Source organism: Pistacia vera, unplaced genomic scaffold (assembly GCF_008641045.1).
Source record: "Pistacia vera cultivar Batoury unplaced genomic scaffold, PisVer_v2 Contig192, whole genome shotgun sequence".
Lineage (NCBI taxonomy): Eukaryota > Viridiplantae > Streptophyta > Magnoliopsida > Sapindales > Anacardiaceae > Pistacia > Pistacia vera.
Genome location: NW_022195993.1, coordinates 247,035 through 389,440, shown reverse-complemented (window position 1 = coordinate 389,440; position 142,406 = coordinate 247,035). Strand labels below are relative to the sequence as shown.

The 142,406-nt window shown below is 36.3% G+C and overlaps 12 protein-coding genes, 1 non-coding gene and 2 pseudogenes across 16 annotated transcripts; 14 read left to right on the top strand and 1 right to left on the bottom strand.

Annotated features, from left to right (window-relative positions):
* The first annotated feature begins 249 nt into the window (after positions 1–249).
* LOC116127470 (activating signal cointegrator 1) lies at positions 250–2,893 on the top strand. Its single transcript, XM_031413125.1, has 4 exons — positions 250–487; positions 946–1,665; positions 1,761–1,859; positions 2,342–2,893. The coding sequence occupies exons 1-4, from the start codon at positions 338–340 to the stop codon at positions 2,609–2,611; spliced, it is 1,239 nt and encodes a 412-aa protein (XP_031268985.1). The 5' UTR covers positions 250–337; the 3' UTR covers positions 2,612–2,893.
* A 20,236-nt stretch (positions 2,894–23,129) lies between these two features.
* On the top strand, positions 23,130–23,210 carry TRNAL-AAG. The gene has a single exon. It is a non-coding gene; the product is annotated as a tRNA-Leu (tRNA).
* Positions 23,211–23,439: 229 nt separating this feature from the next.
* LOC116127609 (probable methyltransferase PMT2) lies at positions 23,440–28,807 on the top strand. Its single transcript, XM_031413249.1, has 7 exons — positions 23,440–23,652; positions 24,351–25,002; positions 25,325–25,535; positions 25,712–26,000; positions 26,627–27,016; positions 27,915–27,992; positions 28,371–28,807. The coding sequence occupies exons 2-7, from the start codon at positions 24,358–24,360 to the stop codon at positions 28,603–28,605; spliced, it is 1,848 nt and encodes a 615-aa protein (XP_031269109.1). The 5' UTR covers positions 23,440–23,652; positions 24,351–24,357; the 3' UTR covers positions 28,606–28,807.
* Positions 28,808–29,617: 810 nt separating this feature from the next.
* Positions 29,618–31,313, top strand: LOC116127626 (protein PHYTOCHROME KINASE SUBSTRATE 3-like). The gene has a single exon (XM_031413266.1). The coding sequence runs from the start codon at positions 29,788–29,790 to the stop codon at positions 31,174–31,176; it is 1,389 nt and encodes a 462-aa protein (XP_031269126.1). The 5' UTR covers positions 29,618–29,787; the 3' UTR covers positions 31,177–31,313.
* A 3,043-nt stretch (positions 31,314–34,356) lies between these two features.
* LOC116127592 (NAP1-related protein 2-like) lies at positions 34,357–38,961 on the top strand. Its single transcript, XM_031413232.1, has 10 exons — positions 34,357–34,632; positions 35,662–35,784; positions 35,887–35,937; positions 36,169–36,240; positions 36,396–36,512; positions 36,605–36,666; positions 37,365–37,425; positions 37,533–37,589; positions 37,707–37,748; positions 38,649–38,961. The coding sequence occupies exons 1-10, from the start codon at positions 34,516–34,518 to the stop codon at positions 38,730–38,732; spliced, it is 786 nt and encodes a 261-aa protein (XP_031269092.1). The 5' UTR covers positions 34,357–34,515; the 3' UTR covers positions 38,733–38,961.
* Positions 38,962–39,195: 234 nt separating this feature from the next.
* On the top strand, positions 39,196–41,111 carry LOC116127591 (flavonol synthase/flavanone 3-hydroxylase-like). Its single transcript, XM_031413230.1, has 3 exons — positions 39,196–40,055; positions 40,134–40,455; positions 40,702–41,111. Exons 1-3 carry the CDS (start codon positions 39,703–39,705, stop codon positions 40,969–40,971), a joined length of 945 nt encoding a protein of 314 aa, XP_031269090.1. The 5' UTR covers positions 39,196–39,702; the 3' UTR covers positions 40,972–41,111.
* A 12,880-nt stretch (positions 41,112–53,991) lies between these two features.
* Positions 53,992–64,500, top strand: LOC116127511 (annotated as a pseudogene).
* A 416-nt stretch (positions 64,501–64,916) lies between these two features.
* Positions 64,917–73,631, top strand: LOC116127510 (annotated as a pseudogene).
* Positions 73,632–79,592: 5,961 nt separating this feature from the next.
* Positions 79,593–83,896, top strand: LOC116127498. Its single transcript, XM_031413160.1, has 6 exons — positions 79,593–80,886; positions 80,988–81,101; positions 81,956–82,033; positions 82,744–82,809; positions 83,454–83,534; positions 83,611–83,896. The coding sequence occupies exons 1-6, from the start codon at positions 80,836–80,838 to the stop codon at positions 83,716–83,718; spliced, it is 498 nt and encodes a 165-aa protein (XP_031269020.1). The 5' UTR covers positions 79,593–80,835; the 3' UTR covers positions 83,719–83,896.
* A 595-nt stretch (positions 83,897–84,491) lies between these two features.
* LOC116127497 (transcription factor bHLH47) lies at positions 84,492–86,809 on the top strand. Its single transcript, XM_031413159.1, has 4 exons — positions 84,492–85,052; positions 85,490–85,608; positions 85,788–85,915; positions 86,164–86,809. Exons 1-4 carry the CDS (start codon positions 84,985–84,987, stop codon positions 86,557–86,559), a joined length of 711 nt encoding a protein of 236 aa, XP_031269019.1. The 5' UTR covers positions 84,492–84,984; the 3' UTR covers positions 86,560–86,809.
* A 798-nt stretch (positions 86,810–87,607) lies between these two features.
* On the top strand, positions 87,608–90,159 carry LOC116127489 (HVA22-like protein a). Its single transcript, XM_031413151.1, has 5 exons — positions 87,608–87,828; positions 88,281–88,307; positions 88,487–88,609; positions 89,443–89,686; positions 89,910–90,159. Exons 1-5 carry the CDS (start codon positions 87,767–87,769, stop codon positions 89,952–89,954), a joined length of 501 nt encoding a protein of 166 aa, XP_031269011.1. The 5' UTR covers positions 87,608–87,766; the 3' UTR covers positions 89,955–90,159.
* A 9,931-nt stretch (positions 90,160–100,090) lies between these two features.
* LOC116127587 (PH, RCC1 and FYVE domains-containing protein 1) lies at positions 100,091–108,475 on the top strand. Of its 4 annotated transcripts, none has more exons than XM_031413223.1 (8): positions 100,091–100,523; positions 100,986–101,072; positions 102,205–102,294; positions 102,640–102,720; positions 104,672–104,860; positions 104,983–107,058; positions 107,516–107,662; positions 108,346–108,475. In XM_031413223.1, exons 1-8 carry the CDS (start codon positions 100,476–100,478, stop codon positions 108,403–108,405), a joined length of 2,778 nt encoding a protein of 925 aa, XP_031269083.1. In that variant the 5' UTR covers positions 100,091–100,475; the 3' UTR covers positions 108,406–108,475. The 4 variants fall into 4 exon arrangements, with proteins under 4 accessions (XP_031269083.1, XP_031269082.1, XP_031269084.1 ...); XM_031413222.1 differs by lacking the exon at positions 108,346–108,475 and adding an exon at positions 108,166–108,335; XM_031413224.1 differs by lacking the exon at positions 108,346–108,475 and adding an exon at positions 108,016–108,157.
* A 2,207-nt stretch (positions 108,476–110,682) lies between these two features.
* LOC116127603 (microtubule-associated protein RP/EB family member 1A) lies at positions 110,683–113,994 on the bottom strand. The gene is made up of 8 exons (XM_031413243.1): positions 113,753–113,994; positions 113,208–113,276; positions 113,004–113,090; positions 112,245–112,351; positions 111,947–112,092; positions 111,770–111,846; positions 111,519–111,632; positions 110,683–111,112 (listed from the first exon to the last, which is right to left on the bottom strand). The coding sequence occupies exons 1-8, from the start codon at positions 113,858–113,860 to the stop codon at positions 110,990–110,992; spliced, it is 831 nt and encodes a 276-aa protein (XP_031269103.1). The 5' UTR covers positions 113,861–113,994; the 3' UTR covers positions 110,683–110,989.
* A 996-nt stretch (positions 113,995–114,990) lies between these two features.
* LOC116127474 (40S ribosomal protein S9-2-like) lies at positions 114,991–117,019 on the top strand. Its single transcript, XM_031413130.1, has 3 exons — positions 114,991–115,124; positions 115,677–116,058; positions 116,610–117,019. Exons 1-3 carry the CDS (start codon positions 115,097–115,099, stop codon positions 116,791–116,793), a joined length of 594 nt encoding a protein of 197 aa, XP_031268990.1. The 5' UTR covers positions 114,991–115,096; the 3' UTR covers positions 116,794–117,019.
* Positions 117,020–118,005: 986 nt separating this feature from the next.
* LOC116127595 (putative pectinesterase/pectinesterase inhibitor 26) lies at positions 118,006–119,018 on the top strand. Its single transcript, XM_031413235.1, has one exon. It carries the CDS (start codon positions 118,116–118,118, stop codon positions 118,824–118,826), a length of 711 nt encoding a protein of 236 aa, XP_031269095.1. The 5' UTR covers positions 118,006–118,115; the 3' UTR covers positions 118,827–119,018.
* The last annotated feature ends 23,388 nt before the right edge of the window (positions 119,019–142,406 follow it).

The following is a 142,406-nucleotide window of genomic DNA, read 5'->3' as shown; positions in this document are numbered from 1 at the left end:
GACAAATCGAGCCTGAGTTCATGACGAGTCGAGCCCGAGTAGCTCACGAGCTACTCGGTTCAACTGCACCCCTAAACTAATCAGTGAAAAGACTCTTAATTCTTATGGTTTGGAATATGGAATCTTAACCAAAGTGGTCAGTTTTCTTTAAATAAAATGGCCACTTTTTTAATTCATCGCTAGTGAAAAGCCCATTTTCATTAAAAGAAATTAAATCAACTCATTTAATTTTGAAATTATTTTGTCTTTTCTTTTAAACAAAATCTTGATTCTTTTCTCTGTTAAAACCCTGAGATTAATAGAACTCTTTGCATTCTCGCAAGGAGACTGAGAAAGAATGGAGACCGCGGGACAATGGCTAGAGGAAGCGCTGGTGGATCTGTGCAAGAGAGTCAAGACGGGATTGGATTTGGACCGGGAGATAATTTCGGGTTTAGTCTCCTATTGTGAATTCGCTCAACCACTCGACGCCAAAGAGTACCTCGACGTAATTATCTCTTTCTCTCTGTCTTTGATGTTCTCAATTTGTGAGTTTGCTTGGTGGGTTTGAAGTTAATGGGTTTTTCTTTCGCTTTTGGCTTAATTTTTGGGATTAAGTTTGATGGCATAGTTCTCGGGATTGGGCACTGATTGGCCATCATACGAAATAGTATCCTAATTATAAAACAATCTCAGTCTGATAGTATTTTTGGTCCTTGATTTATATCATTGTGGTGCCAAGAATTAGGTTAGGGGAAGCCACAGTGTCAGAGACCACACGAATAAATATTACAAATTAGTCTGTAGCTTGTTAATGTTTTATATAGAATCAGAAGTGAGAATACATTTGCATTTAGAAGTTTAGAAAGGCAGATATTAGCAAAACAATTAGAATTGAATTTATTCGCGAATATTTATGGTGGAGTTCATTTTTTAAAGTTTTACAAATCTAGATTTTCATTGCAGAATATTATTGGCCAAGAAGTGGGCAAAAGCGTGATTGAGGAGTATCTTCGACGCAGAGGTCACTCAGAGCTCTGTAGCAGCACTCCAGATGTTACAACTTCTAAATTACATGCCTATGTTAAACCACGCTCTGGTGATGGATCTGCTAGTGGATTCAAGAAACCATCGAAAACTCCAAAAGAGGTTACAGGCCCCAGTTATCAGGCTAAACCTAAAACGGTTATGGCCTCAAGTTATCAGGTGGAACCAAAAAAAGGTGCTAACTCCAGTTATCATGAAAACCGGGTCTCAGCTGAGAGCAGTGAGTCAAGAACTGTGAATAAAGGGAACCAAACTAGTAGCAAAAAGAAGAAAGCTGGAAAAGTTGTTTCTCTTGCTGAGGCTGCTAAAGGTTCAGTTGTATTCCAACAGGGAAAACCATGCTCTTGTCAAGCACGTCAGCACAGATTGATCAGCAATTGTTTGTCTTGTGGCAAGATAGTTTGTGAACAAGAGGGGGAGGGACCTTGCCAGTTTTGTGGTGCCCTTGTGCTGAAGGAAGGAAGCACGTATGCTGGTCTGGAAGAAAGTTTAGCTCCCCTATCAGATGCTGAAGCAACAGCTGAGGCTTATGCAAAAAGGCTTGTTGAATATGACCGAAACTCTGCAGCTCGTACAACAGTTATTGATGACCAAAGTGACTACTATGAGATTGAGGGAAATAGCTGGCTTTCTAAGGAGGTAACTAGTTGCTTGCTAATTGTTCCAAGCATACAGTTGTATTCTTTCTCTGTGCATGTGCTTAAATTAGCTTGGGATTGACTTTTTGCTCCCAGGAAAAGGAACTTTTAAGGAAGAAACAGGAGGAGATTGAGGAAGCTGAAAAGGCCAATCGAAGTAAAGTAGTTGTGACTTTTGATTTGGTTGGTCGCAAGGTATCAATTTTTGCTCATGGCCAAAATTTCTGCCTATATTTTACATTTCAATTGTGTAAACGTAATGCCCACCACACATATGCAAGGCTGGAAAACTTTTATTACCTCTGTTTAGATTTTTTATCCTTACTCTTCATAATTATTATCATAAATAATTGTACTACTTAATACGCTCTGTTCAAGACAGTTTTCCCCTCCATATTTCTGCTAGGCAAATGGAAAACACCAACACTCACATGGACAGAAATCATTAACTTGATGAATGAAAATCAGAACTGTTTGTTTTGGTTTTTATTGGTTGATAATATTACGATAGATTCTCATAAACTGCTTTTGATGTGCTCTATTACTGGCAATACCACGATATGCTTTAGTGGCTTATAGCTGCGTTTTTTGTTTTTGTTTTTCAATTTAAATTGTTTGCTGGTATTCTTGCTTATTCATAGATGTGTCTTCTCTTCTAATAGAATAAGTATTTTCAGGTCTTGTTGAACGAAGATGAAGTTTCTGAACTGGAGAGGGAGAACAGAATATTATTACAGCCACCAGATGAAAGAGAAGTGAACCGAGTTAAACCAAATCCAACTCTTACAGTAAAGCCAGTCTTTATAGATCCAGGCAGTAGTAAGAAGCCTGATAAGGGAAAACAGACGCATAGTTCCCTTGCCAACGGCTTATGCACGGAGATAACTGGAAGGGTGCAGCATGACAACAATGAGTTGAAGCATTTTATGATTGGCAACGTCTCATAAAAAGCATGAGCTTGATTTGTGCATATAGAAAGATTAAGGTGTATGTTCTTCGGACTACCATAGAAGTTCAATGTCTAGCTTACCACAAATTCTGATGCAGTTACCACGCAAGCAGCAGATTTACAGTGGTATGGAATAGGAAAGCCTTGTATTCACCTTTTTTTTTGGGAGGATATTAAATATAGTACAGGACTTCTCAGAAAGTACAACTCTAAAATTTTTATTTCTTATTTTACTAAATATGGTACCTGCAAGGTAGGGGGGCATGTTAAATTTGTGAGAGTTCTATTTGCGAAGTGAGTTTGGGACCTGTTAAATGGATTACATAGAAAGTTAGAAACATATATGTTTATGATTTGTTGAGCAACATTTTAATCACTGGTTAAAAGGTGGTTATACAACTCGAGGACTAGAAATTTAAAGTTTTCTGGGTTTAATTTCTAAAGAAATATGTGGTATTCTTTTATGAATTCTTTGTTTTCATTTTCAGTTTTTTAAGAATATTGAAAATGTTTGGAACATGTAAAAAATGAAAACATCTTCGGCATTTTTGTTTAAAAACTGTTTATATTAGTAATTTTTAATTATGTTTTGTATTAATTTTATTATTTTAATAGTTAGATAATTAAGTTTAATGGTTAAGTAATTATTAGTTATTTAATTACATTATTTTTAATAATAAATTTTGCCTTTATTATTTTTATTAACACTTAACTAATTGAATAAAAATAATAAATATTGATTATCGTTTAAATATATTGATTAAATTTTATTTTGATTTGTTATATTAATATTTAACCAAAATTATTGGAGTGATGTTTTTTTCTCTGGGTATTAATCCTAACTAACTTTTATAGAGTAAGTTTTACATGAATTAATTATTATTAATATTTAATTTCCTTCCAGGGATGAGGTCTTTTAAATTGTTGACACAAAATTATAATAAAAATAGCCACTCTTTATTGACTTTATCTAATTTCAGTGGAACAACTTCAAATGCAATTCTATGTATTTGAAATAGAAAATCGAGCAAATGCGCCGGATGATAAGATTTTAAGTTATCTAGAGGTTTTGTGTTCGAGTTCTATCAAGTAGTCACTTAATCGAGATACGTGCAAGTTGGTTTGGACATCCTAATTACAAAAAAAAAAAAAAAAAAAAAAAAAATAGAGCAAATAAAAGATTTATAAGTCGCCTTATTTCATTATCTATATATGTCTTAATCTTATATGAAATTTATCAAGCTACAACATACATGAAGAAGGACATGGTTACTTTGTGCCTTCAAGAGATTTGATGCTGCAAGGGTCGAAGCATGTTCATGCAGATACAATATGTCATGGCTTAACCATGATTTTAATCAATCATCTAATTGGTAGTTGGAATACAATTTTTACTCTTAACATTATTAGTATTTCATAGCTTATGCATGTTAAAAAAAAAACTCAAAGAGTGAAATTTGATTATAAAATATAAAATGAAAAATGAGATTATTTATTAAGCACTAACTCATTACAGTTTACTTTTTCTTTTGTATTGTTTTTAATTATTAAAACATTTAAAAATTCACAATGGTTATATATTTATCTATTTTAATGAGATATGGGAGGAAATTAAATTCGATTGCATTTGATTCAGCTTAAAAGGCTAATCTAAATTAAATGTATTACAATATGAGTTGCTTGTTTAGGAGAGGGAAGAGACTTTCCCTGCATTTTCTGAAAAGACTTGTACGTAAAAGCCATGAACTAAAACCCTACCGGAAGCCATGTTCTCTATGGAAGAAAATAATTTCTCTTTCATTTAGTAAAAGAATATTGAAAACGATTTATTAGAACAGTTTTCTCTAACTATTCATGAGAGATTCAAACGAAAAAATGAAAAAAAAAAAAAAAAAAAGTGATTTGTAGGTAATCCAAAAGTGAATAGGGATACTATTATAATAATATTTGAGATAAACATAAATTGGGATATGATTAATCGATGAAAATACAAGATATTATGTGAATAGTATGAATGTTAGAATCTTGATGCATTTGGGGCTTCAAAATGCTCAAGGAAGTGAGAAAATTGAAAGAATCTTGAACTGAATTAATTTTCACCAATTTAAGTTGTGAATGTAAAGGGAGAGAAAATGAGAAAAAAAATATTTTCCTTGAGAAGAGTTGGAGTTGGGAATTAGAAGTACATTAAACAGCAGCATCCAGAAAGCTACGAGAGCTTCTCTTATAGAGAAGCCTCTTGTTTTGGTTGGGTTAAAGGAGTACGTTGAATAGTGTGGAGGGAGGCGTTGGCTATTCTTGGGAAAATAGGAGGCATTTTCTGGGAAAGTGTTTTCTTGCAAAATTTTGGGTATGAGAACCGTTGAAGGAGATGAGAGAGTCAAAAAGGGTCTGGATTTGTTAGCGGCAAAGTTAGTTATTACTGGTACATATTTATTGTCACACACGACACCGTTTAACTGGAAATGAAAGTACATCTTTATATAAACTTTTTTTTTTTTGGTTGGTAAAAGAAAAAAAATATAGTTGAACTATTTCCAATTTATTTAGAGTATTTTTATTTATTTTAATGTTGAATGCTGTTGGATTCTGACGTGAATTTATAGTGTAGGGAAGGCAGTTAGACAATATTATTTAAATTAATTTACTATTTTATTCTATATTAAATAGCAGAAGATTAAATATTACATATGGTAGCCATAAACAGAACCTCTTAATGTCCCCGCAAAGATTGGCAAATATAGATTGATTGATCATTGACATTTTAAAGCTGCTTCTCCAGATCAAAACCAGTAAGAGCAACCAGAAATAAACAAATATTTAGAGGAGAAGATAAAGAGGGAAGCTTAATCATACGTCAAAACCAAAATTTTCCTGACCTAATGACAAGTTTGAGTCGCTTATTTGTAAATCTCCGTAACTCTTTTGAAAAGCAAAGATAGAAAAGTTTCATGAAACAAGAAAATCGACCAGAAAAGTTAAAAAGTGCGGGTGTAATTAAAATAAAATAGCAAAGGAAAGCAGGGAAAAAACATGTAAACGCAGACAGCATTACTAAAATGTTTGATCTTGCAACCACAACAATTGTGTCCAACACAAATTTTGGAGGGTACTACGATCATAATGACAACAATGTTTGAAAAATACAAAAGCCATTTCAGTCACAGATACGATGGACATTGTCACAGCAGTGAGGAAATTAAGAATGTAATAGGAAGATGGAGCCCATAAGTACATAAGCAGAAGTAAGATTAAAAATTTCAACTTGCATGGTGGTTCTGAATCAAGCAGAAAAATTAAGGACTAGCCAACAGTGAAGAACAAATCACACTCATAACCAAACTAATATACCGTTTCAAGACATAGACAGCATGGTCTAAAGTCGACTAACTCTAGTGACACCAAATAGCAATGACAAAATTAAATTTCAGTATTTCCCTGGTTTTTTATTGGAACTCGGAATCACATTACCCTTAATCAAAAGGGAATAAATCATTAACTATCAATATATAAAAGTTTAGATGTAAAGAGCAATGAGATTTCAAGGAGTCATGTTTTCAGTATACCTACATTTCAATAATGTGTCCTATCATTAAGGTCTCAGAGGGTTCAAGCCCTTCGTGCCGAAAGTTTACTGTAGCTTCATCCATATGCTTTCTAAGAACAGGAAAGCTTTGCAGTTCATTCATAAGACAGCGATGGCTAATCTGAAAGGAGAGTTAATTTTATTAGAAAATTTGCAATGGCAAACATTCGTGCTACGAGAACACAAATATAGCAAGTTAGTAATGATGTACCTTTATAAACTCATCGTATATGAACCCGACATGCTGAAGGCTTGAATCTAACAAACGGGCAATTTGCCTTCGAACAAGAACTTCAAATGGCACCTATATCAAGTCAGAACAAAATGGGAAAGAATATTCATGGACTAATCTAAAAGTAATAATTATATACGATTCTTCGGGGAGCCAAAGATAGAACAGGAAGGAACTAATTAAACTTTAGAAATTACACCAGTAAAACCTACTTCTGCCTATTTGTCAGTAATCTTTATCATCTTTAGTTTACTCCTAAGACACTGTCTGCCTTCACAAAGACTACAATCAACAAACTATTTTTCTGTAATCTTTATCATCTTTAGTTTACTCCGAAGACATTGTATGCCTTCACAAAGACTACAATCAACAAACAAATATGGTTAACATACTAGACCACAAACATACCCATGATGAAAATTTTATAAAAAAAAATACCTAGTATCCACCACAATATGAAATCACATTCAAAAGAAGCAGGCTTCGCTTGTTGAAACAATTGTTGTCTAGCTCACTGTTATTTAGATTAATTTCATCAAACTTAACAAACAAGACATCGAAAACTACTTCAGATCAATGCAAACGTTTTACTAGATATGAATAACTTCCACAGTGGATCATATCCCCCAAACATAAATCAAAAGTTCACAAAAACACTGCTAATTGTGAAAAAATATGCAAAACATTAAAAGATAGTACCCCTTGTATCCTTTTCCTAGTGACAAGACATTTAGGAGCACTCGTGTATTTACCTTAAAACCACTGATAGATGTATGGTTTAGGGCAACATTTGTATATATAAACTTTGTAGTGATTTTATCATTAATAAAATGATGATTATTTTATGCTACTTTGTGTCATCTATATTTAATTAAGTTGTATATGCCCCTAAGCTTATTTTAGAGAGAACTCTATTTTCAAAGAGTTTGAGAATATGAGTATTATGATTCTTTTGGTATGCCTCACTCTTAATTATGTTCCTGATTAGATGTGATAATAATTAAGGGCAATGTTATCACAAGATCAGCATTACTATGTGTTGCCATTGATTAGCATGAGATGCCGATGATTCAGTGATGAGACTCATACATAAAGGCACGAGTAATGAGGTGATTCATTAGAGAATGAAGCATTGAATGTGACCATCGGATGATTGATCACATGGGTACAATATCTTCGGTCAATGATCATCGTTATGTCTATTAGTGTCACTTTATCCTTAGACCAGAATGCGATCATGTCTTGTGCATGGGTGCTTGTGGTTCTTCGGTACATTATCACTAAAATGTTCATATCTAGTGTGTAGTGTTTGTTGGTCATGAGTTAATCATGTATAGAGTTAGATGTGTATTCAATAAGGAATCTGATGGCTTGGATATTATGAGCTTGAGTATTCCACGGGATCAACAAATGTGGAGGAAGTCTTTGGCTAAAGCATTTGTGTTTTATGATAGTTTCATAAAGACACAATTCCACGTTCAAGATGATTCGAATTATATGATCAAATTAGAAATTTGACTATACCATGGTCCGCACTTGATCAGAACACGACATCGGAGGCAATGAGGTGACATGATTGAAATGCTTACTTTTACAAGTTCATATGATCCCTCTTCATTTATTGATTGGAGGCCATAACATACTGCTACATGTCACTCATGGTTTGTAAGGAAGATGGATATCAAGAGTTGATATTTACCTTACAGTCAATCGATAAATGAACTTAGAAAGGTCACACACACATCAAGGATTTCTAAGCTTGATGGGATCAAGGATTCTCTCATTAAAGAGTTAATTAGAATGTTAAAATTTCTGAAGACTCCTAGTTGACTAATTAGTAGAATTGGTTAAAATGCTATTCTTGTAATTGGATAAATTAATCATTAATTAATTTAAAAAATTAAGTCCAAATAAGGAAACTTTATAAATTGGTTTAATAATTAAACTTGGACCCAAATTGGGCTAGCACTCAAATGGGCAACAAGATTAAATACTTAAACTAGAATAAGATATTCTAGGGATAGCCTAATAATCCAACATTAAATGGCTATTTAAGGGAGACTTAGGGTTCATTATAATATAATGTATGAGAAATAACAGAAGAAGAAAAATTATAAAAGAAAAAAAAAAACCTGGCCATTGAAGCACATCCAGGAAGATTAGCAACTTGTTTGTCATTCTTCTTAGTGTTTAATCTCCAAATTCTTTGTCATCCCAAATAAAAAAATGTTCTTGATTCCATTGTAGCGGGATAATTCCCATCAACATGAGATCCTATGTGTATCAATCTAGAGGTACCACACCTAGGGTACTTAGAGAGTATTTGACAAGGAAAAAAAATATAACAAGGGAGTCGGTAACATTTCACTTACTCATCTATTTTGTATTGTATGTTCTTCATATTGAAATATGATATATATTAAAACGTCACTACCACGATCATAATGACATTATGGATAGGAAGTTTTAAAATCCGACCAACCGGGCGCTTCCGCTAAACGTTCCTAACCCCAACACTTGCTACTCTGATAGACTCCAAATGTAACAAAAACAAGCAGAACAGAAAAATTCAACATGAAATATAGGTATGATAGTCCGCTTCCTTAATTATTGTGTTTTTTTCTTTCTTTATTGTTCTTATCTTCTATTTTTTTTTTTTTTAAATAGAGTTTCTTATAAATTTCAAAAATATTTATTAGAATTAGATCCAATTGAGGGATTCTTAGAAAAAATGGGACTTCTTGCTTGATATAGAAAGATGAAAGATTTTGTATATTTTTCTATATTTAAATTATATATACATATACAAGAGAGGACCATGAAATTCATTTTATTTGCCTAGTCTCCTAATTCTAAGCTAAAGAAGAATTCAGTTTTTATGTTGTTTTGTTGATAGAGGTATCTAATTTAAGATCATATAACACCATTAAATTATGTGACATATTTTGCACATTTCGTGCGCATATCGTGCTAATATTATGTTATTATAAACAGTTATATCATTTAATATATAAATAAATATTTTACAGTATAATATAATTTAATATTATAAGAGCATCTCCAATTGTACTCTTTATTTTGAAGAACATCTTTTATATAAATGAAGAGCATCTTCATTAATTTTAAAATATAAAGAACACAATTTTTATTTAAATCTAATAGACTCTTTAAATTTAATGAAGATGTTTTTTATTTTTAAGAAAAAGACTTAATAGGAGAGAGAATTAATAAATAAAATGCATAAGAACTTGTAGTTTATTAATTAAAATTAGGATAGAGAGTGAAATTTGACTCTCTAAATGTGGAGAGACAAACTCACTCTCTAATTTATATTTTAGAGATAAAGAGTCTATTGGACTCTTGTTTTTATGGGTAAACTCTTTATAATAAAGAGTTTGAGTCATATAAAAAGTCATTTGGAGATACTCTAACAAGCCCAAGAAACAACCCAACAAAGACCCAAAGGGTAGGAAAGGACAAAGAAAAAGAAAGTGAAGAAAAGAAAATCTAATTTGAGAAGCAGTGACTCCCCGCATAGAAGTTGCAAGGGAATTAAAAACAGAATTAAAAAACATTAAAAATAAAAAAAAGGTGTTATTTATACAACAGTTGTGTATCTTGAACGAAAAAGCAAATTAAACAAGGCAAGTTTTCTTTTAGTTTTACATTTTCAAGTTTAACTATGGAAAAATTGTCTCCCAAACTACCATATACTCATATTCCATGTGTGGCTATATAGTGTTCCTGGTTCACATTGTTTCGGGACATAACTAGTTACAAAATTGGAGCAAATATGAAAATGAGACATATTGATGTGAACGTCACGATAAGTTAATATTGTCTTGTCCAACCAATTAATCTTTTGGTCATAGTAAAAGAAACAAATAAGGATGGAATGAAAATAGATACAAATTTTTTTTTATAAGGTTTAATTATTTAAATTAATACAAAACATTAAGTTAAATTATATGAAATCTAGACTCCCAATGTGCTTAAATTTCCCCTAAATATTTACAAACTTCAACAATTCTCTCAAATTAAACAAACTATAGTCTTACCTCTTTGAAGCGGAAAATGTTTGGATGCCTCAAAGATTTGTGGTTGATGATCTCCCTCTAAACATTCTCATCAATCTGAAACCATAAACAAAATTCTTATTACTTGTAAAGTAACCCAATTTCAACTACTGAAAAGACAACATATCCTTCATCTAAAACAATCTAATAATCACAAAGTGTGGACCTAACTTGTGAAGTAAACTCATTAAGTGAATAAATATTCATAGACAAGATCCTCCTATTATTAATAATTTCAGAAAATAAAAATATATATTTATAATATAATTGTCCCCAGTATGCTCCTCCAAAATAGGATATTTCATCTAACCATAGAAGACACTGAAATTCATCTTTTAGTAATTGATCGATAATAATAGATATGAAGGAGAGAAAAGGAAAGACTCAAGAGAATGATTGAAGCAGAGCAAAGTATCCCATTTCTGGAAATCAGCAATACACACTACAACAAAAAGGGCTTTTAGCTGCGAATTTTTTGGTTGCTAAAAACCTAGAAATCGTTGCGGTATACGTTTAGCGATGAAAAAAAATCGTTGTCATGATTGTCGCGGTAGGCATGTCGCGCTTGATTTTAGGTGACAATTTGTTAAAATTCGTTGCTAAATCTGGCGACAAACCAAAAAATTGTCGCCTATACCATTTTCGTCACTAAAACTAGTTACCGGTGAAATATTAAATGTCATCGCCTAAAGTTAATAGCGGCGTACTCTCTATTGTGTCGCCTACTCTATACGCGACGAGATGTGTATTTTTGTCGCTTAACGTATACTGCAACGAGATGTGTGTTTGTGTCGCTTAATGTATACCGCGATGAAATGTGAATTTTGCTCGCCTACAATATACCACGATGAAATGTGCATTTTTGTTGCATAAAGTTAATAGCGACATTATAATTGTATGCGTCGCTTAAAGTATACAGTGACGAAATGTGATGTTTTGTTGCCTAACATGTAGTGCGATAAAATATAAGTTGTTGCTGCCTAAAGTTAATAGCGACGTAATCTCTATATGTGTTCTTTAAAGTATAACATAACGGTACTTTATATTTCGTCACTTGAAACTATTAGCGATGAAACGTAAAAGTCGTCAGCAAAACTTTTCAACATTGAATGTATTTCATAGCTAAAAGTCTACAACGTCGAAATATAATTGTCGTCGCCCATTTTTATTATATATATATGATTAAATAATATTTAATTTATCTAAGACATTTTAAAATTTAATTCTAAAACGTAAATATCAATTTGTAAATGTAATTAATTCAAATCAGACAAATATATCGAACCAAATATATTATAGAACTATATATGTTTGTTTTTAAATAAAAAGTTAAAAATATATAAAGTTGACTAAATTTTTAATGTTCAACAAAAAGTGATAAATAAGAACTCAAATTGTTACAGGTGGTGGAGGATCCGGTGGAAATTGGCCCGAAAATATTTGTGAGCCATTAGATCGAGAACCCATATTAATTGAAATGAACTGTTGCATCTTCTCCATCGTTTGCCTATATTTGTGAAATTATTCCCTTTTGCCTCGTAGTTCTTGCACCTCCTCGCACAAGTGTGTGAGTTCCTCTAAAACTTCTTGATCGGCTCGCCTTGTAGTCTTCAAAGATATAGGTGGTTTTGGACCATAACCTAATCCACGATAATAAACAAGTTTTTTTCCTAAAACCTGTTGAGTGATCTCTAATTGAGTAGGTGGTTGAGAACCTTCGTCAGACTCCTGATTGAGAATGTTCTCCATTTGTTCCTACAAAAATAATATATATGTACATACGCACAAATATATAAATAAAAACAATATAATTTTATAAATTAAAAATTAAAAGGTATTAGGTTATAATATAAATATAATATAAAAATATAATAAACTTTTATACAAAAAAAAAAAAAAATACACTACATAATACTTACACATCGAACCTTAGCTTCATCATTTATCCAAGTATTTCTTTTATTGCTAAAATGAGTGTCATGGAATAAATGCACCTCTTCTTGGAGCTAGCCTTCAGGAAGATCCTAATATTCAAAAAATAAACAAATAAAAGACAATTAATATTCAAAAAATAAACAAATAAATAAAAATTATAATATACATTTTAAATAAAAAATTACTCAAAAATTAATATTTCAAACCTCTAAATTTTTTGTTCGGTGAAAAACAAAGGGTTTTGACCCACCACAATGATTGTACGGTAACTTAGCACGATTGGCCTTGTTTACTTTCTAAAGTTTCTGAAAATTGAATAATGATGCATAATGAAATATATAATAATATTTTAGTTATGCCAAAATAAATATTAGATAATATTTCAATAATAAGCATTAAATAATAACTAAGCAATTGAGTATAAATCATCCACGTAACATTACTAGTAAAAATAATAAATATAAAAAAAATATTACCTGATAATCTTCACTAGCAAAATATGTGCATAACCAATCCCAATCTTCTGGTCGCACATCTTTATAAGGGTGTCGCCGCGCTTCTTTACGATCCTTAAAACTTCGAAAATACTGGGCATGATCATAACGATTATCGCGATAAGCCTTATCCATAAGACAATTAAGGTACTCAAGGACTAAAGGATCATTCAAATCAATATCAAACTTTGTCTACAAAATATATACATTCAATATATTAGTAATTAATAAAATTAAAACAAGTTTACCAATAAACGAGTCATAATCAACTTTTTATCATCAAGATCAATCTTCATCCACTTTTTACCCTGATATGGAGCCATGGTTCGTACCAAAACCCACATTCACTTGACAGTCGCTTCGAAGCTAATTCACACATGGGTCTCCCAGTTTCAGGATCCATCACAATCCTAATCTTCCTAGAGACCTTGACAATATCTTCAGTGCCTACTCCACGTATTGTCATATGTACTTTCTTCTTTGAAGAAGGAGGCTCTTGCATATTTAAAAATTTACATTCAATATTAATAATGAATAAAATAAAATAATTTCAAATATTAACATATGCAAATACTACCTGATATAGTATCATCTCCAATAGGACTGATAGGTGTAATATATATTGAAGTCGGAGGAGTCAAATAAGGACTCAATGTCGAAGGAGTCCATGCTGGAGAAGCAGATGCCATAGGAGTTGACGAAATATGAGTATTATGAGAAGTATTCATGCTGGGTGTCGATTTCTTATTAAACATAGATAAAATAATTAATATCAAAGTTTTGGCTAGCTAATCATGCATGGATAGTTTTATAAATCTAAACTAGTTAGTCTAGTACTTGAAAAATTATGTTCATGAAAACGGTGTGCACACATTTATTGAAATTGCTCGAAATCACGTTGATAGTGATGGGAACACATGTTGTCCATGTCGTAAGTGTCTTAATGTAAGACACCTTCTTTAAGTCAATCAGTGTTATTAAGAAACATCATTTTATGAATGGATTTTCGAGGACATATGAAAATTGGATTTTTCATGGAGATAGTCTATTTGAAGTTATAATAGAGTCAGCCGATCTGATGCATTCTACTGACATGGACCAACCAAGTTCTAATGGTGTAAACATTAATGATGATATGTTAAATGTGTTAAGTGATGTTTGTCGCCCTACTACCTTCATTAGTTTCAACCACGATAACATGAATGTAGAAGCAGATGCAGTTGATGAGGAAAATAGTAACAATGAGCATGAACCTTTTGATCATTTATACAGTGAGGAAGGGAAGAAGTTGTATCCGTGTTGTAAATTATATGCTTTAACTTTTGTGGTTAGGCTAATGCATTTGAAGGTTCTCAACCTTTGGAGCAACAAGTTACTTGATATGTTGCTTACACTATTGAATGAGGTACTATCAGAAGGTTCAAGTTTGCCAAAAAAACACCTATGGTGTTAAAAGAATGTTACATGACCTGGGACTTGGATGTAAAAAGATTCATACGTCCAAATATGATTATGCATTGTTTTGGAAAGAAAATGAGAAATTGGAAAATTGTCTTGTATGTGATGAATCTCGTTATAAGTTGAATAATGACACTAGGAAAAAGATACCACAGAAAGTACTTAGATACTTTCCGTACTTAGATACTTTCCGTTGAAGCCAAGATTGCAGAGATTATTTATGTCAAGGCATACATCAGTTGATATGCGGTGGCATAGTGAGAAGCAAGTTAATAATGGTGTGCTTCAACATCTAGCTGATGGGGAGGAGTGGAAAGAGTTTGGTAGGTTATATCCATCATTTTCTAGTGATGCACGAAATGTTTGATTCGAACTTGCTTCAAATGGTTTTAATCCTTTTGGTAATATGTCTAATTCGTATAGCATATGGCCAGTTATTCTTGTACCCTATAATCTACCACCGTGGAAATGTATGAAAAAGTCATACTTGATGATGTCTCTTCTTATACCAGGGCCACAATCACCTGGTAGAGAAATTGATATATTTTTACGTCCATTAATTGAAGAACCCAAAGCGTTATGGTCGGTTGGTGCGTTGACATTTGATTTTTCAACTGGCTAGAGTTTTAAAATGCATGCTACTCTCTTATGGACAATTAGTGACTTTCCAGCATACGAAAATTTATCAGGTTGGAGCACTAAAGGTTATATGGCATGTCCGGTATGTAACTAGGAGACTACATTTACGCGGTTGAGAAGTAAGATATGTTATACAGATCATCGACGCTTCTTACATTCTGGGCATGCATGGAGACGGAGTCGACTACACAATAATAAACTAGAAACTCAAGCTGCACCGAGGGAGTTATCAAGGGTCGATATTCTGAATCAATTAAGAAGTGTTAAATGGTGAAATTGGGAAAGAACCCAAGTAATCAAGATAGAAAGCGAAAACGTACACCAGCAGAATTGAATTAGACAAAAAAAAAATATTTTTCTTCGAATTGGAATATTGATCATCTTTAAAAATACGACATAATATAGATATCATGCATGTGGAGAAAAATATTTGTGATAATGTTGTTGGGACAATTTTGTGCATTGATGGAAAATCAAATGATATTAATAAAGCTCGAATGGATTTGCAAGATATGAACATGAGGAAGGAATTGCATTTGGTGAAAATTGGTGATAGATACATTAAACCACGTGCAACATACACTCTGACACTACAAGAAAGAAAAGACTTTTGTAACTTTCTTAAGATGGTTGAATTTCCAGATGGTTATGCAGCTAACATATCAAAAAATATAAGTGTTAAAGATGGTAAACTTGGATCACTTAAAAGTCACGATTGTCATGTTTTATTTCAATGAATTCTTCCCATTGGCATTAGGAAATTTTTGCCATGTGACATTTATATTGCACTGGTAGAGTTATCTTGTTTTCTTCAACAAATTTGTGCAAAGTCAATTACAAAGGATGTGTTGCACAAGTTGGAGGAACAGATCGTGTTAATACTTTCTGAATTAGAAATGATTTTTCCACCGGCCTTTTTTGATATCATGGTTCATGTAGCTGTTCATTTACCACATAAGGCAAGACTTGTTGGACTAGTTGGATTTTGATGGATGTATCCAATTGAAAAGGCTTTAGGAACTTATAAATATTATGTAAAGAATAAAGCAAGACCCAAAGGCTCTATTGTCGAGGCATACATTATTAATGAGTCATTGACATTCTGTTCTATGTATCTTTATGATATTGAGACTAAATTCAACCGACCAGAGCGCAATTTTGATGACTATGACAAAGTTGGTTATGCATCTATTTTCAAGCATAGAGTTAGTCCATATGGTGGGAGGCAACTAATGCAGTTACCACAAGCAGAAATTGATAAAATACATTGGTACATTCTTAATAATTGTGTGAAATTGCGTGATTATTTAGAGTAAGTGATATTTTGCTAACCTTATGAATTTTTTGTTTTTGTGAGGTTTTTATTTTGTCATTTTATACAATATGTTCTAACTTTGTTTAATCTTTTGTTGTATTTTATGAAAAAAAATGTTTAGTGAGCACATGCTTGAATTAGCAAATGAAAGTGAAGGCACTAATATTTCAGAGGTAGAAATATTGAAAAGGCAACAAAAAATGTTTCTTGACTGGCTTGAACATCTGGTTAGTTGTCGAACATTTTGGAGTCTTATTATTTTTTTATGGTTTTCAACTTTTATATTGATCATATATTTTAATCTTTTTTTTTTTTTTTTGTAGATGAAAGTGTTACGTTTTCAAGGAGCAGTTGAGGCTACTGATGATTTGTATTTATTAGCGTGTAAGCCTGATAGACTAGTGTCTAAATATACTACTTGTATTGTTGATGGAGTACGATTCACTGTGAAAGATCGTGATGATCGACTCACAACCCAAAATAGCGGTGTTTTAGTGTATGAGGAACTTGAAGATGATGATAATGGTGGTGGTGATGTTGAGAGGATGGAATTCTTGATTCAGTTGTTGAAGTGAATTATATTTATGATAGAAGTGTGATTTTGTTTAAATGCACTTGGTTTGACACTGACCCTAAAAAGAAATGGGTGCGAAGGGATTTTCACTTTACAAGCATCAATGTGAGTCACAAATGGTATGCTGATGATCCTTATGTGTTAGCATATCAAGCTAAACAAGTTTTCTACATCGATAATCCTAAGTTAGGGGCCAATTGGAAAGTTATACAGAAGGTGAAACATAGGCATTTGTATAACATTCCTGATAAAATTGAGGAAGATCAATCGACAATGCATGATGCATATCAAGCCAATAATTCAGATGAATTTAGTTTTCACATTGATGCGGAAGTTAATGAACAAGAAGAACTTCATAGGGTGGATGTGGAACCAGAGGTTGTTCAATTTGTGGAGCCAAGTAGTAGAGTTAGTGATGATGATACCGGTTTCATAAGTGATGATAGTGAAAATGAGATGAGTGATGAAAATTGTACCACTGAAAGTAAAGATGTATAAGTAGAAGATGATATTAAGAATTAATAATATTTATTATTGTCAGTCAAATTTAATTTGCATAATTGTGATGTGATTTTTCTTTGTGCATTAATTTTGATTTGTTTGCTTTAATATTAATAAATATTATTAATTTAATGTACTAAATTTAATATTTAAATATAAATATTATTATAATAATATTATAAAAAAATAAAAAAATAATACTAACAATAACCTAATAATAATAACAATAATAAATAATAATGATTCTAAACAACAACAAACAAATACCAAACTTAAGCTACCAACAGTGGAAACCTGAAAGACAATTTACCCCATGATGCTTCTCGTATTTACAAAATAAATAAATAAATAAATAATAATAATAATAATAATAATAATAATAATAATTATTATTATTATTATTATTATTTTGATTTCTTTTATTAATTACTGATTAGTTTTATGTTTTCAATTATTGCCATATAAATATAAAATTATATTAAAAATTAAATTCTAACAAACTAATGACAACGATTTTAAGAAAATTGACACTAAAATATTACATATTTTCACAGTGGAGAATGATTAGGAAATGTTAGGGAGTAAGTGGACGTAAACAGGTATGGAAAAGTCTTAAAGTAGGCATGTTACCAAGGTTGCCCTCTCAAATCCGTGACTTTCTGAGTGATTTTTGAGCATTTTACCTATCGAACTGGGTTGAGTCCTAAACATAAAAGTTGTAGCCCTTTCTCCAAGCTTTAAAATGAGACCAAGACCATAGCAATCCGATGTGTATAATTCGAGATATGCCTTCTTGAATATTACATGTGCAGAATGACTATCTCAAAAGTGCTTCCACTTTATCAGTTTATTTGTAGTCTAATAATCTATGATTGATTCCAAGTATGAAAATGATGCTTAAAGGGGTGTGAAGCATGTTTGAATGAGTAGTCTTTGTGATTATTTAATGATTGTATGAACATATATATTTGATGTAATGAATGACCATAGAGGTTATGTGTAATATGTTCATATATGAAAAATGTATGTTTTTAAAGAATGCAAGTGTAGAATTTCCATAGCTTGGAAATTCATGTTGAAATGTGTATAGTATATCTTCCTATTCTATTTCTATAACATGCTATAATATAAGGTTTTTGCGATGGGGAACTCGTGAGTGACAGAGATGTCCACATACACACCGCCACAAGCGAGCAGCATTAGCAGAGAGATACAGTATTTGTACAGTTCGTGAGTAGTGTATGTAGATGAGGACTGTACCCAGTAGAGCATACCTACATGCACACTGCCACGAGCGAGCGGCCACAGCAAAGAGATACAGTACTTGTACAGTCCGTGAGTAGTGCATTTAGATGAGGATTGTACCCACTCACATGGCCAGGGTTCCAAATCCATGTATCAACCTAGTCCGATCGACAAACTAGAAAGAAGAAATAAAAGAAAGAGAAACCGAAAAGAAGAGAAAGAGATATAGCATAAGAGAAACAGAAATAGAAAAGAATGAAGAATATAATCAAAGAATAAAGTGAGAAAAGGAAAAATCAGAACATGAGTAAAAGAGGAAACGCAGTAGTGTAGTTTGGTTTACTTACTGAGCAATTAGTGTTTACTCCGTTAATTTACTATTTTGCAGGTACTAGATTATTTATGATCGGGTGGGACGTCAAGAAGTGAAGGAGTTTAGCGGCACTGTTCAAGATTACCTTATGTTTACTAAAGTATATCAATGTTTTGTGTATATATTTATATGTTTTATGTGTGTAGGGTTTTTGTACGTAATTAGAATTGTAACGCCCACATTAAGGTACATAATTTTACTTATGCCCTAATGGTATTGATAGCTAGTAAACGTTTTTGGCGTTGATTTTTATATTTGCGTCGCCAAAAACATTTCTTGACGAACAATTTGTTGCGTAACCAGATAAATTTTGCGTCGTTTTTTATATTTTCGTCGCCAAAAACGTTCCCCGGCGAACAATTTGTTGCGTAACCAGATGGATTTTGCATCATTTTTTATATTTTCGTTGCCGAAAACCATTCTTGATGCACAATTTGTTGCGTAGCTAGATAGATTTTACATCGTTGTTTATATTTTCGTTGCCAAAAACATTTTCGGACGCACAATTTGTTGCGTAGGCAGATGGATTTTGCGTCATTTTTTATATTTTCATCCCTAAAAATGTTTCCTGATGCACAATTTGTTGCGTAGCTAGATGAATTTTGTGTCGTTATTTATATTTTTGTCACAAAAAAGTTTCCTGATGCACAACCTGTTGCATAGCTAGATGGATTTTGCTTCATTTTTTACTTTTTTATATTTTCGTCGCCAAAAACATTTTATGGCACCATGCATTTGCGTTGCTAAATACTTTTGGCTACGTTTAATTTTTGTCTCTTAAAAGTATCTATGGAGACATATAGTTACGTCGCAAAACAACTTGGGCATCGCTTTTTTTATTTTCGTTGGCAAAAACATTGTATGACGAATTATATCGTCACTAACTCCGTCGCCAATTTGCTTCCCACCATCGCGTGTGAGGATTAGAAAGTCCGCGAAACTATTGACAACCAAATTCATATTTCGTCGCTAATAGTTACATTTGGCGGTGAATTTTGAAATTGTCACTAACAAAATCGTAGCTAAAAGCCTTTTTTGTTGTACTGACATGAAATCGTCAAAAATAATAAAGAATATATTGATCATTAGTGTGGCACTACTACATACAAGATTGTACACAAGAATCTAATAGGATAAAAGATGATTACTGTCTTCCCTCTGTCTATGTATTTGACTGAAACAAGTTCCTTAGTCTTCTTATCTCTGACCAACCTAGCCACCTCAAAATTTCCAAACCCGAGCTCCTTCAATGGCTCATATCTCTCCTCCATCACAATTTACTAACAAGATTACAAATCCAATACCAAAAGAACCCAAATGGATTATCTCAGTATAAAGATTGAAAACAAGGAACTTCATATCAATGCGAATGCAAAAAAGTATGCAAAACATTAAAACATACCCTTGGATCCTTTTCCCAATGACACAAACAAGTAGAACATAAAGAAAACAAGAAGAAAAGTGAGAAGCAGCAACTTGAAGCAAGGGAAAAACATAATAAAAATATATTAAAATTGCAATTAAATAAAACAAAGAAAACAAAACCTAAGTTTACTGATTGGGGTTAGGGTTAGGGTTGGGATTGGGGTTAGATTAGGAAAATGGAGTTGTTCAACGTGAAGTCGTGGAGGTGTAGGTCAGTAGTGTATCTAAAAACATTTCCAGAGTAAGGGCGTTTAATTGCAATTTTTAATGTTTCTTGGGCTTGTTATGATATTAAATTATATTATATTATAAAACATTTACTTATATATAAATGATATAAGTGTTTATAATAACACAATATTAGCACGATATATGCACGAAACATGCAAAATATGTCACATAATTTAATGGTGTTATATAATTTTAAATTGGATACATCTATTAACAAAACAACATAAAAACTGAATTCTTCTGTAACTTAGAATTAGGACTAGACAGATAAAATGAATTTCATGATCCTCTCTTGTATATGTCTATATAATTCAAATATAGAAAAAATACATAATCTTACATTTTTCTATATCAAGCAAGAAGTCCCATTTTTTCTAAGAATCCCTTAATTGGATCTAATTCTAACAAATATTTTTGAAATTTTTAAGAAACTTTTTTTTAATTAAATAAAAAAAATAAAAGATAAGAACAATAAAAAAAAAAGATACAATAATTAAGAAAGTGGACTATCATACCTATATTTCATGTACAACTTTTTTGTTGTGCTTGTTTCTATTACATTTGGAGTCTATCAGAGTAGCAAAGTGTGGGGTTAGGAATGTTTAGTGAAAGTGTCTGGTTGCCCGGATTTTGAATACTCTACATGAAGGCATTCATGATGCATTGTGTGTTTGGATATTCGGATGCACATGTGTTGCTGTGTATGATTATCGGATTTGAGACCACCTTTTATAGTACTTATCCCCCACTAGACATCAGCTAGCAGTTTATACTTAGCCTCATACAGGTATTGAGATGATATGTCCTACCAAATAATTATGACATCTACAGAGAAAGACGAATGACTGACAAACTATAGGCAGGATTATATGTAATACCATATCATGACACAATAAGGGTAGAATGTGGGTCGAGTATGAATATCCGATGAGATTTTGACAGCCCGAGGGTAGACAGTGGAAAGGATTATATGTGATACCATATCATGACAACCCAAGGGTAGATTGTAGGTCAAGTATGGATATCTGGTGAGATTTTGACACCCCTAGGTTAGACTGTGGTGCGATACTTTGACGCCCTAAGGACAAATCGTGGGCGGGACTTTATGTGATACCATATCATGATACCTTAAGGGTAGACTATGGGTCGAGTATGGATATCTGGAGGGATTGTGCCACCCCGAGGGTAGACTGTGGGTGTCTTAGTTGCTTTGTTTGTATTAGGGATCGTTATGTGAAAGATACAACATAGATTCTTGGGTACTATTGTGGTGGTGGTGGTTGCATGATTTACATGAGCTTGGTATAAGGTTTTATAGCATTTGAAAATTTGGTATGATGGTTGTTTCATTACTTACATGAGTGGTTATGATGTTTCATGGCATGCAAATGGATTTTCTCATGCAGTTGGTTTCAGATTTGGTATTAGCATCATGAGTGAGCATTAACTGAATTATTCAGTATTAGCATTGTGAGTGAGCATTAACTGAATTATTTGGTTTTAGTATTGTGAGTGAGCATTAACTGAATTATCATTGCATATGGAAGTGCATACATGTTTTTAAAGTAAAATTTATTTTCGTATAAAATGTATTATCTACTCACTAGGCTCCCCAGTTCCAAATTTTTTCTCTTATTTACAAAATATAGTACCTATATGATAAACATGTTTCTCGATAGTCAGTGTTAGAGTTCTACTTATGAAGTGAATTTGGAAAGTGTTAAATGGATTATTGAAAGTGATAAAAAACATAGGCTATAATTTGTCTAAATCACTAAACAAATTTATGTTTATGGTTTGTTAAACAACATAAATTTATTTACTAGTTAAAACAAAATTTATTTACTAGTTAAAACAAAACGAAAACTTTTTCACAGTTTTATAGAGTGATGTTTCCCATGCTAGTGGAGGATGAGGTCAAAAGTTTTTATCCCGCTTCAAAAGAATGGTAATACTACACTTACAATCTAATTTTACAAACTTTTTGTCACAACCTCAACGTGTTAGCTCGCAATTGGTTAGCTCACAAATGGGTTTCGCTTACTCGCTATGGGTCCCGTCTACTCATTTACGAGCTGATCAATTGCGAGCTGTCACGTTGGGGTTGGAAAAGAAAATTTATAAGAATAGGTTGTGAGCTGATCTTTATCCTTAAAAGTAGGGAAATTATGCCGTAGTAATTAATTGATGTATAATCTTCAATAATTAATAGATTTTAATGGGTTATTATTATCAAATTTCTTAAAGATGGTGAAATAAAATGTATTTTCTATTTTTTAAAAGTATATATACCCATTTTATAAGGGCTTTTAATTCTGTTTTAAGATATAAATTTTATTTTTATTTTTATTTTTCTAGGGCAAATGGCAAGTCATAGATTGACTTTTATTTCTAAAACTATAAAAAAGTAAGTTTTTAAAATTGAACCAAAAGTGGAGATGGCCGAGTTGGTCTAAGGCGCCAGATTAAGGTTCTGGTCCGAAAGGGCGTGGGTTCAAATCCCACTCTCCACAATTTAATATTTTTATAATTTTATTTTCCCAAAATAAATTAACAATTTTTTTTTTTCAAAATAAATTAACAGCTTTTCTCATTTTTAAAAATAAATTCCTAACACTTGTTAAATATATAAATATATTTTCATTTTCTTTTTTTCAAAATAAATTAACAATTCCTAACGACCAACTAAAAGTCAGAAACCGTAGTGGCTGGTCCTGACTCCTGATTGGAAAAAACGGACAGAAACATCGTACTTTTCAACCAAAAACAACAGCGCTTTAACACCCAAATCTAATCCAACTCCGTACTTTTCAACCAAAAGAAAATTCAATCATCTCTTCTCTATTATTTATCTAAACAAAACGACTGAAACTCACAACAACTTCTTCTTCACGCTTAGAATTGCTATTCTTTTTCGTCGTCAATGTCTTGATTACTCCTCTCTTCTCCTCGCAAGTAAGAGTTTTCAAATGTTAAATTCAGATCCATTACACTTCTTCATCAATTCAATCGATCTTCAATACTTCATTTTGTTGCCACGCAATTCCAATTTTATTCTCTGTAATGATTTTTCAGAAAACCTGTCTTTCTTTTTAATTTTGGCTTTTCGTATCAAAATTCGATAGCAGAGTTTGACGCGGTTATAGTTATGCCATCTTTGACTGGTTCATACCTTGAACATTTACTGTAACTAGTTTCAATGGTTGTTTTTCTATTATTGGAATAATAATATTATACATTTTCAGTAACTGAAAATCATCATCTGGTGAAATTTAAATCTTAGCTTAGGATCCTATGGAGATGGGCTTGATGTTTGATTGATCAAATGGACGGAAAGAGCTTATGTTTTATTTATATTTAGATGTCATTTTTTTAATTTTCCCCATTTGATTAACTATATATGCTTGAAAGATTGAATACTGGCCTTGTTCTGATGTTTCCAAATGAGGATGATTTCTTGACTTTAAATATTGCAATTGTTTTTCAAAATAGAGTTTTGAGATTTTGATGTAGTCATTGTTGTATGAATTTTCATCCCTCTACTGAATCTTGAGATTTGTTTTCCTTGTGCATATTAGAATTATACATATTTCTATAGTTCATTACTTTAACATACTTTTTGTAATAATTTTACATGGTAAAAAAAATTTCAGGTACGCAATGGCAACAAAAGGAAACTCAGGAGACAGCAGAACTAGGGGCTCAGTGTCATTGTTCATTATATTTGGATTATGCTGTTTTTTCTATATCTTGGGTGCATGGCAGCGGAGTGGGTTTGGGAAAGGTGACAGAATAGCTATAGACATCACCAGACAGACAGACTGTGGTATCCTCAATAATCTGAATTATGAGACTCATAATGATGGTGATGAGGGGGCAACAGATGATTCAAAATCTATAGTCCAGGATTTCAAGCCATGTGATGATCGATATATTGATTACACACCCTGTCAAGATCAAATGAAGGCAATGACATTCCCCCGGGAAAATATGAACTACAGGGAACGACATTGCCCTCTTAAAGAAGAGAAGTTAAATTGTCTTATTCCAGCTCCAAAAGGATATGTAACTCCATTTCCTTGGCCAAAGAGTCGTGACTATGTACCCTACGCAAATGCACCTTATAAGAGCTTGACAGTTGAGAAGGCTGTTCAGAACTGGATTCAATATGAGGGCAATGTGCTTAAATTTCCTGGTGGAGGAACACAGTTTCCTCACGGGGCAGTTGCATATATAAACGAACTTGCATCTGTCATCCCAATGGATAACAGGATGGTTAGAACAGCTCTCGATACTGGATGCGGGGTAAGTTTAATTCTATAAACAAGGTTGCCACTTCTGCACAATGTCTTTTTTTTTTTTTTTTTTGTAAAGTTTAAGGTATTCACTTCAGTACACATATGCATGCATTCGCTTGTCCTTTGTTGGGATTTTACACCTTTTCTTAATTTGTCTTTATTTATGTTTTTCTTATTAGAATGATTTGCATATTTATGAACCTGTTCTTCTGATTTTAGAATTTACTGTTTTTCCATTTTTATCTTTTGCTCATTTTTAGTCTATGAAGTTTATATACAAATGACTCCAGCATTTCTTTTACTTCAATTGATTTATTGTTGGTGATTAGGTTGCAAGCTGGGGTGCATACCTATTTAATAAGAATATTGTAACGATGTCATTTGCACCAAGAGACTCTCATGAAGCACAGGTTCAATTTGCTTTGGAAAGAGGTGTACCGGCAGTTATCGGTGTCCTTGGAACTATAAAGCTACCATATCCTTCTAGGGCTTTTGACATGGCTCATTGTTCTCGATGCTTGATTCCTTGGAGTTCAAATAGTGAGTACTATAACTTTTACAGATTAACAGATAATGCAGTTAATAAGCAAACCAAAGCTGAAAAGTGGAATACACAGTGATTCAATGAAGAGCCATGTGCAATCATTATTATTTTATTCATAAAAACTGTTAGCTTTAGGGATTTATGACATCATGGATGGGAATTCTTTCTGCAGATGGAACGTACATGATGGAAGTTGATCGAGTCCTTAGACCAGGTGGTTACTGGGTGCTTTCTGGTCCTCCCATTAATTGGAGGACTAATTTCCAAGCATGGCAACGCCCTAAAGAGGAACTTGAGGAAGAACAGAGAAAAATTGAAGAGATTGCCAAGCTTCTCTGCTGGGAAAAGAAGTATGAAAAGGGTGAAACTGCCATCTGGCAGAAAAGAAAAAATGACGCTAATTGCCGGGAGAAAGATTCTCAACCTACCATGTGTCAACCCACGAATGCAGAAAACATCTGGTAATTACTTTATTTGCCTCATCAGATGTTTATTGACCAATTGCATTTGTTTCCAAGAGATACGGCATGCACCCTACTATTATGAAAATGAATTAAATCCTGGGATAATTATAGGAGAATATTTATGTAACCAGTTTTATTTGTGTTATTGTTGAATTATTGTACCGTACTGCTGCTGATTGTAGAAACAGAAAAGCTTCATAGTTTGGTACCATGCTATATTTTGTCCCTATAAGCTGCTTTCTTGCCTTGTGTTGTTTTTTTTCTGAATATATGAATCAGTAGGAAAGGTTAGAAAGTTGAAGATTTGGACTTTATTATATGTGCCATTGCCTTATGTAACGGTAAGAGCCTTTGATTGATAAACATGAGCACTTGGGTTGAAGTCTTTTCAACCTCTTGGTGCAAAATGCTAAAGGGTAGGATTTGCAACAAAAAAGACCCAACTTTGGTTGAATCAACAGCAAGTAATTGCTTGGATTTCATATGTGTATTTATGTGGTAAATGATTTCAAGTTACTAGGGAAGATAAGTTTTGGGATGAATTAGTTTATATATTGTGATTCCTTGCCATGCTTAAGAGTATGTTCTGTTTCGTTGCATATCAATGTTCTGCTGGTGTGTAGGTATAAGAAGATGGAGGGTTGTGTGACTCCTTTTCCTGAGACTACTGGACAAGATGAAGTTGCTGGGGCACCATGGATACCATTTCCGGAAAGACTCAATGCTGTTCCATTCAGAATATACAGTGGGTCCATTCCAGGAGTATCTGCTGAGGTATACCAGGAAGACAATCGGTTGTGGAAGAAGCATGTGAATGCTTATAAGAGGGTTAACAAAATAATTGATTCAGGGAGGTATCGCAACATAATGGATATGAATGCTGGTTTGGGAAGTTTCGCTGCAGCCATTCAATCTCCCAAATTGTGGGTTATGAATGTTATGCCTACAATAGCTGAGAAGGACACTCTTGGTGTTATTTATGAGCGTGGATTAATCGGCATATATCATGATTGGTAACTTTTAAAGAATCAGCACTATCTTCTTTTTTTTTTTTTCATTGCACAGCTCGTGTGGTTCTTGCAGACTATTTGGGTTTCCAAGGGATGCAGTTGACATGATATTAACTGATTTTATTCATCTGGATGACCATTTTCTTTACTATTTTTCCAATTATGTTCTTAGTTAAAATCATCTGACCTTATATCTGCACTTTTTTATGCCCAAATAGGATAGTCCTGTTTTACCATTCTGCCTCTCCTAGGCCCTGTTTTAATCTAATTGTAGCATGCAAATCCTCACAATATTTGGTTCCCATTTTGGCCTTTCACTCAACTGTTGCATTTCTCGTAACTCAAAATATCTATTTCTTTTGGAAAGAAGAAAAAAGTTTCATTCTAACAGATTCACACTCACGTGTCTAAGGATAGACAAATATATGAACAATAATTTTGTTTCTGGGGCTGGCAACTATTATATTGGTACTTTGATATGTTTTTTTCCTGCTTTTCACAGTTGTACCTGTTTCCTTTTATCATTTTCTTTTCTTTTGGATTATTTATCTCATCGTTGCTGAAGTTCTTTGGTCACTAGCCACAGTTGAGCTGTTTGTCATTCCAGAAACCTTGCCAGGAGGAAATTCAATATCATTTTTACACCTTATGCAATTAACATTTGGCTGATTTGGGATATAGGAATGGCTTTCTTTTCTAATTCAGGCTTTATCTGTCTTTAGTTGATTTGGATGACTGTAGTATTGGTAGTCATCATTTCTTCGTGGCAGTGATGAATAGCCAGTGTAGTTGACATTTCTGTTTTAAGTTTATGGCACCTTGGATTTTTGCTAATTTTTTTCCATCTTCAATGTTTGTTCTTTTGATAATTAATTATTTTTTATTTTTTATTTTTTGCTAGGTGTGAAGGGTTCTCCACGTACCCCAGGACATATGACCTTATTCATGCAAGTGATGTTTTCAGCTTGTATAAGGATAAGTAAGTCTTCATTAACACAACAACTTACTCTTTTCTGATAGAAATTAAAGGTTTAGTGTCAATAATCATAACCCAAGGAAACCAAACCTTGAAGTTAAATCAATTTAATGTCATGGCATATTGGCATAACACAGTATTGGTTAAGATATGCTATGCATTCAGAACCACCTAGACCCTTGAATGAGGTTAAAATGCTTTTGCCATTAGATCAGACTGAGGTTGACTCCATAGATCCCCATGGTGGGATTCAGCTCCACTGCGTGTGGACCTCTTTCAAGTAGCCAAAATGACTTTCAAGAACATTTTTTTTTTCTTTTGATTCTTTTGTGGCTAGTTAATTATCTTTAAAGTTCCTATATTTACATGCAACTGATGCAGGTGTAATGCTGAAGATATTCTTCTGGAAATGGATCGTATCTTGCGGCCTGAAGGAGCAGTCATATTTCGCGATCAAGTGGATGTGCTAAAAAAGGTGAAGAAAATAGCAGGAGCAATGAGGTGGAAAACAAAAATGATTGATAATGAGGATGGCCCTCTTGCCTCAATAAAGATATTATTTGCTGTCAAGAAGTACTGGGTTGCTGGAGAAAACAGTACCACATCCTCTCAGTGAATGAGATATAAGATGGTGTGATTCCACAGGGGAACGATTTTTACTGTAGTTAACCATAGGTGTCTCCGCCAGTAGCAACCCAGTAACATGGCTTCTACTGCATTTAATTTTGATCCTATCCTTTTTTTTTTGAAGGTAGATATAGAAATATAGATGGGATGTATTATTTCATAAAGATTCATGGTTTGTTTGTTTTTTTCTATATTCTTTTCTCTATCATCCAATTCTTTTTATTTATTCTGTTTTGAGTACCTCAGTGCTGTTTAGATTCTAAACTTCAGGCTCTCACAAGATCCTGTTTCCGATAATATAATTCTTTGTTCTTGTACACCTTCCACTCTAGTCTGTAATTATCAGCTGTAGATTGGAAGAGAAAATGTTGAACTGTTGTTTTGTATCAATCTTATTTGTCATAGTTCACTATTTAATTACTTGGCATTAAGGTTTTTGTTCACCTCAATTCTTAATATTACTTTCTTTCAAATAAAACCCAGAAATGAAGATCGCACTAGGTTTCAAGCTTCTACACCATAGTGAAAGACCATTCCATTTAGACCATTCTTGCTAACAAAGAAGTCAAGAAATACAAGCAAGCAACCATATTTTGGATTTAATTTTCATTTGTGGGTGTGTGTTTCTACAAAGGCAGCTTCTTTTTATTTGATTGGATATTGTAGTTTCTTAAATTATGTAAAACACCCCCAAATGAACGGCAGAGATCTCACACTGCCATTTGCAAGCCATTTGTCGCCACACTGTGCATATAGTAAGCAGATGTTTGATTAGAAGATAACTTCCCCAGTAATCAACTTTTAGTTAACAGAATGAAAACCACATGAGACGACTTCTAGTGAGAAAACAAAAAAAAATGGCTTGCTTTCAAGCATGTAGGACCTTGTACTCCTGTTATTGTACATGCAGCCCTATAAAATTACTTATATAGAATGGTTCTTAGGACGCCAAGTGATCTCCAAACCTCTCTCAGTGTCAAAAGTTTTTTCTTTCTATTAGTTATTAGCACCTTTTTGTGTTTGTCCTGCCCACGCTATCTCACAAAGCTTCCTCTATCATTCAAACATTTCTTGTCAAGTTTGGTTTCTTTATTTCCTACTGTTGCTTGTCATCTCAAGTTTCTCAACATAAAAAATCTGGGTGGTGGTTTCTTGTAAATTAAGCATAACCATGGACACTGGAAGGAACAGTAACAATCTTGGTGAAGTATCATTTTCTTGTTACCTTGGCACAGCAAAAGAGAAATTCATACAAAAGATTACAGAATCAGTTCAGTATCCGCATCATTCCATCACTTCAAGCCCGGATTTTCCCTATTCAATAAGCTTGGAAAGAAGCAAGTCCGGGGAGGGTGAAATTGGCGTTTTTGAAGCTCAGAAATACTACAACATGAGATTAGAGGATGGTCCAATTATTATTGATACTGCAACTACTCCTGGGAACAAGAAAGCAAACCAGGTTGAACTCCTCCGCGTTAAAACGAAGAGCAGGCCAGGTACTCCAAGTGTAAGTTCTGAAGCAAGTTGGAATAGCCAAACTACTCTATTGCCATCATATCAGAGAAGCCTACCTCGAGCTCAAAATAAGCCGAAAAGGGTACATGGAAAGAGTAGTTTTTTCGCTGGTCTTAGCTGCCATGGATCTTGTAATGATAAGAAATCAGTTTATGTTAGTCCAAATGTTGAGCATGTTGAGGCAGTTCGGGGAAGAGAACACAAAAAAGAATCTACTGAAACTGTTCACAGTCCTATCATGTTGGATGGAAGAAAGCTACAACCAAGATTGAAGGTGAAAGATGACTTTCATAAGCCAACTTATGAAAAGATGAGTACTACTACTAGTATGGAATCAAACAAAGAAGAGCTTGTTGCGATCACAGTTGCAAATCCAGCGGTTCAAAACCTGGCCATTAAGAGACAGTTGGCAAAAGAGAAAATCATAGAAGAAGAGTCACGAAAATCACTAGAGGTGTTTGGTTCACATACCCTGAACAAGGAAGTGATAGAAATGAATCTTGAGAGGAAACTGTCTATGTTAAGTTGGGATGCAATTCCAAAGACCCCGAAACTCCCAACTTCTTCAGTAAGGAGCCAAGTGTATGAAGATATAGAGAGTGATGCTAGCTCTGATCTCTTTGAACTAGGGAACATATCAGGCAGTGGAGACGCACTGTTCACAAGGGGAACATCTGATGGTGTACCTGGCTGCATGTCTCCAACTCCTTATGCACCAAGTGAGACCAGCATTGAGTGGAGTGTTGTCACTGCAAGTGCCGCTGATTTCTCAGCTATCTCGGATTATGATGAAAAAAAACTCACAGAAAATTTTAATGCTAGTCCTGGTGCAAGTAAAGTTGCCAAAACCAAATCCATGGTGAAAGATGCGCAAAGTGGCCGTTCAAGCAAACTACTGGGTTGCAACAGTCATAAAGCAGTTAGAGTAGCTGAAAATGTTTACAGAACTAGTGAGAAGGCCAAGTTTCATCCACAGCAACCTCAAAGGTCAGTTACCCACATGCCAGGGAGGAAGCTACAAGCTGATATTGATGAAAGGTTTTGATTTCCCGTTAGCAAAAGAACAAAATGGCTTTGCCTACGTGAAGTTGAAGGAGCAGTGTGTGATCGAAGGTGATTTGGTGAAAATTTTAGCTGAAAGTTTTCTTTTCGGTTTGAATTTTTAGATAATAATGCAATTAAGCTTAAACTTTAGCTGAAAGTTTCCGTTTGAATTCTTAGATAATAATGCAATTAAGCTTAATATGAGGTAGAATTTCACTTAACGTTATTCTTTTTCCTGTATTCCACCAATCGCTTTACTTTTTTTCAGTGATGAAACTGAGATTATATTCTCTTCATGGGAAAACACAACTGCCTGAACACATAAAAAGAGAATCTGGATTTATCTATGCAAATTGGACCCAAAAGAATACTTAACAGTTAACACCACATCTACTGACCAACTTGTCCAACTAATTTCCTTCTCTTGTTAGTTCAGAACTTAAAAATTTTATTCTTGTTCTCTTGATTTACAACTGGAGGGTCATCCATGTTTTGGACCTTCTTTTTGACTATTAACTAAAGTTTGCTTTTTACAACCTTTTTTGCCTTCCTTGAAAGGCTACAAATCTCTTGCTTTGGTCGGCATGTATCCATTAAATCTGTAGATAAAGGTCCTAATTGAGAGTTATGCATCAGAAAGTACCACATATATGAAATACAGTTTCTTTTTTCTCTTAAGATGCCATTGATATCTATAATGCAACCGACAGGGCATGCAAAACATGAACAATTAAGCATATTTGCCCACTAATAGTTGTAAAAAAAACCATCAACTCTGAGAGTATGTACTTGTATATTGATAAATAGGATGATGTAAAAATAAACATATTCCTTATCCAGGATTCTAGTGTTTGAAAGATGACCGATCCAGGAATTGAAACAACAAAACCTCCATGTGAACACAAATGATGGGATGAGCAGCGCCACAAGTTCAACCAAGCATTGCAGAGTGTAGGTTCACCTTAATTTCCATGGAAATTTAATGAATGATGGCAGCTTTCACCAATGCTATAACTGTTAAGGAATTTTGTCCACAATGACATGTTCTACTCATGACAATACATATCCATGAGCAAGTTTGGTAGCTACATTCAATTCCATAACCATCTTCCGGCCATGGTGGATCCCATCTTCTCCTCTCTTTTTCCTTTCCACAGAAACTATGACTATTGGAATAAAAAAAACAAAATATGTGCCAGGATTAGGCAAATAATTGGATTATAAAAGCAAAATCTCTGTGCATGTGGACCTAAAACTAAAGGTAATAACACTAACTTGGAAATTTAGAGACGTCTATGAACTGCAATTACTCTAAGATCCCAAAAAAAAGGCTTAAACATAGTAGAGATTAATTTGCTGCAATTTTTACTCTATTGAAGACCTTTAATTTTTATCAACTGCTATAAGTAAATTAAACACATATGCTATGGTAACTTCAATTTGTAAATTACACTCAACTAAGCTTTGGTCTTCATTATGCAATAAATTATTGGTTACCAAACAGTTCTTTTTTGAAAGGAACTAAAGATACTGGAGGAAGGCAGCCATGTGCTTGATGTGATGAAGAAAAAATTGTAATTAAGAAGTGAAAGCGAATAAGCCATTCAATGCAAAATGGGAAAGAGAAAGAGAGGTTGCACATCACATCCAACCTTAAGATGGATACTAATCAATAATTAAACTACAAAAATTCTCTGGGTTTGATCTAATAAATGAAACCACATACCTTGAAAATGGAATGCTGTGAAGGAACCAATAGAGTTGGGTTGATATTAAATAAATTCTTTAAACAGATTAATGGAATAGTTGTCATGGACCACTGGGAAGAATCCATTAATTAATATCAGCTGAGCCTGTGAAGAATAATCTTGGTGAAGAAAAGCACTCATCAGCAAGTGAAAAGGGTCCCCTACAAAAGGGCAGAAAGATAAGTTCAAAAATCCCACTATTGTCATCTTGTTTCAACATCATCATTAGTCTCAAAAGCAGAACACTTTAAAAGGGGCAGTCGGCCATTGAAAACAAAGTAGTTTACAGAGCCACGTTGTAACGATTGTTTCAACAGTCCTCCAACATTTTGAGCATCTTTTGTTTAATTCTGATGAGCATATCTCATTTATACAAATCCCATTTTATTTTGCTGCTTGTTTGGAGAAAATCAAACATTAGATAAAAGTTGATAACTTCTCTTCAGGAGACCAAAAATTCTTGTCTATACCTTTTATCCCTACTTTACACTTGAAGCTTTTGATAGATAAAGACATCCATTAATCTTCAAAGGATAACTCGTTTCTATTTCTGCAGTGTTCTGTAAAATGACACTTAAATGGGCAAATTTAATACCCAAAATTCCAAATCTAATTTCACATTGCAATGTTGTGTAACAAAGTATGTACATTTCAATGTTATAAATACAACTAGCTAAAAACAATGAAACAAATAAACCCTAAGGGTTGCCCTGGCAGCCAAGAGGTTTGTTCCTTTCTTTGAGTTTTTAGGTTCAAACCTTGGAATTGCTTACCAAAATAACATTGTGACTTACCATCGGATCCTTTGGGTTTGTAGAGTGTTCAATAGACCTTGGGAATTAATTCAGGTATGCGCAAGCTGGTCCGGACACTCTGGTTACCAAAAAAAAAAATGAAACAAATATTAATCTTCCAAAATTGAGATGACTTCACAAGGTACAAACTCTAATCTGAAACTGATTGATGAACCTTGTCAACAAGGGAAAGAAATGCAAGAATACAAGAAAATAGCCCAATTCTATTTCTACAAAAGCCCAGCTGGCAAGACTTAACTTTAGCCCAATTTCAACTCTTTTATTTTTGACCTTTGCCAATCCGAACAAATTTGGGCTTTAAAATCCAACGTGCAATAGTTGGGGTTTAAGAGGAAAAAAGAAAACATGAGGGGTTAAAAAGGAAAAATAGAGAAAACTACGAAAATATCTAGTTGATTGCCTTGCCTGTTTCGCCTTTGTTTATATAATGTGGGTGAGCCCAACTGTTGAGAAGATACTGCCCAATGTCAAAGACACTCTTAAGTTTGAATTATTTAAACACCCCTAACTCAAAAGACAATACTATCCTTTATTTCACATTTGTCAGGGTTTGGTTGGCTTAATCTCTGTACCTGCACAAATTCCCATATAAGGTATATAAACTCCCAAAACCCTAACTCATTTGTTTTGACACACTTCCTCATTCTACCACATACAAAAAGAGAGAGAATAAAGTGAAGCAAAGCCACTAGGGTTTTAGACACTCACAAAGTGAGAGAAAGAGAGGAAGAGGAAGATTTAGAGTTAAGGTATTTGTTATTAGCTACCAAGAGAAGAATGGTGGCAGACAAGGGCAAGAAGACCAAAGTAGAAGAAGAAAACGCTGAGCCCATCGACTCAGAACTTGTTCTGTCCATCGAGAAGCTTCAAGAGATCCAAGATGAGCTTGAAAAGGTTATATATTTGCACAAATATGTTTAAGGTTTTTTTTTTTCCCCCCTCTGTGTTTGTGTTTATGAATTTGTTACTGTTACTGTTCCTTTTTTTTTTTTTTTTTTTTTTTTAACTAATACATTTTGTTTGGTTGCTGAGAGCATCGACGAAATTAAGGTAGAAAAATTGTGGGTTTTACTTTTAGTGAGGTTTTGATGGAGATTTAGTAAAATTGGGTGCCATAAGTAAAGTGGATAAATTAACAATAAATTTGTAGGCAGTATATGTTTGTTTTGAAGGGTTAAATTAGATTCTCGGAAGATGTCAATGCAAACTCCTTTGAAAGAATTTTGCTTTATTTGCTTTTCTTAAAGAAAAATTTGTTAAGTTAAATTTTATTTGAATGTATTGCTGTTTTACTTGATAATTGTTTTCTGTCAGATGTATATTGGTTCTTTCCGCTTTGTTTGTGATTGATTTTATAAGTTACTTCTTTTTTTCCTGGTGAAACTGCACTGTGAACCACATTGAAGCAGCATTATTTTGGTTGAGCATGATTTGAAGTGCATAGCTATTCGAGTTGGCCTTTTGTGTGTGTGTGTGTGTGTGTGTGGGAGGGTCTGTGAAATAAATTAATTTGACGTTTCTGGGCAGTGCTGAGAAGAAAAGGTGTCTGTATGCTTGATCTTAAAACTGCTGCATTATACACTACATTTTGGATTTGGTTTTGGTTTTGGTCATTGAGGGTGCATTTAAGTCTAAACGGCAGTCCGTTTTCCTTTGTAATTAGTATAGCTTGAAATGTCTCAATTGATGCTTGTTAATTGCACGCATTTAATCATTGTCTACTGTCATATGTTTAATTGCCTGAAGTTTGAATTTACTTATTCTGTTTTTCGTGCTTTGAATTGATATTAGTATTACATGTAGTATGGACATATGATAACATTCATTTCTGTAGGAGTGCATTTGAGTATGAAAATATTCACTCACAAAATTACTAATCAAGTTTAATCTCATAATTTTTTCCCTTTTCTATTAATTATCTAGATTAATGAAGAGGCAAGTGAGAAAGTTTTAGAAGTGGAGCAGAAATATAGTGAGATACGCAAGCCAGTCTATGATAAGCGGAATGACATCATTAAATCCATTCCTGACTTCTGGTTAACTGCTGTGAGTAGTTTGTTCTTATTTGTTTACATGGGGAAAACTATAATTCATGAACTGTCATGATCAGAAGCTTTTTGTGGTTGACTTGTTTCTCTCTCTATGCAGTTTATTAGTCATCCTGCTCTTGGTGAACTTTTGAGTGATGAAGATCAAAAGGTTTGAATGTTGCTCTCTTATGAATTGATGTTGAATTTTTGCAGTTATTTATTTTACAGCTTCCATTTTTGTTATCCTAAGAAGTTGAACCGCTATTTCGCTGTTAGATTTATTTAAGCACATCAACTTTTAACCATGATGCCAGAAAAGTAGTTTTCTATTTCTTCAATTGATTTGTTTTTCTGCTTAAAGATTTTAATTGTCCTTCTGCTCTCCTTTTTGCCTTGATAGATATTCAGGCACTTGAGCTCTTTGGAGGTGGAGGATTTTAAAGATGTCAAATCAGGATACTCTATTACATTTGTGAGTTTATTTCTGCTATTCTTCTTGATTTTGTGAACAATTAAAAGCTCACTTTTTAGTCAGACTTAGCTTTAGTAGTAGCAATGTCAATTCATGCTCTTTCCTGATTGGTGGACATACTGATGTGTTTTAATCTGTTTCTTTGGATTTTTCAGAACTTCAACCCCAATCCTTATTTTGAGGATTCCAAACTTACAAAGACTTTCACCTTCCTTGATGATGAAGGTTCAATGAAAATTACTGCTACAACAATAAAGTGGAAAGAGGGAATGGTGAGGGTTTTTTCTGTTCAGTGCTTTCTGACAAGTGTTATATTTATTTTTCTGCTCTGGTTTTGATTTGATTATGTTCCTTCTGTATAAAGGGTTTACCGAATGGAGTTAATCATGAGAAGAAAGGAAACAAGCGGCCATTTGCTGAAGAAAGGTTGGCTTTTATTCATTGGCAAATTTTGTCATTCAGAACTTTTATTTCACTGCTGTCGTTATCTGTAGGTTTTCCTGTATTGAGGATTTAATCTGAGGACATATGCAATAAACTATAATTAGTTGCTTCTAAAATTGAACTTAGTAAGCTTGATGAGTGATGATCACTCTTCTGATTTGGAGTCGTCAAAATCTTTAGAAATGTTATATGTGGCTGAGCATGGTTTGCCAGGGGTTTAAAATTTTCAGTTAATGGTACAATTAGGTATCTGTATTTATCAGTTACTGAACATTGATGGATTAGTACTATCTCTATACTTTATGAATGTACTAGTTATGTACTATTTGTTATCAAAGTTTTAATAGTTCTTTTAAGGTTTCGTTCATCAATTAACCTAATGTTGATGGAACATTAGGTTTTAATGGTTATGCACTTCTGTGGAAGTGAGGTAATATGGCTTTTATTGTCCATCTTTTTATAAGTTCTTATTTTGTTATATGGGTAAATTGAATTTTAAAACTAGAAATAAATATGGTATGCTTTGCATTGACAACATGCTTCCCAAAGTATGTTTGTCTAATATACAGTTCACAAACGTAACTTTAGTATCCTTTTTTTCATAACTTTTACATTCTAAATTTTGCATATTCACATCTGTACTCAGCATCTTACTTTTGATATTGCAACTATCAATGCAGTTTCTTTAGTTGGTTTAGTGATACTCAGGAGAAGGATACCATGGACGGCATGCATGATGATGTAAGTTCCATCACTGTCTACAAATTGATTGTTAAGATCCATGCCAAATGTGTAGATTGATTATACAGATTCTTGAATTGAGTTTGTGTTTTCTCTGAAAATTGCAGGTTGCAGAGATCATCAAGGAGGATTTATGGCCCAATCCTCTCACTTACTTTAACAATGTACCTTTTTTTTCCCTATGGTCATTTTTTTCCATTTCCCTTTGTGATATTTGAAGTTTGAGTATGACCTGAAATCTTTTTCTGCTTCCCTCTCTAACTTTAATTTATGTGTTTTAGGAAGCTGATGAAGAGTTTGAAGGGGATGAAGCTGATGAAGAGGTAATTGAAGGTTCTCTTTCAAAAAGAAATAAAAATAAAAAATAACGGGAAGATATTTCAATCAGTGTTTTTTTTCCCCTGAATATCCACTTGAAGATGCCTATCTGGTATTTTGCCTTATTAGTCAGTGTTCATAGTTTTTTGCTTTTATTTTTTTTAATAGATTAAATATTGGTTTTCATTGTTTGCCATGTTCAATTCATATTTTTTAGTGTCATCATTGTGTGTGTGTGTGTGTTGGTATTTTGCCTTATTAGTCAGTGTTCATAGTTTTTGGCTTTTATTTTTTTTAATAGATTAAATATTGGTTTTCATTGTTTGCCATGTTCAATCAGTGTGTGTGTTCTGAATTCTTGAATTGAACAAGTTATTGAAGAATTGAGAACTGAAAGTAAAATAGAAATGGGGACCCCTTTTCCTCTTAAAACATCTCTCCGTTAGAAATTAGGTTTCGTTGGTACATTTTACTAATCTGAATGGTGAAGACATGTTACTGATAACTGGTTTTCAAAGTAAAGATTAATGATTAAAGATATCTGTGTCTGTGTGATGTATTTTTGAGTTTAGTATTTTAGATGGGCCATAGGTATAGAGCTGCAATTAGGCATTAAGAAATTATGCTGTTATAAGTCCTATAAATAACAGTTGTGACGGTGAAGTTGGTGTAATTGAAGCTAATTTACAGATCAGATGGAGTTCTTTTTCTTGATCTACTGAACAAGCAATGCTTTCTGATTTTTAACTACATCTCTTTTAACATTGGAACCATGCCTTCTCATGTTGCATACAAAGATAGAATAACTTGGGAGGCCGTAAACCTTTGTGAGGGGAACCGGTTGAATTGCAGACAAAAACATACTGATACTGTTGTGTTGATTTCTGGGTTCCATCAATTGACAGGGAAAAGAAGACGATGACTCTGACGATGATGAGGATGATCAAGAAGATGATGATGACGAAGATGGTGATGACGACGGCAACTGAGTTATCTTCAACCGAACACTCACTTATATTAGCTTTATCTGCTTTGGTATCAACTTGGTGTAAAGTTGTCTCTAGTGGTTTCTTTAGTAAGATGATGGGGAAGGTGACCAACTTGACTCTTTCATGATAGTTTTCTATAGTGTGTAAGCAACATCTATCATCACAGGCCATAGTTCTGACTGTTATTTATTTTTACTTAAAAGGCCCTTCTATCATGTTTTCTTCTTGAGTTTATTCTTGTGGGTTCCCTTCCCTCCCGGATATGCTTGTTAGATGATGTTATGTGGCTTATTTTTTTTTCTTTTTTATTCTGTTTTAAGCTCCGCCAATGAGGAAAAAGCACAGTTATACTATGTGGTGTAAAGATGCTTAGGCATCTTATTCCTATATATATCAGAATCCAAAGGATTTATAGATATTAGGGGCTCTGTTTGATGGCGCATTTTCATTAAACTTAACCAGCTTTATGTGTAACTGTTAAGAGAATGTTTCGGAATGATGCGAAAACCTCTGTTGAGTGTTTGACCATTATTGCCTCATTTGTCATCCTGAAGCATTAAACTTCAAGACATCTAAAGCAGAGTATGCGTTTATGTATATGGCGCAAGTTCAGAGCAAAATTAGTTTCGGGATATGGGATGACTCCAATTAGAATGTCTGCGAAATTGGTTGGCCTTCTGGCTGCTTTGCATCGAGGCAATTTGCTACTTGGGAATTGGGATGTCTCGCAATTTGTGACCAAAGTTACATTTCTGCCAATTTTTCTAGTCTAAAATGGTAATTAACAAATGGTCATGTGCTGGCATCTTAATAAATTAATCAAAGCAAGGCCAAATTGTTAACAAATAATGCAAATCAGGATGAGCCTCAACTAAGCAGAAGGGTGAAAAACAAAAGTTGTTTCGGTCCAAGATTCCTCATTCCTATATATTTACTAGGATAAGCCCTCAATTAAGCCAGGAGTCTTGAAATGGATTACTCCATTCCCACAGTTGATCTCTCACCTTTCTTTAGAGAAAATGACGAGGATGGCAAGAAGAAAGCCATAGAAGTGATAAGAGAAGCTTGCAGCACCTATGGCTTCTTCCAAATCGTGAACCATGGGGTTCCTCCAACTTTGTTGTGCAGAGCCCTGGAATTGTCCAAAACATTTTTCGGATATTCAGATGAAGAGAAACTCAAATCTAGTCCAGGATCTGGTGCGCCCCTTCCAGCTGGTTACAGCAGGCAGCCTCTGCACTCCCCGGACAAGAATGAGTATATGCTGATGTTTCCACCATCGTCTACCTTCAACGTGTACCCTGAAAACCCACCTGAATTCAAGTATGTCTTTGCTGAATCTTTTCATGTTTATTCCCGAAATTCTGTTCTCTTAACATTTTTCACTCCTGATTTTGGTAGGGAGGTATTGGAAGAAGTGTTCTCCCATTTGACCAAGACATGCTCGCTTATAGAGAGCATTGTGAATGAGTGTTTAGATCTCCCTCCCAATTTCCTCAAAGAATATAATCATGATAGGAGCTGGGATTTCATGGCAGCTTTGCGTTACTTCCCGGCTACTGAAGCTGAAAATAATGGAATAACGGAACATGAAGATGGGAATTGTGTTACATTTGTGTTCCAAGATCAAGTTGGAGGCCTGGAGGTTAAGAAGAACGATCAATGGATACCAGTAACTCCTGCTCAAGACACAATTGTTGTCAATTTAGGAGATGTTATTCAGGTACAGAGAATTATATTCACCCTTTACTTCTTTCAGACCTCCTTTTGCTTCTTATTCTCTATGCCTGTCTAAATCAAGATACGAAAAAAAAAAGTGACTTAAAACTTGCATAATGTGATGAAAATTGGATAAAAAAATTAAGAGGATGTTATCTTTATTGTATCAATTTCTGTTTAGATTTACTTAAAACCTCTCCTGTAATTGATATTGTTTGGCCCTGGAACATTAATTATATATTTGGAGAAGGTACTGAGCAACAACAAACTGAAGAGTGCAACCCACAGAGTGGTGAGAGTGAAAGGGAAAAGCCGATACTCGTATGCTTTCTTCTATAACTTGCAGGGAGATAAGTGGGTAGAACCATTGCCACAATTCTCTAAGGACATTGGAGAGCCGCCAAAGTACAGAGGATTCTTATACAAGGAGTACCAGGCATTAAGGATGAGAAACAAGACTCACCCCCCTACCAAACCTGAAGATGTAATTCACATAACCCACTATGCTACAACTACCTAGCAAAATGCCATATCATCCAACATTCATTTGTTTTGCAGCTTCTTTAAGTGTTCTTTCTAAACTTCTGTTGACTGATTCTGGAATGTGCAAATTATTGAAAATGGCTATTGACAGTGTATTGATTCAATGTTTTGGTATAATGAAAGTTGACTAAACAGCAATTAGCTCAGACTATATAATATGTGGTTGGCTTAGATTTAATTCATTTATAATTTCTTATGTTGAGCTCATCCATTTTGTTTCTGGTAAGGTGTTATTATCGAGCCATTTAATTTTAAACCATCATCTCTATAACAAATATTATTTTAATACATATACTCAAAGAATGAGTTTAACTACAGTTATAGAACATCTTAATTTCCTAATAGCAAAAAACAAGGGTTTTGAACCATCAGTAACAGATTGATGAGATCAGTCTAATAGAGAGAAGTGGGAGTAACATACAGGTTGTCAACGAGAACCAGTGTAACGACAGTTCTTTTTGCTTCTTTCCCAATATCTTGAGAAGTTGACAAAAACAATGGTTTTCAACAGTATTCTCATGTTAATTTTAATACTAGTGGGAGTAACATACAGGAGATATAGTAAGTAAGCGAAAGTCAATCAAAATGGTTAGCTCAGGTATACAAACCGTTGATCTCTTTCATTCTTCAAAGAAGGAGATGAGAAAGCCAAGATCAACGCCATGAAAACGATTGGCCATGCTTGCTCTGAGATTGGTTTTTTTCCAAATTGCTAATCATGGTGTGCCTATTGACATAATGCGACGAGCTCTTGCACTGTCTGAAACTTTTTTCGAGTACCCAGATGAGGAAAAACTCAAGTCCAGTCCTGAACCTGGTGCACCTCTTCCAGCTGGGTATGCTAAGCAGCCCGAACGCTCGGCTGACAAGAATATGAATACTTGCTCATGTTTCCACCAGGTTCAACCTTCAACGTATATCCCAGTTCCCCATCAGGGTACAGGTACTCTCTTTGGTTTCATTTAGTTCTTTAAAACACTTTTTTTTTTTTTTTTTTTTTATGTTTTTCATGTGAATGAATGTTCAAAATGTATATGTTTCTTAAATATAATCTCAGGGAGGCATTAAAGGAGATCTTCTCATACTAATTAGTGAAGATGTGAATTTCATCACTTTTGTGTTTCAGGATGAAGTTGGAGGACTTGAGGTCCAAAAGGATGGGGAATGGATGCCAGCAACTCCCATGGAGGACACACTTGTCGTCAAGGTCGGAGACATTATCCAGGTACTAATTATAACTATTTTTATACTACACATTTAAGCTATATGCAATAGGAAAATCTCTAAATCTTTTTTCACGTCATGTTTAGGTATTGAGCAACGACAAATTCAAAAGCGCAAGTCACCGGGTGGTTAGACAAAAAGGAAGACATCGTCACTCCTTGGCCTTCTTTTATAACATAGGTGGTGGTAAGTGGGGTTGAACCATTGCCCCCAATTCACCAAGGAGACTAAAGAGGCTCCCAAGTACAGAGGATTTCTTTATGTTGATGCTTGATTTTGACACCAACGACTCACACGTGTAAAGTGCTAAGCGGGCTTAGAAGTTACACGGAAATATGTAGCAAGAGAAAATATAAAAGACGGTTTTTAAAGTGGTTCGGATGCTCAAAAGCGAATCCTACGTCCATTGTAGTTGTATTAATAGGTGGTTACAATCAACTCGCATGTAGCGAGCTAACTTACAATCTAGAGAGAATATATATATATATATAGAGAGAGAGAGAGAGAGAGAGAGAGAGAGAGTATGTTGTTTAAGACTAAAAATAAGTCAATCTTGTAAATGAGAGAGGAGCCCCCTAGTTAAAGTGAGAGGATTCAAGGTAATAATCATAAGCCTACAGTCCGGCAGGTATGGAACAATTCCTAACCCGCTTCCCATTAGTTGTCTACACGAGAGACATCCTTTAATTGCGTAGGGCTTGGGCAGGTGGATGATTCCTAGCCACTCGCAAGCCTGACATTCACCTGTTGAACTGACGAGTACTATACCTCTTCCGTTATTGTGCGACGTGGCAACGTCTAAACGGCACGAAGCCTCCCTGAATTCTAATTGGCTCTTGCTGACAAGAGTCCATGTCAACCCTGACTTTTTAGGCATAACAGAAGCCCCCCAATTTTTAAGGTTTAAGGATTGAACCTTGAGAACTTCATGATTATGCAGCAACTTGACTTGTCCCGAATAACGTTTGGTCGAGCTAATCGAGTCGCAAGGAGGTCGCAGCATATGTCTCTGAGAATAGCACAAGCGACCTAAGGTGGCCTTCTCCCACTGGTTCAACAACCTGGGTCAGACCCTACTTAGTGTCGTACCGACATGCTTTGAATCTCATCCGCAGCTTGTGACCTGAGAATACTTAGCACATTTTTACCGATAGCAAGGAATCACATCGTCTTGAAACCGATACACAGTGAAGAGTGTTTTACTCGAACAACCTCTTTAGATGTTATCTGTTGCGCTTGACAACTAGTCTGGTCAATAAAATAATCTTTATTTTGACAGACGTGTCTAATGTGCAATAAGTGCCAACCATGCGCATTAAATGCAAGTCATGCTGAAACGACATTCTCTTTCTGAGCATTAAATGCAGATGAGGGCCCATTTAATATGGAGGAGATAATCGCGCTGATGCTTGGTTGCTCCAATGGAGGGAAGCGTCGATTGGTATTCACGAAGCGTGGAGGTTACTTTTTCTCGCAGATTAACGACACATAGTCGCAATCAATGGTGAGAAACGTATCCCACCCAAGCATTGCTTGCCTAGGAAAAGCAATCGTCGTTTTTCCCCCTATAAAACCCCGGGCTCGCTTCAAGTTTTGTCACATAACTCATATTTTCAGAGAAAAAACAAAACTCTCACGAAGTCAGTCTAACCTTCTTCCAGTTGATGCACATTCTCCGTTACGACAAGAAGTTCATTCCCAGTGACCAAGAGGTAATGAGGATTTCTCTTTCGTTTTCTTTTATTATGTTGTTAATTGCTTAACTGTTGCAGTAATGGTGGGTATGAACTGTCTGACAAGCTTTCATGATGCGTGTTTTCGGAAAGTGGTGAGAAGAGGGCTTTTTTCTTCATAAAGAGTGAGAAGTTAGGGCACGAATCCTTGGGGATTCATTCCCAAGGGTTTTTAGGGTTTTTCTAGGAGTTTAGGAAGGCATATTAGGGTTTCTTCCATGTCATCGTATGGAACACTGTACGGAGACTAAGCTATCTCTACATGTCGCCCCTTTTTCAGACTTTAGGAGAAATGGATACCTCTATGACCAGGGCAGCCGAGGGGACGAGCTCACAGGCGCCGGGTGCCCCAGCAGGTCCCGTGCAAGAGACCTTGTCAGTGGGCACTCGGGACAAGATACAGAAAGCACTGGACCAGTACGCACTTAGTGTGGATGTCTACCAGCATAGGACATATGCAGCTCGAAATCCCCCAAAGAGAATGACCGCGATCTCTGAGGCGATCTTTAAATGCGAGGCGTTGATACATTTTCATCCTTTCATTAGATTGATCCTCGACCACTTCGAGGTCGCGCAATTGTAATTGACGCCTAATGCGTATATGATAGTTGTCGCTATATATATCGTATGTGGCAAAAACAGCCTTGGCGAACTGACAGCGTCGGAGCTCGCATGCGCTTACTATCTGAAAAAAAGCAAGGACAAAGACTCTTTTTAACTCTCGAAACGATTTATGATCGAGGGAGGAATATTTGGTTACCCCAGTAACGTTGAGGCTTATGAGACCAAATTTTTCTTTTTTGAGTATAATGGCATCTACCAGTTTAGGGAGCCGAGTAGGTTTTCCTTTCCTTCAATTTGCAAACTGTTCCTTTTTCTTCAGCTTTTGTTTCTAACAAACTTTTTGTCTCATTGTAGGAAATAAGACGACTAGATTGATGGCTTTGACATATTTCAACCGAATTGTGGCATTCGGTAAAGCAGAGTCGCGATGCAAGACTGCTCGTGACTATTGCCAACATAAGAAAGTACAATTTTTTCAATCCAAAAGCGTCTCTGGAACCCTTAGTTCGTAAGTATCCTCACACTTAGAACCTCTTTCTTTTGTCTGTGGCAACCTTTTCGCTAACATGTTTTCATGGCGTGCAACGACCATACCACCCAGGGTTCCAAGGTCAACGACGAAGACCAGAGGGTTTGTATTTCCTTGGGTCGCCCCAACTAAGCCAGCCGAGGCGATCCCTAGCGATATCCCCACTTGAGGGATACAAATTGGCCCGCGAACACCCATAGAGTGACATGGAGAAGCTTCTCGGCCCACTGTTGCTCGTGCCACTAAGCAAAAACTATGGGCTAGAAAACTAAGAAAAAAAAGCAGTTGTGGGCCTAGTTAGTAAATACGGGTACGACAAAAAAATGGTACGGGAATTATACGGGTATAATACGATAAACGGTGAAAAATACGTTTATAAAAATTCGGCTATGAAATTCGGATACGGGAAAAATATGGTACGGGTATTTACGGGTTTAATAAAGTGCATTGTCAATAATACGTTTTGAAAAATACGGCAATATCAATCTTAGTTTTAACACTTTTATGGACTACCTGGTTAAAATCAACATAACATTTCAAATGCAAAGTATTCAATTAACCAATAATACAAATACACAATATATAACTGATGTTCAAATTATAGTCTCCAGACTCAAACACAATATTTAGCCAAGATTCAACTATAGTGTCAAATTAAACACATAAGTCATAATAGAATTGGGTTATGAGATGTGATAATTTTAACGCTATTGATGAGTGATGAGCCCTCTTCTGCTTTTCAGGCCTTGGGATAAGAGGGTTAAAATTAATCTAGTACTATAATCAAACTATTTTGAAGTATATTTATTTATTGGTTAGAATTGGATTATATAGTATATTTATTTATTTGAATATAAGAAATAATTTTTATTTTACATTTAATGGTTAAAAGGACATTCTTGTCAGTCTAGTCTGCACAAATTTTATTATAAAGTTAATATTACTTACAACCCTAAAATACAAATAGATGGTAATTACCTTCATTAACTTGGAAATTAGTCACTTAAACTCTTATCTTCAATTTCTATTAAAAATCAGGTTATTAAATAAAAGAAAAGTTAAGTTTTATAAAAATAAAATGTATAAATTAATAAATAACCATTTTTAATAATTAAGAAAAAAAATCAAATTTTAAAAAAATATAAAAAATAAAATAAAATTGCCCCAGCCCCTTTTATCCTTCTCCCACACCCCACCGCCACAAAATCCTCCACCCCCGATATTCTTTCATAATTCACACCTGCTACGCACCTTCCCTCATTCCCAAAATCTAACAACCCTAGCGCCCCACCTTCATCATCTTTCGAAACCACTACGAACTCTAGCAGGGCCACCTCCTCTAATTTCTTTTCTTCTTTCTCTTCATTCTTGTTTTCCCTCCCTCACTATTAGTTTAATGTTTTCATGGATTTGTTCATTTTCAAGGTGAATTTGATGGTTGTTTAGGGCGCACTGCTGACTGCCAAAGAACTGAAGAAGAAGGACTGAACCAGATCTGTTTTAATTTTTTGTATAAACCCACCAAAACGATGTCATTTTGGGGGTGTGAGATTTTGTTTTTTTTTTTTTCAAAAATTCGCGAATTATCCGGAAAACCTTATTATACACAAATTATACTACAGATTTTACAAAATACGTATACACGCGTTTTATACGCGAATTATATGGATGTCCATACAATTCACATATAATACACGTTTTTACTAACTAGGGTTGTGGGCTAAGGAATCGGAGTCCGAACCGGAGGGCTTAGGGGTGCAGCTTGGGGGATCACAACCTTACCAGGCTTTTCGCTCGGGGATGCCCCCGAGGAGCACACCAGGCACCTCTGTAGCCCCCGAGAGCTCGCGCAAAGGAGCGAGGGAGGTCGTGGTTGCCCAAAGGAGAGTGGGCAAACAACAAATCGATGAGATGCCAATTCCTTCGGGGTCAGACACGCCCGTGCTGGATTCCATGGGGAAACTCCTGGAGCATCTGCAACAGGTGGTGTATACCCTGCTAGAGTGCCAATTGGCTATGGCTTTTGAGGAGTTTGTGGCTTCTCGACCCGCGGACCTGGTGGCCACTGTGCTCCAACTGCAAAGCCGGGTAAAATAGCTTTCTCTTACCAAGAATTTTCTAACTTTTACGATTCTTAGAAAAATAAAAGTTAACTCTTGCTTCTTTTCTTATGCAGTCCCTGCTCGCCTTGCTTATGGCCCAACAGAAGATCGATCTAGACTCTGCTAGAGGGTTCCACGAGCTAAGGGAAGAGAATACAAAGCTGAAACAGGACTTCGTGGCTTTAGACGCAGAGGCGAAGGCAAACCATATTCAGGCAAACCAGTATCTGGTAGAGAGAAATTATGCCCTTCGCACGATGGACTTCTAGAAGATTGAGTTCGAGAAGAGAGATGAGGAGAACAAAAAGCTCCAAATGACAACGGCCAGACTCACCAACGAGTGTGGCGAGAGAGAGAATGAGCTAAAGGTAAACTTTGAGCGTGCCATGAAGGCGAAGGAAGAGAGAGCTCGACTGTGGGAAAATTTAGAGAGGTAGAAGAGAGCTTTGGAAATGGACCTTGAGGTGTCCCAAGGGCGGGTCGGTTCATTAACTGATCAGATGAAATGGTAAAACCTTGAACTCGAGAGGAAGGCCGCTGACTGGGCAATACAGGCCATCTAAAACTTGCAACAAAGGAATCCTGGGATGGACCTCTCTGACCTCCCGATTGAATATCAAGACATCCTTGCTTCCATGGCCCAAGCTGATGATGCCGAGGAGGAAGAGGGATAAGAGCCTCCTCAAGAGGATGACCAGCCAGAGACATACGTCCCCGAGGACCCAACAGCTAGTCAGATGGTTAGCGACCATCCGAGGGATACAGAGGTCGCGTCAGCAGAGCTTGGAGGCAGGGACCAGTGATTGTTCTTTCTGCTTTTGCATAGCTTTTCTTTTTACTCTTCCTCTTTCTTTTTATTACTTATCTCTTTTTTTGCCGTCCACTGTACTTATTCGAATCCCATATATATAAAAAAAGTATTTTTAGCCATTTGTGATAGCACTTCTATAATTCGAACACTTCACAAGACTAATGTTACATATCTGAACATGAAACTCGTAAAATATCGTAATGAACAAGATCATACAAGACAAATATTTGTTCAAGATAAAGAAGAACGATCTTATTCATAAAGGTTACAAGGAAAACTTTACAAGTAAAAGAAATGGAAAATTAAGAGTGAGTTTGGAATTAATGGTAATACGGGCGAAGATGTTCAGCATATAAGCTCGCGGTACTTTGGAACCATTAAGCCTCTTGAGGTGATACGGTCTAGGTCGAATTACCTTGGCAATGCGGTATGGACCTTCCCAGTTAGGTCCCAGTATCCCCACACTCTTGTATCGAGAAGGACTTCTTTCAGAACTAGGTCATCGACCTAAAAGTTTCTTCTCTTGACCTTAGAGTCGAAGAACCTTTTCGCACGCTGTTGGTAGGATGCTATCCTTAACCGAGTCTTGTCACAGTGCTCTTCAACTAGGTCTAGACTTGCACGTAGAAGTGCTTCATTGTCTGTTTCATTGAATAGGTCTCTCTGGAGCGAACCAGTCCCTACTTCCACTAGATCATAACCTCGCGGCCACATACTAGCGAAAAGGGCGTTTATGAAGTATGGGTTCTCGGAGTTGTTCTATATGCCCATAGAACTTCTAAGAGGTTATTGACCCAATTGCCCTTGGCAACGCCAAGCTTAGCCTTCAGAGTGTGTTTGATGGTTTTGTTGACAGCTTCAACCCGACCATTGGCTTGCGATCTTGCGACTGAAGTGAACTTTTTATGGATCCCCAGCTCATCGCAAAACTGCTTGAATTCCTCATTGTCGAACTACTTTCCATTATCAGAGATAAGTGTATAAGGAATCCCGTAGCGGCACACTATATTTTTGAAGATGAAGTTTTGAGCTTCTTAGTAGTGATCGCGGCCAAGGGCTTAACCTCAGCCCATTTGGTGAAGTAATCTACCGCGACCACATTATACTTGATGCTCCCCTTTCCAGCTGGCATGGGCCAATAAGGTCAATTCCCCATGTGAAAAATGGCCAAAGGCTAGTCATTGTCATTAGCTAGTGGGAAGGAGCTCACGGGATATTCACGAACCGCTGGCACTTGTCACACTTTTTAAAAAAATTGAAAGTATCTTCCTAAAGTGGAGGCTAATAGTACCCTTGGTAGACAATTTTATTGGCGAAGGATCGTGCGGCAGTGTGATTACCACAGATCCCTTCAAGTGTCTCCCTCATAATATAGTTTGCTTCTTCGTCGGTTAGACATTAGACGAGAGGGGTGCTAAACCCTTGCTTGTATAACTAGTCTCTGATGAGTGTGTAACGAGCAGCTCTAGTGTACAGGATTTTTTCCTTACTTTTGTTACTGGGCAAAGTCTCATCTCGGAGATACTGAATGATTGAAGTCATCCAGGAAATTGACTCTGTTGTAGCTACGGTCTGCTCAGGTAAGCTGATACTAGAAATCTCTATGTGTCGAACTAGAATACTTTCTGGCACAAATGAGTCTAGCGACAAGGCTATTCTTGCCAAGGTGTCCGCGACAGAATTATTGTCTCTCGGGATTTTCTTGATCGTGAAGTGTTTGAAAGGCTTGAGTGTAGTCTTAGCTTTCTTCAAGTAGCTAATCATGTTCTCTTCCTTGGCTTGATATTCTCCTAAGATCTGATTAACAACCAGCTGGGAATCGCTGATTATAAGTTGCATAAATTTAGTGTTTTTAGGTTTGTTTTTATAGCCTTCTAGTTAATTTCTCATTTGTTTTATGTGTTTTGATGTTAGTTTTTGTTAAGTTTGAAATATGAATAGTTAGCTATTGATTTGGAGAATTTTTGTAATTTTCAGGCATTAATTGAGTAGATTGGAGCATTGGAATGAAATTGGAATTCAAAGCTTGAAGAAATTGAGATTAGCTGACAAGTTTGAAGGCCATGGCCTTCAAACTTTCATGGCCTTGCCTTGGTGGTTCACCACGGCCGTGGTGGTGGAATGAAGAAAAAATAACGAGGACAGGAAACACCATGGCCTAGGCTATGGTGACGTACATTTGGACACGGCCAGGGCTGTGTCGAACACTTTTAGGGTTTTTATTAGTTTTTCTTTCATTTTTCACTTAGGACTCTTTTGGGTATTTAGGGGTAATTAAGATTACTCCTTGGGGAGGCCGAATTTGACCTGATTTTGTGTAACAAAAGAGAAAGGAGAATCAAGAACAAAATTCATCAAAGAGTTTGTTTTTACTTTTCAATATGATTTATTTCTTGAATTCTACTCTTGTTTCTTTTATTATGAACTAATTTTCTCAGGCTAAGACTAGGGTTAGTCTATTTATGGATCTGTGATCAATCTTTTACTGTTTGGTCAGTGAATTATTTTTCTAATGATGAGTTTATATTATGTGTTTAATGTTATTAGGAACTTAATCAATTTCTGATAGAATTGTTTTGTGTGATTGAGACCGAGAGGAGATATCACATGAGTGCTCTAGTAAATATAGGCCATAGATTAATTGGATATAGAGATATATGAATTGATACATGAAATAGTCATAGGCAAGATTAACTTGTGCTGAAAGCTAGAGGATTTCACAAAGCTTAATGCTCGTCTATTTCATTAAATCTATATAGAGATATCTAGGTTGTGAAATAGAAGTAGAATTAATATTACTTGAGAGAGAATATTGGTTAACCTAGGAAATCCCGTTATCACATTAATTAAATAAATTCATTGACCATAGTAAATTGAGGGGTGCAGAGAAGTTATAGATGAGCCTGAAGTCTTAGCCATTTTCTTTCATTAAATTCTTAATTTTAGTTTTACTGCAATTCGTTTCTAATATTTCAGATTTTAGTATTTTCAGTTTTAAAGATCACCATTCCAAGTTTTGATTATCTAGATAAAGTTAACACTAATTAATATTTCAGTACTTGTTTACGCAATCCCTTGGGTACGATAACCTGTATTTTGTTATACTATATTACTTGAGACTAGTGCACTTGCTAGTAGTTGTTGCAAATGACACAACAGCTGACAATATTGATCGCACTCGATCCCATTTATCTCGCTAATTGCAAACCAACGAGTAGTACTTCATATTCGGTCTCGTTGTTCGTAGCTTGGAACCCAAATCGAAGAATTCCATGGATGCGAGTCCCCTCGGGACTGAGGAAGAGAAAACCTGCCCCGGCTCTTTTCCTGTTCGAGGAACCATCGACATAGAGGCTCCAAGTTAATAAGTCTGAACGATTTCCTGGATGACTTCGCTGGCTTGTTGCTCGGATTCCTGATTCGGTTGGTACGAGAATTCCGAAATGAAGTCGGCAACAGCCTGCCCTTTATTAGTTGCTTTCGGTCTGTAATGTAGATCGAATTGACTTAGTTCCATTGCCTATTTGAGTAACTTACCTGAAGCTTCCGACTTCTAAAGAACATGCCTGAGCGGGTAGTTGGTCAGAACATGGATTGTGTGGGCATGGAAATAAGGTCGCAACTTCTTGAAGGAGATCAGCAGGGCATAAGCTAATCGCTCTATTTTTGGATACCGTATCTCCGCGTCCAATAGTCGCTTGCTTGCATAATACACTAGCCATTGAACTGTACCCTCTTTCTGAATGAGAGTTGCGCTGACCGCATGCTGAGAAACGGACAGGTATAGGAATAGAATTTCCTTAGGAAGAGGCTTGGACATGAGAGGTGGTTTTTCGATGTGTTCTTTTATGCTCTAAAAAGCCTGCTCATACTCTAGAGTCCACTCAAACTTCTTGTTGGCCCTGAGTATATTAAAAAATGGCAAGCAACGGTTTGTTGCTCTCGATATGAAGCAACTAAGAGCCGTTATTCTCCCATTTAGGCTCTGAACCTATTTTCAGTTGGTCGAGCTTTTCATATTAAAGAGAGCTTAGATCTTCTCAAGGTTGATTTCGATTCCCTTCTGGTTAACCATATACCCTAAAAACTTTCCTGAGGATACTCCGAATGAGCATTTAAGAGGATTGAGCTTTATCCTGTACCTTCGGAGTATGTTGAACATCTCACCGAGATGCACTATGTGATTTGAAGCGACATGCGACTTGACCAGTATGTCATTAATGTAAACTTCCATCGACTTTCTGATCTACTCAAAAAACATACAGTTAACCAGCCGCTAGTAAGTTGCCCTAGCGTTTTCTAGGCCGAAAGGCATGACCTTGTAACAATACAGTCCCCGATCTATAATGAATGAGGTATGCTTTTCGTCTGACGTGTACATCGAGATCTGATTATATCCCAAGTAGACATCCATAAAACTCAGCAGCTCGTGCTCGGAGATAGCATCAACGAGCTGGTCTATCCTTGGCAAGGGAAAACTGTCCTTCAGACAGACTTTGTTTAGGTCAGTGAAGTCGACACAGGTTCGCTACTTGTCATTGGGCTTCTTTACCAATATCGGATTGACAACCCAGCTTGGGTAAAGCGCTTCTCGAATGGACCCGTTCAAAAAGAGCTTATCTACCTTAGTTTTCAAGGCAGCATAGCGCTCAAGGTCTATGGCTCTTCTCTTCTGGCGAACCGGTTTGACTGCACCGTCAATCTTGAGTGCATGACATATGACATTCAGGCTGATCCCGATCATGTCAGCATGAGCCCATACAAAAACATCGACGTTCTTTCTGAGGAAGCTTGTCAGGCTTTTGGTGAGCTGGGGGTTGAGATTACTCCCGATTCTCAATACTCGGGTCGGCTCATTTTGATTGACTGACACCTCAGATAGGTCCTTAACTGGCCCACTGTGAGGGCACTCTTGTATGCAAGGATCCATGTTGTCCTCTATTGGGTCGGGCTGTGGCTCGATTCTGCTAATCGCCATAGCTTACTCGGGGATGCCTATTGGCCTTCCTTTTCCCTTGCACGCCATCTGCACTGCTCTTATGTAACAGTCGCGAGATTCGTGTTGAGATCATTTTACCTCCCCAATCCTTGTCGAAGTGGAGAACTTCATTTTCATATGGTAGATGAAGGTGACTGCCTTGAAATTTCGTAGTAAAGGTCGTCCCAGAATGTCATTGAAGGCGGACAGACAGTCTACTACCAAAAACTTCGTCATTTTGGTCATTTCGTTGGTTTCACCCAACGTGACCAGGTGTGAGATCATTCCCCTAGGAATCAGATGATCCCTAGTAAAATCATAGAGAGGGATGAAGGCAAGCTTCAGTTATGTCTTGTCCAATTACATTTTTTCGAAAGCTCGTTGAAACAGGATATTCACGGCGCTTCCATTGTCCACTAACATTTTGTGGACTTCGCACCGACCTATTTCAGGCACGATGACGAGTGCATCCTCATAGGGATGATGCAGTCGCACCGCGTCTTTCTCAGAAAAGGTAATCTCCTCTTCCCTGCAAACCTTAGTGGGTCACGGCGTCGTGCTCATTGCACTCACGGGGTCATGACGAGCTTCTTGAGTATACCTCTCCTAGGCACCTCGAGAATTCTTCGAGAGGTGCAGTCCTCCAAAGATGATTCCTACGCAGTAGAGACCCTTGCGACCACGACGCTTCTTCCCTTGTTCCTCTTGTTCCTTTTCCCGCACGAGAGTCGGACCATCAACATACTCTTTGAAGTGCCCCTGCTTGATGAGGTCTTTGATTGCTTGCTTGAGATTCCGACACCTATCGGTGTGATGCCTATTATCCCGATGATAGCGGTAGTATTTTTTGCTGTTCTTGGCTGAGGGGGGATTCTTCATGGGCTCTGGCTCTCCGAGCAGGTTGGCCTCCTCTGACTTATCTAAAATAGCCAACACTGAGGCATTCAAATGAGTGTATTGACTTTTTTCGAGATCGCGACGAGGAACTCGAGCATAAGATTTTTTGTGCTCAAATCGCTGCTTCTTTCCTTTTCGCTGATCGTCATTAGCCCATCTATGATTAGCCCTTCTACTATTCTCCCCCCGGTTGGGAGCATTAGTCGAGGGACCAGGGTCGTGGCGATTAAGAGTGGCCACGGAATTTTCAATTCGGAGATATTTCTCAGTGAGGTTGTAGAAGCGAGTGAGGGAAACATTGTCCTCAGATTGCAGTTCCTTCCACAAGTCAGTCTGTGGGCGAACTCCCGTGATAATGAGAGTTTGAACGGACTCCTCGGGAGTATGAGCCACTTTATGGAGTTCCTTGAGGAATCTGTCTATATAAGATTGGAGGGGTTCATTCCTCTCCTACTGTATGTTGCTCAGATAGCTCAACGACATCGAGAACTTCTTGTTCGCTTGGAAGTGTCTCAAGAATGATGAGCTCATTTGAGGCCACGAGCTAATTGACCCCGCGGGAAGCGATCTGAACCAGCGCTTGGCATGAGCAGTTAGGGTTACTGCTAAGTAGCAACATTTGGCCGAGTCGGAGACTTGGTAGACTTCCATGAGGTCATTGAACTCGTAAAGATGATCCTACGGATCTAAATTCCCATCGAATGCCTGCACGTCGGGCATTTTGAATCTCGATGGGAGAGAAGCAACTAAAACTACTAGAGAAAAGGGAGACACCTGTGTGACCTTCCCATGCTCATTCTGCTGAGCTTTAAGCTGATCCAAAGCTCGCTGTAGTTCCTCAATCTAAGGCAGCGGAGCTGCCAGAGGATCATTTTCCGCAATATGGGTTCGACCCTTACGGTTGCGGCTGAGGAAAGACCGCAAATTAGGCTCTTCCTCAACTCGGTCGGAAGCTCCGGCGAACCTTCACATGCGCTGGCTGGGGCCGTGTGAAGGCATTGAATGGCTCAAGGAGTTTTTTTTTATCTTTGCGATGGTCAAAACCGACCCGTGGACGATGGGGGTTTCTCGCATGATAACGGTCGAGGTTATCATTTCAGCGATATTGAGAATCTCCCTGCCTTGTACTTTTGTGGGAGTACCCATACGACATGGCGTGGGATGGCTGATGCTGCGACAAGTCGCCGAGTCGCAATGCCATGGGTATTGTACCCGTTGCACAACCGATGTTCACTAGTCCCTCGAAGCCCTTCGGTCCATTGCTCGCCACTTGCTTTCCTTTACTTTTGCGCAATGCAGTGCGTGCGGTACGGGCTTTTGCCCTTTTCCGCGTTTTCACATGACCTGCAAGCGTCTTTGGCGGTGGCACTGCTTCATTGGATTTTGGTGGTAGGACCCGATCCAAACGGTCCAGCCTTTGGTTAACCGTCTGGAGAGTATTATTGAACCTCTCTAGATAACTCATCACGGTTGGGTCGAGCTGTGAGCTTGAAGGAATATCCGCCATGATACTTTGTTGGACTGGCGGCACTTCGGGAGAGATGTCATTCTATACCCGGGGGATTTCCTCATTGTCAAGGTCAGTTCGCTCAGTTTCGAAACCGCGAGCCATTTGCTGATGGGTAGGATCGATTGGTCAGAGGTTTCTGATGAAGAGCAGATACTAAATCAGGCTCTCCTTCTAGAGCCAAACTGTTGATGCTTGATTTTGACACCAACGACTCACACGTGCAAGGTGCTAAGCAGGCTTAAAAGTTACACGTGATGTGGAAATATGTAGCAAGAGAATAAATAAAAGATGGTTTTTAAAGTGGTTCAAATGCTCAAAAGTGAATCTTACGTCCACTGTAATTGTATTAATCGATAGTTATAGTCAGGTTGTATGTAGCGAGCTGAGTTACAATCTAGAGAGAATATATATATATATATATATATATATAGNCATTTTAATTTTATTTTACTCAATATCTTGATCCGTCTTCATCATCGTTTGTGCAATTATTCTTATTTCCAAATATTAAGCTAGTACTATCTGTATAATTTTATGGTTTGTAATGGAGAAAAAATATGATATATAGCATTGGCGAATGAATTGAGGAAAGTAGCAAATGGGTATTTGATTTTTTCTGCATATCTGTGAAGGAAGGTGTTATTGTTGTTATGGTAAAAAGGCAAGAAAGTTAGTGTAGTGAAAGAAATGAAACAGTAGAAGAAGTAGCGCATTTATGGTATTAAAATTTGATTTACTTTGTTCTTTAAAAGGGTTCCTGATTCTAATATCTGCCATGAATCTCAAGGTTTACTGCATCAATGATTAAGTTTCTTGAGAGAAACGGGTTAATAGGACGGTGGGGTCGAAACCCTTATCAGTTCCAGGTGTTGGCTCAGGTAATGGGTCCCAGCTGCTGCTCATTGCCCAAACCAATGTACAATGTCACTGACAAACAGGTGGATCATTCCTCCTCTCTCTCTCTTTTCTTTTATTTTTCTTTTGAAATTGTGTAAGTAATTTAGTAGTAAGTTTATACTGGCCTGGCCTGCCACCACAGATCTGTGGTGGGTTTTAATGACCCTACTGATATGTGGCCCATCAGCCTCATTAATCTGTACCGTTCATTTTTTAGTGGGCCATGTTTTGGTGGTCACATTGAATGATTGGGTCTCATTGAGAAAAATGTGGAATCTCAGAGTTTTGAGTTTTTCATCCCTCCCAACTCTCCAACCCATTTCTCTCTTCCCTTCACTTCAATAACCCTTTTTTAGTTTTGCCTATCTCTTCTTGCTTTCTCAGAGGATATTCCTCATTTCTTCAGGTTTCTTTAGTGAATCATTAAAGGTAATCTATGGGGGTAAGGGTAACATCACCGACAACTGTCAAAGGAATATGTTACAATTGTACAGCACTAAATTAGAATTATCAACTGTGTTTGTATTTTCTTCCCAGGAATCGTCCAAAAATAGTTTACATACTTTCTAATTTTTGATACAAAGTACTGCAACCAAGACAAATTATCATACCCTTAATTTGAAAACAAAAGATTATCAATTTATGGAGAACAATTGTGAAATGACAATAAACCATCGTTAGATAATTTGATAGTAAAAGAGTAAAAATAATATTCATAAACTTATGAGTTTGAGTTCCCCAAACCCTCGGATGATTATCAGGGCTCTTACTTTGTTGATAATTCTAAAATTCTGAAGGATTAGTTGATTAGCCTACAAGCTGACGGGTGATTGGGTCACCTCACAATAAACGTTTCTTCTTCTTAACTTCATTTATTTTGCTGTGGCATGCTTTTACTCCATCATTATTGGATTTTCTTCAATTAATATCCATTAAATCCGTCTGAACTACCCCCATTAATTATGATGAATTAGCTTGAATTTAAGTTAAATGCAAGAAGAGTTGAAGGTAAGAGTTGTTAATCCAATTTAAGAGCACATGTTTTGGCATTTAATTGGATTTAGTAGAATAGGTGTGGGGAAATGGGGTGTCATACCAACACCATCATCACAGAATTGAAGTGGTCTAGCTCGTACCCCCTTGTTTTGCACATGGAAATGAACCCCAATCTGTACTACAAAATTGGTCCCTCCAACACAAATCAAATCTTGTAGCTGTAATATGGTATATGATTAGACTATATAAAACATCTGGAGGTTGAACAAACAAGTCGGTATCGATTTAGGATATAAAAAGTGTTTGCTTATTAGAAATCATCACCAAATTCCTATTAATTCAGTTGGCCCAGAAGAAAAAGAAAAAGAAAAATCTCTTAATGCCACTATCAAACTCTTCATTTTGGGCCCAGAAAATCTATTAATCTCTCACTAGGTTCTTGATCATCATAATAATAATAATAACATTGACGTTTCATTTCATTCACACAAAACATCAAACATGTGGCGAGCTATCTACTTCCATTAAGGCGTGCAGGTTGGTGGAAGCTCAGACAAGTAAAATTTGTCGAAGAAACTCCAAACCCACCAACATTATCACACCATTCAAGCCCTTTAGCTGGATGAAGGATAAATGCATTGCATGTTTTTCAGTCACTGTAGTGTAAGTTACCATAGAGATCAACCTAGAACAATGATGCAGATTGCTTCTTCTTTTTTAACCCTTTTGGTATTCTTGTCCTGTCAATTAATGGGCAGATACATATAGAGAATGTAAGGTCCTTTACAAAGGCAATGACACCACACAAATCACAAGAGCCAATTGCACATGATGTAACAGTAAAGTTTTGCCAAAAGTGATGGCTTTTGTGATCTTGGCAAGTGTGATGTTGGGTACCAATTAAGTAACACTCCCGCAAAGAGATACAATACAATACGCACAACAAGAACACTCTCAAATCCCTATACATTCCCCTCCTCAACCCTATCTTTTTATTCTTCTTTTAACGCCATACCATAATCCAAGAATTTTTACAGCAATTTATACGTCTGTGATTGGACAAAATAGATCATGAATTCGAACTACTTTATTCGCTGATAGAGATGACGACTGAAAGATATGTCAAACCGTTAACTTTAGAGCCTCGACGATTAGTAAATATATGCATAAATTGGCTTAGTTATCCAAAAGCCAATGGTCAAATTACCAAGTAACTAAGATTCATAATAAATTAATAAATTAATGATGTAGTTGAAGGCTACATTAAGAACACGTTTAAGAATAATAAAAAGTTAAAATTTGGTTGTAGAAGAGGTAAGATTAATATATTAATCATTTGGGTTTTTTTTTTTTTTTTTTGGAAGATAAACATGTTGGTGTTGATTTTGTCTGGCTCTGGACTGTGTAACAATGGGAGACAGGTCCTTTATAATCTAATAAATGTGTGTCTCTTCGTTGAGTCATTTTCATGGCTACTTTCATTATCTAATATCTATTATTTCTTCTATAGTAAGCAAAGTGAAAATATGATATGATTTTTACAATTTTATCATATTTTACCTATAACATAAAGTAAAAAAAATCTCACTTGAAATCCATGATTTTAGGTAAATTTATCACATTGAAGATGTTGTGGATTTTCAATGATGTTTTAAGAGTATTGATTGGCAAAGCCAGAGTGTTTGGATGAAAAGAAAGTGAGAGAAAATCAAGGTGGTCAAACATCCAGAAGTTGTATTCGCCCCCTATTAGAAATATTTTTGTTGGTCCCAACTGGGACCCATAGAGTAAACACATAGCTATCACTTGATATATAAATTAATAATTTTTTATACATCAAAATTATATATACATGACTAATTAGAGGCTTTAAAGCTTTCTATACCACATTAACTATGAGCTATTCTTTATAACATTAATTTCTAGTTATAAGTTAGGCTGATAATGTTATTTTCAACAGTTCTTCCTTATAGCACATTAACTATATCAATTGTACAATGCATTAAGTTCAATGTTCTTAAAAAAAAAAAAAAAAAACCTCAATAAATAATAATTTATTAATTATACAATCAAAATATATCGATTATTAGTAATTTTCATAATTTCAAAAATATTAATTTGTCGAGGTTTAACTAATATAATAAATGTTAGGCAGCAAAAAATCATCCGTGCCCCAAATAAGAAACGGACCTTAGTGAGGAAGAGGTCAGCCTAAGCCCAAAGAGGCCCAAGCCAGATTAGTCCTATTTGATACGAATACGGCCTGTCCAAACAATCTGGGCACGGGCCTCCAGTTCCAGTTCACTTCCTAGGCCCATAGGTAAGTTCAGAGCCCACGGCCCCATTATAACTTTCCCGTTCCTGATCAATCTCTTATTCGAAGTCACTTCCTGTTCCTGATCACTTTCTACTTAAAGTGGTTTTCTTGTTCAAATCACCTTCATATTCGGACGGAGGTAAGACAGCTCACCACCACCCTAACTCTTCTAGTTTTGCATCAGAGTTATACTAGGACTTCTACTCCCACCAGGATTGGGAGACCAGATAGTCGCCATATAAACACAGGGTCAGCCTCTCACAAGAGACAAATTACATTACACCTTCACACCCGAATCTCCTACTTGAGAGTTTCACATCACCACCGTAGTCACAGTCTCCGACTAGACTTTCGATAACCTCTTTACTCCCAACTCTCACTATACTAGCCTCTTTCAAGCCTTGCTAACTTGAGCGTCGGAGTGCCTACGGCAAACATCACCCCGGTATTCCCCGTTCGCTTCACGCGTTGTTTCTCTACGTTACAGGTGCAGCGGATCCTAGTGGCCTCAACCTCACGGGATCAAACCCCATTCCGTACAGGTAGATTTTTGTCACAATAATAAATTATTTATTTAAAATCAAAGTTTATCATAAGTTCTATATAGAATTCCTTAAAAATTTATATTAAAAAATAATATAACGAAAAAGGAATTATTCGGAGGATCAATGAATAACACTTGTATGGTCATTTTTCCTCTTTCCGATTCTCGATTTAATTGGAAACTGCAAAATAAGTAAAACATTTTGGATTATAAAAAATAATAGGGAATATAGAGAACTGAATTATGTCTTAAAATTTGGAAATGCATTTTATTGAGTGCGTGATATGTACTTGAGCGGTCATATCCAGAAATTTAGGAGGAGACAACACTTAAAACTTGATGACGCTCCTTCGTCAAAAAAAATCAATCACGTGTTGCATGACAGACAACGAGAGTGAGTGACAGCATGGGAAGTGGTTTCACCAAAATATGAGGCGCGTGGATCTCTTGCCATCAGTGCTGTCTAGTTGGCAGACAAAAATATTCAATTTGAAGTGATGTGACTCGCCATCAGCACCTGTTGCTATCGGTATCTTGTATGACGTCAGCCCTAACTCATAAATGCAAAGATACCAACTGTCTCTACTTTGATGCGTCAACCTGCAAATTATTCCTCTTTCTCTCTTTTTACCTTTTTTACATAAATCAATTTCTCATTATATTACCGTATTATCACTAAATTAAAATATCTCTATAATTAATGACAAATAACCTTCATTTCACTAATCAATTAGGGTTTAGCTTAATTTTTTTTTTTTTATTAAGAATCTTGAGTTTATTTGAAGTGGGTTTTTAAATTATTTGCTAAATCACAAAAGCCAACTCAAATCCCCAGCTTTTCATGGTTTCGGTCTAAATCATGGTTTTTAGCTCAAAATCACATTGTATTGGGCTTTGGTTGCTAACCATAGCCCAACATTTAGGAGAATAAAAATGTCAGAGGTGTGCTAGCGTCTTATAGAAGATGATCAGTTCTGTTTTGGTTAGAAATCTGTTTGTGGTTTACCCGACGAGTGTGAGATTTTCTGTTCATGTTTTCAAACTTACAAAAATATAAGATACAGCTTATCATATAGATGTATATGTGTGAGTAAAGTCTGATATAAACTGATGAGCTCATAAATTTGTAGTTTCCAGTTAATAAAACCCATTAGCTAAGCACAACTGGAGTCTGGAGGATACCATCATGAAGCCGAATTGACTGAATGGACCTACAGAGTTTGGCTTCTTGTGAATTTACAGATATTGGTGTCGGTCAAAATTTAGTACCAACCACTGATCTCATACTCTAAGTGGGACACTTAAAACTTTCCAATGGACTACTACTGTAAGAGATACAGGAGAAAATTAAATAACGGCGGCAAGCTATCTTTATCAAGTATCAACTAAAAAAATCATGTAATCTCTATATATATGTTGAGTTGTCGACAGATTTAATAGATTGGAGGGTAACCTATCTTCTTCAATGGCGTTTCGGTACTGGAAAACAATAAGAGCAAAGAATGTCGTCTGAGAAAAGGCAACAAATTAGCGAATGAGCTCTTCACAATGGCGCACAGTATAGGTCCCCATCGTAGCAGTACTATTGTACTGCACAGAACAGAAACTATCAGTCGTCTGCTGGCACCACCCCCCATTCAATACGCAATATGTACAATAACATCTTTGAAAATGGTTTTTCTGTTAATTTCATCAGTGAAACTTAATTACAATACATGCATAGTTCAATGGCATTTTATTAGTATACACACCACGAAATATAGAAAAGTTGAAGCTTTTAGTTCTTGTATAATTCATAGTGAACTGTGCGAGATCTGACGCCATTCATGGAAGAATAATTCTGATTCACTATTCTGAGCTTTTTTTTTTTCTCAAATGGACGTCAAGTAATTTCACTTTCCTTTAGTAAAAAATGGTTGAACGCCAAGGAGGAAAGAAAGATGAACAAAGAAAGAAAGAAAGAAGTATATTTGTGAGCATCCCATGTTGTTCCTTTTTCACGATTCTGATAAGAGCAAATTAACACCCATGTAAAAAGTGAAGAGACAAGGAGAGGAAGAAATTCATGATTTTTTATAAGTCCATTAAATTATCCTCCAAAATTCTTTAATCTCTTAAAATTGGGTTGTGGTTGAATGAGTATATATAATTTGTACAACACAAAGATCAAATGTCACATTATGCATCAAGTATTGATCAGATATAACATTAAATCAGACAAAGCATTTGGTATGAATCTTTCTAACTACCAAAGTACGGCTTACCAATACAATAAAAAAGAAAAATTTCCCTCCATTAATGATTAATCCACGGATGAAGACCTTGAATCATTTTCCTTTGACGAAAAAAAAACACAGTATTCATCAAGAAACGTCTGCCAAACCATTTTAATTATAAGTAAAGAAAGAAACCTCCTATGAATACAAGGAAAGATGAGGACTGGACTGGAATGGATTCTGGGTTCAACTTTATTTAAGTGGTGGAGTAACATCAGCTGTATAATCCAAACTGAAGGCGAATCCTAAGGTAATTAGCTGAGATTAGAGGTAATTAAATGGAAGAAGGCAAAGGCAACTACTGGAGGAATCCCAAGTCTCCCAGCAAAGGTGCAGAAGAAAGGCAAAGGCGATAAGGCAAAATGAAATGATTACTTGAATGGAGAGGGACCCCATGATAATCTTTCCTTTCCTAATTCTCTCAATTTTTTGACTTGGGATTGGGTCCCACACCGCCACCTTGTCTTTATGGATTGAATGTAAAAGAGCACCCACGTGGAGTCTGAACCAAGGGGCTGTCCAACCACAATAAAAAGGAGCCCTTCTTCCAGATTCATTAATATTTTTTTTTCTTTTTAAAAAATAAAATAAAAACAATTTCTTTTTCTAAAAAATTTGCTTTTAAAAAGCTCACCCATATAATTCCACTATTACTCTTTGTTGCTTAAAGCTTTGCTAGCAATTCCTTCTCCTTATCCTCTCTCTCTCTCTCTTCTCTTACTGATTAATCTCCAAAAATAAATTTATTCAATTAATAAATAAATAATAAAAAAGAAAAGAAACGAAATTATAAGATCACTATTGTATATGTACTCTAGTCTTTAAACAGATAGAGCACCCACAAAGGGATTAAACTAAAAATCTTTGATTCACAGTCTCTCACTAAAAAAGGCATTAGAGAAACAACCTACTACTTTGATGCTATCATGGAAGGGGGAGTCAGTGTTGATCATCAACTCCACCACCACACCACCGCCATAACTTTCCATCCAACTACTTGAAAAGAAAGAAGAAGAACAACCATGGTTCAGTCTCTCACCTTACCTTCACTTCCTATCCTACTAGTACTCCTACATCATGCACTAACACTCAAACCAAACAAACCACAAACACAACACAAACACATACTTCAACAACAAACCGTTCCATTCCTACTCTTCAAATCTCTCCCGAAGACTTCCAAAAACCTCCCTCCTAAAGAACCTCTACTAAAGATAGAACACCAAGGTTGATGGACGTGGCCGCAGAATTCGCATGCCTGCTCTCTGTCCGCTAGGGGTTTTCAGCTTACTCGTGAGCTTGGTCACAAATCTGACGGTTGAAACCATCGAGTGGTTGCTTCAACACCGAGCCTGCAGTGATCGCCGCCACGGGCACTGGCACAATCCTGCTAACTTCACTTCGCTTATATTTCACTACGTAGTCTCCGGCTCCAGCATGTCAGTTCCATCTCAGTTAAGATCTGTAAACTACAACTCAAACTTCTCTATGCACAAGCGTCCGGAGTTTGTTTCCCTGGATTGGTCTCGCGACACACCACAAACATTTCTCAATTTTCAGTCTAACAATTTGAATGCTATGTTGCAAGCCAAGCAAAATTGCGAGATAATAATAATAGTAATTCCTTGATTAACAGAGGCGAGGAGATTTAGGGAGAAAGAGAAGGCCCAACAAGCTATCACCACAGCATCAAATGGGGAATTACTTGTTGGCAGTCAAGTCAGGCGTGCGATTCCGGCAAGTCAATGGTCATGGACATGGTCAATTCGGCTAATTTTTGGATGGTTGCAAAATCGAATAATCCAGTATGAGAATCGGTGACCCAGTATGGACATTTCCTTCAGTTAATAATAGCGCTTTGTATAGAGGCCCTATGTCAAGTGGGTTACTTTTATGAATTTTTCAACCCCTTTGGCCTTATTGGCCTAGCCAACACATTAGGGTCAAGTATTAGCAGCGGTGGCGGAGTGGAGGTAGTGGGCATATATGAAGGCAGTTGAATCATGTTAGCCGGATAAATCCATATAGACCGATTTCCGCACCGGAATCAGAATCGCAAGCAAGTGGATCACATTCACATCACGGTGTGGAGATGATCGGCCCCGATACAACAAGTCATCACTCATAATAACAAGATCAACCCTTTTAATTACTTTGTGTAGTTTGATCGATGTGTAACACACGTGAGTTTGATGTGCCCGAGTTTTTATTATTCCAAATTTTTTTCTTGGTGTGGTTAATATGGGTTGGCCATGGTGGTGTTGTCATTATTTTTGAAGGGAAAGAAAGAAAGAAAGACGTTCTCTTCTACTACGACTACTACTACTACTACTTATTATTTTAACATATGGGTATTCCCTGGTTTGCTAAAAGAGGTCCCTCTCATTTGGGTTTCTTCTTCATTTTTAATTTTATTTTACTCAATATCTTGATCCATCTTCATCATCGTTTGTGCAATTATTCTTATTTCCAAATATTAAGCTAGTACTATCTGTGTAATTTTTGTTGTAATGGAGAAAAAATATGATATACAGACATTGGCGAATGAATTGGGAAAAGTACAAATGGGTATTTGATTTTTTCTGCATATCTGTGAAGGAAGGTGTTATTGTTGTTATAGTAAAAAGGCAAGAAAGTTAGTGTAGTGAAAGAAATGAACAGTAGAATAAGTAGCGCATTTATGGAATTAAAATTGATTTACTTTGTTCTTTAAAAGGGTTCCTGATTCTAATATCTGCCATGAATCTCAAGGTTTACTGCACTCAATGATTAAGTTTCTTGCGAGAAACGGGTTAATAGGACGGTGGGGTCGAAAACCCTTATCAGTTCCAGGTGTTGCTCAGGTATGGGTCCCAGCTGCTGCTCATTGCCCAAACCAATGTACAATGTCACTGACAAACAGGTGGATCATTCCTCCTCTCTCTCTCTCTCTCTCTCTTCTCTTTTTTTATTTTTCTTTTGAAATTGTGTAATTTAGTAGTAAGTAAGTTTATACTGGCCTGGCCTGCCACCACAGATCGGTGGGTTTTAATGACCCTACTGAGTGTATGTGGCCCATCAACCTCATTAATCTGTACCGTTCATTTTTAGTGGGCCATGTTTTGATGGGTCACATTAGAATGTTGGTCCCTTGAGTGAGAAAATTGTGTAATCAACCGGTTGGACCGGCCGGTCCGGTCCGGCTTTTAAAACCATGCTTATAAGTACTTTAACCAAATACGTAATTGCTAAAAATTTCAAATGCTTACAAGCTAAAATTAACTTATAAGCACTTGTTGCTTATAAGCTAATTTTCATAAGCTCATACAAACACCCCCAAAATTAGTACATAAAAAATCTGGTAAATAATGATTTTAAAACACCTTAAAATCAGTCTAATTAAAAATCCCTCAAAACCAACCAAAAAAAACTCTCAAGGCATCTCCAACCCATGCTATTTTGGTGTAAAAAACACCAAAATAGCTTGAAAGAAGTGCTCCAATGCAATGCCATTTTCTGCACCAATTTGGTGCAGATGAACAATGCCACGCCAAATTTGGTGTAACACTGTTCATCCACACCAAATTGGCGTGGCACTGTTTAAATAGTGAAATTTTTTTTTTTTTGGTTATTTGTATTTAAGTTAATTTGATTATTATTTATATTTATATTTATAATAATAAATTCATAATAATGATATAATTAAAAAATGATAAAAAATTAAAAGCAAAACTTTATTCAATACAGATATTAAAGTACAATAACTCAAAATAAAAATTAACACTAATTTAAAAACACTAAAATTAAAAGAAAATACCACATAAACTAAAATAACAATTTAGTATTCTGGTAGATTAGTTCCGAATCTTCTAAGATCATCAAAATATTAGAAAGAACTAAAGTTATTTTGAGATCTTTGACCTTGTTGTTCATATAAACTAAAATAATATTTTTTCTATATTAAATGTAATATTTATTTTATTAAATAAATACTTAATTTTATTAAATTAATATAATTTTTAAAGTAATTATTATTTAATAAAAATATCATTCCTAATCTTTAATTAATATATGTAAAAATAATAAATAAAATAGATTAATTATTTATTGTTATAAAAAATATATATATATATACTCAAAAGAATATCTCTTTTAATATAATATTTGATGTAATGATGAAAGATGTATCAGTATTATACCGGAAAAATCATGTCAATTTGAAGTAATGGGTTAGAGTCGGTGTTAGAAGATTGGTTTTGCGCTTTGGGTGTCGTTTTGTGCTTAGGTGGTGAATTTTGATTGGATATGACCAAGATTAGTTGGATAACATATCCACAACTTGCAACAGTGACAGTGACATTGACATTGACAATATCAATTCTTTGCCAGTTCGTTATTGTCACATACCCTCAACCAATGGAAACTTGCCGTCATCTTCCCAAAATATGTGAATTAATGCAATTATCAAGAATTTCAAAGTCGAAAAAAAATTACTTTGTAAGTTGATATCTTTATAATAGGATTGGAATTCTTTTTTTATTATTTACTTTTATATTTAATTTACTTTTTTTTGAAAATTAATTTTTCAAACATTGTCACAAAGAATATCAATTTTGTATAATACCTTAATGAAGTGAGTAGTGATTCACAATTATACATAAATAATTGTATAATTAAGAGTTTTTCTCCAAAATTTTGGGAGATTAACATTAACATCTCGTATAAAGTTTATGTTAATTAAATATATCGTGTAATGGTTTTAAAGATATTTTAAATAAACATTTGATGACTTTAATCAAACGATTGATAATTTTTACATCTAAGTAATCTATACCAAAACGATCAACCATTTTAATCAAAAATTTCGATTATCTAATCAAAATTACTAGTTATTCGGGTGAAACTTTCAATCGATGGGCCAAAAATTCATAACGGCTCATTCAAAATGTTTTTTTCTACCCCGAGACTGTTACATTTAACTGGACTAATAAAATTGTTATTTGGTGACGCCGACATCAATTTCCCAAACTTAGGAAAAGCTTTTGGTGCCAAACCTTGTGAGTTGGCACTATGCTGAACCCTATTATTGATAATATTCAATCAATTGTCGTATTATTTATAAGACATAAAGTATAAATGTCACTTATATGACATCAATCCAAAATAAATATCTAACACTAGATTTTATTTTTATTATAATCTTATCCCAACATCAAATCAATGAACGAGCGTACCGCTCCTAGAATGATAACACAGTTTGTCTCGACAACGTCAAACATCAGGAATAAAGAAAATCTAAGTGTGGATTATCATTGCTTTTTCCTAGAAAAGGACATTCATCTTTGCTTATGTAATCAAACTCTATTAGTTTTAACGTTTTAAAGCATATTCTATGAAATCAAAACCAAGCTTTAAATAATTCCCATATTCTCTTTTTTTGCTTTATATAAAAAAAAAATATTGATAAATTATTTAAGGCATTTGATATCAATATAACATTGTTTCATCCTCCTTTTATCAATGGGATCAAGGATACATATACTTAAACGTCTATAAATTAATAACCTTGATTACATAACAGTAGTGAATCCAAAAATTTATGTTAGGGCGGGTTAAAATAAAAATTAATTGTACATTAATTTTTTTGTCCATTAATATTTCTGTTAAGGTTGGTCAAAATCCAGAAGTTGTAATTCGCCCCTATTAGATAATATTTTTTGTTGGTCCCAACTTGGGACCAATAGAGTAAACACATAGCTATCACTTGATATATAAATTAATAATATTTTTATACATCAAAATTATATATATACATGACTAAATTATGAGGCTTTAAAGCTATTTCTTATACCACATTAACTATGAGCTATTCTTTATATCAAATTAATTTCTAGTTATAAGTTAGGCTGATAATGTTATTTTCAAACAGTTATTCCTTATATCACATTAACTATATACAATATGTACATGCATTAAGTTCAATGTTCTTAAAAAAAAAAAAAAAAACCTCAATAAATTAATAATTTATTAATTATACAATCAAATAATATATCGATTAGTTAGTAAATTTTCATAATTTCAAAAATATTAATTTGTCGAGGTTTAACTATATATAATAAATGTTAGGGCAAAAAATCATCCGTGCCCCAAATAAGAAAACAGGACCACTAGTGAGGAAGAGGTCAGGCCTAAGCCCAAAGAGGCCCAAGCCAGATTAGTCCTATTTGATACGAGATACGGCCTGTCCAAACAATCTGGGCACGGGCCTCCCAGTTCCAGTTCACTTCCTAGGCCCATAGGTAAGTTCAGAGCCCACGACCCCCATTAATAACTTTCCCGTTCCTGATCAATCTCTTATTCGAAGTCACTTTCCTGTTCCTGATCACTTTCCTACTTAAAGTGGTTTTCTTGTTCAAATCACCTTCATATTCGGACGGAGGTAAGACAGCTCACCACCACCCTAACTCTTCTAGGGTTTGCATCAGAGTTATACTAGGACTTCTACTCCCACCAGGATTGGGAGACCAGATAGTCGCCATATAAACAGAGGTCAGCCCTCTCACAAGAGACAAATTACATTACACCTTCACACCCGAAGCTCCTACTTGAGAGTTTCACATCACCACCGTAGTCACAGTCTCCGACTAGACTTTCGATAACCTCTTTACTCCCTAACTCTCACTATACTAGCCTCTTTCAGCCTTGCTAACTTGAGCGTCGGAGTGCCTACGGCAAACATCACCCCGGTATTTCCCCGTTCGCTTCACGCGTTTGTTTCTCTACGTGTACAGGTGCAGCGGATCGCTAGTGGCCTCAACCTCACGGGATCAAACCCCCATTCCGTACAGGTAGATTTTTATGTCTACAATAAATAAATTATTTAATTTAAAAATCAAAGTTTATCATAAGTTCTATATAGAATTCCTTAAAAAATATTATATTAAAAAATAATATAACGAAAAAGGAATTATTCGGAATGATGCAATGAATAACACTTGTATGGTCATTTTTCCTCTTTCCGATTCTCGATTTAAATTGGAAACTGCAAAATAAGTAAAAACATTTTGGATTATAAAAAGAAATAATAGGGAATATGAGAACTGAATTATGTCTTAAAATTTGGAAATGCATTTTATTGAGTGCGTGATATGTACTTGAGCGGTCATATCCAGAAATTTAGGAGGAGGACAACTACTTAAAACTTGATGACGCTCCTTCGTCAAAAAAATCAAATCACGTGTTGCATGACAGACAACGAGAGTGAGTGACAGCATGGGGGAAGTGGATTTCACCAAACATATGAGGCGCGTGGATCTCTTGCCATCAGTGCTGTCTAGTTGGCAGACAAAAATATGTCAATTTGAAGTTGATGTGACTCGCCATCAGCAACCTGTTGCTATCGGATCTTGTATGACGTCAGCCCTAACTCATAAATGCAAAAGATACCAACTGTCTCTACTTTGATGCGTCAACCTGCAAATTATTCCTCTTTCTCTCTCTTTTTACCTTTTTTACATAAATCAATTTCTCATTAATATTTACGTAATTAATCACTAAAATTAAAATACTCTCTTATAATTAATTGACAAATAACCTTCATTTCACTAATCAATTAGGGTTTAGCTTAATTTTTTTTTTTTTTTTTATTAAGAATCTTGAGTTTATTTGAAGTGGGTTTTTAAATTATTTGCTAAATCAACAAAAGCCCAACTCAAATCCCCAAGCTTTTCATGGTTTCGGTCTAAATCACTGGTTTATTTAGCTCAAAATCACAATTTGTATTGGGCTTTGGTTGCTTAACCATAGCCCAACATTTAGGAGAATAAAAATGTCAGAGGGTGCTAGCGTCTTATAGAAGATGATCAGTTCTGTTTTGGTTAGAAATCTGTTTGTGGTATTACCCAGAGAGTGTAGATTTTCTTGTTCATGTTATTCAAACTTACAAAAATATAGATACAGCTTATCATATATGTATATATGTTTGAGTAAAGTCTTAATGTATAAACTGATGAGCTCATAAATTTGTAGTTTTCCAGTTAATAAAACCCATTAGCTAAGCACAACTGGTGTCTGGAGGATTACCATCATGAAGCCGAATTGACTGAATGGACCTACAGAGTTTGGCTTCTTGTGAATTTACAGATATTGGTGTCGGTCAAAATTTAGTACCAACCACTGATCCTATACTCATAATTGTGATACTCAAACAGTTTCCAATGGACTACTACTGTAAGAGATATAGGAGAAAAATTAAATAACGAGCGAGCAAGCTATCTTGATCAAGTATCAACTAAAAAAATCCATGTAATCTCTATATATGTTGGAGTTGTCGGACAGATATTAATAGATTGGAAGGTAACCTATCTTCTTCAATGGCGTTTCGGTACTGGAAAACATAAGAGCAAAGAAATGTCGTCTGAGAAAAGGCAACAAAATTTTAGCGAATGGAGCTCTTCACAAATGGCGCACAGTATAGGTCCACCATCGTAGCAGTACTATTGTACATGCACAGAACAGAAACTATCAGTCTCTGCTGGCACCACCCAACCCATATCAATATCGCAATATGTACAATATACATCTTTGAAAATGGTTTTTCTGTTAATTTCATCAGTGAAACTTAATTACAAATTACATGCATAGTTCAAATGGCATGTTATTAGTATACACACACGAAATGATGAGAAAAGTTGAAGCTTTTAGTTCTTGTATATATTCATGAGTGGAACTGTGCGAGATCTGACAGCCATTCATGGAAGAATAAATTCTGATTCACTATTCTGAGCTGTTTTTTACTCAAATGGACGTCAAGTAATTTTCACTTTCCATTTAGTAAAAAATGGTTGAACGCCAAGGAGGAAAAGAAAGATAGGAACAAAGAAAGAAAGAAAGAAAGTATATTTTGAGCATCCCATGTTTCCTTTTTCACGATTCTGATAAGAGCAAATTAATCACCCATGTAAAAAGTAGAAGAGACTAAAGGAGGAGGGAAGAAATTCATGATTTTTTTATAAGTCCATTAAATTCAACCTCCAAAATTTCTTTAATCTTCTTAAAATTAGGGTTAGTGGTTGAATGAGTATATATAATTTGTACAACACAAAGATCAAATGTCACATTAATGCAATCAAAGTATGATCAGATATAACATTAAATCAGACAAAGCATTGGTAGTGAATCTTTCTAACTACACAAAGTACTGCTTACCAAATACAATAAAAAAAAAAAGAAAATGTCCCTCCATTAATGATTAATCCACGGATGAAGACTTAAGAATCATTTTCCTTTGACGAAAATAAAAAAAACAGTATTCATTCAAAGAAACTTCTGCCAAACCATTTTTAATTATAAGTAAAGAAAAGAAAACCTCCATATGAATACAAGGGAAAGATGAGGACTGGACTGGAATGGATTCTGGGTTCAACTTTATTTAAGTGGGTGGAGTTAACATCAGCTGTATAATCCAAAACTGAAGGCGAATCCTAAGGTAATTAGCTAGAGATTAAGAGGTAATTAAATGGAAGAAGGGCAAAGGCAGCCACTGGAGGAATCCCAAAGTCTCCCAGCAAAGGTGCAGAAGAAAGGCAAAGGCGAAAGGCAAAATGAAATGATTACTTGAATGGAGAAGGGACCCACATGATAATCTTTCCTTTCTAAGTCTCTCAATTTTTTGACTTGGGATTGGGTCCCACACCGGCCACCATTGTCTTTATGGATTGAATGATAAAAAGAGCACCTCACGTGGAGTCTGAACCAAAGGGGCTGTCCAACCACAATAAAAAGGAGCCCTTCTTCAGATTCATTAATAATTTTTTTTTCTTTTTTAAAAAATAAAAAATAAAAACAATTTCTTTTTCATAAAAAAATTTGCTTTTTAAAGCTCACCCATATAATTCCCACTCATTATCTTTGTTGCTTAAAGCTTTGCTAGCAATTCCTTCTCCTTATCCTCTCTCTCTCTCTCTTCTCTTAGCTATTAATTCTCAAAAATAAATTTATTCAATTAATAAATAAATAAATAAAAAAGAAAAGAAAAGAAATTATAAGATCACTATTATTGTATATGTACTCTAGTCTTTAAACAGATAGAGACCCACAAAGGGATAAACTAAATCTCTTGATTCACAGTCTCTCATAAAAAAGGCCATTAGATGAACAAACCTACTACTTTGATGCTATCATGGAAGGAGGCAGGCAGTGATGATCATCAATCCACCACACCACCCCGCATAACATTTCATTCCACTATCTTGAAAAGAAAGAAGAAGACCAACCAGGTTCATCTTCTCACCCTATCCTTCATTCCTATCTCTACTAGTATCCTCATCATCATGAACTTAAACTCAACTCAAACACAAACCAAACACAAACACAAACACAAACACAACTACTTCAACAACAAACCGTCCATTCTACTTTCAAAATTCTTCGAAGCTTCCAAGAAACCTCCTACTAAAGAACCTCTACTAAAGATAGACACACCAAGGTTGATGGACGTGCCGCAGATTCGCATGCCTGCTCTCTGTGCCGCTAGGGTTTTTCAGCTTACTCGTGAGCTTGGTCACAAATTGACGGTGAAACCATAGAGTGGTTGCTTCAACAAGCCGAGCCTGCAGTGATCGCCGCCCCGGGCACTGGACAATCCCTGCTAACTTCACGTCGCTTAATATTTAACTACGTAGCTCGGCTCAGCATGTCAGTTACCATCTCAGTTAAGATCTGTAAATACAAGCTCAAAACTTCTCTATGCAACAACGTCCGGAGTTGGTTTCCTGTATTGGTTTCTCTCGCAACACACACACAACATTTCTCAATTTCCGCTAACAATTTGAATGCTATGTTGCAAGCCAGCAAGAATTGCGAGATAATAATAATAGATTCCTTGGAGTTATCAGAGGCGGAGGAGAGTTTAGGGAGAAAGAGGAAGGCCCGAAACAAGAGCTATCCCACAGCATCAAATGGGGAATTACTTGTGCAGTTCAAGTACTGGTGCGATTCCGGCAAGTCATGGTCATGGACATGGTCAAATTCCGGCTAATTTTTGGATGGTTGCAAATTCGAATAATCCAGTGATGAAGCCGGTGACCCAGTATGGACATTTCCTTCAGTAAATAAATAGCGCTTTGTATAGAGGCACTGATGTTCAAGTGGGTTTACTTTATGAATTTTTCAACCCTTTGGCGCTTAATGCCTAGTCAAAAATTAGGGTCAAGGTATGGCAGCGGTGGTGGCGGAGGTGGAGGTAGTGGGCATATGAATGAAGGGCAGTTTGACATGTAGCCGGATTAAATCATATAGACACGATTTCCGGCACCGGAATATCAGAATCGCAAAGCAAGTGGATTCACATCACTCACGTGGGAGGGATGAGTCGGCCCGATACAACAGTCAATCAATAATAAAAAAAGATCAAACCTTTAATACTTTGTGGTAGTTTGATGATGTGTAACACACGGAGGTTTGATGGCCCGAGTTTTTATATTCCAAATTTTTTTTTCTTGGTTGTGGTTAAATATGGGTTGGCCATGGGTGGGTTTGTCATTAGGGTTTGAAGGGAAAAGAAAAGAAAGAAAAGGACAGTTTTCTATACTACTACTACTATACTACTATTATTATTTAACATATGGGTATTTCCTGGTTTGGCTTAAAGAGGTCCTCTCTATTTGGGTTTCTTTCATTGAATTTTCATGTTTACTCAATATCTTGATCCATTCATAGAGTTTGTGGCAATTATTCTTATTTCCAAATATTAAGCAGTACTATCTGTGTAATTGTTGGTTTGTAATGGAGAACAAAAATATGATATACAGCATTGGCGAATGAATTGAGGAAAAGTAGTAAATGGGTATTTTGATTTTTTCTGGCATATTGTGAAGGAAGTGTTATTGTTGTTATAGTAAAAAGGCAAAGAAAGTTAGTGTAGTGAAAGAAATGAAACAGTAGAATAAGTAGCGCATTTATGGTATTTAAAATTTGATTTACTTTGTTCTTTAAAAGGGTTCCTGATTCTAATATCTGCCTGAATCTCAAGGGTTTACTGCATCAATGATTAAGTTTCTTGAGAGAAACGGGGTTAATAGGACGGTTGGGGTCGAAAACCCTTATCAGTTCCAGGTGTTGCTCAGGTAATGGGTCCCAGCTGCTGCTCATTGCCCAAACCAATGTACAATGTCACTGACAAAAACAGGGGATCATTCCTCCTCTCTCTCGCTCTCTCTACTCTCTCTCTTTCTTTTATTTTTCTTTTGAAATTGTAAGTAATTTAGTAGGTAAGTAAGTTTATACTGGCCTGGCCTGCCACCCAGATTGTGGTGGGTTTAATGATACCCTGACTGATATGTGGCCATCAACCATTAAATCTGTACCGTTCATTTTTTGGGGCCATGTTTTGATGGTCACATTGAATGATTGGGTCTCATTGGAAAAATGTGGAAATAGTTTTGAGTTTTCATCCCTACCAACTCTCAACCATTTCTCTCTTCCCTTACATTCAATCAACCCTTTTTCTTTTTAGTTTGCCTATTCTTCTGCTTTCTCAGAGGATATTCCTATTTCTTCAGGTTTCTTTAGTGAATCATTTAAAGGTAATTATGGGGGTAAGGGAACATCACCGACAACTGTCAAAGGAATATGTTACAATTGTACAGCACTAAATTGAATTATCACTGTGTTTGTATTTTCTTCCCAGGAATCGTCCAAAAAATAGTTTAACATACTTTTAATTTTTGTACAAAGTTACTGCAAACCCAGACAAATTAATTCATACCTTAATTTGAAAACAAAAGATTATCCTTTATGGAGAACCATTTGTGAAACCTGACTCCCTTTAGACTAATTGTAGTACGAGTAAAATAATCTATTCAATAAACTTATGAGTTTGAGTTTCCACCTCGGAGCTTATCGGCCGTTTACTTTGTTGTTCTATTACTGAAGGATTTAGTTGATTAGCCTACAGCTGACGGGTGATTGGGTCACCTCCAATAAACGTTCTTCTTCTTAACTTCATTTTGTTGCGTGGGATGCTTTACTCCTTTTATTGGATTTTTCTCATATCAATTAACCACCTAACGTCTGAAACATCCCCCATATTACTGGTGAATTAGATGAATTCAAGGTTATGCCCAAACCGGTTTGCACGGTCCTAGAGTTGCTAATCAATTTGTAGGCGCACTGTTTTGGCTTGTAAACTTGGATTTTCGTAGAGCTAGGTGTGGGGGGACATGGGTGTTTATACCAACACCACACGATTCAACCAGAATTGCAAGGGTCTAGCCGTACCTTTTTTTTCGCACCATGGACAATGAACCCCAAATCCAGTCGCGCGATGTGATCCACGCACTGCGCGGAACCCTCTCTCTCTCCACACTGGCGTACAGGCGCGCATCCCCACTAGACCGCAGCACTGAGACCACGCAGCTCCACACTCTTCGTCAGCACACGTGCTGACCTTCACTCATGACCGTCGGAGACCGCTGCTACTCGACAGACACGCCGACTTCACCTAACATGCATGAGACTCGCAGAGACTGCCCCGGCAGCCAGTGGTGAAAGCAAACCACCCGAGATCACCGGTTAAGTTGCTTAGGCTCGCACCGTGGTTGCTCGTCGCCCTCCGACCTTGACGACGCCCCCCATTGGCCGAGATTCCAGTCTCAGTTACGACGCCGCACGCCGCGCATCAGCTCCCCGCCCCCCGAGTCCCAAGCTCTTAATCGCCGACAAGAGGCAGATGGAGTACGAAAACGGCGTATCGCCTTTCTCAGGCGGGCCAGCAAATTCTTACATCTCTCCACTAGGTTCTTGTTTCATCATAATACTACTCACCCTTGCAGCACGCTATACCCATCATGAGGTTGCAGGTTCACCATCCAACGCCCAGAATACATGTGGCGGGCATTCCTTCCATTCGGCGTGCAGGTGGTGAAGCTCCGGACTCTGTGTTCACAATTGTCCGATACCGCTAGTTAGCCAGCGCAACAAGAGCACAGCCCCCGCCCCCATTCTCACACCTTCCGCTCTTTCGGGGATGAAGCCTCACTGCCTTGCATGTGTTCCGTCACTGTCGTGTAAGTACTCTAGCGCTCTCCCTCGGAAGTCGGGCAATGGCTGAACGCCCTTGCTTCTTCTTTGTTTTCCTTACCCCATGCACGTTTGTATTTGTCCCACTCCTTCAGCCTACCTCAAGAATAGATACTATCGCGCTTGTACGATCCACTATCGGTACGAGCCCAAGGAGCAGAAGAGTGAAGAGATCGCGCAATACGCAGCAAGATAGAGCGCAGACACGGCGGAGAGCCGCGATGAGAAGCTCTGCGCTGTAGGCAACCTAAAAGTAAAGTTGTGCGACCCAAGAAATGTGAGTTGTGTGGTAAATATAAGGCACACGCAAGTGAGGTGAATGGGTAGCCTACTACAAAGTCACCAGCTCCCGGCAGCAAGAAAGAAGAAGACGAGAACCACGAAGTGTGAGGCCAAACGACAAGACGTCGCCACTAGACCTACGACATCTCACTATACACATTAGCAGACCATACTCAATGCGAAACCCACTACACTCCATTTTATGTGTGAAGTGGGGGGTTTTAACGCATAGGCACATCCCATAATCCAAGCGAATTCGTTTCACAGCAATAAAAGCATGAGATCGAGTGATTAGGACCAAAAAGATCATGATATTGACGAACTCTTTATTCGCTGATGAGATGATGCACGAACTGAAAAGATATGATCGAACGATGTAACTTTAGAGCGCTCGACGATTAGTAAATATGCATAAATTGGCTTAGTATCCAAAAGCCAATGGTCAAAATTTACCAAGTAACTAAAATTCAAAGTTACATTAATATGTAGTTGAAGGCTTAATTAGGAACACGTTTCAGAATATAAAAAGTAAAATGTGGTTGTCGAAAGAGGTAAGATTAATTATTCATCATTTGGGGTTTTTTTTTTTTGTATTTTTGGAAAGATAAACATGTGGTGTGATTTTGTCTGGACATGGTCATGGACTGATGTATAACATGAGCAGAGACAGGTCCTTATAAGCTAATAAATGGGTGTCTCTTCGTTGAGTCATTTTCATGGCTAGTTCATATCTAATATCTATTATTTCTTCTATCGTAAGCAAAGTGGAAAATAGGTATGAATTTTTACAAATTTTAGTCATACTTACCTATAACATAAAAGTAACAAAAATCTCACGTGAATCATGATTTTAGTAAATTTATCACATTGAAGATGTTGTGGATTTCAATGATATGTTTACAGAGTATGATTGGCAGAGCAACAGAGTGTTTGGATGAAAAGCCAAAGTGAGAGAAAATCCAAAGAAGATTAGGAAAAACCACAAAACAATGCCTTTCTGTGTGGATTCATGTGCATGCTACAAAATCACCAATGGTGCATCTCCGTTTTACATCATATGGACGTGAGAGAGACAATGAATTTATAAAAAAAAAGTAAAAGACATAACAATTAAAAACGAAAAACTTGTCATTGTGAAGTAAAAAAAAAAACAAAAAAAAAACGTCCGAGAGAGATAAAAAGTTACAGACAACCACAAATGAAAGAATTAGACAGTTAGGTGACAGTGTAAAGTTAATTAACCACAACAAAAGCTTTCATCGTCTTATGCCGTTCCTCAGCTACACCGTTTCAAAATAGCCAATTCCCACTATTAAGTATCTTTTATGAGATTTTAATGGCATCCTTATCAAATTCGACAGACAAATGTTGTCAAGGGCTAAGAATTTCGGTTGGCCACATCCTTACAACGAACCCTGCGTGCTTCATCCTGGTTTAGCTCGTCTCGGCGTGTTTACTCTTTTTCCACATGGCCCTCAATATTCATTCTCAGAACTGTGACCCTTGCTTCTGTTTCAGGTAATTTCTCTCTTCGTCTTTGGTCACTGAAGGAATTTTTGACTTATTGCCTATAAGATTCTCGTATGAGTTGATCTGTAAAGGGTGTGCCTGCCTATGAAAGATGAATTTTTCATTGAGTCTTTGAATATGTATGAACAAACGCCTGTGTATTTATGATTCCATGTGATCCGGACTGAGGAGACGATAAATAGTGCGAAGCGATGTGTAATAGTGGTTAGGTTGGCAGACCGACGTTACTAGACTGGAATGGCCCGCATAATTGTTTATGGACGGGCAGAATTTGGTGGAGACCTTTTCGAGGTTTAAGATTTAAATTCGATTGACAATTATATAATTTGCAAGCTTTATGCCAGTATTACGGTGATTGAATCTCGAAAAATCTTAATAAGATTCTGACTAAAGAGTCACAGACTGTTTTAATTAGAGTTTTTAGTGAGTAAAAAATTTGCAGTGCATTGAAGGATGCATAGTGCGGTGCGCGTGCTACTGGACACATCAAAAACATAGTAGGGTGCGCTGATCTTTATGGAGTGGTTTTATCGAATCAATCATATTGCAATGGAGTGGGCGGGAGGACAAAATTGTATGCTAAGTGGCAAAGGGATTTGGATGAACATGAGCAGTTTTCCTGAAGCAAGGGAAACATCTCAGTCATGTCCTCTTTAAGACCATCTTCAATCCGCAAGAGAACGAAGGAGACTGTAACACCTGTCTTAAAGGTAACATATACGTGAATTCAGTTGCAAGGCTTTAATTTGGCTATTTTGGATATCTTATAAGTCATGGGCTCATCTTCTGTTTCTCAGGCAGCAAATCCTCCTGTACGAGCAAATGTTTTGTATATGAGCACAGGTACTCAGTGCATATCTCGTAAGCATTATTTGTTATTCGTGATATTGTGATTTACTATGTCTTTTGTTATTAATAGTTGTATATGCAAGAGCTACATTTTGTGTGATTGAATAAATGTACTCAAGAACTACCAAAGCGAAAAACATCCTTTTTTTTATCTCTGAACCCTTCCTTAGGATTTTTGATTTTACGATTCTTTTGAGAAAATAAAGTGTGATTTTTGTCAATGATTGCACACTTTGACAACTGCGATGGCAGGAAATACAATTTGAGCTCCAGTTTTTGAAATTAATTAAGAATAATATTTATATTTTGCGCTTTGCATGAATGTTTGGGATGCTTTGGAACTTTTGACCCTAGTAACTTTTGTTGTATATATTTTTTAGTTCATTGTGACAGTTTGATGCTTAAATTTTAAATTGATGCTCTTGTATTGCTGACAGAGCGGCTGTAAACTACTTGATATTCAGTACACATTTTTTGTATAACGGTAAGCTGCTATAAAGCCGACTTTTTCACATGAATCTTGTTTCTGTAAATTTATGTTTTGGAGCTAATTAATCATTGAATAATGCTAGGGACACCGGTTTTTTGCACCAAAATTTTTTACCAAACGACATAGTCAGACGTGAACACGTTTGACAGAAAACACATCTCCCGTGAATGGACGGCCGTCCAACAATTACGGACGACCGTCCATACTTTATAGATGACCGTTCATCACGAATAGACGAGCATCCACAAAAATATCAATGGACCCCCCATCCATATTATATGGATGGGTGTCCATTTACTATGGACAGGCGTCCATATAAGATGGATGCCCGTCCAAAAAATTTTAAAACCAAAATGATTGACGTTCGTCCATCTAATACGGACGAGCATCCATATACAATGGACGGCCATCCATATGCAATGGACGACCGTCTATAGTAATTTAACCCACATTTGAGATTTGCTCCAATATAATACGTCATCTGGAATGCGTCACCATTCTTGTGCCACAACACAAGCCAGTGTCTAGATACAGAGTTCCTCTGGCAGTTAAGAAAGTGTTTCAAAATGAATGTAAATTCAAAACTTATTTTTAGAGGTCAAATTAAGCAGAAGGTCCTGTTTTGGCATTGACTTAGCAATTAAATTTCACTAATAACAATGACCACACAAAAAGATAAGAAATATGGAGCAAGTGGGTAGCCTTTGTGACAATAATGCGTTGAAATCTGAAGGAAAAGTCCTTGCAAATGTATAAACATAATGATGATGTGGACGGTCGTCCATTGCATATGGACGGCCATCCATTGTATATGACCGCCCTTCCGTATTAAATGGAGGGGTGTCAATCATTTTGTTTCTAAAATTTTCTGGACGGGCGTCCATATAAGATCATTTTGTTTTTAAAATTTTCTGGATGGGCGTCCATATTTGTGATGAACGGTCGTCCATAAAGTATGGACGGTTGTCTGTGATTGTTGGACGATCGTCCATTCACGGGAGACGTGTTTTTTGTCCAACGTGTTTGTGTCTGACCGGAAGCCATGTCGTTCGGTAAAAAATTTCGGTGCAAAAAATTGATGTCCGTAGCATTATTGTTAATCATTTTTTGCATAGGATAATACATAGTATTATGTTTTTCCACTTCATTGAGTAGAATTTTCAATTTTATTTATTTGTTACCCCATTTTTGGCATGCTTACATGTATCTTTGTTAGCAATCTGGTTTCAGAATTCAAGTTTGTACCATTTTAGCATGTTTCATGCCTCCCATCATATTTCACCTGTTCCTGCCACTGAAGATGAGGTATGTTGCCTTTTTAAGCTAGTTCTGATATCTCTTTTATGCTTTTAACTCTTCTTGCTCGGGTTTTGATCTAAACTTTGAATCCTTTTCCGTTTTGTTAGATTGAAGCTGAAGCAGCTGCTGTTAGAGCTGTGGCAGAGGGCCTCTGTTCTTTAAAAATTGTCCTAGACAGGGTGGTTTTAACTTCAACAGGTGTGCTTCTGGGTTGCTGGCAGGTTACTTTCTTTAACTTATATTCTCCTCTTACTTTCTTTCCTACTGTCCTACCTCTCTCTCTCTCTCTCTCTCTCTCTCTCTCTGTGACAGACATGCACTTGTAAACGAATATAAAACAGGAGCAACAATGAATATTATGGAAATTATGTCTCTGGAAAGAAATTGAACTTCTGCATTCTGAATGTGGTACTGTCACGTGGAAGTTTTATCTTCTGTAACTTGGGTGGAAATTATCATTTGAAACCTTTGGAATTACCTTCTTCTGTCTTATTCACTTGTCAAAACAATTACTGTAGATTCTGGTGGAGTTGGGATCGGATTCATGCAAATCATCTCCAACTCAGAAAAGTTGCATTGATACTGGCCAGCGTTAATGGTTTTGGAATTTTCACACGTGAAAAGTAAAAGGAAAAGGAAAATAATGATATATTATATAATTCTTTTGGTTTTTGGTGAAAGAAAGTATGATATCAGATTCTTATAACTCATTGTTTTCAACACTCTAGGTTGGGCACATAAATTACCTTCGTCTTATTGCCTTGGGAAGGGCAATTTTTTTATTTCTTCTCCTAAAGCTTCATGTATAATTTAGGCTCTCAATATACATATGTGAAGTTATTTCTTTCCTTGCATTTCCTGATGTCATTTTGAATATAATGGATGTGTATTGTCCTCATTTTTGTTAGTTATTCTCTAGGAAGATTAACCATTTAGTGATACCTTTGTGCCAGGGATGAGGGAACCATTCTGTGTGACTTAAATGTTTAGTGGCAGTTGTGCCAGATTTCACTGGGAACTATCATATTAAAAGTTAATGTATCATTTGACATTAATTCCCTAATTTTTGGTGTAGGTGATCTCTGGAGCTGATCCTGTAACTGTTCGTGCTAAACTGAGAACTGCACTTCCACATGCACCTGAAAAGCAGCTTGTGAGAACTAAATGAAATCTTATATACTGTGAAATAGTGTGAAAAGCTTGTTTTAATCTTTCAGAACCTGAAAATGGTGAAATATAATGTTCAGGCATGCAATGTTGGATAGCTAAAAAACAAGGAAATTTGCACTAAGATTTGGAAATGATTGTAATCTTCACAAACATGCATATTTGTTTCTTCGTCTATATTTTCATCCAAATCACCCACCGAACAAGAAGGGAACTTATTACGTTAACCAGCTTTCTCCAAGTTTCTTATGTTCTGTCTGCACTATGCTATGCATGGTTGGGTCAATCTTCAATCAAAGTAGCTAATAACTTTCATTATTTTTTTGTTTCCATATATCTAACAAAACATTAAATCTACAGTTTTCTGTTTAAAAAAAAAAAAAAATCCACGTTTTAAATTATTACTTATGCAATTTTTCTTCAGCTAGTTATCAGTATTGCTCTGAACTCAAACCATGTCCTAAATGATAGTTTTTCATCTTGTTTCAGTTGCAACGGTTATATATTTCTGTTAATGGGTCCCAAACTCATGTCATAGCTTCATGATGATCTGTTTAGTGCTAATTTTTTTCATAACTGGATAAATTTTCTTCCCTTGTATGAACATTGCAATGGAAATGATAAATATGTGTCTAGCTATACTGCCATCAAAATTGTGAATTTTGAAAGCACTCACTAATCTTCTTTCTGCTGCAGTATGATGCTGCTATTCTTCACACATCATTTGCAAGGCTTCTGGGTCACCCGACGGCTTCATCCATGGTAGTACTATAAAAGTATCATCTAGTTTGTTGCATTCAGTTATCCTCATAGGTCACTGATTGACATCATGTAGGATTTTAGAATTGCAAACTAGCAAACGGAAAACTGAGCTGCTTTATATCTGTTGTCGAGCAGTAATAGTTGGTGTTAGCTTTAAACGAAGCTAGTGAAATATAAATTATAAGGTGCTGTCAGTTCTGATGAAGTTGAATTTGTTTTCACATGTATGTGAACATGTGAAAACGGTTGCAGAAACGTTTGAGCAATTCTGATCTCAGACCACCGGCTGAAATCACTTAACAGATTGAAAGGTTTTTTCGGTATGAAATTATATTTGAAGGGTATTATGTAGTCTACAGTGTACCTCATGGAAGTAAGTTGAACTTGAGGGGAAGATATAGCCAGTCCCGTGACAAAGCCAGATAGTGACAGTTAACTCGGCGTAGCATCTGGAAAATCCGTCCCCTACGCCATTGTTGCTAGATAACCTTTTGACTATAGGATACTCCTAATTATAACGTTACTAAGAAGTTAGACAAATGTCCTAGCATTTTTGACATTTATAATGTCCTCAGCCCAGATTAAGCCGCAAACAAACATTATCGTATCAAATTGCTGATTTTGCAATCACGTGTCATGTGCAGGAGCATCAAAATACTTCAGATCAACTCAAATTCTTCCATGAGCTAGTTGCTCGTCTAAACAGCGAGATTCGTGGATTTGAGGTAAGTTGTTATTTTGCATGCAAAAACACAATGACATGAATCATATATAGCTGACCGTGATTGCATTTGAATACAGGCAAAGGTGTCTGAGCTCTGGTATGTGGAAGAATATGACTTGCTGGCCCTCGCCTTGGACGGACGAATGAAGGTTCGCAGGTTCCCACTGGGATGCTCAAAGCCCTGAAGATTCCAAACTACATGCTCATTTTAATCAAGAAAGAAAGTTTTCCAACAATGGCTGCCTCTTCAATCATGTATTAATAGTGAAAGTTTGCAGTTTACTGATAAATTAGTTATACTCTGTTTTGGGTTGTGCCACTGCCACCTCGTGTATTATAATTTGTCCCTTTCTTTCTTTTCAATCGTACGTAAGCACGCACGCAATTAGCTTCCCTGTGGATGCCACACGCTCTTTCTCTCTTACGTTATCTTTACAATTTGAAAGCACGTGACAATATGTGACATATTGGTAAAGATTATTATAAAAAACAAAAAATAAAAATAAATTGAAATAAAATTATATGAAATTTGTTTAGTTTCTGGATGACGTGTTGTGCATAATGAAAAAAGCGAATGGCAGGCACGCAGCATGCGACAAAAATAAATAAGAAAATAGAAAATTTAATAAAAACACGTGTCCGCCTCACGTGTCCTGGTTCATTGAACGAAGTGGCCCGTTGCTGACACGCGCCATCCTGTGTATCGTATTCTCCCGCCACACATTCGACGCCTTTCAACACTCCAAGGTCTTCTTCTTGTTTATTTTTGTTAAATTTCTCTCATTTAAAGTCAAATTCTCCTCTTCCTCTTCTTAGGTTTTTATTTTTCATTTTTTTTTTCACATTCCTGTCGTCAATTCTTTTCTGTTTTTCTTCTTAAGCTGCTGATTCAAGAGGTATTCTTTTACAATTTTTTGTTATTATTTTTTTTTCTTATGATCTAGGGTTTTTGTATATGGCTTTAATTTCGTTGTTCTGGGTTTTCGTTTGGTGGTAATATATTTGTGATCTTTAAATTCTGTGTTTTCTTGATTTATTGGTAAGAAAATGATGGAGAAAGCTTATGGAAATGGTTAGAAAGAATAAAAATATTTGTAATTTTGTTTGTTAAACATGAAATCGGTATCAATCAAGTCTTGGTCAGTTTGTTTTGTTATCGAATTTATTGTTTCTATGAACTGATAAACGTCCTTTCGGAAAAGTAAATTAGTTTATGCCACTTACAGAAATGAATTATTTATGCAAATATTGTAACCAAAAAACTAGGTTTAGTAAATCTATCCCCATGTACGATGATGGTACCGTAATTATATTTTCTCTTCTTTAATGAGTGGCTGAATGCGTACTTTGGTTTGTTAGTTTTCATTAAACGGATTTGAAAGATTGAATCGATACCGGTTTGTATTTCAGGGGATTTTTTACTGAAGGCCCTTATCCCATTTGAGATAGTCATGGGTTCAGAGGATCTTTCTCCCTTGGTTGATGAGGTCAATGTGCTGACAGATCCATCCATTGACAGGTTAGTTATTAAAGATCTTAAAATTAATTTTAGTTGGTTTATTTTGCTTGCCCCATATGTAGTCATTGGGTTACATCTTGATAGTTGGAAAATAAATCAGTATTATGCTGTTACGGTTTGTAACGTTTACAAGGAAATGTAGTGTAATATCTTATGGTTTATGTTTAGAGCCCGTTAAAGCAGCATAAGATGGTTAGCTTCTAGTTCAAAGCTTTTGTAGAGTTTAGGAGAATTGTATTATAAATGGCCATGGCATTTAAACATGACCTCTTGTTGCTACCTCCTTCAAGGGGCAAAAGTTTTAAAGTTCAATAATAATCTGATGCAAATACTTTTTCTGGAGCATCTAGTTTGGGTTGTTACAAGATACTTATTGAGTTTAAAACCAGTTAATTGTTATATTTTAGTTGGATGTCTGAAAGTTGTTTGTGGTGCAGACCTTGTCCAACCAAAAAGAATCAGGGTAAAGCTCCTAGAAGAATTCACAAGGCTGAAAGGGAGAAAATGAAGCGCGAGCATTTGAACGAGCTTTTTATTGACCTGGCCAATGCTCTTGGTAACTTTTAACTCTTTAAATGTTTTTGTTTGCCGCCCTGTTTCATTCCTTGTCATCATAATTGTCCAAAGGCCAATAAATGTTTTTACTTCATGAGTAGCCTTGTTTCAATTTTAAAGACTAGGTCATTTTGAAGAGGGTGACAGATTATATCTCACTAAGGGACTCCCCTTGTACAGAACTGAACCAGCAGAACAGTGGGAAAGCCTCAATACTGTGCGAAGCAACCAGACTGTTGAAGGATTTGTTTGGTCAGATTGATTCACTCAGAAAGGAGAATGCATCTTTGTTGTCTGAATCTCGATATGTAAGGCCCTTGTAATTTTCACTGCCCTTTTTCCGCTGATAATTCCCTCACCTGCCCTCCCTCTCCAATGTGCAAGCTCTATCGGAATTTGATATATAATTTTATTTTATTTGGGTTTTCTGTATTGGTTCTGCATATATTCTATCTTCATTTATTTTCTGTGAGAACCAAGAAGGAACCTGTATATTTACTAATGGCAACATTCTCTTCAGCCACTGTGCGTTTAAGTTGCTTGAAATGTTGGGCAGGTGTCTGTGGAGAAGAATGAACTGGAGGAGGAGAACTCTACCCTAGAATCTCAGATTGAGAAGCTGCAAAGTGAGATAGAAGCAAGGGTAGCACACTCCAAACCTGACTTGAACGTACCTCCTCCTGAATCTCAGGCATCACATTTTCCTGGAGATAGCTATGGATTATCTGCTGTAGAACCTGCCTTGCAGCAAGCATCTGCTGTTTATGTTGTTCCCATCCGTCCTGAACTCCAAGCTTATTCCACACCTGATTCTGCTCAACTCTCAACTAAACCTGCTTCAAATGTAAGCAAACCTCATGCGAGGTACCCTACGTCTGCAGATTCGTGGCCTTCCCAACTCCTTGGGGAGAGTATTTGCAGTAGTGGAAACAAGGCTCCAAGTGACGTATGAAGTTAGTTATGTCCAGTAATTTGTACTCGATCATTCTTCACCTTCTTTCTTAGTTAATTAGGTGTGTATATTGCAAGATGGGATGATGGTAGGTTAGTGTATTTGTTTTTGATGTGGATCGGTTGATTTTGATGTTTTGGTAACAAAACTAATTAGTCAGGACAATAATATCAAAATGTGAATAACTAATGTAGTCAGGCTTGACTCTGGTCCATAACACTCAATTGAATAAAGGCATTTTTAGAATCCAGTTCCAGGTCGAAGAGGCGCAGGAATTTGTTTTCGTTTTCGCCCAAGGTCAAGTCTTGATAGAAGATTTTGATGCAACTGAAGAAATTAGAAACCTACCCCTTGGCCCCTTTGGGCGAAGATCAATGGGTCAATGATGGAGGCTAAGCTGTTCTTTTACTGTTTTATTATATCCTCTCCTCAAATAATTGCAAGGACACGATTGCAAGAAGGAATTAATGGTAATAATGTAATGTAACTATTGGATAGTTTTTCTTTATAATAGAACCTCCTAGAGATTTTGTGTGTGTGTGTGGGACTTCAATAATTCCGTGTAAAAGAAATGGTCCCTTTCAGTCAGATGGATTACGTAATGATTTGTTGAACAAAGCCCACCCTCCCTTCTTGTCCCTACTCACTTTGTCCTCATCTGAGGTTTTATTCTACGGGAAAACTACATTCGGGGCACTAATTTTTGGAAAAAAATATTTGATCCTTTAAAATCGGAAAGTGACATTTTTATCCTTACTAATTAATTAATGAACCTTATTATTAATGGTTTTCATACTTTTCGGTATAATTATCGTTTCTTTCCTTATTCAAATGAAATAAAGGAGACTAAAATGTAAAATCAAAATTTATTGTTTTGCTATTCTTATCTTCTTCATAAAATATATTTTATGACCCTCTTATCTCTGTTGATTGTTTAGGATGACAATATCAATTTCAGGTTTTATTGGGCCAAAGTTGTATTCTCGAAAAAACAGGGACTCAAATTATTTTTCCCTTTATTACTACTTTAATGCTTTCTAATCACTTGTTTGCTTTTTCCCTTACTCTCAAGTCTCAACACAACGCAACAGTCTCTCACTAGAATAAACGAACAAAAAAAAAAAAAAAAACAAACTTCTGCTGAAATTTGCAGATCAAAACAAGAATAAAAGGGTAATAAAAACGCTTGAGATTGAGAAGATCAGATATGGGATCTGGGGCTGGAAACTTCTTAAAAGTTATACTTAAGAACTTTGATATTCTTGCTGGGTATGTTTCTTCTTCTTTCTCCGACTTTACTCAGTTATCTATTTCTGATGTTATCTGGCAAATATACATATTTTATAACAGAATTTTTTTAAGGTATTAATAACAACACACTAAGTTTTCTGGAACTGCGAAGATAATTTCTCATAAAATTTTATGTTCTTGCTTGCTGTATTTTTCTTCTTCGTCCTCTTTACCCACTGTACGAAATAGTTTTGATAAACTAAAGCAATAAGTGTATAAAAATCATATTTTTGCACCTAACGTTAAGGCATTGAAGTTAGTGGAACCATAAAGTTCAAAAATTTTCACCAAAAATACTATATTGAACTACTCTAGAACAAACGGGGCATTATAAATTCAAATAAAAAAGACTTCATTTTTTTTTTTTTTTTTTAAGTTCTTATAAATATTGGGCATTATATTCTAATTTAGCTTCTGGGTTTGATTTGTAGGCCTGTGGTTAGTCTTGTCTACCCTCTGTAAGTGCCGTCTACTTCTTCTCTCTCCCTTCTTTTGAAGGGGCATTATCTTTTATTTAGGTTTTTCAATTGTGTTTAGTTTCTGATTCTGCAAGTCGGTACATGTAATATTTGATATACAAGTTTAATTGTTCAGACTAGATGATATGATGGTTTTGTGGTTTGGGTCCTTTTAACAGATATGCCTCTGTTAGAGCAATTGAGACTAAGTCTCCTGTTGATGATCAACAATGGCTTACTTACTGGGTGCTCTATTCTCTGATTACTCTCATTGAGCTCACCTTTGCCAAACTCATTGAATGGTAAATTTGTTTTCATCGAATTTTTCTACATATAATTTGAGATTTATGATTTTGTAATTGTAAACTTGTTTTTTAAGGTTTCTTCCGCAATTTGTTTGTTGAATTTCTTGGTTATAAACGAATGCTTTACAATGTTCAAATGCTCACAAATGCACATGTATGCACATGCTCTGGTTCACTTTAATGGAATCTGTTGCTTGAAAGCCTTTTGTGATTAGAAATCCTTGTTTTACACCAACTTACATAAAATTGGTGATACAGCATGCACAATTGACACTCAATGTAATTTCTATTGTAAGCCAAATTGCAAACTTCGAACTTTATGATTGTGGAAAATGCAATCTTTAGAGATATTCTTTTCTTGAACTGATTTTTTTTCTTAACAAAGAGAGTCACTTTCTTAACATGCAGTTGCAGATGGTTGGCGTTGTGTGCTTTTTTCAAGAAATGAATTTTAATGGAAAACAAACAGAACCATTTCCAAATTCACATTCATGTGGTCTGTGTTAGTCATTCGCCAAATGCTTCTGTTGTATTTTTCTTTTGTTTAGGGTTCATTCTTGACAACTCCTTTATACTCTTACTGCTATGAAGGGAAAATAAAGTTTCAGTGACAGTGTTGTAGATAAAGCTATATCTAGAACTGTCATAGGTTTGGGCTATACCACAAAATGGCCGGTAAACTTAATTGTGCAGGGACACTTTATATCATAGATTTTCTTTATTGAAGATTGTTTTATTGTAATCTTCTGGATTATATTTTAGAGTATTTGTATGAGACGGATAATGAGTCTGATTATTTCTTTTTGAATTTCTCTGAAACTATGTGGCAGGATTCCTATCTGGTCATATGCTAAGCTGATTTTTACCTGCTGGCTAGTCATTCCATACTTCAGTGGTGCTGCATATGTTTATGAGCATTATGTGAGACCTTTCTTTGTCAACCCTCAGACTATTAACATTTGGTATCTCCCAAGGAAGAAAGACGTTTTCAGTCAGCCAGATGATATTCTTACTGCTGCAGAGCAATACATTCAAGAGAATGGGACAGGTGCATTTGAGAAGCTCATTCACAGGGTATGCTATCTGCCATAATTGTTTTTTATATGCCGAATTGTTCACTTCGCTTATGAGTTATGAAAAATCAATTTGTGAATTGTGAAAATAATCCTGACCCAATTTGTAAGCATTTGCAAAATGGGTGGTGTGTTGTATTATATAGCAAATTAATACTTGCAATGGATGCAGATTGAAAATAATGTTTCTAAGCACTTGATTGACGTTTTTTCTTGTTATTCAGGCTGACAAGTCCAAGTATTCAAACAAGACCCCAGTCTTCGCATAGGACAGTAGGGATTGAGCTTCATAGATTTCTTTTTGTCAACTGTAACCTAGGTACTTGCTGAGGAAAAAAGGGGAAAATGTGTTTACAGTGTTACCGAAATCATGTTTTGCTGTTGATAGTTGTTACTTTATTTCCTGTTTTCATATGCAGTTTTTGGTTTCTGTATTGGTACTGAATGCTATAACATAAAATCACGTAATTATTATGGTTTGTGTTCCAGTTTACAAAACTTTAATATGGTAGATGCTCAGTTTGCATTATAATGTCGACTTTTCAACTACAAATGCAAGTACAAAGCCGGCTATTATGTGTGGCTTAATGAATGAAATAGAGCTACTGATGTATTTTGGATAGGGGTGGAAAAAACCTGTTAACCGGTATCTTGAACCGAATCGGTTTGAAAAAAAAAAAATTGAACTGAAACCGGTCCGGTTTTGGTTATAAACCGGTTTAAAACCGAACTGAAATTTGGGTTCGGTTAACTGGTTTTAAACTAGTTAATTATGATGAGCTGCATTTGTTCGGCCCAATTTGGTCAAACCCTCCACTTTGGCCCATTTTTTTTTCCAGGTTTTTTTTAACTTGAATTAAAGTTTTATTTATTGTAATTGAATAATTTGAATTCATATAATTTTAATGTACATCAAGTATTAATAATTTAAAATTACATGAAAACCTAGGGATAAGTTTTTTAAAAATTGAAAAATATAAAATTATTTTTTTATTCATTAAACCGGTTAAAAATCCGATTTGGTTAACCGTTTTTGTTATTTCAAAAAACCGAAATCGAACCGAATATTCGATTTACAAAATATGGCAAACCGAATTGAAATAGGAAAAAACCAAATTTTCGGACCAGTTTTGGTTCGGTTTTCGGTTTTTTTTTTTCCACCCCTAATTTTGGATGCATGATCTGGTGATTGGGAGATATTTTTCTCCATCTTTAAGCTTAATAACTTGCAACACAGCAGCAAACTAGAATACAGTATCAATTACAAATAGGTCTTTTTACATATTTCCAGCTTCACTGACAGACCTCTGATCATGATTATACTTAAAAAAAGAAAAAAAGAAAAAAAAAAAAAAAAAGGACCTAATATATGTTATTTATCAGATCGACTAAACCCGAGTATCTAAGATGACACCAAAACCACATTGAAAGTCTCAGTTGAAAGGGTCATCATTCTCCCAAAAGAATGCTGGAGTTCACTGGAATAACATATGAATGCATGAATTTTATGAGTGTCTTATTTTAGATAGAAGGTTTTACTATAAAATTATGTTCTATTGAAGATTTAACAAATTGATTAATGCCCTCAGTGATGTTGTTTTGGTCCGCTTGCTATTAAAGTTGGAAATGCTGAGTTGTTGTCTTTGTTCTGTTTTTTGGTCCTCACCCAAGGGCTTGTCTTGTGGGGAGGAGCCGTTTCTTTGTTTTTGATCTTTTTCGTTGGTTTTAGTGATCCAAATCCAACCAATTCAACAACACAACATACCATAAATCCAAGTTAAAATTTGGTCAAACACAAAACAAGAACAATCTCGTACTTACTTGCAATTTCGGACTAAGACAAGTAGAAACACTTCAAGTATAAAGGATTGCTCTATCAACTTGAATTGATTCACCATCAAATCCTCTTGCCAAGACTTGGATAAAGAATGCATAATCAAAGAACACAAAAGTTCTCTCAAATGGATAAACCAATTTTCATATATTTCAAGACTAAGTGATACAATGGAATAGTCACCCTTATATAGGCAAATACAATGATAAACAAGTAAATTATAAATACAAGAAAATGAAATAAAATTAGCTAAATATTACGAGTAATTTATTCAAAAAATAAGGTAATGCCTATATAATGTAAAAGAGACACAATTCCCTAATTTTAGGATCTATGTCTTTAATCACCCCATTAGTTGTCTAAGCTTGCTTCCATTAGATAAAAAACTAATCAATGGTCCTAATTAAGTCTACTAATAAGGGTATAAAAAATTTAGGCTTTTATAATCATGCAAATGGATCTAATAAGAGATCATGTGGACTTTCCCCTTTGTAATGCAAATTGAGTCGAATTTGACATTTTGAACATTTGGGCTTCTTTTTTTGTGGACTTGAGCTTTCCTTGTTGTGTTTGAACTTGGAGTGACTTGGGCCGAAATGTTTGGACTCTTCTCTTTCTTTGAACTTGCTTGGGCCGATTGGTCTTCACAACTCCGCACATTCTACAAACCAAATGTTTTAGGACTTGGAGTAAATTTCTTTAATTAGCAAGTGTGTTAGGACTTGCAATTCCTTGTCCACTCATGTTTACAAGTGTTTTAAGACTTATAAAAGTATCATTTAGTTGCTTTGTGTGGGCTTGTTCATTTGTGCGCCTCTTGTTCACATTCTTGGTATTAAGATTGCATAACAAGAGAATAGTGATCTTTTGATTTTGTATAGGCTCTTGCCTAGTTAGCCTTTTGATGGTAGTCTTTTAGATTACTTGATTCTTTTACACTTAACCCAGCGCTTGTCATGAGGTAGGTTGGCCGAGTTTTTATGGCTTTTGTATATTCTTTCTTTTCTTCTAATCAATATATATATACAGTAGCGGATCCATAAATTTTTTTTAGGGTGGGCCAAAATAAAAACTAATTACATATTAATATTTTTGTTTGGGTGGGCCAAAATCCAAAAATTATATATATTAATTTTTTTTTTTAAAAAATTGAGTGTAGGCCATGAGTGGGCTGGATCCGCCCCTGTATATATATATATATAATCCTAAGGCATAAGTTATATGATTGCCATTTTGAGGAGGTAGAATTCCTTCATTTTGCCATGTAGGAAGATTGTAGTACAGGTGGCTGCATTTGATTGGGGCTGAATTGGATTTTTAACATTTGGCTGGATGTTATTGGTCATGATGCGGAATAGATTGATGTGTTGGATTTGATGGAATATTGTTGGACATGTGACATCATGCACTTGGGGCATCCAAAGGTCTAATTAAATCTTGATTAATTTTCACATAAATACAGAGCATTCACATTCACATCCTTTATTTCGACATGGTGAAATATTGTTGGACATATAACATCATGTAATTGTGACATTGGATGTCTAATTAAAATTGGCAGAATGACTTACACCCACCCAAAGTTTTCCGTAAGGATAGTTTGGTACCCAAAAACTTTGGAAATGACAAATAACCACTTTCCGTTCAGATCTGTGGGTGAATTCCGTCCATAGTAACAAAAAAGACTAAAATGCCCTTATTATTTTATTTCTTCTCTTCTTTTCTTCTCCCATTTTCTTCTCCACCGCTTTATATACATCTCCTTCTCCAAGATTTCAGCTTTTCATCTCCATCAAACTCCCCTTTCCCCATTGCGACTTGTACCAATTTTTGTTCAGTCTTGATTTTACAGTTCCCAGATCTATTGGATGCTTGATAATGGCAAAGTAATCAGTCAAACCAAGAACCTTAACATCAACAGGAGCATTAAACACCCAACCATGCTTGTCTTCATCAATTTGTCAAGCAAATTACTATAGTTCTTGAAAACCTTACTTCCCGGTCCAAAACCATGTCCCAATTCCCCTCCTGCCTTCTTCGGAGAATACATCTGATATAGTTTCATGAGTGGTGTCACACACAACCTTATTCAGGGCATCCCCCTTCAATGGATCCAACTGCCCCTTGTAATGAAACAACCGACGAATCGCTGCTGAATGTCTGTGCATTTCCCTCCTGAACTCCACACCAAACTTTCCCACTACATATTTAATCAATATCAACGCCTACAAAATTATTAGAAAATCTCCACTTCAATTGCCACTTTTATTAATTTGGGGTCAAGGTCGAAGCAGGAGATTAATGGTGGCATGAAAAGGCTTGGAGAATAAAGTTAAGATTAATTTCTAAACCCATTATCAACTCCATTACTCACTGCCACTGACACAATCGAATTATATTTGTTTTTACGGTAGTAATTATATTAAAGAATGAAGGCAAAGCATAAATAGTGGTGGGGTTTAGATTGGATGATCGTTGTTGGAGTAAAGCTTTTCTAAACGTAAAACAATGTTGTGCTATTGTTAGTTTAAGTTTAGACTCAGGCTTTTGCATGCTATCCTGATGTGCCAATTTAATAACATGCTGTTATGCTTGGAAAAGTAGGGCTGACGCAGAGCCCAGTCAGCGCAAGTGGTCAGAGTCTAGGCAGATCCTACAGCCATTTAGGCGCGGCTACGTCGCATGCTGGTGTGAGCAGCATGCTCCTGCCAGTGCAGTGGGTGCGCGCCAGACTGTTGAGAGGCTGGAGGCCATCCACGTGTCCAATCCTTGCATGAAACGAGGAAATCACGCGAGTAGGTGAATAACGGGATGCAAAGAAGGATTTGCACGGTACTTGGCCCCTTTTTACGGATTCAGTAATTATTACCTCAATGTATCCCACTATAAATAGAGAGCTTTTCTCCCGTTTGGGGGATTCGCTCATTTTTACTCTTGATTAGCTATCTTCTCTGTAATAGCTCACTCTCTCTCTCTCATTTGTATTCTCAATACTCCAAAGTCAGCTCGATAAGCCGCGACCTGATCCTTCAAATATAAATACAATATCAGTGGACATATGATTTGTTTGTTTAAGCATCCGAACCACTTTAAACATTGTCTTACCACTATTTACATTCTTCATCCCCCATTCACGTGTGTCTTCTAGGTCAGCTCAGCATTTCACACGTGCATTTAGTTGGTGTCAAAATCACACATCAACATATGTCATGTACTTCATCTGCAGTACATTCTAAAAATAATCTAATCTTGTTTTTGAGATGCAAGTACGTCAAAAGACACCAACGAAATTTCATATGAAAGAGGTCTGAAGCTTAAACACTTAAAGCTTAAAGGTGAGTTACACATTTACATGCAGCCAAATAGTTATACTTTCTTCCATGATAATTTGGGAAAAGCTGAAATCTTGGAGGAGATGTGTAGAAGGAAAGGGACGAAGAAAATAGAAGGAGAAAGAAGAAAATAATAAGAGCGTTTTAGACTTTTCTGTTAATGTAGATGAAATTCACTAACAGATCTAAACGGAAAGTAGCTGTTTGTCATTTCTAAACCTTTGGGGTACCAAACTGTCTTTCCGACAAACTTTGGGTGGGTGTAAGTTGTTCTGCCATTAAAATTTAGATTAATTTTCACATAAACACATACTATTCGCATTCACGTTCACATATAAACGTTTCAAATTTATTAGTCCCTTCACATTCACCAGAATTGGCATTCCAAAGGCCTACGTGAAAAGATATAAAGATTTAGAGTTATTCTCTTTATATAAACACCGACTCTTCACATTCACATTAATTTCGCATAAACACAGACGCTTAACATTCATATTCAAATACAAACGCTCCAAATAGGCTAAAAAGAGTCGTCATTGGTTTTGCTTCTCCACATCTTAAATGAATCAGGGAGACTTAAGTTTTCTCAATTTCTCTTTGCTTTTTTTAATTATTTTTCTTGGTTTTTATGTGTGATTGCTGCTTTCTCTGTCATTTGCAGTCCTTCCCAAACAAAGACATGTTGTTGAGGCCTAGCACTCAAACGAAGGTGAGAAAGAAGGGGTACAAGAGCGGCGTCGATGCGGAGGAGGCTCGTCGGCGGAGAGAGGACAATTTGATGGAGATCAGAAAGAAATTAAGAGAAGATAATTTGTTGAAGAAGAGATGTGAAGGTCTCTTGCTTCAGTCTCAGCCACTTCTCGATGCCTTTTAAAACGCAGCCACCGCCATTGTAAAGGAGGTACCTACTTGCTTCCTGATTTGTTTCTGCATTGATCTTTGCTTCATGGGTTTTTTGTGGAAATTGATTCAATCGTTGTTTTGTGATAATTATGATGATTATTATGATAATTTTTTTTCTTCAGAGTTCTCTGAGCATATCAGGTTTCATAGGTGGGCGTGAGGCAAGGCCAGAGATATCACATACCTCAATAATTCATTCAATCGCCCATGGATTCCAATTCACAGCAGCCACCAGGCCCGTTTTAATTCGATAGAAAGTTTTAATCTTTTTCCAATTTTGGTTTCTGGATTGGTTTTGTTGATCAATTTTCTCTTAGGGTTTTCATTTTTTAATTTGTGCTGAGAATCATGCCAAGAAGTTGTTTCTTTTTTATGGTTGTGTTTAGTTTTTTTTGTATAATGATTTGTATGGTCCTGATAGGTTTATCTCTAGTTTTTGCTATTGATTTCATATTTGGTAATTGATGGTTGTCTTTAATTTTGGTAAAGGCATAGATTTATCACTTTTGAGGCCACTGGTGGGGACTTGGTACCCTTATTGTGTCAGTTATAATGTAAAGCTAGTAGCTTTATTCAACCAGACATTGTCTTTATGATTTGTTAATTTATGTGTGATTGCTTTATTTGAAGGTACTGGAACCTAGGAAGAGGTTAGTGAAGAAGGATGGATCAATTGGGCTGGAGAAACTATTAGCGACAAGGATCGCTGCACAATGTGTAAAGATGAGAAGGTTGTTCAAGAGAAGAAGGTGTTGGAATTAGTAGTTGAGAAGGGTATGCAAAATAGACAGAAGATTACATTCCCTGGAGAAACTGATGAAGCTGTAAGTGGATAATTCATTTTTAGTTTTATTAGATTTTGTTTGATCTTAGAGAAAATTGACTACCAAGGAAAGAAAAATGGAACTTGGAGTTTTATGTTATTTTTCATTCCGTTTTTAAGTAATGTCGATACAGCGGTTGAAAGATATGCGTTTTTAGTTTTGTGAAATATGTTTTTCTTGCAAAGAAATTTGAGGAATACATCTTAGGGAAAAGATATGTACTGAAAATACATATTTTTTTTTCTCAAGTTTCTCAGCCGCCAAACAGAGTTGAGAATTAACTTTTTCAATAATTAATTATTTTTCTGCATGATTGTAAACTGATTATTATGTAATTTGCAAGAATATGTATACAACAGGCTCTAATTCAAGTATAATTTGCATATAAGTGCTGTTGTATTTGGTAACATTTTAATGATTTTCTTTAAGTATTTGTCAATTTGTGATCTGGAATTTCAAGGATTAGTTTGTAAATTTGATCAATGGATACCTTTTATTTTCCCAGTTACGGTTGTTACTTCACATTTGTTCAAAGATTTATCTGTATTGTTCTCATTTATCTTCAAGGTTTCACCACTAAATAGATGGTGAATCCATGGAAGACTTGTGTGAAGCTCTCTGCAGTTTTAATGGGTTCTCATGGACTTACCAAAGGGTCTTTGGCTTTTCTTAACTATCCAGCACAACTCATGTTCAAATCCACAAAGGTAAATATTCAACTCCGTTACTTTTTTTAATTTCATGTTGAAAAATCAGTTTATGTTTGATAGTCAAATTGGCTCTCTTAATCTGTAATGGTGTAAATGACTCAAATTAGCTCATTGACTCTTTCTATGTGAATCAAGTAAATGGGATCAATTTGGCTATAATTGGAAATTTATTTTGTCATCTCAGGTTTTGCCTATAATGATCATGGGCGCATTCATATCGGGCCTTAAACGAAAGTACCCAGTTCATGAATATGTATCTGCAATACTTTTAGTTGTGGGGTTGATCCTTTTTACCTTAATAGGTGCACAAACTTCACCAAATTTTAGTATGATTGGTGTTATAATGGTATCAGGTGCTCTAGTCATGGATTCCTTTCTTGGTAATTTGCAAGAAGCAATCTTTACCATGAATCCTGAAACCACCCAAGTGACTAAACTGTACTATGCTTTTGTGTTGTTTCTTAAATTGAAAAATTGTGACTTTATTATATCTGGATATCATCTTTCTCTATGACTTCTGTTAGTTTCAATCTTAATTGTTCTATTTCATTTATTTATTGTTCAATTGGTGATTGCAAAGAAGAGATCTATTGTTTTTATAGGTATAGAGAACTAGCTTTCTCAAATTTTCACCTTCTAGGGTTTTCAATTTCAAAATTATATTAATTTGAGCTAGAAATGCCTGATTTTTAGTCCATAGACTCATCAAATTCAGTTCCAAGTCTTGCAAATATCACAGGTTGGGAGTGTTAAAATCACATCTAACTTAAATTTGATCTTTAAAGTTACTAGATAATCGGAAGCTAATTATGTGTTTGGTGTGCATACATATTGTTGGAGTGTACTGAATAATTGAAGTCTGAGATTTTGTGAAATTTGGTTGTTGAAAATGACAATTGCAAATAACTTACTGAAAGAGAAGAAATCCAGAAGCAGCAAACAAAGTTTTATTGTACAACAAATTTTGTGTATACAGATATTAAGATTAGTTTTGGTATTACATAACACTGGAGAGAATACTATAATAATGTTGCAGTTACTTTGATTGAAATTGCAGTGAATAGTGGGCTTCTTGAGGTTTTGGCATCGAGGGGAGGTGAGTGCATCAAGAATTAGTGTATTGTCATGACACATTTTTCTTGGTCTTTATACATATGGGTTGGCCGTGGGAACTGGCAACTGCAGAAACATGTCTTTTAGAGAAACTGGCATTTTTACAAAGCAAGAGAAGTGTATCTAAACGGTGTCCAAAATCCATGGTTGTTAACGATTCAGGACTGGGGTTAGCCTTGCTCAGTGGTATTATAATATTGGTGGTTATTTCACCCAAGTACCATGTTCACCAAACTAAACTCAAGTACTCAAATTCCGGGGCTTCTCTTCTTGATGAAAGAAGAGAAAATGATAGATCGAGATAATAAGATTGAATTGTAGAAGTTAGATTGATTTACACATGTTTTCTGTGCTAAAGTTGTTCATTTGTTTTTGGACAGTTAAGTTATAGATATATAGCTTAAATTTTTTGGTAAATAGTGGAACAAAATGATGATTGCTTTGAGATTTCCACATATTATATGTGGAATTTTTAACATTTATTGGTAATTTTACTATAAAGAGTTAAACGATTTCGTGGTGCAATGCAATATGAGAAGACTTGGCCAGGAATTTCCAATTTATTATTATTATTTTCAGAAAGGACAAGATAAAGAAAGAAGGTCAAGAACAAAGAGTTTGTTTTATGTGTTACTTAAATGGGTGGAGAATCTGGAGATACAACTACTAGAATCTATCCAGTATAAGCCTAAAATGAACGTGATTTGTTATAATACCGAGTGGTGGTTTTGATGAATTTAATGGAGCTTCCTTTACTGGGGCAATGTTTAATTTATCAATTACCATTGTTGGAGCTGGAATCATGGCCTTGCCTGCAACCATGAAAGTGCTTGATCTTGGTCTTGGTATTGCTTTGATCATCTTTATGGCCGTATTGACCGAGGCTTCAATCAAGTTGTTGCTTAGGTTCAGTAGGGCAGGGAAATCAGTTTCTTATGGTGGTCTTATGGGGCAAGCATTTGGAAAGTGTGGGAAGAGTTTTTTGCAAGTTTGTGTTGTAGACTTTTAGTCAACAACATTGGTATTTTCGTGAGAAAAGTGCTCCAACTCCTCTTCTTTTACTTTAAAAAGAGAATATATTCATATCACTAAAATATTATGTTATTATTTCATTCTTTAATTAATTAATTAATTATTTTTTTTATGTCAAAACTATTTTTATAAGCAACTCGTGCAACGCGTGAACCTTTTAACTTGTGAAATTTAATTACCCAAAAAAAAAAAAAAAGATTTAACACAAGTTTTAATCGATATTTTTATTAGTTTGTAATTAAATTTTTTATTGATTTGGAATTTATTCGCTTATTAAGTTGTGATTAAAGATGATTAGTTATTATTTTAGAAATGCATTTATTATACCAATTTAGATAAACGCTGACTAACGGTGGCTGCATGGAACGTTGACGGTTTCTCAAACGGAAGGATAAGATTGTTGTTTCGACAAACTTAGGGTGGGAATATGTAATTCAAGAAAAGAAAAGAAAAAACTTAAAACAGAAGGCCGCGTTAGTGTTGAGAAATCCTGGAATTGATCAGACTACTATCATAAGTCCCATCATACATTTGATTTTTGAAGCGAAATCCAATCCATATGCTCCGAAAATGCCCATCTGTTTGCCGACCTATTAATACGGGTAAAAAATAATGAACATTGTTTTGTTTCTCCAATCTCTGGCAGTCTGGCTTCAAAGGGCACTTTCCTGGTTTTCTAAGGTCTCTCTGTTACCGAACATGGATGAAAAACGAAACAAAACAATAAGATATCAAACGATTACATTTTGCTGTTTGTTTGTTTTAAGTCTGGATAAATCTAGTTAAAAGTGTTAGTAATATCTAATTGTTGATGGGATAATTGGGGATGAGAAAGAAGAACTTTAAGATTGGAGTTTTCAAATTGAGTTTGAGGCGATGTTCCTCAGGAATGACTTTGTTAAAGGGGTTTTGGTGATGGAATAGATGAATTTGATATTCCAAGTTGTGATTGTGGAATTGCAGAGCGATCTTATATGGGGAGAATTTGGGCATTTTCTTGTCATTGTTCTTTGCAAGGGCTGGACATGATATTGCGACCTGAATGGCTAATTTCCAGCAGAATATTCTTATTGATAGGGACGTTGATCAGGTAGTATATTTTCTTTACTGTTTGTTTTTTATAATCTCATTTATTAGTATATTACAACTCGAACAAAATTTAAGGACCATTAATTGGATATCACATTTTGCTGGTTCAATTTTTTTTAACTTCTGTCTTCCCAACATTTGATGTTGAATGATATATGGTTTAAGCATTAAAATGCCAAAGATATACTGCTACTCTGCATATAACTATAGAATTTATTCAGCGTAATGTACTCAGTTTGAATTTTCAGATAAATTCCTTGAAATCCATGATAGCAATTTCCTTTTTGATATGTGCTACCTAGTTGTATCAGTAACTCATGGTTTTGCCTCAACTGAATAGTCCAATCAGTTCCCGCTCTGCCTACTAATGCAACAACCATCAAATTTTCACTTTGTTCACTTCAGGGAAAATTTTTCTCGTTTTGCTTATCTAAAATAATACTCATAATTTTCATATTTACAGGCCATTAGAGTCCTAAAGAAAGGGACATATCTGCTGAAGTACGGACGCTGGGGAAAACCCAAATTTTGTCCATTCAAGCTTTCTACAGTATGTGTCAATGCATTTTTGAATTCTAAACTACCTCTATTTTATAGCCTCATTGTGTTACTCCTCTCATTGAATTGTTCATATCTTGTTTCATTTGAAATTTAACGGTCATAAAATATCTTTTAGTCTTAATTCATTGGCCATTGATCAAGTAGATTACTAGATTTATAATGTTATATTTTTTAGTGGTATCACTATTAAGAACTAATTTGAAACATGCCACAACTCAGGTATTTGAAAATACTAGTGACTTCAATGACTTGGCAAAAGAACTTTGTCTAATGGAAAGCTTTTTCCATCTACATCTAATTGCAAAGATTGACAACAGACAGTTGAGTGATTGAATGGTAATGTAGTAGAGTAAGTTGTCATAATAAAAGCACTGGTCTAAAACCAAAATGTTAATTTTAAGTTGGGTAAAAGCTAACCAGCTGTCAAATTGCATCCTGTGCCATTTAGAATCCTGATGTCAATGGAAAGATGATACTGAATTACAAGGTAGCTTCTTATGTAGTTGCAAGGGATAAATTCAACCATCGATGATCAACTGGAGTCTAGTTATCTTTTGAACAAACTTACTTTACTATAGTTCCTAACAGATCTAGTCAGACTAATACAGATTTATGGGAAACTCGCATTTCAGATATGGGAAATGATATACATGCTTGAGATGTAAAATCACATTCAGAGATTAGCTCTAAGGTAGGAACTGAAACGATAATTAAGTTGGTGAAATATATGAGCCTATATACAAAGGATCTAAAATTGATTTTCCAGAGAAGAATCTAGCTCATCATCTAACACGTTATAGAGTGCATTTTATGATTTATAGAGTGCATTTTTATGATAAACTTTGGTGAAATAGCTGCCTCGTAATATTCCTGGTAAACTGATGAAAATATTATTGGTTCTGGTGATACGGTATAGGGGAGTGTGGGAAAGGAAATCACTGCTTGATGCGACTATAATTTTAGATGTATTTTTTATTTCTGTCGGCTTATTTATTATATTCAAGTCCTTAAAAGGATGAAAACAGTTGCACACAAATGTATGAAGCTTATACCAAAGATCAAGTTAATTATGTATTGTGAGTTGAATTCCATTTATTGAGATTCTTATGTTTTTGTTTCAGGATGAGACATTGTTGATCTGGTATGCAGGCAAAGATGAAAAACAACTTAAATTAAGCCTTGTTTCAAGGATTATTCCTGGACAGCGCACAGTAAGTTTGCACTGTCCTTCAGTTCACGTAGTAAATGATTTGATTTCCAGTTTTGAGATGTGCAGTTACTCCACTTATTTGTTTCTTCAAAAGACAGTCATTTGTTGTTTACATCAAGCTCGATCAGAAACTTTCTAATTGAACCTAGACAAAAGACCCATTTTTTCTTTTCCCAAATCACCTATCATGACATTATCACTCTTAACTTTTTGACTCATGTAGATTTGTTGATTGCTGGAAACTACAAATCCAATATTAGATGCCCACATATCCTCCTCAGAAACTCCAGCCTTTTATAATTCTTAAGCTTGATACAATTAATAAAGGTTATGTATGATTTTGCAGGCAATATTTCAGCGCTACCCTCAGCCTGAGAAGGAATATCAATCATTTTCTCTTATATACAGTAACAGGTCCTTGGATTTGGTAGATATTTTTTCTTCTCTTGCTTATGGCCTTAAATTATANTCAATGGAAAGATGATACTGAATTACAAGGTAGCTTCTTATGTAGTTGCAAGGGATAAATTCAACCATCGATGATCAACTGGAGTCTAGTTATCTTTTGAACAAACTTACTTTACTATAGTTCCTAACAGATCTAGTCAGACTAATACAGATTTATGGGAAACTCGCATTTCAGATATGGGAAATGATATACATGCTTGAGATGTAAAATCACATTCAGAGATTAGCTCTAAGGTAGGAACTGAAACGATAATTAAGTTGGTGAAATATATGAGCCTATATACAAAGGATCTAAAATTGATTTTCCAGAGAAGAATCTAGCTCATCATCTAACACGTTATAGAGTGCATTTTATGATTTATAGAGTGCATTTTTATGATAAACTTTGGTGAAATAGCTGCCTCGTAATATTCCTGGTAAACTGATGAAAATATTATTGGTTCTGGTGATATGGTATAGGGGAGTGTGGGAAAGGAAATCACTGCTTGATGCGACTATAATTTTAGATGTATTTTTTATTTCTGTCGGCTTATTTATTATATTCAAGTCCTTAAAAGGATGAAAACAGTTGCACACAAATGTATGAAGCTTATACCAAAGATCAAGTTAATTATGTATTGTGAGTTGAATTCCATTTATTGAAATTCTTATGTTGTTGTTTCAGGATGAGACATTGTTGATCTGGTATGCAGGCAAAGATGAAAAACAACTTAAATTAAGCCTTGTTTCAAGGATTATTCCTGGACAGCGCACAGTAAGTTTGCACTGTCCTTCAGTTCACGTAGTAAATGATTTGATTTTCAGTTTTGAGACGTATAGTTACTCCACTTATTTGTTTCTTCAAAAGACAGTCATTTTTTGCTTCCATCAAGCTCGATCAGAAACTTTCTAATTGAACCTAGACAAAAGACCCATTTTTTCTTTTCCCAAATCACCTATCATGACATTATCACTCTTAACTTTTTGACTCATGTAGATTTGTTGATTGCTGGAAACTACAAATCCAATATTAGATGCCCACATATCCTCCTCAGAAACTCCAGCCTTTTATAATTCTTAAGCTTGATACAATTAATAAAGGTTATGTATGATTTTGCAGGCAATATTTCAGCGCTACCCTCAGCCTGAGAAGGAATATCAATCATTTTCTCTTATATACAGTAACAGGTCCTTGGATTTGGTAGATATTTTTTCTTCTCTTGCTTATGGCCTTAAATTATATTCTTGTAAACTATTCATTCTGTTTTTTTTTTTTTTTTTTTCGAAAGACAAAATAATTGTAAGTTACTAAGTTGTACATCAGTGTTTGTGCAATCAATTTTGTTTTGGGTTTCATACATCCATAATTAGTGATGTATTAATCCCTGTCAAGACATAACAAATCCCAGGACTTCTTTTGAATTTTGAATTTTGATTTGAAATAAGAATGCTTTACTTTATCCTGCTTCTGATAATTTCTGTTTTTCTTTTTAGTTTCTTTGATCTGTGTTGAAGCAGAGTCAGTATTTAACTAAATACGGAGACAACAGTTTTCCATTTTGTATTATGTTTCTAAACTGCCTTTCCACCAAACCCATTGAAAGCAAGAGTCAGTGTTTGTGTGAAGTCGTTAACACCAGTTTCTCACTTCTGTATTTCTTCCCTGTGTGAATTTAGGGTATTGCTTAAAACATCCTAAAGTAGAATGTAGCAGAAGCAGGTGATAAAAATATTGGAACTCTTTATTTTATTTTTAGTTTTTATTTTAAATTCTTTTGAGTTTCAGTGATTTGACCTTACTCTTTTTTCTTGTTATTTTTCAAATATGTTCACCAATGACTTGGTTTAATTCTAATCATTAAACGTGCCACATGCAATAATCTGATCTTTAATATATTATACCTACCTCTAATGATTGGGCCCTTTGTCAGATATGCAAGGACAAAGATGAAGCTGAGCTGTGGTTTACTGCTCTTAGAGCCTTAATTTCACCGGGCAACTATCGCAAATCAAAAAGTGAAGCAACAATTGATAGCATATCATCAGATAGCCCATTTTGCCATACTCAAAAGAATTCTCTCTGTAGTGTGTCATCTACCAGCACCGATATAATCTTTAAGGTTTTTTGCACGATCTTCATGAAAGTTATTTAATTCACTTCTTCTTTCAAGTTAATTTTTTCTAATTGTTTTACTTATTCCTGGATTCTGGATACGATGAACCAATGGTGGTTCCTTACAAGAATTCTACGTGGCATAGATTGGGGAAATCCTTTTCTGAGGTTTTATCATATACAGCAGCAGCCAAGGCTTACAGTCAAGCTGAGTCATTTTCCAAGTCTCTCAGTTTTGTATCGTTTGCTGGTTTAGATGAGACAAGTAGTCGTAGCTTCACAGTTGATTCATATAGAGCTAGTTTATCTAGTGCTGTGAGTTCATCCAGCCAGGGATGTTCTTATGCAGATTTTGAAGCTTTGGTTGATGTTTTCTTCTGGGGAGAAGGAGTCTGTGGTGGGCTTTTGGGTGGTGGTTTGCATGAGATTGGAATTTCTTCTCCTGCCAAGCGTGATGCACTTTGGCCAAAGGTACTTGAATCAAATGTGGTCCTTGATGCCCAGAATGTTGCTTGTGGGAGTAAGCATGCTGTCTTAGTCACCAAACAGGGGCAGATTTTTAGTTGGGGTGAGGGATCTGGTGGCAGGCTTGGACATGGAGTGGAAACTGATGTTTCTTACCCAAAGCTCATTGATGCTCTCAATGGATCAAACATTCATTTAGTGGCATGTGGGGAATTTCACACTTGTGCTGCAACAATTTCAGGCGATCTTTATACTTGGGGTGATGGTACTCACAATCTTGGTCTTCTTGGGCATGTTAGTGAAGTCAGTTGCTGGACCCCTAAAAAAGTAAGTGGCCAAATGGAGGGTGTGCAAGTATCATCTATCTCTTGTGGACCTTGGCATACGGCTGCCGTTACATCAGCAGGTAAGTTGTTTACATTTGGTGATGGAACTTTTGGAGCCTTGGGCCATGGAGATCGTAGTAGCACTAGTGTGCCAAGAGAAGTTGAAACTCTGAGAGAACAAAGAACGGAGATGGCTTCTTGTGGTGTTTGGCACACTGCTGCGATTGTTGGAGTTACTTCTGGGTCTTCTAGTTTCAGTGGACCTTCATCTAGAAAGCTCTTCACCTGGGGGGATGGGGCTGATGGCCAACTTGGACATGGTGATGAAGAACCTCGACTAGTTCCAGACAGGGTAGCAGTGTCAGAAGACACAAACTTTTGTAAAGTAGCCTGTGGTCACAGCATCACCATTGCGTTAACTGACTCAGGACAAATATATTCCATGGGAAGTGCTAATTATGGACAACTCGGGAGTCCAGGAAGCACTGGCAAGATTCCCACTCGCATTGAAGGCAACATCAGAAACACTCACATTGAAGACATAGCATGTGGTTCTTATCATATTGCTGTTCTAAGTTCAAAAGCAGAGGTCTACACTTGGGGTAAGGGAGCAAATGGTCAGTTAGGCCATGGAGACAATGAAAACAGAAACAGTCCTAAAATTGTTGAAGCTTTGAGAAACAAACAAGTTAAGACTGTTGTTTGTGGTTCCAATTTAACTGCTGCCATTTGTCTTCATAAATCAGTGTCCAATGCTGATTACTGTATATGTTCTGGTTGTCAAAATTCATTTAATTTCAGAAGAAAGCGGCATAACTGCTACAACTGTGGGCTAGCTTTTTGTAAAGTATGCAGCAGTAAGAGATCTCTAAAAGCTGCTTTAGCTCCGGACATAAACAAACCTTATCGCGTGTGTGATGATTGTTTTTCTAAATTGAATAGAGCCTCAGAGTCTAGATCAATTTCATTAGAGTGCAGATCAATTTCACAGTCTCCTAATTGTTCAAATGGAAGTATAAATCAGAACTGGAGTGGGGCATCTGATAAAGAAAATATGAGTTCTAGATCTGTTGGTCCACTTTTGAGGCTTACTTCTTTTGATTCATTCAAAGAGGCTAAGGGTGGACAATCCAAACTCAATAGCCACAGTTGTCATGGCTCGCCGTCTATAAATGGAACTTTCCAATGGGAATCAGCCTCTGCATTTAGGCATTCTAACAAAATATCTACTTGTCTTCCAGGTTCAAGAATGGTTTCTCGACCACCGTCTCCTATCTCATGGAAGTCAGGTCCTTTTCGCTCCATGACTATGAATTCAGCTATTTTTGATCTTGCAAAACCAGAAATTACTTTTGATGAGTCAAAACAAACAAATGACTGCCCCAACCAAGAAACAGTCATATTAAGGGCACAGGTAAATACACGTATAACCGCATTAGTGGAGGCATCTGTTCTTTTTATTCTCATGCATTCTTTTGTTCTTCAAAATCATCCATTATTTTATAGTCTCATCCCTGAACAGTAATTAGAAGAATTTTTTTATTCGTTGGCATGAACAGTAGCAGAAATACTATCCCATTCTTCCATATTTGTAGAATAAATATGTATACTATGAGCAGTGGGTATATAGTTTCACTTTCCAACTCTCACCATTGATGTGAAACTATATATATAGATCACCTCAGTGCCTATCCTACTAATATCATTAACTTCATAGTCCTCGCTAATCAAAGAACATCAATGATTGGCCCTTAAAAGTTAAAAGTAAAAACCTCTTATCAATGTATATCTCAAAATTCATGTAAAAGAATACTATCCTTTTCATTTCAAAATGGCAAGAAATTGAGAACTAATATTAATTCGGCATGCAGGTGGAGGATCTTACTCACCAATCCAGACTCCTAAAAGTAGAACTTGAAAGGACATCGAGACAATTGAAAGAGAAATCTGCAACTGCACAGCAAGAAGCTGAAAAAAACAAGGCTTCCCAGGAAGTAATCAGATCTCTAACTGCACAGGTGAGAGAGATTATTGTTGTTTCAATCTTAGATTGTCATTACGAACTAAAAATTTTCTCAACTGAAGATAACAACAGAAACTATGTGTACTAGCAAAAATCAAACAAACTATGTAAAATTAAAAAGAAAAGAACAGATCACTGTGCTACTACCCTCATATATACTCCACTCTACTGATTTTCATCTTAATTTTGTTTCTGGAGAATCTACATCAAACAAGCTACTTTTGCTGAATGGAAACTCTGTCCTTATATTGAATGCAAAAAGCAGCCTTCTTTGTAATTAATTTTTGTGTAGCTTTTAGAACTTAAGAATTATTTATACATTTGGGGCCTGATACCCATATACTATAGTGGCTAAATACAGATCCTTCTTTTTACTAAGCAAGCAAGTGCACAATACAAATGCTACCTGGTAACCAGCACATTATTTTCTCGATCTTGGAAGCTTTATTTCCCTGTCTGACTATGCCCTAAACCAAGAATTCACCTTGGCTGTAGCAGAGTGAAGTAGTTTTGGAGCAGAGGTGCTTATCAAACATCTTCACACGATGCAAATATCATTGCAGGCCACTCTAGGAAAATAAAGTTTTCTAAGTTTCATTGATATGCTTCATATTGTGGATTCTTGGATTGTGCTCGGGAGTGCATTTGATATTCATTTGTGGTCCGATTCTTTGGCAGTTGAAGGACATGGGTGAAAGTGCAGCTGAACAGCCAACTGCAGATAGAAAAGCAGGTTAACGTGTAAGTCACATCCATCCTTCTGAGTCCAGCCTCTAATCAGAACCATTTGATTAGTGCTGGCACAACCGACCTTTGACTCAACTAATCTTGACATGAGTCAAATGGCAATATAGTAGTTCCAATTTTGTCAAACCAGAGGAGAAACAACTAAAAAAATTAGGTGGGTGTAATGTCGACGTGTGTACATAAGTATTCTCTTTTGTCTAAGGCAGCAACTACCTGAACAAGTTTGTTTAGGTAAGATACTCTGTTTCTTTTATTCAATGCTACTGTTGCTTGTATTGGCAAATACGTGAACTGGAATTTTTTAATCTGCAATCTAAATCTGATCTTGAAACTTTTAAATATAAACTTAAGCTCTATTTTTTCCATAGAAATGTGTACATGATTTTTTAACAGAAGTTCTCTTTGAAGTGAACATAAGAAAATTCCCTATAGTATTGTTGGTAAAAATTATGTACCAGATTGAGATAGAACACACTATCAATGCTCATGGCTCAAATCAAATTAAATGTGTATTGAAATAGTATTATTTGATCCACAGCTTACTATATGGAAAAAAGTTTGGAGACACTAACATTATAACATATAGAATTTTCAATTACAACCATATTTGTGAGGATCACTGAATATGTTAGATCGAACTCTTTATGTGAATTATATTAAAGCAAGAGATATTATCTCTCTATACTTATCCATTATCTCCCTCTGCAGTGCTTTTTACATTTTTTCTTCTTCTCTTTCTTTTTTATATTTTAGCCAGAACAAGAGGAGAAAAAAGTCCGAGGTATTCAAGCCATAACATACAGCGAAGATTTATCTTTCCCAGTGATACGGAAAGGAAAGAAGCTGGTTCTGAAACTTCTTTTGCCAAGCCTGTCAACAAACAGTAATTTTTGTTTTTCCAGCTTCTCTGGTGTAGTTGAAACTTGAAAGTACTTATCCCAAACTTTAGTTTCGACAACCCCAGGTAGGATATGTCAACTAATGTAGATATTCGATTTCTAGATTAATTCTTGCGTTTGTACCTTTAGTAGGAGGTGGTTTTGACCAAATAGTCCATAGTTTGTTACAATTTTGTTCAGTTTTTGGCTCCCTTTAAATTATGCTCCTATCATTCATGACCGAGAAACAGTAAAAGTTTGTGGGGACAAAACTTGGTGGCATTGTTTTTTTTTTTTTTTTTTTAAAAGCTCAGGCCCACTCCACAGCAGCTGAACCTGAACTGTTTTTCGAAGTTTAGGCATTTGGATTTTTTGTGTATAAAGTTTGCAAAATATTATATTCTTTAACTCTTAAAAGAAATTAAAATGAAAATACATACTCCCTTTTTTGCCATGCTTTATTTGGTTGCTGCCGAGATTTTATTTTATAAAAAAACAATAAGTAGCGTAATTTAGAGAACAAGATATATATATTTATTGGTGGCTTTAGTTATTGTCTTCATTATAGCAGTAATGGGTTCGCCAATCCATAATTTCGTTAATAGTACAAGTTGCTAGAAATATAACAAATAATAGCGTAAATTTAGAGACAAGATATATATATTTTGGTGGCTTTTTGTCTTCATTATAGACAGTAATGGGTTCGCCAATCCATATTTCGTTAATAGTACAAGTTGCTGAAGTTACATAAGCGAAGACTTTAGTGGACCAGGTACCGCTGTATTTTTTTAAGTTGTAGGAAGGAAGCCCATTTACAATAAGCGAGACTTTAGTGCTCTTTTTTTTTTTTTTTTTTTTTAATTTATTATAATCGAAGGTGCTAAACCATTTTATATACTTCTTTTTAATTTATTATAATTGAAATATCTAAACCAGTTTACATTACTTCAACTAATATCTTGAGATTCTGAAACTATTGATCAGGTAAGAACTTCAGTTACTACCCTTATTAGCAATAAAAACGGACTCAAACTCGTGATCTTTTGAGTATATACCCAAGAATCTCTTTCAAACCAACAACCATCCAAAGGTGGTTCTGCTGTGTTCTTTGGTCCATTAATTTGTTTTGTTTTTTGTTTTTTTTTTTTTTTTTTTTCATATAATTTAATTCTTAATGAGAATACTGAAAGTTGGTATCCACACATTGATTTTAAAATTTCATTACATGAACTCTGTTAGCCGAAAACCAATTGCTATGGCCAATCAACACTACCATATACCCAAATCCAGCTCCAGATATATAAAGCGAGATTCAGTCATTTTTTGTGAAGAATGAAGAATATGAAGCGGCTTGATAACCAAGTTCTATCATGCCCCTTTTGTCACATTGACAGTAAAAGAACAAAAGCCTTGCCTATTGAAATCACAGCTTACATATAGAAATAAAACCACCAGTACTTACCACCAATAAATTAGTCATTAATTTAATTCACAATCATTTATCAAGCACAAAAAGGAAACAGAGAAATGAAAAATCCTACAGTTCCAATTGGATGGTATTCGCCATTCGGAGCCCTGAGCATAGTGAAAGTCATCTCCTGCATCTTGTGATTGAAGGACGCCCTACACTCATTAAACAAGGCCATGTACATGTTTCAACTTCCAAGCACAAGGGCCCTTATTGTTTTAGTTAAAACTCATTCTTCTTCTGCTTCATTATCAGCACCATTCAGACACTGCGACAAATACTCCTGAGCTTCAGCTAGTGCAGACTCTTTTGCATCAGCAGCATACAATATCTTCTTGACTGCTAGAGACATCTGCATCGATATTAAAGTATAATTAGATTTACAACTTAAGAAAAACAAAAAACACCAAGACAATATTAAAATGTAACAACCATGTAATCTTATGTTTGTTTGAAGCAGAAAATATTATCCAATAGCCTATGTAAACACAGATTCCATGTGTTTTACTTTGCACCCTTGATGTTCAATGTAACCCAAGCAGGTTAAGGGCAGGACTCATTAATCAATTACCAGATGATTTACAAGCAACAGAACTTATAACAAACAGTTATTTGGAGAACTTCAAACTTCAATTCCTTAGAAATGTGGAGACATAGCTAAGGAGGCAAAGGGGAAATAATTTAGTCCAAGAAAAGATTATGTAAAACCATAATCATAATAGATTTCAAAAGTCGAAAACAAGTCCAGTAATTCTTACAGGAAGATTCTCGAATTCAGGAGTCTGACAAAGTATTTCTATATCCCGCAATTTTGCAAAGTAAAAGTCCCTTTCTTTCTCCAAAAGGTCCACAGAGAGCTTAAGATCTGTAATCTGTATATATATAACAAAATAGAAAGAATTTCAGAAACCAACATAAGAACTCGCAGGTAGACTAACTAATCATGGATTACGCAGACTTGAATTTCAACAAGAGAATGAGAAATCTAGCAAGAACCTAATGCCAATACCTCCTTGGACAAAGCCTGAATCTCTTCCGAAGAATTAGTTCTACCAGCTGCAGCATATGTCTTACCATGCCTGGGCCCTATATCAGTATGCACTGAATTACAATGACAATTACTACATTTGTTTAAATAAAACTACAAGGCACAAGCACATAAGAAATTAAGTGATTCAAGGTTAACCAGAAGCTTTATTGTGGCCAACTGTGTCCCCGGAGCCAGCATTATGCATATTGTTAGCCTGCAATGATTTTGAAATCTTCAGTGAACCACCCCTAGAGATCCGCTCCTTCCCACCTTTACTTCTTCGTTCCACGGGATTGTAGTTCCTACAAGAACAAACCATGCAACAGAGTCAGAAATACGCAAAAAAGAAAAAAAAAAAAAAGAAAAAAAAAAAGATATGGTAATGCTGACATAACTTTATCAAAGAGTCCAAAAAATACTGTAGGAGAGGAAAAAGAAAGAGACAATAACATACTCATTCATGATGCCGCCATTTACAGATTCACAATAGCGTTTCATCCATTGTAAGAACTCCAAGTTGTCCAAAGGTCGACCTTTAACAAGCTTGTTGACCTCAATATGCTGACATACATTAGAGTCAGTGCAAATGTCCACTGTAAGAATGAATAGAAAACCACCTGATCTGTAATGCAATTCATACAAGACTGATAACACTATTGATTACAGAGACACCAACAGTTTGTATCCATTGAGTTAAGCCAATTTTGTAGTATAGATTTAAGTTATTAAACACTATACATGAGAGAATTAACATGAACAGAGTGATTTCAAGTGTATTCTGCCATAAAGCATTCTCCTCTAACTTGATTTTCCACTTCATCAATTTTGTGTTTCCAAGTAACCAAGTTGCCAGTACATACAGCTGCAAAAAGAAACTCCTCTTCCAGAGTTCATGTCATTTATATCATGTTTGCTGAGAGACTATAAAGAAACAATTACTAATACATTTTAATGAGAGTCCATGAACAGGAAGGGAAGAGCCAACCCTATTAAATCAATCCCATTATGAACCAATGGCCCAATGGTAGCAGTACATGACGAGATTAAGAACTAAAAAATGAGAATGAGGTAGTGCAATGTAAAAAATAGAGTACATTGGCTTTTTAAAATTATTAGTTCCTCCCTGAAATTTTCATTAAACCTAAGAGTATGAAGTTCAAATGCATATGCTGACACCAAAACAAAGCGGCATTATAGGAAAAGATGAAATTACCTTTTCGATTTTCAACTTATTGAATACATCCTGCAGGACCTTGTAATTTTGGATAAAATCATATTCAGTCTTGGCGTCAAAATTTACCTACAAAAATACAGCCAGGGGAAAAAAAATAATAAAAAAGTTGGATGATCAAAATGATTAAATAAAAGAAAAGGTGAAATGAAAAGTAAAGTAGTAAAGCAGTAGCATGATTGTCACCTTGTGCATTGGAACAACTCCTGGGTAGGTCATGTCCATCATTTGGCACTGAACCGCCCCTGATGCAGCCTACCCATCAATGGTTCATACAAAGAAAAATCAAAAAGGTTCAAATTCCAAAGCCCCAAAATAAAATCAAAAAACACAATTCACTGTATGATCAAAAGATAGGTATTGTTAATACATTCGTCAACATCTTGAAATTCATAACACCCAGTAAAAAAAAAAAGCTAAACTATCACCACAAAAAAAGACAACATTTCAAAGCAAAGCTTTTACCTTTACACTCAATTAACAAGCCATTGTTTTGTTTTTTCCATTTTTGAAACAAAATAGGGATTTTTCAAAAGAAAATTCTCAATTTCCAATAAAAATGAAACGAATTCATCAAAATCAAACAATAGAAATAATAACTGTAACGATTCAGTCTACAGCATTTCTACCCAACAATCTCTGTTACAAACTAAAAACAGAAACGAACAATTCGAAATCCAAGTCAACAAAACAGTGAAACAAACAAATGGAGCAAGAAGGCAAAAGGGTACCTCTTCAACGCGAGAAAGATTAAGTTGAAGCCTGTTGTTGATCCACGTCAATAACTCATTCCTCCCAACAAAATAAGCACTGTCCATCATCCCAATATTCGTTGCCATTTCTTCAAATAAAAAGCCAGAGAGAATTCTTGTTTTGGCGTAATTAAAGAGTGTTAAGAAAAAGGCAAGAAGTAGAAGAAGAAAACCCAAAGAAAGAAGGCAGAGACAAATAGAGAAAAAAGCTGGCACCGGCCTCTGAAAGTGCGGTTTATATTTTTTATTTTTAACGTTCATTTTATTTTAACCAAACAAAACAAAATAATTAATTTTCAATTTTTTTTTTTTTTTTTTTGTTTTCTGTTTTTTTATTAACTCCTCTTTTAAAGAGTAATTAATTCAATTAAATAACCAAATTAATCTAATATTAAGAGATAACGATAGATAACATTTAACTTTAGGTTTGTACCATAATGTCAGTATGTTGTGGATGCTGACCGACTTTGACATCATGCCTTTCAACAAAGATTGCATAAGTTAACGGGCCAAGATTATTTTTTTTTTTTTTTTTTTTTTTTTAATAATAGGGGTGTTAGAGTCAGTTTACTAACACCTTAACTAATCTTTTAGAATCTTAAAATTTTTGGTCAAGTAACAGTTTCAGTGCTAAACCTATTAGCAATCAAAGAGTGATTTGAATAGGATCTTTTTAATAATACATTTAAGAGTTCGTATCGAATCAATCGATTACCTACAAATAATTAAAATTTATTTTTATATAATTTGATATTTTTACGTAAATACAATATTAAAGGGTCTTAATTATGATTGATTGCGAAGTGTAACTGGCGGGTGACGTTTTCATAATAATTAAAAGCTATTTTCATGAGATGCTACATGGGAACCTTTTGGTTTTGACACGTGATGGATTCTTCTTAACCCTTCCATTATATGCATTTAGAGCTTCTGTTTCCACGTGAGGAGAGAAATTTCTATACTAAAAGTCTAGAACATGAAGCTTCAGCTTCTTTACTTGCAATCTTTAATAATAGGGGTAATTTGTGAAATTCTAAAATATAAGGGGCTTTGGGAATTTATCACTATGGGCCGTTGTCAGAGAAAATTATTCTAATTTTGGGTCAAGAAAATCATGGGCTTTGGAGGTAATTGGGCCCTAACTCACACAACAGCGTGGGCTAGGCTGGGCATTAACATTTAAGGCAAATAGAAATGTGTTTGGTAACAGTTAATATGTGATTCCAGGGTTAGGGTTTTTAGGGTTTGCTTATAAGATCTCACAGTCTCTTATTTTGTACTTGGTATTTGAAACGGGAGAGACGGCCTAGCGGAAGAGGCAACATGGTTCACGTCTCGTTTTACCGCAACTGTAAGCTCTCCCTTCATATTTGTTTGTTCAGATTTTGGATTTCGTAGTTGAAGTTGTTTGATGATCATAAGAATGTGATGAAACTAAGGTCTTTAAGATGCGAATCGATCTGTTTGACGTTTGATTTGTTATTGTTTATTGTTTATGATCTGTTCTTTCTTTCGGATTTAGATCCTATTTGTCTGAGAAAATAATTTGATCATTAAGCTCAGGATGTAGTAATAAATAATTTGGTTTAGAAGTAGGTTGAGTTGATGTTTCAGTCACTTTATCATGAAAAGCTTTGCGTTATATGATTTGATTGGTCTCTGCGAATGTTGAGGAGTAGAAAATGGAAATATTTATGTTTTAAAACATTGTTGTTATGCTGAAAGTGAAAAGTTTTAGTTTACTGAGTGTATTTGGTGGAAGTATTTTTCGTTTCACTCATCAAAAGTAACTAGCATTTTGTCGTCATCAATTAGAGATGAAAACTTTTTAAACTAGTGTCTTCTTTCTATCAAATTACTTTAGAAACTGATTTCTTGCTGAATATTCTATGAATATCTTAAGATGGGAAGACATTTAAGAAGCCCCGTCGTCCCTATGAGAAGGAGCGTCTGGATGCTGAGCTGAGGCTTGTCGGAGAGTATGGGTTACGGTGCAAGAGGGAGCTGTGGAGAGTTCAATATGCCTTGAGTCGCATCCGTAATGCTGCAAGGGAGCTTCTGACCCTTGATGAGAAGAACCCACGTCGGATATTTGAGGGTGAGGCTCTTCTTCGCAGGATGAACCGCTTTGGGCTTTTGGATGAGAGCCAGAACAAGCTCGATTATGTTTTGGCCTTGACTGTTGAGAACTTCCTTGAGCGCCGCTTGCAAACCCATGTATTCAAGATGGGCATGGCCAAGTCTATCCACCATGCCCGTGTGCTTATCAGGCAGAGGCATATCAGGTAGGCTTATCAATTGGTTGTTATGGATATATGGTAACAGTTTCAGATTTTACTCTTTGCCAATTTTGGATTCCGCATGATTGTATTTAGCTGGAATTTCTTTTTATGACCTTTCTGCTTGTAGTTGATGTTAATAATGCCATAAATCATACTCTTTTTGTATATCCCCATGGAATTATGTTGATGATTCAGAGGAATGTAAATGATTTGTTTCCATTATAAGCAATATTATAAATAATATTAAACTAGGCCATTTTTATTCTCGCTACCCTTTTTGGTGTTGCTTGAAACCACCTCAACGTCAAACTTCTTTCAGCTTGCTTAAATTTTTGAGTTCTATGTATGTAGCATCATTTAAAGTTCATGATAACATTTGAGTTTATGTTACCTGTTTTGCGGAGGAATCATCTTCCCAGAGTGTAAGATATTATGATGCTTGGAGTGAAATGGGTTTGTGTACGTTTTTGGAAGTGGTAAACATGTAGAATTCATGCTTTATTTTCAAGTGTTTTTTTCACTGTACTGAATGTGAATTTTCTTTGGCCGGGCAGGGTTGGTAGGCAGGTGGTGAACATCCCATCTTTCATGGTTCGGGTTGATTCACAGAAGCACATTGATTTCTCACTCACAAGTCCATTTGGTGGTGGTCGCCCTGGAAGAGTGAAGAGAAGGAACCAGAAGGCAGCTGCTAAGAAAGCTGCTGGTGGAGATGGAGATGAAGAAGACGAGGATTAAGTGGCAATTTATTATCTTTTGCTGGTAGTAGTTGGATTGTTATCACATCTAATATTTATCACCACAGTGCACCAGGCTAGTTTTGTCAAATTACTGCAATTTTCTTTTTAAGTTGAGGAGAAGTTTCTTGTTATGGATCTTGAATATTTTTATTTTAGCTCGACATGATATTATCTTAAAATTAAAGTTTCCATGAAAAAGAACCGTGTTTTTTTGTGTTAGTAAACCAGCTTGCTGATGTTGCTATCATTTTATTGATTTATTATTTCATGAAGGCGATGTTGGGTGTTTTTACTAAAATGCAAAACCTACTCGGTTTTCATTAATAAAAAGAGAATGAAACATTTAACTTTAGAGAGATGTTATCAGCCAGTGGGTGATAATCTGATTATTGTCGTCTTTGGGTTCATATTACATTTCTGGATTTTTTTTGTGTCTCTCTGGTGCAATAACAACGGGAAGATGTATTCCTGGCGAAGCATAATTGTTTTTATTTATTTATTATTATTATTATTATTATTTTTTTTTTTTGAAAGAATGGAGATTTGATCAGTGTTTTAATAACAATCCCGGTGAAACTGGCAAAGTGGTCGGGTTTCGGTTAACCGGTCAAGGTTTGATTGGCCTGTCAAACAGTTGTTTAAAGGTTTGAAATTTAACAAAAACAACCTTAAAAAGTACATATAAGTCTCTATAAGTTTGATATTTTGCAAAAACACCTTAAACACTATTGTGGTTTTGACAACCCAAGGCAAATAAGGTTTGTTTGTGGCGATGACAACACTTTTCATCACTACGAAAATAGTCTCCTTAGCCTTCTAACTAAAACCTATCTTACCCTTCCCTTGTTTGTCGACAACAACCTGTTATTGTCGTTGATTTATTTTTGGTTGATTCATTCATCGAAAATTACCTTTGTCGTCACTTTTTCACTTACCCATCCTTTCTTTTCAAAACCCTAAACAGTTTAACCTTCAATTGTTCATCGATCATTGTCCTAATTTTTAAAGTTTTTGATAAATATTAAAATGGGTAACCCGGCGGTGAAGGCCCTTAACATTTTTGTTGATTGAGTAGCAGAATAGGAGCCAAAATTTGATCACTTCAAACATTGGATAGTTGGTTGGCTATTTGACGCCTTCTATTATATACGAATTCAATGTGCAACTTAATCCTTCAATAAAATATCATTTGTTCCTTTTATTTTAAATAGAATTTTCCTCTTTATTATTGACCCTTCTTGCTATTGACCGACACAATCCACCAATATCAGAACCCCCTCAAAGTCTATCATCCAAACAAGGGCACAAAGCCACAAACATATGGATTCCATCAATTTCATCAAAGGCTACAACAAAGTGAACCACCCCCATGAAAATCAAACTCCTCCACCTCAAAAACGCCTCACCGCCGCTATCACCGTCACCATCTCCGCCGTCTTACTCATCGGTTTTATGGTTGCAGTATTCATTCATCATGAATCTAACACAAACGCTCAACCACCCGCCTCACCTTTTCTCTCCTCCGACTCCATGGCCTCAATCAAGACAGTTTGTAGCGAGACTCAGTACCCTGACTCATGCTTCTCCTCCATATATTCCCTCAACGTCCCAACTAACTCCGACCCAGAAATCATCTTCAAGCTATCCCTCCAAGTCAGCATCAAAGGGCTCTCAAATATCACTTCTTTCCTCAAAACTCTTAACGATGTCCACTCTGAGCCTGCTTTACAAGATTGCATGACTCAGTTTGAGGACGCTCTGACTCGACTTAACGACTCGGTATCTGAGATGGAGGTGGGCTCCGGAGAGAAGATGTTGACAGATAGGAAGGTCAACGATGTCCAGACGTGGATTAGTGCCGCCATGACGGATGAAGATAGTTGCCTTGATGGGTTGGAGGAGATGGGATCAAAGGTTTTTGATGAGGTGAAGAGTAAAATGCAAAAGTCAAAGGAGGCGTTGAGTAACAGCTTGGCGATTATTGCCAGCATCCAGACTCTTCTTCAGAAGTTTGGTCTTACAATGCATTGACCAAACCAAAGAAAATTCCAATTCCTGCATTTTGATTTTTGAATATTATGTGTGTATAATAATATATCATGTGTATATGGAATTAAACATTTTAATTCTTTGTTAATGGTGATTTAAAGGATGGCTCAAGTATATGTGCTTTTCCTATTTTGTTGATTTCTATCTTTGTCTCCTCACTTTGGTTGCTTTTAAGTGTTTAATCTAATGAACAACCCGTCTCTGTCCATCCATTTCTTAGGTCTACACAAATTATATTTGATTAATTATGACTGGGATTAATAGGAACGGTGAAGACATATAACAAAGAATCACAATAGAGAATTTATCGCATGAAACTTATTATAAACTTCATCAATCCTGCACTTTGACAGACTGTAGAATTCACGATTATAGCTGCAGCTTTTTGATGGAAGCAGAAGGATTGGCATCTGATTTGGATTGTGTCTAATTCTAAATCTCTTTGAGGCTGTAGCTTATTTCCATCAAGTAAAAACCCGACGAAAGTCAATAAGAGTAATACTGCCATACAAAAGTCAAATCCAAGCTTTAAAATTTATGATTATCTCTTTCTCTCTTAATTTTTTTTTTTTCCTTTCTTTTAAAAGGCTGGACTTGAGCTAGTATTTCTCATCCAATAAAGACCGTAAGCGATGGAATTCCGTTAGGATCGAGGCCTGACCAATTAGCCACGTTTATGCTAGTTTATTTACTTACAAATTGGATTGGGCCGTAGAATATAAAAATGGACTCCACGGCGCCAGTTCGGCCCATATAGTTATCTCTCTGTCATTACTCCTCCTTAATGACTGAATTTTCTTAAGTTTTAATTATCTCCAATAAAACAGGATATATAAGATGGGTGCGTGCCCAACTGATTACAAAACATATCCTTCCTTTAAAATTAATTCCTTTTTTTTTTTTTTTTTTATTACTTCAATGAAAGTGACTGTAATCAAACAAAAAAATGAAGAACAAAACTAGAGAGAAAGGGACCTTTGTAGAGGAAAAATCTAATTGATTTTCATTACTTCAATAAGTACAAAGCTGGTGCACTGTGGAAACGCTTATCGTACAGCATGTTTTCAAACACTGGAGGAGAGGAGCTACTGATATTGTAAAACCCCAGCCTCTTCGATCTTCTCTGTTCTTGTTTGAGCCATTGAGTATTAAAACCAAAACGGTTTGTTTTGATAATTTGATTTAATAACTAATGACAGCTTTGTAACCGAGCTGTTAACTCCTTAGGACTCAATTGCATTGCACGTGTATTCTTCTTTTCATTTTGTTCTTCATTAATTCAGCAACTGATCATTATATGAGCTTCTGATGACTTCACTTCTTCTTCTTCTTGCTTTAGATTAACATTCAAGAAGGAAAAAAAATGGGGTAATGGAGCACAAATATACAGTCCCGGTGCATAGGAAAAACAAGTAAGTTCATCTGTACACACACTGCGTCAATCAATAGCTTCAAACAACTTGTTGATTTTCAACTCCATGAAGCAAATGATGCTCATAAGGCACACAACTCAGATCTACTGCTTAAGGGTTAACAATTATATTATTGTCTTTGTTTTGAGTGCTTTAATTGCTATGCATGCATGCTTTGATATGTGCGTTCTAAGGTTTTATAAATGCAGAACTATTTAAAGTATTGTTTATGGTAATTAAGTAACTATGAGTCTCTGAGTACCGAAGGATTAATTAATGAGTATTTCATTTACTATATTAAATGTGCTTTTATTAATGTTTGCAGGATCGAAGACATGGAATTCTTACTGTGACTCTGCAAAATTGTAAATGTTGCAGCGGATGAATCTAAGTACAAAGAAGGAGGTATTGGCACTTGCTTTTCTCATTTTCGTTGGATAAAGAATGCCTTAAAATTGAAGATTTGCCGGACTTATTCACATGACAATCGCGGTCTCAAGGAGTCAACTGAAAATACAATGAACAAGTCGAAGGTCTTATCTCTCTCTTTACTCCTTCAGCTCCTTCAGTTTGGCTAAGATTAAATCTAATGAACTCTTATTTGATTAACATTTCTAGTCATTGAGAGGATCGATTAAGGATTTGAATTTCTTTCAACTCATTAGTGGGAAACTTGTTCCTTGCCCATTGCAAGTTTGATGATAAGCTTCTTGTTTATTATTAATATATTTTATTAAATTGACAAAATCCATGGTGTTGTGCAATGGAATTTTCAACTGCCAGATTTGTGTCACTTGTACTTACACCATTTCAGGATCTAACGGTCAAGCTCGCCCCATAACAAATGACTTATCAATTTAAGCATAGGTGTGTGACTCAGATCTAATTATAGGGATTATGCATTAATCCACCCCCTAATAACAACCACTCTCAACCATTGTCAAACGATGTATAAAAAAGGGAAGTAGCCTCCATTTAAGGAGATCGATCATTCAAATAAAAATAGGAAACACACTTAAAGAGAGAAATGAGAGAAAGAATCAAAGAACGAAGAGTTCATCTTTGTTTTTCATATTTTCTTTACCATTAACAGTGAACGTAAGTTCGATTTTAACTTACCGAATCATTTTAAAATCGTCTTTGTCCTTTCATTATTTATTTTTAATTTGGTTTTTGCAAGTTATTCATAACCACATACACATCCTACCTAATCCCATCAAAATCGATTAGGTATCTCTAATTGTTGCATTTTTGCGTAACAACACATGGTAACGTTTGAATCAAAGATTCATGTTTTATGTGTTTTCTGGATTTATTTAATATGTTCCTGTTTTTACATATCGTTGTCCTAGAACATAGAACACTTGGCCTTTTGCCTTGTGTTCCGAAAATGCAATATCGATAATAATACTTAATAAACTACATAAATAGATGAAAAATAAATCTTAATCAACTTCCACAATTGAAAAAAAAAAAATGCATATGAAAAGTGTTGATGCTTGATTTTGACACCAATGACTCACACGTGTAAAGTGCTAAACTATTCTCAGAAATTACACATGAATGATTATGATCAGATACAAAGTTTTTAAAGTGGTTCGAATGCCTAAAGCGAATCCTATGTCCACTGTTTCTTTTATATATGAGAAATTACAATAGGTCACGTATAGCGAACAGCGAGCAGAGGTATAATAACTGGGTATTCAAATAGAATATCAAGTCAGTCCCTTTCTCGTGGATTTTCTTTGCTCTGAAAATAAAGATTACAATCAGAATGAGGGTTCAGTATTAGAATCCCGAAAATAAGAGGGGGAGTCCTCTATTTATAGTAGAGGAATTCAAGGTAATGATTACAAATCTGCAAGTGGGTAGATGTTGTGCAAGTCTTTACTTGCCTCCCATTGGCTGATAACTTAGGAAATATCCTCAAATTACCTGAGGTTTGGACATGTGTGCGGCCCTTTATAACTCATAGATAAAACCTGAATTTGCCAAGTTGATGACAACCATATTCTTCTTGTCATGGAGCGATGTGGTAGCTCCTAAGCGGTATAAAGCCTTCCTGAACTCTAATCGGTGCCCACTGATGTAGGCTAACGTCAGCCCTGATTTTTTAGACATAACAGAAGCTCCCTAGTTCTTAAGATTCAAAGATTGAATCTTGAGAACTTCATGATTATGCTGCAACCTGACTTGTCTCAAGCCACACTGTTACAAACGATGTGAGACTAATAGTCTGCCTTGACCAACGAACTGAGTGTAGATAGTGACATGGGTCTTCGAGAATTGCACAAGCGACCTGACGTGATCATTTCACAAAGGTCCAGCAACCTGGTCCAAATCATGATCAGTGCTACGAAAATATATTTCGAACTCTATTTGCCATTCACGACTTGAAAACACTTAAAATATTTTGCTATCGAAAATTGAGAATCATTTTGCTCGATGTTCGAATTCGACATGTGGAACATATGTCTTATTCGAATGACCTCCTTAGATGTTATCTGTTGTGCTTGACAGTTGTCTTGGTCAATAAAATAAGTTTTATCTGACAGACATGTCTCTGCGTAATAAGTGTCAGCCATGAGCATTCAATGCAAGTCATGCTGAAATGACATTCCCTTTTGAACATTAAATGCAGATAAGGGAACATTTAATATGGAGGAGATAATCACGCCGACGTTTGGCGATTTCAAGAAAGACGCCGGTTGATCTCCACGAAGCGTGAAGGTTACTCTTCATGCGAATTAGTGACACATGGTCACAATCAATGGCTGGAAACGCGTTCCCGTCCAAACGTCACTTATAAAAGAAACCAAGCGTCGTCTTCTACTCTATAAAACGCAAACCCCATTCTAAGTTTTTTCACAAAACTCAAACTTTCAGAGAGAAAAATGATGTTTTTGCACTCAAAATATCAGTTCATCCCCTTCTCGGTTGATTCGCACTCGATGCTACAATAGAGTAGCCATTCCCAACAATCAAGAGGTAAAGAAAATTTATTCTCTTCTTCTCTTTTTCATTTCTGTCAAAAACTTAATCTTTACAGTAATGGTGGGTATGGATGTCTGATACGCTTAGACAATGAAGATTCTCAGGTAGTGTTTTGAAAAGAAACACTATTAAGAGTCAAAACTTAGGACATAGATCTTTAGAAAATTATCCTTAAGAATTTTTAGGGTTTTGGCGGCTATGTAAAAGAAACCAAGGTTCTCTTAATCTTTTGAGTCGTTGTACGAGGTAATTTATATGGAGATTGAGTCACCTTTACATGTCATACATTTACAGACTCCAAGAGCAATGGACACCTCTGAGGCGAGAACAGCCGGAGAGGGAAGCTTGCAACCACCAGGCACCTCGACGGGTCCTGGAAAGGTGATACGATCAACAATTTTGAAGGATGAAATACAAAGAGCAATTAACCAATACGCGATCAATCTAAATGTCTTTCAACACACGTTGCACACTGCTTAAGATCCTCCCGAGGGATTGGCCGCGATCTCGAAAGCGATTTTCAAATGTATGGTGAGGATACCCTTCCATCCCTACATTAGGTCGATCCTCAACCACTTCCAGATCGTGCTATTCTAGCTGACACCAAATACATATATGATAGCAGTCGCTATGTATATCACATTCGACGAGCACAGCCTTGGCGAGCTAATAGCTGAGGAGCTCAATTGCGCTTACTATTTAAAGGAAAGCAAAGATAAGGATTCGTACTACCTCTCCAAGCGATCAACGATCGAAGGAGAGATATTTGGTTACCCCAGCAATGTTAGGGCTTATGAAACCAAGTATTTTTTCTTCGAGTACGATGGAGTCTGAAAATTTAAGGAACCAAGTAGGTTGTCCTTCCAATTTCTAGATCGCTCATCTTTTCACTTTGATTCCTTCTTAGTAAATTAGGCTAACGAACTCTTTTGCTTTCTTACAGAAAACAAAACGACTAGACTGCTAATTGATCTCAACCACATCGAAGCGTTTGGTCGATTGCCAAAACAGAGTCGCAACGCAAAGCTGTTCATGACTACCGCCAACCTTTTGAAGTATGGGTTTTTCACTCCTGATGCATCTTTGGAAGGTTCATCTTGTAAACATTTCTTTATATAGGAAAATTCTAAGTTTTTTTCTTTTTTGCTTTTTACAAAAGAAGACTTTCTTTGCTGATATATCTTCATGTCATGCAGCAAATATGCCACCGAAGGTTTCAAAGACGTCAAAGAAGCCTGAGGGGTTTGCATTCCCCAAGATTAACCCAACTGAACCAGTTGGAGCAACCCCCAGCGATATCCCTACAGGGGGGATACAAATGGGTGCCAAAAGGCAACAACCCGCTGAACGACGTGAAGAAACTCCCCGGCCCGCCGCTGCTTGTTTGTCAAAGAAAAAGATCGTGGGCCAGAAGCCTAAGAAGAGAAAGACAATACCCACCGAAGAGGAAACTAAATCTGAATCAAAAGGCTTCAGGGTATTGCCTGATAGACGTCAGCCTTATCAAGCCTTCTCTACGAGGACAACCTCGAGGGATGCTCCCGAGACTTCGACCGCCCTTGAGAGTTCGCAAAGGGAAGAAGGAGCGACCATGACTACTCAGGGGAAGCAAGCGAGAATCAGGTCGAAGGGGTCCCTACTGCAACGAGGCTTGACCCAACCGTATTGAATCTTTTAGGGCAACTATCGGATCATTTACGGCCGGTGGTATACACTTTTTTAAGAATGCCAACTTGCCAAGACCTTTGACAGGTTCGTGGCTTCTCGAGCTACCGACCTAGTGGCCACAGCACTTCAAATGCAAAGTCAAGTAAAATGATTTGTTCTCTTCAAGAACTTCTTTCCTACAAGCTGACCCTAAAAAAAAACTAACTTTTTATTCCTCTTCCAAGCAGTCTTTGCTCACCTTGAATGTGGCCCAACAGAAGATGAAGATCGATTCTGCTAGCAAACTTCACGAGATGAAGGAAAAAATTACCAAACTGAAACAAGATCTTACAGCTTTAGATGCAAAGGTAAATGCTGCCCATATTCAGGCGAACGTGTACTTGACTGAAAGGAATTTTGCAATGCGAGCAGCTGACTTTCAGAAGATCGAGCTTGAGAAGAAAGATTGTGAGAATAAAGAGCTCTAATGAATAGTGGCGAGGCTCACCAAAGAGTTGGGCCAAATAGAAAATGAGCTGCAAGCGAGCTTAGAATGCAAAAAAGCAATAGAAAAGACTCAAGCTGAACTATGGGAAAACTCAAGGAAGGAGAAGAGGCGTTACAGATAGATCTTGAATTGGCTCCAGGGCGAATCATTTCGCTGACCAAGCAGATGAAGCAATAGAACCTCAAACTGGAGAGAAAGGCTACTCACTGGGCGCTGCAAGCTATTTACAACTTGCAGCCAAATAATTCGAACATGGATATCTTCGACCTCCCTGAGGACTATCAAGTTGCTCTCGCTTCCATGGTCGAGATTGAAAAGCAAGAAGAACAAGAGCCTGCCTTGGAGGACGATCAGCAAGAAATGATGCCCTTGAAGATCAAGCAATCTACCCGAAGGTCGGTGATCAGCTAGACGACCAAGAGGTCGCATCCAGAGATCCCAGAAATGAAGACCAGTGATTGCTCTCTTCTTTGCCTGAATAGAGTTTTCTGTGCTTATTCTTTTATAATGTAGGCCCTGGTCATCCCTTGTACATATTTTTGAGATATATAAAGAGGAACTTTTGACTAATTGTGATAACACTTTTATAACTTAAGTACTTCACAAAACAAATATAGCATATCTGATCATCAAACTTGTAAAATGTCATAAATAGCAAGATTATTAAAAGCTTGAGATTACGACACAAGTAATTCTTTGAGAATAATTGAAATAATCTTATTCATAATATTTACAACAATAAAACTTTACAAGGAAAAATGATCAAGCTATAATTGAGTTCGTAATTACTGAAAATAAGGGCGAAGATGTTCAGCATTCCAATCTCGTGGCACTTCAGAACCATTTAGCCTCTCGAGGTGATACGTTTCAGGTCGTATCACCTTAGCGATGCAATATGGATCTTCCTAATTAAGTGCCAATACCCTTGCACTTGGTTCTCTTGTGCTGAGAATGACTTCTTTTAACACCAGGTCGCCAACCTGGAAGTCTCTTCTCCTGACTTTAGAATCGAAGAATCTTTTTGCTCACTGTTGGTAGGAAGCTATCCTTAACCGAGCTTTGCCGCGGTGTTCTTTAACTAAATCCAGACTTGCACATAAAAGTGCTTCATTGTTTATTTTATTGTAGAATTCCCTCTTAAGTGAATCAGCCCATACTTCCACTAGAACTATTGCCTCGTAGCCATATGCTAGCGAGAAATGTGTTTCTAAAGTAGAGGTTCTTAGAGTCGTTCTATATGTCCATAGAACTGTTAGAAGATCATCGGCCCAATTACCCTTGACTGCACCAAGCTTAGCCTTCAATTTGTGCTTGATACTTGACCATTAGCTTGCGGTCTTGCTACTGAGGCAAATTTCTTATAAATCTCCAACTCTTCACAAAACTGCTTGAATTCCTCATTATCGAACTGTTTCCTATTATCAAAGATAAGTGTATGAGGAATCCCATAGCGGCGCACTAATTCTTAAAGACGAAGTCTTTAAGCTTCTTTGTAGTGATCGTAGCCAAAGGCTCTGCTTGGACCCACTTAGTGAAATAATTCACTGCAACCACTGCATATTTGACGCCCCCTTTACCGATTGGCATGGGTTTGATGAGATCAATTCCCCATATAGAGAATGGCCAAGGATTGGTCATCATCGCTAACTGGTGGGAAGGAGGTCGCGGGATGTTCACGAATCTCTGGCACTTATCACACTTTTTCACAAAGTTGAAAGCATCTTTATGAAGTAGGGGCCGATAATATACCTAACGGATAATTTTATTAGCGAGTGATCATGCAGCAATGTGATTACCACAGATCCTTTCATGCATCTCTCTCATGATATTGTCTGCTTCATCATCCATTACACATCGGAGGAGGGAAGTGCTAAACCCTCGCTTATAAAACTGATCTCTGATGAGAGTGTAGCAGGCAGCTCTGGTTTGTAAGAGTCTTGCCTCAGTCTTGCTGTTAGGAAGAACCCCATCTTTGAGACACTGAACAATCAGAATCATCCAGGAAGTGGATTCATTTGTGACAACGACCTGATCAGGTGAGCTAATGCTGGAAGCTTCGATGTACTTGATTAGAATACTATCTAGAACATCGGAGTCCAGCGATGAGGCTATCTTTGCCAAAACATCTGCGATGGAATTACTATCTCTCGGGATTTGCCTGATCGTATAGTGCTTAAAGGGCTTGAATGCGGCATTGGCTTTCTTCAAGTAACTGATTATATTCTCTTCTTTGGTTTGATACTCTCCCAGAATCTTATTGACAACCAGCTGGGGGTCGCTATTAATGTCAATCATATCTGATCTCATTCCTCTTGCTAGTCGCATACCAGTAAATAGTACTTCATACTCGGTCTCATTATTCGTAGCTTTTAATCCAAACCTGAGGGCTCCATAAATGCGAATTCCCTTAGGGTTGATGAGTAGAAGACCAGCTCCGGCTCTTCTTCCGTTTGAAAACCTATTAATGTAGAGGCTCCATGTTGACAAGTTCTGAATGGTTTCCTAGACAACTTCACTGGCTGGCTATTCAGATTCTCGATCTGGTTGGTGAGAGAACTCTGAAATAAAGTCAACAACAACCTGCCCTTTGACTGTTGTCTTTGGTTTGTAATATAGATCGAATTGACTCAATTTCATAGCCCACTTAATTAACTTACCCAAAACGTCTAGCTTCTAAAGGACCTACCTAAGTGGGTAGTTTGTTAATACATGAATGGTGTTAGCATGAAAATAAAGTCGCAGTTTCCTAGAAGCGATCAAGAGGGCATATGCTAATCGTTTCATCTTTGGATACTGAGTCTCGGCATCCAGTAGTCGTTTGCTCATGTAATATATTAGCCACTAAATTATGCCCTCTTCCTAAATGAGAGTTGTGTTGACCTCATACTGATAGACGAACAAGTAGAGAAATAAGATTTCCTTGGAAAGAGACTTGCATAGGAGAGGTGGCTTTCCAAGATACTCTTTTATGCTTTGGAAGGCTCGCTCGCACTCTAAAGTCCATTCAAACTTCTTATTGGCCTTGAGTATATTGAAGAACGGCAAACAATGATATGTTGCTCTCGATATGAAGCGATTGAGAGCCGCTATTCTCCCATTCAAGCTTTAAACTTGCTTTCGATTGGCGAAACTTTTCATATCTAGGAGAGCTTGGATCTTCTTGGGGTTGACTTTATGTTAGTGTATATTAGTGTATGCCCTAGAAACCATTCGTGTTGTCGGTTTCAGAGCATTTTGTCTTGTATCTATATATATCATAAATAATAAAAGAAAGAGTTCTTCAATTCATATATGTAAATTGCTTCCTTTATTCAGTCATGCATTTAAAATAAAGTATGTATATGAATTGTCCAGATGATTCATTTAATAGGTAAATGAATTATCGAAAAGGGGAGACAACACCGAGAGGGAAGCTTGCAACCCATGCACCTCGACGGTCCGGAAAGGTGATACGATCAACAATTTGAAGGATAAATACAAAGAGAATTAACCAATACGCGATCAATCTAAAGTCTTTAACATAGCGCACACTGCTAAGATCCTCCCGAGGGATTGGCCGCGATCTGAAAGCGATTTCAAATATGGTGAGGATACCCTTCCATCCCTACATAGGTCGATCTCACCACTTCCAGATCGGCTATCACTGACACCAAATCATAATATAGCATCGTGCTATTATAGCACATTCGGGGCACAACTTGGCAGCTAAAGCGAGGAGCTCAATTCGCTTACTATTTAAAGAAAGCAAAGATAAGGATTTATACCCTCTCCACGATCAACGATCGAAGGAGAGATATTTGGTTACCCCAGCATGTTGGGCTTATGAAACCAAGTATTTTTTCTTCGAGTACGATGAGTCTGAAAATTTAAGGAACCAAGTAGGTTTCCTTCCAATTTCTAGATCGCTCATCTTTTCACTTTGATTCCTTCTTAGTAAATATCTAACAACTCTATTGCTTTCTTACAGAAAACAAAAAACACTAACTGCTAATTGATCTCACCGCATCGAAGCGTTTGTCGATTGCAAAACGAGTCGCAACGCAAGCTGTTCTGACTACCGCCAACCTTTGAAGTAGGTTTTTTCACAAACCACATCTTTGGAAGGTTCATCTCTAAACTTTCTTTATATAGGAAAATTCTAAGTTTTTTTCTTTTTGCTTTTTACAAAAGAAGACTTTCTTTGCTGATATATTTCAGTCATGCAGCAAATAGCCACCGAAGGTTCAAAGAGTCAAAAAGCCGAGGTTTGCATTCCCCAAGATTAACCCAACTGAACCAGTTGACGACCCCTAGCATATCCCTACAGGGGGTACAAATGGTGCCAAAAGGCAACAACCGCTGACGACGTGAAGAACTCCCCGACCGCCGCTGCTTGTTTCATCAAAGAAAAAGATCGTGGGCTAGAAGCCTAAGAGAGAAAAACAATACCCACAAGAGGAAACAAATCTAAATCAAAGGCTTCGGTGTGCCTGATAGACTCACAATCTTATCAAGCCTTCTCTACGAGGACAACCTCGAGGATGCTCCCGAGACTTCGACCGCTCCTGAGGTTCGCAAAGGGAAAAGGAGGCGCCATGACTCTCAGGGGGAAGCAAGCAGAATCAGGTCGAAGGGGTCCCTTGCAACAGGCTTGACCCAACCTATTATCTTTTAGGCAACTACGGATCATTTACGGCCGTGTATACACTTTTTTAAGAATGCCAACTTGCCAAGACCTTACAGGTTTGGCTTCTCGATACCGACTGTGGCCACGCCTTCAAATGCAAAGTCAGTAAAATGATTTGTTCTCTTCAAGAACTTCTTCTACAGCTACCTAAAAAAACTAACTTTTATTCTCTTCTAACATCTTTGCTCCTTGAATGTGGCCCAACAAGATGAAGATCGATTTTGCAGCAAACTCACAGATGAAGAAAAAATTACCAAACTAAACAAGATTTACACTTTAGATGCAAGGAAAGGCTCCCAATTCAGCGAACGTGACTTGACTGAAAGGAATTTTGCAATGCGAGCAGCTGACTTTCAAAGATGAGCTCGAGAAGAAAGATTGGAAATAAGAGCTCATGAAAGTGGCGAGGCACCAAAGAGTTGGGCCAAAAGAAAATGAGTGCAAGCGAGCTTAGAAGCAAAAAAGCATAGAAAAGACTCAGCTGAACTATGGGAAACTCAAGGAAGGAGAAAGCGTACAGAAGATCTTATTGGCTCAGGGCGAATCATTTGCTGACCAAGCAGATGAACAATAGAACCTCGAATGGAGAGGAAAGGCTCTCACTGGGCGCTCAAGTATTTAACTTGCGCCAAATAATTCGAACATGGATATCTCGACCTCCCTAGGACTATCAAGTTCTCTCGCTTCATGGTCGAGTTTGAAACAAGAAGAACAAGCCTGCCTTGGAGGACGATCAGAAGAAATCCCTGAAGATCAAGCATCTACCCGAAGGTCGGTGATCAGCTAGAGACCAAAGGTCGCACCAGATCCCAGAAATAAGACCATGATTGCTCTCTATCTTGCCTAATAGAGTTTTATGTGCTTATTCTTTATAATTGTAGCCCTGGTCTCCCTTGTACATATTTTGAGATATATAAAAGGAACTTTTGACATTGTGATACACTTTTAACTTAAGTACTTCACAAACAAATATAGCATATCTGTCATAACTTGTAAAATGTATAATAGCAAGATTATTAAAAGCTTGAGATTACACACAAGTAATTCTTTGAGAAAATTGAAATAATCTTATTCATAATATTTAACAACAATAAAACTTACAAGAAAATGATCAAGTATAATGAGTTCGAATTACGAAAATAAGGGCGAAGATGTTCAGCATTCCAACTCGTGCACTTCAGAACCTTTAGCCTCAGTGATACGTTTCAGGTCGTATCACCTTAGCGATGTCAATCTGGATCCACCCCCTAATAACAACCACTCTCAACCATTGTCAAACGATGTATAAAAAAGGGAAGTAGCCTCCATTTAAGGAGATCGACCATTCACATAAAAACAGGAAACACACTTAAAGAGAGAAATGAGAGAAAGAATCAAAGAACGAAGAGTTCATCTTTGTTTTTTATATTTTTTTTTTTTCGTCTTTGTTTTTTATATATTTTTTTTTTACCATTAACAGTGAACGTAAGTTCGATTTTAACTTACCGAATCATTTTAAAATTGTCTGTCCTTTCATTATTTATTTTCAATCTGGTTTTTGCTAGTTATTCATAACCACATACACATCCTACCTAATCCCATCAAAATCGATTAGGTATCTCTAATTGTTGCATTTTTGTGTAACAACACATGGTAACGTTTGCCTCAAAGATTCATGTTTCATGTGTTTTCTGGATTTATTTAATATGTCCCTATTTTTACTTATCGTTGTCCTAGAACATAGAACACTTGGCCTTTTGCCTTGTGTTCCGAAAATGCAATACCGATAATAATAATTAATAAACTACATAAATAGACGAAAAACAAACCGTAAAACAAATCTTAATCAACTTCCACAATTGAAAAAAAAAATGCATATGAAAAGTGTTGATGCTTGATTTTGATACCAACGACTCACACGTGTAAAGTGTTAAACTGTTCTCAGAAATTACATGTGAATGATTATGATCAAATACAAAGACTGAATAATAAATGAGATTTATGGTTTTTAAAGTGTTTCAGATGCCTAAAGCGAATCCTACGTCCACTGTTTCTTTTATATATGAAAAATTATAATAGGTCGCATAGAGCAAACAGCGAGCAGAGGTACAATAACTGGGTATTCAAATAGAATATCAAGTCAGTCTCTTTCTCATGGGTTATCTCTTTGCTCTGACAATAAAGATTACAATCAAAATGAGGGTTCAGGATTAGAATCCTAAAAATAAGAGGGGGAGTCCTCTATTTATAGTAGAGGAATTCAAGGTAATGATTACAAATCTGCAAATGGATAGATGTCGTGCAAGTCCTTACTTGCCTCCCATTGGTTGATAACTTAGGAAATATCCTCAAATTTCCTGAGGCTTGGACATGTATGCAGTCCTATATCACTCATAGATAAAACCTGAATTTTTCGAGTTGATGACAGTCATATTCTTCCTATCATGAAGCGTGTGGTAGCTCCTAAGCGATACAAAACCTTCCTGAACTCTAATTGATGCCCACTGACATAGGCTAACGTCAGCCCTGATTTTTTAGGCACAACAGAAGCTCCCCAACTCTTAAAATTCAAAGATTGAATCTTAAGAACTTCATGATTATGCTGCAACTTGACTTGTCTCAAGCCACACTGTTTACAAACGACATGAGGCTGATAGTCTGCCTCGACCAGTGAATTGAGTGTAGATCGTGACATAGGTCTTCGAGAATTGCACAAGCGGCCTGACATGATCATTTCACAAAGGTCCAGCAACCTGGTCTAGATCATGATCAGTGCTACGAAAATGTATTTCGAACTCTACCTGCCATTCACGACTTGAAAACACTTAGAATATTTTGTTGTCGAAAATTGAGAATCATTTTGCTCGATGTTCGAATTTGACATGTGGAACAGATGTCTTATTCGAATGACCTCCTTAGATGTTATCTGTTGCGCTTGACAACTGTCTTGGTCAATAAAATAAGCTTTATCTGACAGACGTGTCTCTACGTAATAAGTGTCAACCATGAGCATTAAATGCAAGTCATGTTAAAATGACATTCCCTTTTGAACATTAAATGCAGATGAGGACGCATTTAATGTGGAGGAGATAATCACGCCGGCACTTGGGGATTTCAAGAAAGATGCCGGTTGATCTCCACGAAGCGTGAAGGTTACTCTTTGCGCGGATTAATGACACATGGTCACAATCAATGGTTGGAAATGCGTTCCTGCCCAAACATCGCTTATAAAAGAAACCAAGAGTCGTCTTCTACTCTATAAAACACAAATCTCATTCTAAGTTTTTTCACAGAACTCAAACTTTCAGAGAGAAAAACGATGTTTTTGCACTCAAAAGATCAGTTCATCCCCTTCCCGGTTGATGCGCATTGACGCTATGATATAGTAGCCATTCCCAACAATCAAGAGGTAAAGAAAATTTATTCTCTTCTTCTCTTTTTCATTTATGTTAAAAACTTAATCTTTACAGTAATGGTGGGTATGGACGTCTGATACGCTTAGACAATAAAGATTCTCAGGTAGTGTTTAGAAAAGAAACACTATTAAGAGTCAAAACTTAGGACACAAATCTTTAAAAAATTATCCTTAAGAATTTTTAGGGTTTTGGCAGCTAAGTAAGAGAAACCAAGGTTCTCTTACTCTTCTGAGTCGTCGTATGAGGTAATGTATATGGAGATTGAGTCACCCTTACATGTCATACATTTATAGACTCCAAGAGCAATAGACACCTCTGAGGCAAGAACAGTCAGAGAGGGAAGCTTGCAACCACTGGGCACCTCGACAGGTCCCAGAAAGGTGATACGATCAACAATTTCGAAGGATCAAATACAAAGAGATATTAACCAATACGCGATCAATCTAAACGTCTTTTAACATAGGTCGCACACTGCTCAAGATCCTCCCAAGGGATTGGCCGCGATCTTAGAAGCGATTTTCAAATATGGGGTGAAGATACCCTTCCATCCCTACATTAGGTCGATCATCGACCACTTCCAGATCGCGCCATTCCAACTGACACCAAATGCATATATGATAGCAGTCGCTATATATATCGCATTCGGGGAGCACAATCTTGGCGAGCTAACAGCAGAGGAGCTCGATTACGCTTACTATTTAAAGAAAAGCAAAGATAATGATTGATATTACCACTCCAAGCGATCAACGATCGAGAGAAAGATATTTGGTTACCCCAGTAACGTTGGGGCTTATGAAACCAAGTATTTTCTCTTCGAGTACGATGGAGTCTGTAAATTTAAGGAACCAAGTAGGTTTTCCTTCCAATTTCTAGATCGCTCATCTTTTCACTTTGATTCCTTCTTAGTAAATTAGGCTAACAAACTCTATTGCTTTCTTACAGAAAACAAAACAACTAGACTGCTAATTGATCTCAGCCGCATCGAAGCGTTTGGTCGATTGTCTAACCGGAGTCGCAACGCAAGGCTGATCGTGACTACCGCCAACCTTCAGAAGTACGGGTTTTTCACTCCAAACACATCTTTGGAAGGTTCATCTCATAAACATTTCTTTATATAGGAAAATTCTAAGTTTTTTTCTTTTTTGCTTTTTACAAAAGAAGACTTTCTTTGCTGATGTATCTTCAAGTCATGCAGCAAATAGGCCACCGAAGGTTCCAAAGATGTCAAAAAAGCCCGAGGGGTTTGCATTCCCCAAGATTAACCCAACTGAACCAGTTGGAGCGACCTCTAGCAATGTCCCTACAAAGGGGATACATATTGGTGCCAAAAGGCAACAACCCGTTGAGCGACGTGAAGAAGCTCCCCGACCCATCGATACTCGTTCATCAAAGAAGAAGATCGTGGGCTAGAAGTCCAAGAAGAGAAAGACAATACCCATCAAAGAGGAAACAAAATCTAAATCAGAAGGCTTCGGGGTATTGCCTGATAGCCATCAATCTTATCAAGCCTTCTCTACGAGGACAACCTCGAGGGATGCTCCCAGGACTTCGACCGCTCCTGAGGGTTCGCAAAGGGAAGAAGGAGCGACGATGACTGCTCAGGGGGAAGCAAGCAAGAATCAGGTCGAAGGGGTCCTTGCCGCAACGAGGCTTGACCCGACCATATTAAATCTTTTAGGGCAACTACCGGATCATTTACAGCCGGTGGTATACACCTTTTTAAGAATGCCAACTTGCCAAGACCTTTAACAAGTTGTGGCTTCTCGACCTATCGACTTGGTGGCCATCGCTCTTCAAATGCAAAGTCAAGTAAAATGATTTGTTCTCTTCGAGAACTTCTTTCATACAAGCTAAAAAAAAAACTAACTTTTTATTCCTCTTCTAAACAATCTTTGCTCGCCCTGAATGTGGCCCAACAAAAGATGAAGATCGATTTTGCCAGCAAACTTCACAAGATGAAGGAAGAAATTACCAAACTAAAACAAGATGTTACAACTTTAGATGCAGAGGTAAAGGCTGCCCACATTCAGGCAAACGTGAACTTGACTGAAAGGAATTTTGCTATGCGAGCAGCTGACTTTCAGAAGATTGAGCTCGAGAAGAAAGACTGCGACAATAAGAAGCTCCAATGAACAGTGGCGAGGCTCACCAAAGAGTTGAGCCAAAGAGAAAAGGAGTTGCAAGCGAGCTTAGAAGGCGAAAAAGCAGTAGAAAAGACTCGAGCTGAACTATGGGCAAACTCAAGGAAGGAGAAAAGAGCACTACTGACAGATCTTCAATTGGCTCAAGGGCGAATCATTTTGCTGACCAAGCAGATGAAGCAATAGAACCTCGAATTGGAGAGGAAGACTGCTCACTGGGCGCTACAAGTTATTTATAGCTTGCGGCCAAATAATTCGAACATGGATATCTCCGACCTCCCTAAGGACTATCAAGTTGCTCTCGCTTCTATGGTCGAGGTTGAAGAGCAAGAAGAACAAGAGCCTGCCTCGGAGGACGATCAGTAAGAAATAATGCCCCTGAAGATCAAGCAATCGACCCAGAGGTCGGTGATCAGCTAGATGACCAAAAGGTCGCAGCCAGAGATCCCGAAAATAAAGACCAATGATCGCTCTCATCTCTGCCTAAATAGAGTCTTATGTGCTTATTCTTTTATAATTTAGCTCCTGGTCGTCCCTTGTACATATTTTTGAGATATATAAAGAGGAACTTTTGACTACTTATGATAGCACTTTTATAACTTAAGTACTTCACAAAACAAATATAGCATATCTGATCATTAAACTTGTAAAATGTTATAAATAGCAAGATTATTAAAAGCTTGAGATTATGACACAAGTAATTCTTTGAGAATAATTGAAATAATCTTATTCATAATATTTACAACAATAAAACTTTACAAGTAAAAATGATCAAGTTATAAGCAAGTTCGAAATTACAGATAATAAGGGCGAAGATGTTCAGCATTCCAAGCTCGCGACACTTCAGAACCATTTAGCCTCGTGAGGTGATACGTTCCAGGTCGTATCACCTTAGCGACGCGGTATGAATCTTCCAAATTAGGTCCCAATACCCCTGCACTTGGTTCTCTTGTGCCGAGAATGACTTCTTTTAACACCAGATCGCCAACCTGGAAGTCTCTTCTCTTGACTTTAGAGTCGATGAATCTTTTTGCCTGCTCGTAGGAAGCTATCCTTAACCTAGCCTTGTCGCGGTGTTCTTCAACTAAATTCAGACCTGCACGTAAAAGTGCTTCATTTTCTATTTTATTGTAGAATTCCCTCCGAAGTGAATCAGTTCCTATTTCTATTGGAACCATTGTCTCGCAGCCATATGCTAGTGAGAAAGATGTTTCTAAAGTAGAGGTTCTTGTAGTCATTCTATATGCCCATAGAACTTCTAGAAGATCATCGACCCAATTACCCTTGGTTGCATCAAGTTTAGCCTTCAATTTGTGCTTGATACTTGACCATTAGCTTGCGGTCTTGTTACTCAGACAAATTTCTTATAAATGCCCAACTTTCACAAAACTGCTTAAATTCCTTATTATCGAACTGTTTCCCTTTATCAAAGATGAGTGTATGAGGAATCTCATAGAGGTACACAATATTCTTGAAGACGAAATCTTTAAGCTTATTTGTAGTGATCGCGGCTAAAAGCTCTGCTTCGACCCACTTAGTGAAATAATCCACGGCGACCACTGCATATTTGATGCCCCCTTTATCGATTGGCATGGGTCCGATGAGATCAATTCCTCACATAGAGAATGGCCAAGGACTAGTCATCATTGTTAACTGGTGGGAAGGAGGTTGTAGGATGTTCGCGAATCTCTAGCACTTATCACACTTCTTCACAAAGTTGAAGGCATCTTCATGAAGTAGGGGTCGATAATATCCCTGATGGATAATTTTATTGGCGATAGATCGTGTAGCAGTGTGATTACCACAGATCTTTTCATGCATCTCTCTCACGATATAGTCTGCTTCATCATCCATTACACATCGAAGGAGAGAAGTGTTAAACCCTCACTTATAAAACTGATCTCTGATGAGAGTGTAACAAGCAGCTCTAGTTCGCAAGAGTCTTGCCTCAGTCTTACTATTAGGAAGAACCCCATCTTTGAGATATTAAACAATCAGAATCATCTAAGAAGTGGATTCATTTGCGACAACGACCTGATCAAGTGAGTTGATGCTGGAAGCTTCAATGTACTTGATTAGAATACTATCCGGAGCATCAGAGTCCAACGATGAGGCTATCTTTGCCAAAGCATCTACAATAGAATTACTATCTCTCGGGATTTGCCTAATCGTATAGTGCTTGAAGGGCTCGAATGACGCATTGGCTTTCTTCAAGTAACTGATCATATTCTCTTCTTTGGCTTAATACTCTCTCAGAATCTGATTGACAACCAGCTGGGAGTCGCTATTAATGTCAATCAAATCTGATCTCATTTCTCTTGCTAGTCGCAGATCAACAAATAGCGTTTCATACTTGGCCTCATTATTCGTAGCTTTGAATTCAAACCTAATAGCTCCATAAATGTGAGTTCTCTCAGGGTTGATGAGTAGAAGACCAGCTCCGGCTTTTCTTCCGTTTGAAGACCTATCAATGTAGAGGCTCCATGTTGACAAGTTTTGAACAGTTTCCTGGACAACTTCGCTGGCTAGCTGTTCAGATTCCCGATCTGATTCGTGAGAGAACTCTGAAATAAAGTCAACAACAGCTTGCCTTTTGACTGTTGTCTTTGGTCTATAATGTAGATCAAATTGACTCAATTTCATAGCCCACAAAAGCAACTTCATAGCCCACAAAAGTAACTTACCCGAAGCCTCTGGCTTCTGAAGGACTTGCTTGAATGGGTAATTGGTTAATACATGAACGATGTGGGCATAGAAATAAAGTCGCAGTTTTCTAGAAGCGATCAGTAGGGCATATGCTAATCATTCCATCTCTGAATACCAAGTCTCGACATCCAGTAGTCGTTTGCTCATGTAATATACTGGCTACTAAATTCTACCTTCTTCCTGAATGAGAGTTGTGCTGACTGCATACTGAGATACAAACAAGTAGAGAAATAAGATTTCCTTAGAAAGGGACTTGCATAGGAGAGGTGGCTTTCCGAGATACTCTTTTATGCTCTGGAAGGCTCGCTCGTACTCTGAAGTCCATTCAAACTTCTTATTGGCCTTGAGTATATTGAAGAACGGCAAACAACGATATGTTGCTTTCGATATGAAGCGACTGAGAGCTGTTATTCTCTATTCAAGCTTTGAACTTACTTTCGATTGGCGGGACTTTTCATATCTAGGAGAGCTTGGATCTTCTTGGGGTTGACTTCAATCCCCTGATGGTTAACCATATACCTTAGGAATTTCCCTGAGGATACTCCGAATGAACACTTAAGAGGATTAAGTTTCATTCTATATCTCCGAAACATGTCGAACATCTCTGCGAGATTGGCTGTGTGATCTGAAACGATATGCAACTTGACCAATATGTCATCGACATAGACCTCTATTGATTTCCCGATCTGCTTGAAAAACATGCAATTAACCAAACGCTGATAAGTTGCCCCAGTATTTTTCAAACTGAAGGGCATAACTTTATAGTAGTACAGTCTTTGATCTATGATGAACGAGGTATGCTCCTTGTCAGGCATGTACATCGGGATCTAATTATCCCCCGAGTAAGCATCCATGAAGCTTAATAACTCGTGCCCGGAAGTGGCATCAACGACCTGATCAATTCTGGGCAAAGAGAAACTATCCTTCGAACAAGCTTGGTTGAGATCTATGAAATCAATGCATGTTTGTCACTTGTTGTTGGGTTTTTTTCACCAAAACAGGATTTGCGACCCAACTCAGGTAATGAGTCTCCCGAATGAACCCGATTGAGAGGAGCTTATCCACCTCAATCTTAAGAGCAGCATATCGTTCTAAGTCCATGGCTCTTCTCTTCTGGCAAACTGGCTTGGCCTCACCATCGATGTTGAGTGCATGATATATTACATTCGGGTTAATCCCGACCATGTCAGCATGAGTCTATGCAAAAACATCAATATTCTTCCTAAGGAAGCTCGTTAGATCAGTAGCGAGCTTAGGGCCAAGATTGCTCCCGATTCTTAACACACGAGTTGGCTCATTCTGGTCAATTGATAACTCAGATAGAGTCTTAACAGGCTCACTGTGGGAATACTCCTCCTGAACATGAGGGTCTATATTATCTTCCACTAGACCTGGCTGTGGTTCGATCATGTTGATCGCCATAGCCTACTCGGGAACGCCCATTGGCTTCCCTTTCCCTTTGCATGTCATCTGCACTACTCTTACATAGCAGTCACGAGATTCACGCTGAGACCCTTTGACCTCCCTGCACACCGTTGGAGTGGGAAATTTCATCTTCAGATGATAAATGAAGGTGACAGCTTTGAAGTTTTGTAGTAGAGATTGTCTCAATATACCATTGAAAGTGGACGGACAGTCTACCACCAGAAACTCTATCATCTTAGTCACTTCGTGGGTCTCACCTAAAGTGACAGGAAATGCAATTGTTCCCTTGGGAATCAAATGATCCCTAGTAAAATCATAGAAGGGGATAGAGGTAAGCTTCAGATCTGCCTTGTCCCATTGCATTTCCTTGAATGCTCACTGAAATGAGATGTTTACGGCGCTCCCATTATCCACTAACATTATGTGGACTTCGCACCAACCTATTTCAGCCGCGATGACGAGTGCATCCTCATGAGGGTGATGCAATCATACCACGTCTTTTTCTAAAAGGGTAATCTCTTCCTCTCTGCGCACCTTAGTAGGTCGTGACATCATGTTCATCACACTCACGGGGTCATAGCGAGCTTCTCAAGCATACTTCTCTTGAGTACCTCGAGAATTCCCTGCGAAGTGTGATCCTCAGAATATAATCCCGACGAGATGGAGGCCCTTGCGATCACGACACTTCTTCCCTCGGTCCCCTTGATCCTTCTCCCGAACGGGAGTTGGACCATCAACATACTTCTTGAAGTGCATATTTTTAATGAGGTCTTCAATTGCCTGCTTAATAGCTCAGCATTCATCAGTATGGTGCCCATTATCCCGATGATAACGACAATATTTCTTTCTATTTCTTGCTGAAAGGGGATTACTCATGGGCATTGGCTCTTCGAGCAACTTAGCTTCTTCTAATTTATCCAGAATAGTTGATGCCAATGCATTCAGCGGAGTATACTGATTCTTGTTGCGATCATAGGCATAAGACTTTTTGGGTTCAAATCATTGCTTCTTTCCCTTTCTCTGATCGACATTAGCCCATTTGCATCAGGCTTTCTACTACTCTCTCCCCGATTTTCCTCCTGTTGGGATTTATGCATTTTGGAAATGGAAATCGAAATAGTGTAAAATGGATGAACAAGATGATGGATGCAAGGTAGAACACAAACATAACACATAAGCCCAAAAAAATTAAAGGTAAAGATGGAATATTACCTACTCCTTTGCTATTTAACACTTGAATCTTCTTTCTTGGAATCTTAGTTCTTCAAGTGAACTTGAAGAACCTCAAAATGTGATCCAAGAGAGCCGAGAGAGAAAATGAGAGAGTGACTTTTGTTTCAATTGATTCAGTTGAATGAAAATGGTATAACACTTTGTTTATATACCATGGGCACAAAGTGTAATTTTAAATTGTCTTGGGAAGTCCTCAAACAATTTAAAATTAATCTTGGGAAAGAGCATTTATGTCAAGTCTTTGGTTTTATGGTTAATTCATAATTAGCCCAATTTTAATCCTATTAATTATTCTTACTCTTTAGAATAAAACCAATGCACTTTTGTCCCCATCATCAAATCCAATTCAATAATAACATTTAATAAATCCTTATTACCCTTGGTTAGTGCTAGCTATTCATAGATAATCATTTCTCACTAATACACTATTTCAGATGCAACTGTTTACGTCCGAACATCATTAATCCGATCAATGATATGTATTACTTTCTCTTCTTGAGCTTCGTTTTATGTGTGACCATTTTGGTTCACTGTGATCTAGCTGTGGGCCCAATATCAGATTCTGATATGTTTCGTTATAACTATTTATAATCGAAACTCTCACTAATTATGGTAGACGTCTAGCAATGTTCCATAACCCCCAAACCACAATGAAGTGTAAACTCCAATGAACCTATTTTGATTGTACATACCGTGTAGTAAAATCCTTTCGTTATCTAATTCCAATTCAGAATGGTTCATGGTATGTCAAAACCCTTAACATAATCTTTAATGAATTGTCAATCCATACAATGAAACTCGTCAACATGAAACTATGTTTCATCTAACATTCATTATACTCTGGCCAGAGATTTCATTTTTCCAATGTTTATTGACATTCTTCTGGGAACTGGAGATTGGACTATTTTGAGTTAACAAATCTCATCTTGACATCACTTGTCCTCGCACATGAATAACATATGACCAAATCGGCTTATTACACATGACATGATTAGTCTCGTGCTTATACACCATATGAACCATATGCATCCTATATTGATTCCAATCGTGATGTCTCAAGTCTAAGGATTAGTGGTACACTAGCACGATCCTACGATGCATCATTGACCACGTCCATGTGATTCATCGTAATTGGTCGTTTTTTATAAACAGTTCACTAACCGTTTATCCATGCTAATGTCTTAGTGACATACCTCTTATAATTACCCACACTAGTACCATCACATGATATTCAATGGAGATATTCAGCATGCCTACTATGCAATGTTATTGCCTAATTAACATTACTTGCGTAGGGAATTCTTCGATGATTTGATCTTCTGAAGATCCGTGTCATTTGGACATTTCACATGCAATATTAAATATAATATAAATGAAGCAGTAAATCAGCATGTGAAATAAGAACACTTTCTTTTATTCATAATACATGTACAAG

What these genes read in the sequence shown, in the direction of transcription:
- LOC116127470 (XM_031413125.1), top strand. Translation starts at nt 338, where the DNA reads ATGGAGACCGCGGGACAATGGCTAGAGGAAGCGCTGGTGGATCTGTGC. An exon ending in ACGCCAAAGAGTACCTCGAC is followed by an intron (nt 488 to 945) that starts GTAATTATCTCT and finishes TTTTCATTGCAG; the next exon opens with AATATTATTGGCCAAGAAGT. An exon ending in TTGATTTGGTTGGTCGCAAG is followed by an intron (nt 1,860 to 2,341) that starts GTATCAATTTTT and finishes AAGTATTTTCAG; the next exon opens with GTCTTGTTGAACGAAGATGA.
- LOC116127609 (XM_031413249.1), top strand. Translation starts at nt 24,358, where the DNA reads ATGGCAACAAAAGGAAACTCAGGAGACAGCAGAACTAGGGGCTCAGTG. An exon ending in ACGAATGCAGAAAACATCTG is followed by an intron (nt 26,001 to 26,626) that starts GTAATTACTTTA and finishes GCTGGTGTGTAG; the next exon opens with GTATAAGAAGATGGAGGGTT. An exon ending in ATCGGCATATATCATGATTG is followed by an intron (nt 27,017 to 27,914) that starts GTAACTTTTAAA and finishes ATTTTTTGCTAG; the next exon opens with GTGTGAAGGGTTCTCCACGT.
- LOC116127626 (XM_031413266.1), top strand. Translation starts at nt 29,788, where the DNA reads ATGGACACTGGAAGGAACAGTAACAATCTTGGTGAAGTATCATTTTCT.
- LOC116127592 (XM_031413232.1), top strand. Translation starts at nt 34,516, where the DNA reads ATGGTGGCAGACAAGGGCAAGAAGACCAAAGTAGAAGAAGAAAACGCT. An exon ending in TCCAAGATGAGCTTGAAAAG is followed by an intron (nt 34,633 to 35,661) that starts GTTATATATTTG and finishes TTAATTATCTAG; the next exon opens with ATTAATGAAGAGGCAAGTGA. An exon ending in CGGCCATTTGCTGAAGAAAG is followed by an intron (nt 36,667 to 37,364) that starts GTTGGCTTTTAT and finishes CTATCAATGCAG; the next exon opens with TTTCTTTAGTTGGTTTAGTG.
- LOC116127591 (XM_031413230.1), top strand. Translation starts at nt 39,703, where the DNA reads ATGGATTACTCCATTCCCACAGTTGATCTCTCACCTTTCTTTAGAGAA. An exon ending in GAAAACCCACCTGAATTCAA is followed by an intron (nt 40,056 to 40,133) that starts GTATGTCTTTGC and finishes TGATTTTGGTAG; the next exon opens with GGAGGTATTGGAAGAAGTGT. An exon ending in ATTTAGGAGATGTTATTCAG is followed by an intron (nt 40,456 to 40,701) that starts GTACAGAGAATT and finishes TATTTGGAGAAG; the next exon opens with GTACTGAGCAACAACAAACT.
- LOC116127498 (XM_031413160.1), top strand. Translation starts at nt 80,836, where the DNA reads ATGTTTCATGCCTCCCATCATATTTCACCTGTTCCTGCCACTGAAGAT. An exon ending in TGCTTCTGGGTTGCTGGCAG is followed by an intron (nt 81,102 to 81,955) that starts GTTACTTTCTTT and finishes TTTTTGGTGTAG; the next exon opens with GTGATCTCTGGAGCTGATCC. An exon ending in ATGCACCTGAAAAGCAGCTT is followed by an intron (nt 82,034 to 82,743) that starts GTGAGAACTAAA and finishes TTTCTGCTGCAG; the next exon opens with TATGATGCTGCTATTCTTCA.
- LOC116127497 (XM_031413159.1), top strand. Translation starts at nt 84,985, where the DNA reads ATGGGTTCAGAGGATCTTTCTCCCTTGGTTGATGAGGTCAATGTGCTG. An exon ending in ACAGATCCATCCATTGACAG is followed by an intron (nt 85,053 to 85,489) that starts GTTAGTTATTAA and finishes TTTGTGGTGCAG; the next exon opens with ACCTTGTCCAACCAAAAAGA. An exon ending in TGTTGTCTGAATCTCGATAT is followed by an intron (nt 85,916 to 86,163) that starts GTAAGGCCCTTG and finishes AATGTTGGGCAG; the next exon opens with GTGTCTGTGGAGAAGAATGA.
- LOC116127489 (XM_031413151.1), top strand. Translation starts at nt 87,767, where the DNA reads ATGGGATCTGGGGCTGGAAACTTCTTAAAAGTTATACTTAAGAACTTT. An exon ending in AACTTTGATATTCTTGCTGG is followed by an intron (nt 87,829 to 88,280) that starts GTATGTTTCTTC and finishes TTTGATTTGTAG; the next exon opens with GCCTGTGGTTAGTCTTGTCT. An exon ending in GTTAGTCTTGTCTACCCTCT is followed by an intron (nt 88,308 to 88,486) that starts GTAAGTGCCGTC and finishes TCCTTTTAACAG; the next exon opens with ATATGCCTCTGTTAGAGCAA.
- LOC116127587 (XM_031413222.1), top strand. Translation starts at nt 100,476, where the DNA reads ATGGCTAATTTCCAGCAGAATATTCTTATTGATAGGGACGTTGATCAG. An exon ending in TTGATAGGGACGTTGATCAG is followed by an intron (nt 100,524 to 100,985) that starts GTAGTATATTTT and finishes TCATATTTACAG; the next exon opens with GCCATTAGAGTCCTAAAGAA. An exon ending in TCAGATCTCTAACTGCACAG is followed by an intron (nt 107,663 to 108,165) that starts GTGAGAGAGATT and finishes TGGCTGTAGCAG; the next exon opens with AGTGAAGTAGTTTTGGAGCA.
- LOC116127603 (XM_031413243.1), bottom strand. Translation starts at nt 113,860, where the DNA reads ATGGCAACGAATATTGGGATGATGGACAGTGCTTATTTTGTTGGGAGG. An exon ending in ATAAGTTGAAAATCGAAAAG is followed by an intron (nt 112,352 to 113,003) that starts GTAATTTCATCT and finishes AATGTATGTCAG; the next exon opens with CATATTGAGGTCAACAAGCT. An exon ending in TTCAGGCTTTGTCCAAGGAG is followed by an intron (nt 111,633 to 111,769) that starts GTATTGGCATTA and finishes ATATATATACAG; the next exon opens with ATTACAGATCTTAAGCTCTC.
- LOC116127474 (XM_031413130.1), top strand. Translation starts at nt 115,097, where the DNA reads ATGGTTCACGTCTCGTTTTACCGCAACT. An exon ending in CGTCTCGTTTTACCGCAACT is followed by an intron (nt 115,125 to 115,676) that starts GTAAGCTCTCCC and finishes GAATATCTTAAG; the next exon opens with ATGGGAAGACATTTAAGAAG. An exon ending in ATCAGGCAGAGGCATATCAG is followed by an intron (nt 116,059 to 116,609) that starts GTAGGCTTATCA and finishes TTGGCCGGGCAG; the next exon opens with GGTTGGTAGGCAGGTGGTGA.
- LOC116127595 (XM_031413235.1), top strand. Translation starts at nt 118,116, where the DNA reads ATGGATTCCATCAATTTCATCAAAGGCTACAACAAAGTGAACCACCCC.